This window comes from Podarcis melisellensis (assembly GCF_964234715.1).
Source record: "Podarcis melisellensis genome assembly, chromosome: 1".
NCBI classification, from domain to species: domain Eukaryota; kingdom Metazoa; phylum Chordata; class Lepidosauria; order Squamata; family Lacertidae; genus Podarcis; species Podarcis melisellensis.
The window spans coordinates 61,769,725-61,910,986 of NC_138528.1; the positions used below are offsets into that span (position 1 = coordinate 61,769,725).

Here is a 141,262-nt window from a genome sequence, read left to right on the forward strand (position 1 = left end):
CATCTTAGCACAGACAGCACTCTGGGTTAGGGTGAATATTTATCACACTGGTTGATTTTGGCATCTGTGGGCTAGTTTTGTTTGTTTCCTAACCAATAGCAACATTACAAAGTTAGCACTACTCATGCACACCATAAATTAAATATTTTCAGCAGGAATTTTCATTTTAAACCTGTAAGTTGAATTTAAGAGGTATAAAGTATAAAACACAAAACTCTAGGATACTTCTCTCTTGCTTTTTGATTTTCTTTGATTTTACTATGAATGATTTAGGCTTACAAAAATTACAGTATACGAGATTGATAGCATCCCATATTTTGTACAAGCTAAATAATTTCGATATACAAAGCTTCTGGTTTTATTACAACAACAATGTACAACCAATGTTTATTTACAATGCAAAAAAGTATATAAACCACAATTTAAACATTCTGCTACTGGCAGCTGTTATATTTCAGGAGGTAGCCTTAATTAACAAAATGCACTGAAGCCATGTTTCCCATCATGTGTTCTATCAAATAATTTACAATACAAAGAAAAGACTTTTTATGCACATTATGTACAGTTTAATTTTCCTAACTGCAATCTAGTTTTAATCATTTAGTAAAAATTATGCCAGAATTACTGGTATGGCAATGGAATTGCAATCAACTTAACATTTTCTTCCAAAATATGTAAGATTTAGTTTGATTATGCATTCATATTATGCTGCTCAGACTTCAGTTTAAGGGCATATATCAAGGATCGCTCCTTATAATTATGAAACGATCAGGGCCTCACATCTAAAGATGCAATTATTCAACTTGCCATGCCCCTCCCCCACTTTAATGCAAGACAATCCATTTCCACATTACTGTAAAATAGCATCAAAGCAGAAATTCCTAGCGTTGTGGGACTCCTTACATGCCTTGTTTCGAAGTTTGTGAACATCCCAATCTTTTACTCCAAATAACCTTATTATTAATTATTATTATTATTATTATTATTATTATTATTGCAAAGTACTATGCACTATGATTTCACCCCAAACAACATTTCCCTTCCTGAAGAGCATGTTCATTTCTACCTCTCAGTGGCTGTTCATGTCACACATTTTTTGCTCTCTCGAGACACATGGCACAATCCCAAAACTGAGGTTCTCTCAGGTGATAGTGGTTATCCTGTTGTCTTCTATGTCAAAAATGCTCTGGGTGTGCATTAGGCAACCCCCAATTATGTATGTAGACTATTCCGCAACTTTTGATAAGTGCTATATTCACCCTAGAGGTTGTAGGGTCAGAGCAATGGCAAAAGCAACCTCTGGACAGAGTTTTGCTCAGGGGATTCTCCTGACAGCATTTGGGGCAAGGGGTGTATGGAGGGGGTGACTTTTGCCAGTTCCCCCCATCCCCCTGCAATACATTCCACAGTATTGCCAAGGGTTAGGGGATCCTTCAGAATAGTGCGGAAGCTGGCACTGGGGGCTGCAGGTGGAGGGGAGAAATCTGCAAAATCTGCCGTTACCAGTGGGACACTTGGATAAAAAACTGCCTGTGTATGCAAGCAGCCTTTCTATCTGTGGACAGTGAAGTCTGGATCTAGCCCTTTGAGACCACACAGCACAAATTTGGCAAAACACATGTTGACGTTTGTCCAGCATGCAAAAGCCCAAAGTTCTCATTTGCTATCAAGCAGTATCTGAGCTGAAAGGCTATTCAACCAAACTGTTCAGATTCTATTAAGAGGGGTTTAAATAGTCTACTGAAATAAACGTTTTCATTCCAGACAAAGTTAGCTACAGGTTAAATTATGAAAACATAGCATGTTTTTCCCGTATTTGTCTCACAGTTGCATTTGGGAAGAGTACTCTCTTCTTTTGGCCCTGCAGTAAAATGTCCTGAGATTCAGTCAGAAATGCTATACAAAAGTTAGCAACATTTTTTCCCTTGTTATAATAAAATCACATTTAAAAATATTTGTGTGTGTGTGTTAACTGCTTTCTGTTGTATTGTGCTTAACTAGAAAAGTTGGCAGAATTCACATCACAACAGGAGCAGTAAGTTACAATTGGATAACAACATGGAAAAATAGCCTAAGAATGTAATACATAATTGCTTGGAAAAAAGAGTAAAAAACAATGGGATTATAAATTTTGGTTTTCCAATTATTTACATTAAGAGCAACAGCTCTTATATAAAATACATTGCTAAAGACATTCACTGCCTACATCCCTTGTTTTTAACTAACATCAGGTGATGGTTATAAAAGTGCTTCCAGGTAAAAGGTCAGAACAGCCATGGTCTTTGAAGCATCACACTTCCTCCTCTTTAATCACATGCTTTGCAGTAAAGTCTTTCAGTCTTTAATCCTTGGGATGTTGTAGGCGTAACGAACCAATGGGAAACCTCTGCTTTGATAAAAACAGGCACGTCCACAGGCCTGTACTTGATCTGAACTGTCAGACACAAAAGAGTCCTCTTCATCAGCGTAATCAGAATGAGCAGACTGGGTACCACAATCTGACCAATAGCCATCTGGTCTTTGGCAAGGCACTACTGTCAGAGCTGGACAACTGTGGGATTTTATTAAGTGTTTACATGGCACAGGCTTTGATATAAGTAGTGATTCACAACATTCACACATGGTAAGGTTGCCCTGCAGATGTGTGTACATGCCACAGTCATAGTAAAAATCCTGCGCCCCACAGCCACCTTGAGTATTGACAGCAACTGTTCCAGTCCCACTTTTCTTGGTGATGTGCCATCTCAATAATTTCCAATCTTCTTTAAATTTGGGATTGAAGAAGATGTACAAAACTGGATTCAAACAAGCAGGTAATGGGAAAAATATTAAAGTGACAGACTTCATGATTTCAGGGCTAATAGAAATTGCAGTGATGAGTGGAGCAAAGGAGAAAAACGCAACCGGGCAAAAAAAGATGCAGTTGGTGAAGATTAGCCAAGCAACATGTTTAATCATGCTAGCCTGCGAGTTCTCAGAGAGGTCTTCCTTTTCCAAGTTGCAGTAAAGTTTGATATAAATAATAGCCATGAGCAAAAAGGCTAATGAGTTTAGGAGCACTAATGTAACTGTGAACCCTAGGGAAGGAGTTTCTCCAGTGGGAAAGGGCAGGCAGAGAGGTGATGCAGAATACTCTCCCTTATGGAAAAGTGGTAAGCATCCTGCTACAAGTGCGCACAGGAAAGCAAAAATAGCTGCAATTCGAAATTGTTTCTGATTATTGCTTTTACCCTTTTTAATTATTTCCTTTGCAGATAAGCTCCGCTCAATGGCTGCTAGCATCAGGAAAAAAATGGCACTTTCTGAAGAGAAGATGGCCAGAAACCCAGCAACTTTACAGCCACTGCCAGTTTCCCACCAGATACCAAATTCAGCAAACCTTCCCCAAGAAACTGCATCCAAGAAAGTTAATATGCCAGTGTAGACCCCCATGAATAAGTTAGAGACAGAAATCAAGCCTATGAATAGTTTGGAGGAAGGCAGTGAAGTACAAGGAGCAAATATAGTTAACATGACAAGCATGTTGAAGAACAAGGCAACCAAAAAAATAAACCAGACTGTAAGACGGATCATCCAGCTTCCTAGTAAGTATTCACAGGGCTTGAAAGCACCTTTAAAAAAAAGCAAAGAAAAAATATGGTGAGAAATACTAGATTGTCAGCGCTAACATATTTGAACACTATTGTAAGATAGGCATTAGTTAGAATCATACAATCATAGAATTGTTGAATTTGAAGGGACGCCAAGGATCATGTGGTCCAACCCCCCACAATGCAGAAATCTCAACTAAAGGCCATCCATGACAGATGGCCACCCAACTTCTTAAAAACCTCCAAGGAACAGTCCACTACATCTCATGGGAGTCTGTTCCACTGTCAAACAGCTCATACTGCCAAAAAGTCTTATCATTATATTTAGTCGGAATCTCTTTTCTTGTAACTTGAATCCATTGGTTTGAGTCCTACTCTCCAGAGCAGGAGAAAACAAGCTTGGCTCCACCCTCCATGTGACAGCCCTTTAGATATTTGAAGATGGTGATCATACCTCCTCTCAGTCTCCTCTTATCCTGCTTAAACATACCCAATTCCCTCAACTTTTCCTCATAAGGCCTGGTTTCTAGACCCCTGATCATCTTGGTTGCTCTCCACTGCACACGTTCCAGCTTATCAATATCCTCCTTAAATTATGGTGCCCACAACTGGACACAGTACTCTAGTTGTGGTCTGACCAAGGCAGAATATTTCTACAAAAGTGCCTCAATTTAAACAAGCATAATTGGCGCTAAAATCATAAGATAAAACCACAAAACAATAAATAATAACACAGCAGTGCACAACAGTAGTGCACAACACAAGAGGAGGAAGATCTTTTCGGAATTATTTCACCACAATTAGTAGACTGTTTACCAGACTGGTGAATTCTGTCTACCTTTAATGCAAACATTCAGATGATAAGTTTAAGGTAGGGAACAGTCCAGTTACCTGTTGTGGGGGTACAGTGAATTATTGTCTGACCAAGTTCCTCATTCTTATCGCTGCTTAAGTAATCTCCTTCCGGTGCACCTTGATTAAAGAGGCAGATGATTAGGCCTAGAGAAATACTAAAATAGGAAACCACTGGGTGGTTCTTAGACTCTTAAAAATACATTCCTGTAATTTACACTTTTGCTTCATATTAAATTAAAATATCTTAAGTCTACTTGAGGGTGGTGAGAAAGCCTGCAAAATCCTCTTAGATGGCACTCCAAATTCTCATTAAGTTATGCAATGGATGCTTCCCCATAGTTTGAAGCACAGAAGATCATGGCATAACTGAGCAGTTTTGTGTTTGTGCTTTGGTGCTGGGAGTGGAGTAAAGAAGTATCACACTCATACACACCCAAATTGTGGCAGGCAAGATGTGATGATTGGATAAACCATGCTGATCCGCATCAGCCTTGAAGACTGGAGCAGGTTGAAAGCTCCCTGTGGGAATTGTGCAAACTGAAATACTACATATTCCTCTTAGCAACATTAAATCCCACTAAAATTTGAACCATTTTCACACACTATTACTATATCGGAGGACTCACCTCGCTCATGTGCAACTGAATCTTGGTGACTGGAATCTTCTGTGTTAGCATTTAAGTAAGAGTCACAGCCCCAGAAAGCACAGCATTGGTAAGCATATGGAACAGAAAGAGATCTGAAAATACAAGCAGGAATTCTTAATTGACATTTGTTTTTCTTTATAAAACAACAACATCTCTCAGAGCTGGAGACTGCTTTCCTTTTCAAAATACCTTCTAAGGAAGATGAGCTTCAGATTAAAGCTAATTATAAGATTTCCTGAAGAATATGTTTTATATTAGAGAGAGAGAGAGATTATGAAAGTTCCAGCTATAGTACTGTAGAATTCATTTTCTATATGAGCTCTGATCTAAGAAGTTTCTCTGGTTGCAGTCCAACATTATGTTAAAATGTTGTCATCTTAAGGCAAGCAAGATGTTACAAGCGATCGTGCTATTACCTGTGCATGCTGAAATGAACATTCATCAAGCTGCCTGGAGAGCAACACTGTTGCGCAAGTGAATTCCCAGGCAAACACAGCACTAAGCACACGCCTGTCATCCTCACTGTTAATTTTGTTTATATGAAATCCTTCTGGCTTGCCTGTCTGGATTTCCTGCATTGCCCCTGTCTCTCATCCACCTTAAGGATGTGCCAGAAAGATTCATGTATCTAGATGAAGGGTCCTGACATATTTTAAAAAGTTGCTTGCAACTATAAAGTTAATGCCAAATAAAAATAGAAACTAATTAAAATATTAAAAATATTGCCACTAAAGCTATACCACCATAAAAACTATAAAACTGCTATTGATGGGGTGCTGGGAGATACTAGATCAGCTTAAGAGCATGTGCCTTGCTCTCAGAATGCCTGCTAGCATTCAGTAATTTTCAGAAGATGTGGAAAAACCAAGCCTGGTAGACTTCTCTGATAAGGGACTTCTAAAATGAGGGTATAACTACCAAGAATTCTCATCTCTACCAACCTAACTTCAGTCAAGGAAGAACTAAGAGCAATATCTATTCTGATTATAGAAGCGTGCATGCACACGAAAGCTTATACCCTGAACAAACTTAGTTGGTCTCTAAAGTGCTACTGGACAATTTTTAAATTTATTTATTCTGATTATCTTCATGTATAGTAGGCTGGTACACAGGCAGCTTGCCATAGTACACCAAGCAGAAACAACGGGCTTTGAAACTACTTCCTTTATTTGACAAATATAATGTAACCTCATCACATCCAATAATTGTGCTTACATCCACAAATCTATGGTGTGCAAATGTCAATGTTCAATATTTACAGCCAGCCATTCTTCTAAAATACTAGAACAAAAAGTTTTTTTAAAAAAAACAGAGACATGAAAAAGGGTGTAAAGGAATAAAGAGCAGCTGAAGAGATTTTTTAGAAAACAGTATTTTTTTTTCTGTAAAGCAATGATGGGCAATTCGTTTTGATGAAAGTCTGAAGAGGTGGGTAGGCCCAGTGTAGATTTGTTCTATTGTAGCTTGCAGTAGAGCTTCCTATAATGGCAAATTGGACAAAGATCTTTGCTCCAGGTGAGCACTGGATTTAGTCATCATATATAAGCCATAGTTTTCTATGTGGAAATTAAATGTATTTGGTTTACCTCACAGCCCTATTAATGAGAAATGCAAGAGCAACTGCCAGCTGGATTGACTTTATTTTGGGACAGTAAGATAAATCCAAGGTGTATTGACCCAGTTACTGACTTACCTGAGTTTTACAAAGTCCTTTGCCACCAAAGCTTCTTTCAGTTCTGTATTGCCTACAAGTTTAAGCTGGTTTAACCCAGCCAAGCCTCCAGTTGGAAATGAAGTCAATGCATTGAAACTTAAATCTCTAAAAGGATGACAGAAAAACGAAGTGTGAGGGGAAAATAGACCACATTAATTTTAAATACTTGAATATGCAAATCTAAAATTAAAAAGATATCTAGCCATTTTGCTCACTGGATGAGTGGAACACTCTGCTTCTGGATCTCTAAGCAGTATTGTACAATCAATATTCCCTTCCTCCAAAAATAACCTTAGGGTATCATAAGTGATGATAGCCCATAACAATCCTGAGAAGCAAGTTCAACTGAGAGATGATGAGAGGAGCAGAGGCAATGTGATATAGAGCTTAGAGTGTTGGACTATGACCTGGGAGACTAGGGTTCAAAATCCTACAGTCTCCTAAGCCTACCCTACTCTTTGTGGGTGTTGTGAAAATAGACTGAGGAGGAGAAAAGTACAGCACCTTGAGGTCCTTGGAGGAAAGGTTGGATATAAATGTTCTAGTAATAAAAAAAAAGGACATCTGCCCAAGGTCACCCAGTAAGCTTCATGTCTGAGCAGGAAATTGAACCTGGGTCTCCTCCTTTGAGATACAATGCTCTTCCCTTTGTTGCACCTTTTTCTAGATTTTCCAAATGTCAACAGAAATTAACCCAGCCATCACCATCTTCAGACAAATCTAAAAGCTGGCTTTTAAATATCTATTATCTTCCTATGCAGCTATTTCAAAAGGGAATGGCTGTTATAGGCCAAGCCAAGTTGCCAGCCTAGCAAAGCACAGCTGCCCGATGGAGGTATTCGTCTAGATGCAGTAGTCACTAAGCAGAAGACAGAAAAACCAGGAGTAGCAGCATAAGGGGAGGGGCACGACAGAAGTAAATTAAGCATGATGTGGAGGCAGACATTTTTCTCCCTTCTCATAATACTGAAACTTGGGTCACCCAATGAAGAATATCATCCTGAAACTCCCACCAGACAAAATGAAGTATTTCTCATAGCAAATAATTTATGGAATTTGCTGCCAGAAGATATTGTGATGGCCACCAGCTTCAACTGCTTGAAATGGAGATTAGACAAATTCATGGAAAGGTCCATCAGTGGCTATTATTCAAGATGGTATGTACAACTTCTTGTTTCAACAACTTTGTGGCCCTGAAAACCAGCTGGGAGAAAGCAGCAACAGGGGAGGGATATTGCCTTCATGCTCAGCTTGTCAGCTTCCCAGAGGCATCCGGTAAGCAACATTAGGAAAGAGGGTGCAGGACGAGTTGGACCTTTTAGTCTGACGCAGCAGGGCTCTCCTTCCGGTCTTATGCACACAAGAGTCACATAAATGCTCTTCATTTCTCCAGGTTGCTAAAAATGTGAATGCATACTAATATTTGTATAAAACTCCACTATAAATCATATTCTGCTTGGTTGTTCCATATGCAAAGTCAAGATATTGAATGACTTTGGAAGTTCCCTGGAAATGACTCACTTATTGTTTTTTGTTTTGTGTGTGTGTTTTTTTGCAAATACGGGAGCTGCATACAAAGGGGATCAAGAAAAGAGAGAAGACCAAAATTACTCTAAGTTTCACAGGCTGAGTGGCATTCTTTTTACACCAACACACATCAAGCTGTGATGTGAGTAGCTGGTTTTCTTGTATGCTGCAGGAACATGGTACTTTTTGCTCTTTCAGGATGCCAGCTGAATGAGGGTTTAAGGCATTATGGGAAACAGAAGTGGATATTTTTGAGAAGGAGAAATGGTACTTGCACTGTTCTAAAAATGTTCTACTTACAGGTTGGTAATAGCACCCAGCATAGTAAATGCTTCCTTGTCAATTCGGTGGATCAAATTTCTGCTGAGATCACTGCAATTTAAAGAGGTGCTATTGTGTTAGTGATTTATACTGACATGCCTAAATGGCTATTGTTTGCACTTCAGTGATTACTTTGTGTTTCAGGTCATACTAAATTTCTAACAAACATAAATAACTTGCAACTTAACTGTATTTTACAATGTCATAATGACCAATTTTCTTGACACAGTTCTCTTAAGGGCATTTTATTCACTGGAAAACTGAGAAACAAGGCTTGGTGGACCATGGCCTTCCAGTATGGCACTATAAAGGTCTACTTGCTCTCTTTTCTCCAGGTGCCAGCACCAGCTACCTAAATTTGATTTCAGATGACTCCATGTCATTACCTCTCTTACCTGGGACAAATCCTTGACCCTGATAAGGAATAACCTAACATTCCGTACTGAAATTCATTTTCTTATGGCCCAGTTTTCCAATCAGTTAAGGTCATATTGAATCCTGATTCTGTCTTCTGAGATATTAGCTCCCCCTCCCAGTTTGGCATGACCTATTGGATTAAGATCTGTCACAGAGGCTCCCCCCCCCCCCCACTTTCAGGATCTATACTTTATGTGAAGATGTGGGAGAGGGCCCTTTGCAATTCATTTTGCTGCCTAATACTGTGATTACCTTATTGTTTTAAGATTAGTATTGTTTGTTTATTGTTTTAGGTTTGTTATTCTGTGTAATGAATGGGGCATATTCACTTTGCAATACAGCACCTGTTCTTCCTAAACAGTGATCCACTTCTGTGTTCTCTCATCAAAAACTTGCAGTATCTTATCTAAGCAAGCTCTCACCCCAGTGATCTTTGCAAGTCCTACAGCACCCACCTCCTGGCCACTGTCCTGCCACCAATACTGCAGTCTCCTTCTCCCCCAATTTTCTAGGGTGAATTTAAACCAATACACCCACGTAACAATTAACATAAATTTTATAAAGTTTGTTTTGGTATGTAACTGCCACATATGCAACATGCATTCAAAGTGGCTTACAATATAACAGATGAAATACTAATCTCATTCTAATTTATTTTTAAGGGGAAATAAACCATGGCACGTATGTGAGCTCAGAACTAGAAGTGGATAAAACCCATCTGAAGGCTGCCTCCTGTCTGTGGTGACATTTCAGCAAACCATCTGGCTTTACTGATTTGTGTATGTGGTTTTAAATTGGAGGAGAAAGGAGTGCATATGTGTGGGAGATGCCTAAATTAAGCATTGGGACAGGAGGGACAAAATAAATGAAACATTTTGAGGAGTGCTGGATTGGCTGGGCTGAGAGCTATTTTACAAATGATTGCCTTGCTGTGGTTAACTGTACGTTGGCTACCAACATTGAGTACCACTGTTAGTTTCCAACACTTCACTTAAAATAAAAGCATTTGTAAAGAGAATAGACTCACAGGGTACGTAGAGAAGTCAGCCCCTGGAATATATCGTCTTTGATTTCTTCAATTTGATTATGCTGCAAAGATCTGAAATATGGAAATTAGTTACACAGAGGAGGATTTTCACCAAAAGGCAGCACAGTCATGACACTGCATTCTATCCTGACAGGAACAACCCCCACTTTTAACTTATTAACCTCAAATTATTAATGAATGATTAAATGAAAGACACTGTGGAAGACCGAAAGAAAGGCAGGAGGGGAAAAAAGAAAAAGAAGGAGTTAAAGGAAGAGAGCATAAAGCAAGATACGAGGTGAAAGCCTAATTTAGCAACACAGTAATAGCATGAAGTGGACTTGGAGCTTATTGCAAAACCACACTAGTTAGACCTCAACTGGAATCCTGTCTCCTGCTCAGAGCAGCAGACTTGAAGAAGTAGGTAGACATTGAATGGGTTCAGAGGAAATCAATGAAGACAGGTAACAATACAAGTTCTGTGAGGTTGGTTGTTTTTTTTAAGCACCTCCATAAAGGGTAAAGATTTATTCTCTGCTTCTGCAGAGGGCAGAACTACATCCAACAGCTTAAGTTTCAAGAGGACAGATTTGGTGGTAAGAGTAGTTTGACAATGGAAACAATTTTACATAGAGGGTTGGTGGGCTCTCTGTTACTGGAGATCTTCAAACAGAGGTTGGACATTTGTCGGGGATCATTGAGCTCTGGATTTTGTGCATCAGGTAGGGCATTTATATTATATGTCCTACAAGGCACAAGACGAAGGGGCCTTAACAGTTGCTTAAAACTCTCTCTCTCTCTCACACACACACACACACACACCACCCAGACACAAGTTGAAAACTGAATAAAGGCCAAGGTCTAGAAGCCACTGGGGCAAATAGAGAGCGAGGAGGAAGCAAGAATGACAAAGAGAAGTAGAAATGCACCAAAAGGCAATGAAGTAATGAGAGGACTTAACATCTATCACCACTTTGTACACTTCCCACTCTGGTCACAAAACATTAACTTAGGACGAAAACAAGGAATGCCTGTTTTGAAATACTGTCCTCTTGCTATCAGTTGTAGACAAACTATAGAGTTTCATTTTTGGTGGCACAGATTCAGGCGTGGGGGGTGGGGTGGGGAGGGAAAATCAGATTAGACTGGGAGTGCTCTATACTCACATTTCTTCCAGGGAACTGCAACCTTTAAAACTTGGAAGTTGTTTTATGTTGTTATAAGATAAATCCCTTGTAAAGGAAACAAAAGGAAAAGGTTACCGTTATCATTTTATATGAAGGTATACTGCTTCTAATTCAGGGTCACAAATATATGGTCAATCTTCCTCTCCCAACATTCTTATAACAATCTATTTCCCCACTAGCTGTTTTCCAAAGAAAGTGTACTGCCTTCTCTAAAGTTTTTCGAACAACTTCAGCTTAAAAGATAGTATAGATGTGGGATGTGATTAGGAAGTTTACAAAAGCAATTGAAACAAAAGTCTCAAATTCATAAGGGCTGCAGTCACCATTAGTCAACTCTCCAGGAGCTGCGTATCAGTAGTGGGTTTAGCCACTCCACACTCTTGCATTCACACACACCATATACACATGCACAGGCCACCTATCCTGAGCTGATGTCTGCAGATCAGCAGTGAAGGATTATTGCTCCCTCCTTTTTTAACAGAGGCTCAAACTGATGAAGGGGGGGGGGCATTTGCATCCCTAAGAGGCTGCAGCAACACACAGACCAGGGAGTTAGCAAGTCTCTACAAGAGCCTGCCCATTCATGCGGTCCCAGTAAGCTCCAGTTTGGCTTAGAGTGATGTGAAAACAAGGCAACCGAAACAAATGACTCATAGCAGGGATGTCTGATCTGCGTGGTTTTAAACTGACATGCTCAATTCTGACTTTTTTGGGTTATTATGCTCCATTTCCCCCATATAAAATCTATAGCACATACTGCTCCTTATAAGGGATATGCTAACAAACATTGATATAAATTGTATATTCTACTTTTGTGGTTTTATAGTAGGACCAAGAAGTTTCTACTTACAAAGTCCGAAGCAGTTTTTGTTCTTGGCATAGATCAATGGGAATGCTGCTTATTTTGGTGCCTGTAAAAGTCCTGTTTAATAAAACAGAAGCATGTGAATGAACTTTGATTCATAATAATTGCCAGAATTATTAAAATGAAGACATCCTAGAAAGTTAGGACTCAATCACTTATTTCTGAACACAGTAAAGGACATTTTTAAAATACATGTGCCTTTGACTAATGCCCTAGGAGTGTTGATTCAACAAAACTGAAACAGATTAAAAATAGGTCAATATTTATAGAAACAGTGATAGCATTTTTTCATTTGCTCTTTCAGAAAAGTATTTTAAAAACAACGATGTTAGGCTTAACCATGTGCATCTCCTACATCATTAGGAAGCATTACAAATGCTTTGCTTTCTCTCTAACTAACTGGATACCCTAAGTTTAGATAAAGCTTAGCCTATTTCAGGTTTCCAAGCTTCATCCAATGAGGAGCAGGGTGAGAATGAATTCACTGGCCCCATACACCTCCATCATGTTCTTGGCTTCATATGATTTTCATGTTCTGGGAAAGGAACTTCTGCAGCAGGGAACCTTTTCTGTACAGGAAAGCTCCCCACATGAGGGGAGGAAGCAAATGGATTAATTCCTACTCTCCCTTGCACATAATGGTAACTGCGTGGGAGGAAGTATGCCTGAAATGGGCTCATGTGACATAAACATATGGATAAGGAAGTCCCATCTCCAAAACTCAGCAATAAAATTAATTTTAAATGTTCTCCTTAAAAGAGAACCTAACCATTAGAATTAGTTATTGTTCATTAATAGAGTTTGATAGAAGATACTTACAGGCTTTCCAGATTGGTGGTTCCTGTTAAGTTAGGAAACCACTGTACCATGCTAGCACCACGAATGACCCTAAAGGAGGAGAAGAAATACAATGACACACACTGTTGCTTTAGTGGATAGAAGGAACACAAGAAGAGCCCTGCTGGGTCAGGCCAAAAGCCCATCAAGTTCAGTATCCTGTTCTCAAAGTGGCCTTCCAGATGCCTCTGGGAAGCCTGAAATTAGGTCTTGAGTACAATAGTACTCTCCTCATTTGTGAATCCCACCAACTGGTATTCAGAGGCCTACTGAAGCACAGCATTGGAGGTCATACATAGTCAATGATATGTGCTATGTGAATAGAGGTTTTCATTAAAGGTTCATACCAATCTAATCTCATTTCCACTTACATTTATCCGTGCTAGATTTAATGACATTTGCATCACATCTCAATGTACAAATCTCTAAGCACAGCTTAAAAATGTTTGAAATATTAAATGGATTACAAATGCTTTTGGGGGGGGGAACCCACACAAAATATTGAAAAATGTGTTTGTCATCTACTCAGAACTATGTTCAAAATCTGAACTCTTGCCAATGGACTGCTCTGTCGTTGATACTATGGTCTGGTTGCCAAGACAGCTTCCTTGCTCACAGTCAAGACCCTGACGTACATGTTAAATTCACATGTGTGGATTTGTGAGAGAGCAGAAAGAGAAAGTGGTAAGTAAGGCAGAGTGTGGGGGGGGGGTGAGAAAGAAAATGAATGCTATGAGTAAGCATTCTATGTCTGCAGCCACCAGCAGTGTGCAGACCCCAAGGATTCCTCCCATCCCTACCAAGGGAAAGTGGGCCTCTGTGACAAAAGGTTCCCCACCTCTACTCTGTCTTTTCCTCTGGTGTAGGCCCTACTACATCCTCTCTGAGAATTTAATACCGGAATGAGGAAGAGGAGCTTTTCTTTTATTCTTAAATATTTAGCATACACAAGAAACCTACGAACAGAGCACAGCACTTCTAAAGAATGACCACATTTGTGCCATGGTCACTGCCAAGTAATACAACCATTAGGTCTCAGATTAAGTGAAGCTGTGAGACTCATCTAAGCCAAATCCCATTTTTACGCTAAGTTGGGAGTCATCCTGAGGTGGCGGTACAAAAAGCACACCGTGATTGAAATGCATTTCTCAGTTTAGCAAAGACTTGCAAGGGTTTGTTTGATCAAATCTCCAAGGCTTATGTTTTCAAAGGGTGTGTGCACCAAGATGAGCTTATGGAAACATACCAAAATATATGACCGATTTACAACCGTGGGGTTTTGCAAGGGAAAGAACAATAAGGAAAAGGGAAGAGGGGAAAACAGAGTGCTCACAAGGAAGCATAGGAAAACAACAATGAAGGCATCACCCTAAATTAATCATCATGATAACCAATGCCCAATAAAATCCAGTTCACAGAAGAGACAGAATAGTGTAGCAGCAATGGAGTTGTGGATGTAAGAGTCAAGTACAGTTAAACCAAGTCACGCAGAAGAATGGCATCATGTAACATTTAGGAACAGCAGTTGCACAATACCCCCCCCCCCAGTTGCTATAGATTGATTGCATGGCTTAAGGAAGGGGATCCAATACTTCAATTCCACTTGCAAAAAATGATTTTGATCCAGCAAGTGCCTCTGCTAATGTAACAAGGGAAGAGAGGACTTTCTCAGATTCCCTTTCCTTCCTGCTTCCATGCTGTTCTGGGGATCCCCCAGGAACAGTTTTTCAGGAAAGTGGGACACAGAGGCTGTAACAAGGAGGGAGAAATCACCTTCTCTTCTCTTACATTAGCAGAGATGGCTGCCGGATCAAAAGCCACTACGTAAATGGAATGGCAGCATCGGCTTCCACCATTAGTCATGAACATAAACAGTGTATGAAAGGGTTCTGGTGTACAGAATACATAATGAGTTGACATTGCTCTATAACAGAGGTAGGCAACCTAAGGCCCGTGGGCCGGATGCAGCCTAATCTCCTCCTCAATCTGGCCCGCGGGCGGTCCGGGAATCAACGTGTTTTTACATGAGTAGAATGTGTCCTTTTATTTAAAATGCATCTTTGGGTTATTTGTGGGGCCTGCCTGGTATTTTTACATAAGTAGAATGCGTGCTTTTATTTAAAATGCATTTCTGGGTTGTTTGTGAGGCATAGGAATCCGTTCATATATTTTTTTTCAAAATATAGTCCGGCCCACCACCTGGTCTGAGGGACGGTGGACCGGCCCACGGCTGAAAAAGGTTGCTGACCCCTGCTCTATAAGGTCTTAGCACTAGGTCTGCAGCTTCTTCTGATCTCCTAGCTGGAGATTGTTAAATACTGCCTGCCTACAGTATTTGGTATCAACCATTTAAAGCAATAATTTAGCAGGGAAAACAATGGCTTTTGTATAATATATAAACATTAGGATGCTGTCAAACAATTTATGTGATTAAGTATTTGCCAAAATAGCAGTTAAACTACAGAACTTATAGATCTTTTAGAATCATACATGTTTCTCCACGCTGCAAACATGCTCTCCCTGTATGACGGTGATTTCCCCAGTGGTCTCTACTGCACAACTTTAGTCTTGCAACTCCATTGCTAATTCATCATCATCGTTCTTGTGTAACAGATATTATCAGCACTGTTGATGTTAATTATAAATTTGGGAGTGCTCTTGTTGTTGTTTTCTGGTTTTGCACTGTAAGCAAAACCTTTACCAGCTTTCCCGTAATAGCCTCCATAAGAATACTAAACAAACCAACAAAACTGGAACTTACTATAATGATTTAAAGTGTGCTTATTTTAGTCTTGCTCCAGGCTTTTTCTCTTCCAAGAGATAACATACTTACAGGAACATGCCAAGAGCAGAAAAAGAGTTGATGGGGATGCCCACTATGAGCCCTCTCCCCCAGTCAGTTGAGGGGAAAGGCACCTATATTTTTTTGTGGGGGGGGGGGTGTTTCTGTTTGTTCTTTGTTGTTATGTTATATAATTTGTGTTTTTATGTTGTAAACCGCCTTGTGGTCTTTGGATGAAGGGCAGTATATAAGTCTAATAATAATAATAATAATAATAATAATAATAATACAAATAATACAATAATAATAAAATACAATTTTATAGTTACTTTTTAATGGAGCTGACAAAGGTTACAATCATACTATAGTGCAAGAGTACTTACAGGGAATGCAAATCTGACAAGTTTTGAAAAGCTGAGTTCCCAACAAAGGATAATGGGTTATCAAACAGATGTCTAGAGTGAAAACATTTAAGAAGACAAATTTTCAGTTCATATAATCGCTTCTTGATCCGTTAAACAAAAGAATGTAATCACTGGTTTTTTAAAAAACCAAACTTACATAGTACGAAGAAGTGGGTTTCCTACAAACGCATTGTCAGGGATCACGGAAATGTAATTACTGTGAAATCCCCTAAAAACAAAAATTAGGGAAAGAACGATAACACTTTAATGGTCAGAATCTTACAAAGAGTAACTGCAATCACAGGAATTGAGGTGGCTGTTGGAGGCTATCCATGTGAAGATGCTAGTTCGCATGAAGGACAACTTCCACGCAAGCTTGGTGGCATCCTGTGGACTCCCACCACATGGAAACTCTCATTAGACCAAACCCTGGCCAAGACGCTGCAAGCCAGGATTAGGCTTACATCTAACTGCAAAGAAAACTGCATGCACATTGTTTCATTCTATCTTCATGAGTAAGAAGACAAGAGGCTTTCATTAAAACATGTGGCTTTCATTAAAACATGTGGCTTTCAGGGAAAGTACCTGGAAGATCCCCAAAGAAGCTGTTCCCCGTTTTATAGATTGCCAGGAAGTGAGAGAGACAACATCTTTAAAACCTGGAGTTTTGTTTTGTGTTTTTATGTTAGAGAAAACAAAATACGTAAGGAAGCCACAATAATACTCACAGCTCTTTTAGGCTTGGAAGTGCTTTTACTGCTTCAGGGAACTCTGCCATGTTGTTATAATTCAAGTCTCTGAAAAGAACAGCATCTTTAATATTATGAAGTGCTTGGTATTAATCTATTTCCTCAAAGTAAAACAAAAAACAAAAACAAACCAGTTTTTTGGTACATTTTTTTCCCAAAGCAAAACTAGAGAAATCACAGAACTTCTTCATAATCAGACATTTATAAAAACATATAATTGTCAATTTGAAAGCAATCTAAAACAGACACATTGTATTTTATAAATTACTTAATGTAACAACACAAATAGAAATCATCAAAATTGCAGCTGCTCTATAAAGGATTGTAATTTTAACTGGAATGTAACTGAAATTAATAAGATTTTGGAACACAGGGAAAAAAAATTAGGAAGCCATCAAATCTAGCACATGGGGGCCACTTTAACAAAAATGTATAATATGGTATTTGATCAATTTGTATTAAGAATTGTATTAATTGGATATGAATTGGCATTGTTATAATGGGGCTATTATTGGAATAATATTGGAAAACTATTTTTTTTAAAAGATAATTTCCCCCAGCTCTGCTGCCAAAAGTTCTGCCCACACTGGAAACCTTGGGAAAGAAAAGCAAGTTGTGATGTGACCAGCTCAGGGTTGTGCAACAAAGTATTAAGCATATTTGTATATGTAAGTAAATACAACTAATTACCATAACATCATAATTATAAAGCAAAACCTTAACAAATTTTAATCTCAAGATTCAATGCCATCAAGTCTTTTGTAATGTGCTTTATTCAATCACAGAGCCCCAAAGGCAGGATACTTACAAGGTTTCTAGGTTGTTTAATCCATCAAAACAATGATGTCCCAGTGTTTTTATTTTATTGTTATGGAGATGCCTGGGGAAAAAAAGCAGAAGGGGTAATCTATTAACCACAGGAATCACTATGTAGGAGCTAAGGTTCCAAAAATAGCTTTACTTGATAGCAAAAAATGTGTTGCACTCACAAGGAACATCCAGGCTGATAGGTTGCTAATACACAAACCCCCTTTTGTTGTTGAGCAAGGTAGCAGAACTCGCAAGCTAATGATTTTGAACCCCACCCTGCATTCCCCATCTTAAGAATGCAGTTCCTAGGTGATAGAGGTTACCTTCAAATTCTGAAATTGACAACAGAAGAGTTCTGTTTTTTTGTGCATACCTTACTCTTACCAGGGAACAGTATAGAAAGTGACCAGATTTTGTCTTTTCTCCTTGAATAGCAGGGGTGCTATCTCCCACACCCATCCCACTTAAATCATCTCAGTCTTGTAGTGGGACCCATGGAAGCCAAGCAGATTGTAATGCATGAACAAGAACCTACAGAACCCATGAAAACATCACAGTTCTACAAAAATTCATTCACATCTGCTTCCTTGCTACCCATCATTGAAACAGATTGATCATGTGAACCATAAAAAGCCAATGAGATTCCCTTTCCTTGTCTTTTGCATTGGCGCTTGAACCAAAGGGCTTCTGAGATTTCTCTCTTTCAAAAACGCTAAGTAAATAAAGCTTGGCAGAGAGCCCAATAGCAAACTCATTTGAAATTTTGGTTGCCCTTTTGGATGCACAACCCAGTGCAAGCATGCTTCACAAAGGTGCACACCCAAGAGCTGGGAAATGTGCGCAATGCATTTATGTACCATATATGTGCCAAATTGTCAGTGTTGATCACTAAGGCAGGGATGGGGAGACCAACATTTAAAAACAGTCCCCTCACACTGAATAAAAGAATAGGGAGTTGTACTATCAAAGTCAGTTCTGAAAACCACTTGGTTCAAGCAACAAGATCTTATGTACCGCACATGTGTATACTACCACTGCTATAGATGAGCACAATCATACATGCAGCAGCCATTTTTCTACTATATGAATGGCAATAAAGTACTTAATATAGCACAACAAAATCTGTAGGCATTCAGCAAAATAACAAGCTGCAAATTCTTACAGGACAACGAGGCTTGAGAGATTTGTAAAAGCAAAATCAGGGATGCTGGTTATTTTGTTGAGAGCCAAGGTTAAGGCCTGCAGGGATGGAAGATTGCTGAGAGGAACAACAGGGACTTCAGTCAAACTGTTATCATCCAGCCACAGGTGTCGCAGTTGAACGAGGCCCTCAAAACTGTCTTCTGGGACAGCAGTAATGTGGTTAGCATCTAAGCGCCTGAAGATAAAAGAATATGAATATTTAACACCTTGCAAAATATATAGAGTATACACAACAACGTATTTTAAAAGTTTTAAGGGTGGGGGGAGCATGAAAGTTGTGGGAGCATCCGCTAAAACTGAATATAGATCATCATGAGCCAAATGAACATGCAAATCAGCACAACCCAGAAAAAAGGGAATAAGTTATGCACATTGTGCATGTTATCTATCAGCTAACGCCTTTGCTCAGTAGAAACAGCTGAACAGCATACACCTAGAATTTACAAATGGGTAGTTGCACAACTATTTACTGATTGACTGGGCTCTACGTTTAAGTCTATGCAGCAGCAAGGCCACCTTCCGTAATAATTTCACTTCTTCTTCACTGTAAACGGAAGCTGACCTGAGCTCTGTGTCTCCAGTCTCTCAACATAATTTGAAAATGAATAGAAGAACAAGGTAGCTCTAGGTTCAAGAACATGAGGTAGTCGTTATAGTGTCTTTACATAATTTTTAAAGCGATTTTCTATATTAGAACTTTGTCATATAATATTCTGCTAAAAACAACTTGAACTGGTAGCAGAAAATAATTTCAGTGAGAAAGCTCTATCTTTGCATTGTATAGGCTTCATTATGCTAATTTATATTAACTGTTACAGCAGTACCATAAAATTATATTTACTATACATATTCTATGCAGTTTTAGTCCTTGTGGCAGGTACAAGTCAACTTGGTGAGAAAGACCATCTCATAATTCCAGAAATTATGGAAGCACACAATAAAGTAAAAAGAGAGCTAAGAAATTCACAACACTGAGAAAAGGCTATAGCTCAATGATAATGCATGTCCTTTGCAAGCAAAAGGTGCCAGGTTCATCCACTAGCATTTCCAGGTAGGGATGGATAAGACTCCTATGTGAAACCCTGTTGAGTTTGTCAGCAAAATTGCTGCTCATCTATGGCTAAATTGTAGGCAGTCAATCCTTTAGCAAAGTACCATTTCCAGGATTGTTTATGGAAGCCATGATAGTAAGCTGTTGTGAAACCAGTATTAGTCTAGTAGCATGGATGAGGTCTGTAGTGACTGCTTCTCAAGGATCAAGGACTTTATTCTCAAAACAGGTCAATTTTAGCAACGACACATGAATTCTTCATTTTGAAAGCAGTAGCCATTGTGAGAAATAATTTAAAAAATCAGATAAAATATGAGTATGTTATTATGGAATGGTTCCTTAAAGCCCAATGCATTGTGCTACACAAAAAGAGCTGCTCCCCTTATGTACTTCACAAGAGCTATGGTAATATGGATGAGCTTATATTACAGCTGACTGAAAAGCATCTTAGCATTTATCCTATTTTAAAGGAAGGAGTGGATGGTGCTTCACTTCTTCTCTCTCATCCCTTCTTCCCAGTGTCAGCAGGCAAAAGTCCACACTGACTTTAGGAGAATTCCATTTTTAAATTTTCTCAGCACACAAGAGATGCGTAATGCCAAAGAACAACAACAAAAATTCTTACAAAACTAATGTATTTAGCATGCTTCTTTGCTGAAGTAGTTTAGCACAGAGCTAGTAATGCAGGTTCTATATTTTGATTAAATCTGCTCTGATAAACTAAAGAAAAATAAAGATGTGAAGGAGAAAGAAAAACCAAAAACCACCGCCAGCTCACATTAAGGATGCATCCACCTTAAATAAAACACGGAAGTTCTTAAGAGTCACCCAGATATCCAAATAAGTATTAATATAGTATAATAGAATCAGAGAATTATAGCTGGAACGAATCCCGAAGGTCACAACCCCCTGCAATGCAGGAATCTCAACTAAAGTATCTATGACAGATGGCCATCCACCTAAAAAAAAAAACAACAATGGAGAGCGCAACACCTCCCAAGAGAGTCTGTTCCACTGTTGAAGAGCTCTTACTGTCAGAAAGTTCTTCCTGATGTTTTGAGTCCTACCCTCCAGAGAAGGAGGGGGGGGAGTTTGCTCCATCTTCCAGTGACAGCCCTTTAGATATCTGAATATGGTTATAATATCTCCTCTCAATCTCCTCTTTTCCAGGTTAAACATGCCCATTTCCCTCAACCCTTCCTCATAAGGCTTGGTTTCCAGACCCTTTATGTAGCAATGACAGTGAGTTCCTCATGTCATTGCATAATAGATGGTGGGGGTGTTTATCCTTCCAAGCTCAAAGTATCTTAGCAACCATAATGGCTTGCTAAATCCACTTCCGCTGTCCTGTTGTAAATCTCCATACTATAGGGATATAGTTTAAAAGTACATGCACATCTGCAGATATGAAGGATTTTGCAAGTACAAAACTGATACAGACAATAGCCCCCAAACAGTGCAACACTGGGCACACCTACATCATATGCTTCAATGCTTCAGGAAGGGACTTGCAGAGACCTTCTAAAACGGAGGGTGGGGGACACAATTCATTTTAGCAACGACATTGTCTTTGGGACTACAAAACATCTTGTAGCTGACATCATTGTGCTGTTAACTGATGGGTGGGGCCACCCACCTGACAAATTTGGACAGCAAGGGAGATCCTGATAAGGACTGAGCCCATCAAACCAAAAAGGGTTCCTCATCCTTGCTGTATAGTGTTACCAATCAAGTAATATTTCCTCATTGCTTTTGCAGCAGTTTTACAAATGTCTGCTTTAGTTATCCATTAAGGAGGAAGCAGATTCCTCTTCTTTTCATAAGAAGTGCTCCAGCTTTCCCATTTGGACATTTGCTTATAAGAAATCTATTTTAAATTCTGGTCTATAAATTCATGCTTGCTGGGCACATACTCATATTAATTACTATTATTTTAACTTATTAGGTCTCATTTCACGCTTTAGTTCAAACACATAAAATGGTCAGTGGAGCAAGAACAAAGTAAGCACCATATATTTCTTATGGAAGACAGAACATTAAAATTATTCCTGAATGTACTGAGAACATAAGAAGAATCCTGCTGGATCAGACCAAAGGCTACTTAGTCCAGCATTCTGTTCCCATGTTGGCCAAACACATGCCTATGGGAATCTTGTAGGCAAGACCTGAGGGTATCTGTGCTCTCCTCCACTTGTGATTCCCAACAGCTGTTATTCAGAGGCAAAGTGACTCAGACAATGGAGGTAGAACATAGTTATCATTGCTAGTAACCACCGATACTGAGATTTAGGAGCTTGCGGTAGTAGTCAGCTCCTCCCGCCCCAGAGCACGAGAGCAAGGAAGGAGAAAGCAGGGAATGACACATCAGGAAAGTTCACTGAAGGTTACAACAGCAGCAACTGGCAAGATGTTTTTCTGAAGCAGTAAAGGAAGCAATAGGAATATACTAATTTATGAGTGGCTTGTGGACTTGAGTATCCAAACTGGCATATAGGCATATAACAACTACAAATAATAATACACTTAAATATTATTGCTCAAAACCGAGTAGCAACAAATATAAACCAGCAGATAAAAATCAAGAGCTACTAAAACAACACAACAACTGAACAAGATTATGACGCACGCATAACACTTCACAATTTCCATTTCTGCAGCACTACAGCCTGCCAGTTCTGTCTCAAAAGCATTAGGAGGATGTTGTAAATGATGTTAAAGAGTACAATGGAGGGGAATGAGTACATTTAGATCACGTATGTGTTCTCTATTCTCAGTAGATTGTTCTGTTCACTCTTGCGGCCTGCGATTTAATCTCTCATTACTCTCTTCATTTGCTTTGGTGCTGTGGTACAGTATTTGCATGGCTCAGGAAATCTAATAGCATTATTCCAGCAGTGAAACAGGAGATATTGACACAAGCCGTCATCTCAGAGTGTACATTTGAGATAAAACCGCTTCAGGACAACAGACGTCTGGAGTGAACTTTGTTCTTTTTAAGTGCTACTTCAAAAACCACAAGGAAATCACTCCAATGACTGCAAAGTAGTTATTAGATTTAAGAGGGGAGCACTGATAAGGCTGGATGCAACAGAAATTGCATCATGGCAAGGACAACAAATCCACTCTTGAGTTAACAAGCACTTTCCCAGCTGTATTACTTGTAGGTATGGCATGCCAGCTGTATTACTTGTAGGTATAGCAGACCTTGCCATAGCTCAATACAGCCTATTTAATAAATGCTAGCACTCCCACAGCTGGCAGTCGAGCAGTGACTTTATGAAGCAAACACATCAATTCTGTGGCCTTCTTCGAGTTACCAACTGTGTCACAAGAGACCAAGTGCATGTGCGCAAACACAGATTACACACGTGTTTAGTTTTACACTTTTAAAAGTGGCCACAAAACCTTTCTTGGCATTTGGGTTATACCGTATTTTTCGCCCCATAAGACGCACTTTTTCCCCTCCAAAAATGAAGGGGAAATCTGGGTGCGTCCTATGGGGCGAATGCAGGCTTTCGCTGAAGCTTGGAGAGCGAGAGGGGTGGATGCGCACTGACCCCTCTCGCTCTCCAGGCTTCAGGAAGACATCCGCAGCCCGGGCAGCCGTGCAGGAGGTCCGGCAGGGATGTCTAGGCTGCGGATAGCAGCCTGCTTCCCGGAGCATCGGGCGCCCTGAAAGTAGAGCGCCCAGCGCTTCGGGAGCGCATCCGCAGCCTGGGCAGCCCTGTGGGAGTTCTCCGCAGGGCTCTCCACGCTGCGGATAGCAGCCTGCCGCCGGGCGGGCAGAGCACCCTGAAACAGAGCGCCCCGTGCACCGGGCAGACATCCGCAGCGTGGGGAGCCCTGCAGGAGTTCTCCACAGGGCTCCCCATGCTGCGGATAGCAGCCTGCCACCCGGCGGGCGGGGCGCCCTGAAGCAGAGCGCCCTGTGCGCCGGGCAGACATCCGCAGCGTGGGGAGCCCTGCAGGGGTTCCCCGCAGGGCTCCCCACGCTGCGGATAGCAGCCTGCCGCCGGGCGGGCGGAGCACCCTGAAGCAGAGCGCCCCGCGCGCCGGACAGACATCCGCAGCGTGGGGAGCCCTGCAGGAGTTCCCCACAGGGCTCCCCACGCTGCGGATAGCAGCCTGCCGCCTGAGGCAGACATCGGCCAGCCCCACAAGCTCAGGGAGGTGCAGCGCCCTTCCTCGACCTGGTTGGTTTCCCCGACCTGCTTTTGGGGGGGAAATAAAGGGAAAAATTTTTTCCTTTATTTCCCCCCAAAAAAACTAGGTGCGTCCTATGGGACGGAGCGTCCTATGGGACGAAAAATACGGTATATTAATCTTTTATTCACTTGTCACTGAAATTGGCAAGGTCAATATCCTAAAATATTGTCTCACCTTTTAGATACTCAATAGATCACTGCGCTCTGCATGAGAGGGCTTCCTGCAGATACCATTTTATCAGGGGGTCTATTCTGTATGATATAGGAAGCAGGCCATTATTATGTCCCCTACCCTTCAGAACTCTCTCCCATTATAGATCTGAAAGAAGGAGATAGAAACAAGAAAAGAGGCAGTTCCGGTTTAAATGGAAGAAGGTTGTTAATGGTTTTATATCCACTGGGATATAACCAGTGTTTTATATGCTGAACATACCTTGCCATGACAGACCAGTAACAGCTATTGTGTTTTTCATTTTTTACTGGCCATCAATTGGGCCAATATTGAGAGCTGATAAACTCTTTAACAAAAGCTTAGATAGGATGGAAATGGTAACTTTTTCAGATAACCTGAACCTCAGTACATCAAGGGCTACCAAAATACAGTACATACACAAACCATACTCATGAAATTCTGAGGTGGTGAAATACATTTTGTCACGAAGAAAAAATCCCCCTAAAGCTTCCTTCCTATAAAGTTGGGAATACTGCCAGACAACCAGCTAAGTAATGTTTAAACTTGAAGATTTTGGACTGAGATGACAGCTACGTAAATCTTTTTCAAAGGAAAGGAGGGAGGGAGAACAGAGTGAGACCAGCAATTTTCTAGTGCTTTACATGTAAGAGAGTTATCTGCTTTAACATTGCACACCTCAAATACCTTCAAAACATTTCTATCTGGAACAAATCCTTACCCAAAAGGTCAGTTTCTAATAATGCTATTGTACTACTATATGCATCAAACCATTTAAAGTTCTTTTTAGGCAAGTCTACAGGGACGTGGGTGGCACTGTGGGTTAAACCACAGAGCCTAGGACTCGCCGATCAGAAGGTGGGCAGTTCGAATCCCCGCGACGGGGTGAGCTCCCATTGCTTGGTCCCTGCTCCTGCCAACCTAGCAGTTCGAAAGCACATCAAAGTGCAAGTAGATAAATAGGTACTGCTCCGGCGGGAAGGTAAACGGTGTTTCCGTTCGCCAGAAGCGGCTTAGTCATGCTGGCCACACGACCTGGAAGCTGTAGGCCGGCTCCCTCGGCCAATAAAGCGAGATGAGCGCCGCAACCCCAGAGTTGGCCACGACTGGACCTAATGGTCAGGGGTCCCTTTACCTTTACAGGTTCCACAACTGACAATATTTGAACACCCTCCAAGCACACAGTATACAGTAATCAAGTTGATGAGACATCTGTTGCCAAAATGAATCTCCTCTAGCCATCATTCATGCCTTTGTAAACTTGAGGCTAGACTTCTAGAATACATTCTGTGAGAAGCTGCCCTTGATGGCTGTTCAGTAGCTGCAGATAACAAGCCACCCTAAATGCAGACAGAGCAGAGCTACCAGGAGCACACTGACACGACTGCTCTATTGTTTGAACAGGCTGGTCCATCATGGCAAAGTATGTTCAGCATACTTCCAATGGATATAAAATCATTAACAGCCTTCTTCCACCTTGACAGAAACTGCCTCTTTCCTTGTTCCTATCTTTTTCCTTCAGATCTACTGTATAGCAAGAGGCTTTGGTGTTTACCAGCTGTGCAATTGCTGATACAATTGCAATAGTATACAATAAGGTATTCTCAGTTTTTGCTTGAAAATGTTGAACACCCTTGTCTTGAAGGCAACTTCTTCCAATAACATAATCTGCTGTGTGGATTTTAACTAGTTGATTTTAGGACAATTTCAATGCATTCTATAGTCAGAAATCAAAGACAATAGTATGTTAGCCACAACAAATTGCATAAAATACTAAAGAACATATACATAGAAACTTGCCTTTGCAGCTGTAGCATAATTCTGTCAATAAAGGAAGCCCTAAACTATGGTAGCCATTCTGTTGGTGGCGGGTAACTGGAGACTATTACGTCGTTGAATACAAATGAATTTCTTTTGCAGAACAGCTTGCAGACCTGAAAGCATTTCTGAACTTCCTTAGACCATTCTGAATCAACAAATGTGCTGGAGGACTTGAATTATAGGTCAAAAGGATTAACATGAATTATTTTTCTCTCTCAAGCCAAATCCTTACATTTTCAATGACATTTTTTGTGTTTTTGTCCTGTGCTTCAATAATGACCCAGTAGGATCACAAAGGAATTGCACTTGAGAAAATTCCCCTTCCAAAGACTCAGAACTGGGCTGAGACTGAAGTGCTATGGAAAAAATGTTTAATATCTTCACACTAGATCAAGGGTGGGGCCTATTTCAGCCAGATGCAGGGAAGTTTGTTTTATTGGTTTTTAAATCTGAATTTTAAAGTGTTGTAAACTACCCTGGGATCTGATGGTCCAGGGCAGTAGTAGTAGTAGTAGTAGTAGTAGTAGTAGTAGTAGTAGCAGTACTGATGATAATTTGAACTTGGTCAATCTCCTGACAGTCTGCATTCCAACGATGGGTGAAGCAAAAACTACACACATCACTGTCACAAACACATGCACCAGACATGCAGGCACACAACACTCTCTCCCTCACACAAACACAGTCACACACTCATATATCCATACACTCTCACACACCAGGTGTACACAAACACCATATTTTCAGCCCTTCTCCCCTCCAGGGCTGTAGTAGTTGTAAAGATATATTTGCCTGCTCATTAGGGGGAAAAAACCCAATTGATTATGATCATGTATCCCCACATGAGCAAAAAGAACCTGTAACAATTCCATTTAAAAACCCCTTTCACTCACTGTGAAGTTTTTCTGATTGTTTTAGAAAGTTTTGCATTTGCAAATAGCATGAGCAATACCCTTCCAAATGCATTTAGAATAATTAAGAGTTATTAAAGTACAGAGTTGTATGAGCTGCTTCCAGCTTCCAGAATGCAAGGTATGTTCAGAGAGAGATGAAAATAGGAAAGAAAACAGATGCAGGAGCAGGGAATTCTCAAGGAAACTTACAAGGACTGTAGTCCGCTGAGTCCCCTGATGGCCTCATTGGGAACGGTTTTCAACTGATTGTTCTGCAGAGTGCTGTAAAAAGAAAGGGGGGGGGGATAAGAACATGAACAGGATAAACAGATTGGACAAGTCTCTCAACTGACATTCACAAATTCAGTACAGTTTGTTCCCAATGTACTTCTTGTCTATGTTCCCTCCCCTCATGCTGGAATTCTGAACTAAATGACAGTTCAATATAGCCTGAGCCCTGTGCCTAGTGATGAAAAAAATCCATATTCAATTGAGATCATACAAGGGAGACAGACGAGATAGATGAGGTCCAGTAAGCCACCAAAAAATGACTTCAGAAACACATCCTTTAGCCTACTGATTAGTGTTTCTTCACCTCAAAACATCTACGCCTGGAGTATAATCAGAAGCTCTGAGACATGCAAACAGGATTCCCTGTCACACATTAAATTCCGAGCCTTCATTCATGGTGAACAACTGAGGCAAAACCTATGGAGGCTGACCTATGCAAAAAGGACTTGGTGTATGAAGTCCCTACATAATTGTGGTGATGTTCAGCTTGCCATTACAGTCGTGGTGGTGGGACTTGAAATTTTGGTTAAAAGGAAAAGATAGCAACTTCATTGCAAGCTGCTTCACCCAAACAACTTCATACAGGGCAGCTCCCACGTAGTTCTAATTCAAGCTAACACCATAGTGCTCTATGCATGTGTGCATGGCCCTCAGAACCACACATTGACCCCCAATTAAATGAAGCAATAAACATTTAAACAAAGTTGCAACCAGCCACCCACAGTTTAATCCTCCACTGGAATTGTTTAAAAAGTGACAAGGCAATAGAACTTTTCCTGTTACTGCCTTTGCACTGTCCAAAAAAAATCCTAGAACAAAATACACAATTCCGCTCATTCCGTCAGTGAATATGCTGACTGGACAAGAAAGAAGTAAAGAATTACCCCATGAAGCTCTGAAATTTGATTACTTACAGAACTTTGAGCTCCTTCAACCCAGACAAGGCCTTCGGATGAATAAAAGCGAGGTCATTGCCAGCCAGCCGTCTGGAAAAGATTGCAGTAATAATAATAGGCTACAAAAATACAGCATATTTCTAAGTGTCTAATGCATTAAATCATCAGGACATCAAAACATTCATCAAGCAACCAGCGTGCTCTACATTCGATTGTACCACATTTCCATTCACTAGCACTCACTCAACTCATGAGTTTTTAAGTAACCATCGTGCGTGGAGTTCTCAGAGTCTGTGTTTACAAGTAACATTTAAACTACAAGTGTCAAGCCACAACTACCACATTATGAATTGTAGCCAACTACCACATTTCTATTCCACTCTAGATAACGCAGCCTTCAACTATTGGGGCCAAGGATCCACTTTTAGAAGGGTTTTGAGCAGCAGGATAAAGGTGTCCAGCCAAGTTACTCATGTCAATTCTGCGTGGAGATGGGAATTTTTGTGCCAAACAGGTGCTGCCTATTAAAAATGCTAATAATAATGGAAGGCAACTCTGCAAAAGTTACAGTAGATGTGTCAGTCTAATTCTAACAGAAAATTTCAAATCCCTTACTGCAATCTGTTTGTCCTTTTTCTGCATGCTTAGAAGCAACTGCTCTCTCTGTTTATTTGAAGATTATGGGTTTTTAAAATCTCCATTCTATAGACCAGCAAATTCCAAACTTCGTAAATATCTACTATAGATCCAGATACTGTTTTAACCATTAAACAAACCAAAGTTCCTCAAGTCTGGACCTCACAATGAACTATTGTTAGTTGAAAACCCAAAGTGGATCTCCTCCTGACAGACACAAAAAGGAGGACCCAAAGATTCAGCGCAACTAGTATGTGAAGCAGAAAACCTTGGCTTTCCATTCTCTCTGAAAAGAGCTATTGTACATGTATGTATGTGTATTTATGCACAAGAAGAAAAAAGGACTCTCCACCACACCCAAGTAACCATCACAGAAACAGCTTTGAGATGGAGTTATCCCATTTATCTTTCATGTGTTCTCTTCAAACATTTATTCAGTAGTAAGTCTGTTGTTATATGGTCCAATTCCTGTCAACTGCTGATGCTTGTAACACTAGATGTTTTATTTAGGAAAGCGATAAGAAAATGCCAAACACCTGGTTATTCCTGGCTGCCAACACGAACAACAGATCATTTTCGGCCAAATTGGTTGCTTCCTTGTTTGCTTTAATGCCTCGGCTAAGATCTGAAGATGCTAGTGCAGATTAAATAATGCCACTGAGAAAAAATACAATAGGGATGTTTGTACAAAATAAGTCTTATTGCACTTAGAAATTGAAAACGGTTTTTATATATTCTGTTCCCTACCCGTTCCTTTTTTGTACCATATCTATTACATTTTTAGGCAGCTTTAACCTATAAACAGTGTGTAGAAAATTGTAGGTGCTTTTAAAGTGGTAAACCATCACAATCAATGGAAGTTAACTTAGTGATGACTAACTTGTCCCATTGATTTCAATTTGATTAATGCAGAGAGGGCTGGATGAGTGTATACAGAAACTAGCCTACTGCACCAAGCTAACATTTATTTTCATCACTTTATCCACCTTTTCCTCTGGTCCCCCTGACTACTGCTATGCGGCCCCTGGAAATTGGCACAGAAAAATGCAACCCTCAGGCTGAGATAGATTCCTCACCCCTGCCATTTAATTAATAAATCTGGTTAAACCATAAAGGTTGTTTTTCAAGTCATTTGCTTTAACTTTTCTTTTTAGTTGTTCTTATTATACTGCATACATCGCCTTGATACATATGGGTGCAACCAACAGGACAGAGCATACACTGAGCTAGTGATAGCGGCAGTCATTGCTAAATCTCTAGATCAGAGCTTTCCAAACTGTGTATCACGACATGTTAGTGTGTCAGTTGCAGTGTGTAGGTGTGTTGTGTGAATGCTTCCCTGCATTCCTCCCAGGACTGGAAAGAGGTTAGTTTAACCTCTGGTTTGCCAGTAAAACTGAATTACAGTACTGTATCGTGAAATGATGCGTGTCTAAAAAGTGTGTCACCAACAGGAAAAGTTTGGAAAGCTCTGTTCTAGATGTTTAGTCTTCTGGATATCTGAGAAGTGGATGCTGGAGTCTATGAATTTGAAGTGTATATTTTTCCAGTCAGAGGGGTACTTGCTTTATTTATTAATTTGGAATACAAAGTTTGTGATACTTTAGAATACTGACTTTTATCCAAGATATGTGTTTTCTTGTAGAAAAGTTGTAACAAGCATGAAAACACAGATGGTGCACATGTCAATCAGGATAGAACAGGCTCACACACCATAAACCCTGTGAGTGGTTCCAATTCACTGGATTTCTGGGGAGAAAAGGCCTGTCAACTGTGTGGATGTGGGTGTTTCTCCTTCTTTCCTTTGATCGGGGATAACCAATGTGGTGTCCTCCTGGTGTTGTTGGACTACAACTCCCAGCATCCCTGGCGACTGCCCATGCTTGCTGAAACGGCTGTGAGTTACAGTTCTAAAGATCTCAGAAGGCTGCTCCACAGTACCGGTAATTTGGAACAGAGCTTTTTATGTGGCTGTCCCTGTTCTGTGGGAAAGCATTCCTGTCAAGATATGACAGGTGCCCACATCCTGCATTTTCTGGAAACAATTTAAGGCATTTTTGTCCCAACAAGCTTTGTGAGCTGGATAAATAGGTATCTGCTATACGTGTCTACTTTGTATTGTTTTAAAGTTTATCTGTGTTGTCTTTAACTATTTTAAAAGCTGCTTTTCTTTTATTTTGTACATCGCCTTGAGATGGGTGTGGAAAGCAATTAAAAACAATTCCAAGTAATTCCTTTACAGTGGAACCTTGGGTTACAAACACCTTGGGTTACAGACTCCGCTAACCTGGAAGTAGTACCTCGGGTTAAGAACTTTGCTTCAGGATGATAACAGAAATCACGTAGTGGTGGCACAGCAGCAGCGGGAGGCCCCATTAGCTAAAGTGGTACCTCAGGTTAAAAACAGTTTCAGGTTAAGAATGGACCTGCGGAACGAATTAAGTTTGTAACCAGAGGAACCACTATATTAGTCTTTTACCATGCACCATAGCTGAATCCACACTTGAGATGAACAGACTACATAAAGCATATGCAAAAATCAAGCAAGTATATTATAATATAGTAAACTTGTTTGTAATACAATACTATTACGAGGAAAGATGTGAAATGATGCTTGGGCAGTTATTTACTTTATGATATAACAGTTACTTTGAAGATAAGGCTGCTTACTTGCACTAATTCTTTTTCCTAATCTGAACCAACAGGCATTTCCTCTTTTTCTTCTCCTTAACTCACATTTCTTCTCCTTAACTCACAGGCTGCATAGACAACTTCACCTTAAGTCTTCATTTTGTCAGGATTCTCTTTACCCCAATTAATTTACATGCTTCATCTAGGTTCTATTTGAAGTTTTGTTTCTGATCAGGGACTCATTACTTTTGTGAAGACAACCACTGCCAACTGACAATCCAGATTCAGCTGTCTTGGAAAACTGCAGGTAAAGCCTCTCTTCCTAGCTTTAGCCTTCAGTGATTTTCACTTGGCTGTCTTTGCACCTTCCTGTTGAACAGCTGCCTGGTGCCAGAATACTCTCTCAGATCTCAGAAGGACACTTACTACCTTTTCATCCCCCAGCTGTAGACTCTTCTGAGCAGGGCAGCCCATCTAGTTTCACCACCGTTGAAGTGGCGGTGGGGAGGTGCGCCCATGGAGGTGCTCCTTGGATTCTGCTGCCTACGGTGGCTGCCTCAGTCTGCCTCATGAATGGGCTGGCCCTGCTCATGAGCCTTGACAACACTGACCACACTGTTCAGAGTGCGGTGACTGCCGTATTATTCTATTCCCTCAGAATTATCTAATCTTAAGGAATTTCAGCATCTCACTGGAGTCTATCGGAAGACAAGTGAATTAAACTAGGAAGTACCACTAAGGGACCTATGACAGATTGCTCTTTTTGGATTCTATTGATCCATACAAAAACTGAATTCTACTGCAGAATGTCATAATGGTGGAAGTTGTACAGTTACCTCTTTAATAAATGTCTATCTTCCAGGAAGCCTAGCTGCTTCCTGGAAGATAGCCAACTGAAGAACCCCCTATATACTGTAAATCACAGGCTTAGGTTAGAAGTAAACTGCCTGCCACACACACCAAACACTTTAAATAAAACATTTTCACATTTGAAATTCTCTCAGTGTTACAGTTTCCCTACAGAGGCACACTGCCTCTGATACTAAAGCCATCATGGCTAGAAATCATCATCAGAAAGTTTATGGTTATTTTGCACATTCTGTGGCAGAAATTCTACATTTCAGGGAATTTTAAAGACTTTCTGCCCTCTGGTCCCACTTGAAAGGACAGAAAGTTACTGAGGCCCAGTATTCACAAAAGGGTGGTGTAAGGATGGAGCCAGACACAAAATGGAAAGCAATTAATGTCATCATTTTAACCCCTCCTTAAAAAATGGCTGAATTCTACACCACAATTATTTCCTTGTGGTAAGGAGTGCCATCATTCCTCAAGTTAAGTACAGACTTTGGCTCTCTGAGTGAGACTCAGCCTCCCCATTTTAGGCAGAATTTGCCACGTCCAGAGAGTCTAAGCAGAAGTAGAGAAGACTTTTTATTTCATATTCCCCTCTCCATGCTTCTTAGTTCTCACCTGTCATCTCTTATCTCCTACTGTATTTATTTGCACAGTGCCTAGATAAACACAAGAGGCAGTAATAGTCACCAACTTGGATGGCTTTAAAAGAGGACTAGACAAATTCATGGAGATAGAGGCCCTGCTCCAACACCACCTTTGTAGCTTAGCTTAGTGGCACCAAGGTCCTGTCCTATTCCTCGTTCTCTCTGCTGCCGCCATCCACTCATGTGTAACTGAGGGCAATGGGCACAGGACTCCCACTGCCTTACAGTGGTCTCCTTGGAAGTAGGGAAACAGCCAGCTAAATTCAAAGTCTCCTGCTTAGCAACTTCAACCCATCTCCTCTCCTTCCTCTCCCAGGCATCTCAACAGCTAAGATGCTCTAGCAGTCTAAGCCGCATGGGAGGACAACTAGCCCATGAGTGTGTTCAGAAACCAGTACAGCCCAGAGATCCAATTCAGCAGTGTATTCAAAAGAAATATATGTAATAAGGAAGAGGGGGAGAAATAGCAAGCTTCATTTGTTTCAGTATTATGACATGAGAGGGGAGGAAAGCAAACATCTTTTTATCCACTTCCTCCACACCATGCCTGATTTTATAAACCTTTATCAAGCTCCCTTACACCTTATGTTACAAAAAGGTTACTACATTTTATTCATTATGCTGACTGAATGAAAGAGTTGTCATACAAAGAAGCAGTTTTAGCCTGCCTTCAAATAGCTGGCAAAATATGTAAACTGAATCCCTTACCTGCTCAGGTCTTTATTAACTGCTATAATGCTAGAACAGCAGACATCCTCTAAGCAAAGAAGTGCAGCCTGATCCTATACTTGTGTACTTGGGAATTAAATATCCCTGTGCTTAGCAGGGGTTACTTCCAGGTGAGTGTATATAGCATTATACCCTTATATTCTCTGCTGATTGGTCAGAATTCATATGAATAAAACCCTCTCACTTTTCCCCATATGAATTTTGTTTTTGTTTTTTTGTAATTTGGTGTGCATTATATTTTATTGGACATTACTTCTGCATGTCTTAGGCATTCAACACTCAAACTAAGAACATCTGCCTTGTCTGGCTGATGATATCTATTAAGATATTAGTGAGTTGAATTACACTAATCATCACTGTAAAATTACATTACCACTATTTCCAGCATTTTAGAAAGAACTCAATGATCAAGGCCCCCCCATCTTAAAAATGTTCGTAATCCAACACACAAATAAACCTATTAGCCATCATTTGCTGGAAAATTAATTGTCACAAGTTGTTTTAATATTTGAATATGGAAATCACAACACATGAATCAAAACTGTCGCACACCACCATAACGAAGTAGATTTTGGCTAAAGTGTTGATATAGAACACTAACTGCATAAAATCAGAGTTTAAATGTATTTCTATTTAACAAAAAGTTATTTTTATTATATTAATATATTATTAAAATGTATTCCTAAGGGGCTACAGACATTATTGCCAGAATAAAAAAGAACAAAGAATGCCAAATTCTGCACTCCAAATAGCATTGGGGGAGGAGGTAAATACCAGTATGGTTTTCTTAATTTGCATAATTATACAGAAGTAGGAGCAACTATATAGTTGAAGCAGCACTCTTTTCAGTCTTTAATTTGGGTTTTTCAAAACAGTAGTCTTCCATGTGACATAGCAAGCCAATTCTGAAACTGGGAGAACCTTCCAAAAGCCGCTTGTGATATAGCATGGTAGGCTGCTGTCTAAGTGAGAAAAAAGTAAAACATTCTACTATGCATTCCCTTGGACACACCTCAAATAATTCATTGGATACTATCTATAAATACCAAGGAATAACTATGTAATATGAATCACCAGAATAAGAAAGTAGTTCTGCTATCCATCTGAACAATATCATCAACTAAACCAAGGTAAGACTACCTAAACACACACGAGAGAGAGAGAGAGAGAGAACATGAATGACAGTAGCGTTTATAAAAAATGTGATTTCTTTCTCCTCTTACTTGCCTAAAAAGTTTCAATGTGAACATGAAGACCAGAGACAACTACTGGTAGCAGCACAAAACTGTTTTCCCCTGTTAAGGGTAAGACAACATTTTTCCTGAAGCAGATCAACCAACATATTCACACCAAACAGAAGACACATTTCATATTACACAATGTTACAAAGCATAACTTTGGTTGCACCGTATATATTCTCATCATTGTTGACTACCTAAACTCTTGCTAGGGTTGAGGACAGCAAGCAGTGTTTCATTTTATTCCTTATTTGTACTCCTTCACTCCTTCATGTATTTATTCTTACTCTGTTGATGTCCTCCTGGGCCTCTGCCAAAGATATTGACAGGTGTGCTCCAGACCTATGTGCCTCTCTGTAGTGAGTCAGTCAACTGCCTTAACCTAAACTTGCAAGAACCTGTGAGACATCAGAAGGTCCAATACAATCTCAAGATGAGTTATGGCTAGACATTTCTGATAAGACAGGGCTTGGAAATCTGGAGCATACAGTTGATTCTACTACTACTACTACTACTACTACTAATAATAATAATAATAATAATAATAATAATTCTTCATTATTTATACCCCACCCATCTGGCTGGGTTTCCCCAGCCACTCTGGGCAGCTTCCAAAAAAATATTAAAATACTGTAATACATCAAACAAATACCTAAGGAAACAGAATATGAACTGAGGCCCACAGCACTCCAACACACCACACAACCCTTGCCTGATGAAAGCTACCAAGTAAAGCCAAAGTTCAGAAGGAAGGGTAACCTTCACATCCACAAGCCTGTTTTTTATAAGTAGGGTTGTTTCAACTGTGGGAAGCATTTATACCTTCTACCTCCATTTTCAATCAAAACAGAAAAGAGCAGTTAGAATGACATCCACAAGACAAGACAAACTTCCAAGCTCAGAAATACAACATAACTTCTTTTTTTTTTGTATGCTATTCTAATTGCTTGTTTCTTCTGATCAGTCAGACACACACACAAGTGTCCTATTTACTCAACTGATTTGCAGTGCAGAACAATTCAAAACTGCTTCGTTCACAGCAGAAAATGAAAATGCCACACACAGGTGATATGTCTTAAAAGTCACACAAAGGGCTCCGTGCTTCATTTCCTTCTATTTCAACAGATTACCAACCTCCTGGGAGTCCCTTTCTCTGCACCGGATAACATGGTGACCTCTTACTAGAACATATGGATGAAATGGCCCTCCTCCATAGCTATTATAAGCACCCATGAGCTCTGCAGCTGTACAAATATCATGCCTGAAGTTCAAGGAAAGTTTGAAAACCACATTTACTACAGCTGACATTTAAGTGGATTGACTGTACATTTTTCCCATAGAGAAACAATTAATATTTTCTACCCTAAAGTAGAATGACTGACCAATCTCCTCAAAGATCAAACGAAAGATTAAAGGGATAGTCTTGGCACTTTATTGACTTAGGCTATTTATAGGCCTATAACAAAAGGTGCTCTGGATGGCTTGCTTGACAACCATATTAGTGATGCTCCAGCAGCAGAAGCAGAACCACTTCGTGACTTTTCTGACAGTCAGCGAAGCTCAAGTTCAGGGCAAATCTGCTCAACTATGTGAAACAAGCAGAAGATGCATGCGAAATGAAAAAAAAAGCATAATTGTGAATGGCTCAACACAAACCCAGTATTATGACAACATGCTAAGAAGTGTTGAAATTGAGGAAAAACCTAGATTGTTGAGCTAAAACCTACATAACTTGAACTATTCATAAGCCCATATGCTCTGAAAGGTCCACTGGAATAATGAATTTATGTTCATTGCAACACATAAAAAGTGGTTATGAAATCAATCTTAAGCAAGTTAACTGAAAACCTTAATGTTGATAGCGGAGACAAAGAGTGGAATTCAACATCCCATGTTGAACATCACATTAACACAAGCACTGTAGCTTCCAGATGGAACACTCCCTCTCTTCTCCCCTGCACAGTTCTGGAGGTTCTCCTGTGTTCCCCAAGACAATGTCAGGGGGTGCAAGGTAGGGGTACAGCCAAGGGGTGCAGCTGCCCCCTAAATCAATTTTAAAAATACAAATCTGAGGTTCTGTCCCTCTCCAAACAAAAATTCTGCGCAAGTTCCATTGTGCAAGCACAAGTCCTCAGGCAGGGCCCTGATTACGGCTGCCATATGTCCAGACACAGCCAGGATTCAGCAGTTGGAAACAGTGTCTAGGCAGAAATCACTAAAATGCCCAGGAAAATCCAGATGTATAGCAACCCATGTCAGAATTGTAGATTTTGGTGAATTTTCTTAAAAATAGCTCAAAAACTTCCTCTTTTTTTTGAGATTTTGCAAAAAAGAAAGCGCACAACAACTTTGGGCCAAACTGAAAAAAGCTCAGTAACTTCCAAAACACAGTAGCATAAAAATAAAGCAAGAAACAAGGCAAACACAATACTGTTCAACATCAACACATAATATTTTTTTAAAAAAAAAAACTAATGAGAAGTGGGTGCTAAAAACCAGCCTAGTGTCAGTTGGCATAACCCCTCTGGGAAGGCACATTCCACCCATGACACATCAACACAATTCTAGGGAGTAGCTTCTTGTACAGTTTCAACCACAAAGGGGTTGGAGAGTCATTTTTTAAAAAAGAGATAGGCATAAAGAGGTCTGGTTCAGACATAACTCTAAACCAAAGCTCAGTATTATGGAAACAACAATCACAGGTAGCAAGTAGGTACACACACCCCTACCGGTTTTTGTGAGCTGCTCTGTGCTTTTAACTAAATGAATTTAGGACTGAGGGACACCGGTTTGCTGTTAATTTATTCCACAAATCTGTATTATTATTTTTTAATAAAACATCCAATAAAAAAATTTAAGGGGGAAGATAGGACTTAGGGGTTACATTAAGACTTAAATCACATTGGAACCTAATATAGCCAATATTTTAGTGTTTTTAATGGAACGCGATGCTTTAGATGTGATGCTGTCATTTACTGTGCTAGCCTGTGAGTTACACAGAACTCAAAATCTTGGCAGCATAAATTATTTTATATGAAAAAGAAGGAATCTTGGAGCAAGACTGCATCACAGATGCTGACGTCAGTTACACCACCACCCTACCTTTTGTATTTATTTATTTTAAAAATTTTCTCACTTCTTACACAGTTTGTGTAGCATCTTACCTAAACAAGTAGTTATGGAGAACTCAAAAGCTTGCAACACTTATGTGGCATTATAAAGGTATTGTCCAACTGGATTTCAGGGTGTTTTCCAATGGGCCAACAAAGCTACATTTGTTTTTAAAATACCTATTTTTATTGAAACACAGCGACCTGTGCAGAAATATAAATTCCTTCGTAAGGAAGGCTGGTAAATTGGAGGCAAACACTCACGAGAATTTTATTTTTTGTATCACATGCAGGGCTGTTGCATATTCATATTGAGGTACGTAGGTGCCACTGTGGTCTAAACCACTGAGCCTCTTGGGCTTGCTGATTGGAAGGTTGTCAGTTCAAATCTGTGCGGTGGTGCTGAGCTCCTGCTGCTCTGTCCCAGCTTCTGCCAACCTAGCAGTTCGAAAGCATACCAGTGCAGGTACAGCTGCAACAGGAAGGTAAGTGGCATTTCTGTACGCTCTGGCACTTGTCACGGTCCTCCGTGCACCAGTAGTGGTTTAGTCATGCTGGCCACATAACCCAGAAAGCTGTCTGTGGACAAACGCTGGCTCCCTCAGCCTGAAAAGTGAGATGAGCGCTGCATACCACAGTCATCTTTGACTGGACTATACCCTTCAGGGGTCCTTTACTTTTACCTTATATTCATATTATGTTTGTTTAAAGAGCACACCTCATTAAATGACCTGGCAAAGCCCTTGGTGATCAGCTGTTCTTTATAGACTGATCAATTCCATTTCAGTCATTTGTAAATTACTTTCACACAAGTATCTGTTATAGAGAAAAACAAGAGAATTTCGACTATATTCCTAAGTACTGTAAGATTCCTATGGAGATGGCGTAGAAAATTAAAAGTTGTTAAGTGCAAAACAGAGCAGTGAATAATACAAATCCATGCCCTGCTTTTCATCTGTGTATAAACCGAGACACTCATATTTATGGCTGCCCTTGTGATAATTAGAAGTCACCATCATGTAAACAACAAACTTTGCGAAAGGCCACGGGGGAGGAGGGGAGATTAAACAAGCTAATTATAGTAACCTGGCATGGAGAAGCCAAAATGAACCATAGAAAACAAAGACATATATATTAGAATGTGAAGCATGCCTGCTTTAGTTTGTGGCATACTAAAAGGCTCCTGTGTGACCCAACAGAAGCAAAATGATGCTTACCAAGTCAGATAGCATGAAACACCTGGACACAGTTTAATATAGATCCCTTCTGTCTCATCTATCTTAATTAAGCTTTGGACATTGATTTTCTTTTTGAATGTTGGGTTTTTTAAATGAATGTGCATAACTTAAAATTGATTCCTGCCCTTTCTAATGAAGGTGCCAGTCCCCTGCCCTTTTGTTTCTCCCCCCCTTTTTAAAAAACCTTCTCCTCCTGCCTATTTAAGAAAACCCTTTCTTGAACCAGACTCCAATCTCCTTCAGTTTAAAGTGAAGCAGGTAGGAATTTCATCTTAATTACCAATACACACCTGAGAGGTTTTTTTAAAAGTTTTTATGTATGATTTTCAATTTTATACACTTCAGTAATTTTACAATCATTTTAACATTTCTAAACTCAACTTCCTTCCCCCTTTCTGCAGTTCCTTGATTTTATTTTTTACATTTTCTGCATATTCCAAATTAACTTAATCATTTATTTATCTACCACTTGAAAGGTCTTAGCAGCCTTCTCCTGCAAACTCACACACTTCATTTTCTTCCTTCTGATTAGGATACTGTGTCCTCTGTCCCATCAACTCCATTCTCCTATAACTCATTTGTTTTGTGAATGAGACCTAAATTTATCCAGCAGTGTAAGCAAGCGCACTAAATTGACCATACAGCCATTCCAACGTATCATAGGACTAAATGTTGCAACTCAACAAATTGTAACTCTTTGTCGTAATAAATGCATCCTATTTTCATTACAGTTAGCAGAGAGTGTTTCAGGTTTGCCTGCTAATCCAAGTCAGAAAACTAGAGCACACGGCATCAAAAAAAGGTCAACAAAATACGTAGTTGAAGTATGTCTGCTATTTTGTGCTGCTTTCCTTGAGGCTCTTGTTCGTGGGTGGAACCTTTTTGTATCAGAGAGTTTGGACGAAGTAGGCTGGTGAGTTTTTTAGTTTCTGTGCTTCTGGGGATTTCAGATTCTTCCCTCCCAATTCCCACGCTGGAAAAATACTACTCACTGGGAAGAAAATAGCTGTTGTCGCAGAAGACTTAAGAGGACCAGTGAAGAAGCCTGCTAAGAACCTCCTTGCTTTTTTCCTAAGAAGTAGAAAATATTAGCAGGAAATTCCTGACTCCACCCAGATCCAATTAAGTGCACTGCCACCCACTGACTATTTACACATCTCCCCCACCACTCCTAAAAAAACAACAAATAAACATGCAGCAACAACACTTAAAGAAATCAGCACTGTTGAAACATCTGGTAGTTGAAGCAGTGGCATTGTGGAGCAAAAACAGGAATGGGGAGCACAGAACTTTTTTTTCTGAGGAGAAATTATGACATGTGTCAAAGCACTAGGGTAGCTAACTAACAGACACTCCTTGATCTGGCAAGTGACTGAGGTGATAGGAAACTATGCTTAAGACTGCAGTCATAGCAAGACAAACCATGAGCTGTAAACTCAAGGAACAAACCTTGGATACACTCATTGCCTGTTTGTAGGAAGACAAATCACAAGCCTGGATTTGGACAGCACACTAAGCCAGGGACACTCTTATATGACTTTGACTGTCATGGCTTTCCCCAAAGAACCCTGGGAACCCATTAGGGTGCTGAGAGTTGTTAAGAACCCTCATAGAACTATAATTCCTAGCCCCCTTAACAAACTACAATTTACAATATTTTTGGTGGGAGCCATGAGTGCTACAGTAGTACAAGAGCGATTTAAATGTATAATGTGGCTATGACCCATGTATTAGCTCACAGCAGTACAACAACCATAATCTCCTCTCCAGGAACCCACACGTTTGCACTAAGCCGTAGTTTAGCTTCGCTTTACGTGTGAACCAGGTCACGGTGACACTATTCACACATTTGTATACTTGGATACAAAGTATGAGTATGTTTCTTTTCTCTTGTATAGCTTTCCGAGCTTGATAATGTGCATGATGAAAAAGACACACCTTAAATTCTTTTCATTTTTGTAGCAAGGGAACAGAAATATGTTAGAATGTTGCACCAGAAAGGCAAGTAATAAATTAAATCAGGATTTCTCAGTCCCATAATAAAATGGAAAACTTTTCTATGCTTTTTCTTCTTCTTCTTCCTAAGCACTATCATTACAGTTTGCAATAAAGATACTTTGGGTATTGTGCAATGGAGTTCCAAGTATATAGTGGCTAAAGGTTCTGCCTTTCGGCTCCTCATCTCAAGACACACCCCAAGTTTACAGAAGTTACATAAAGACTGAAACACCCACATAGTTTGGTTTTATTGCTTTGTACTTATAGGCAGAGGTGGGGGTGGGGAGAGATGAATGTAAGTCATTCAAAGAGTTGCTTATTTATTTTAAACATATAGAAACACCTGAGGAGATGGACACCAACATATTATACAGCAAATATTTATATAGAAATATTTATATATAAAATAAAACATGCAACACAGTTTTCAATCTATTATATAAAGTACCTGGTATAACCTGTCTCCTTTAATATTAATAAATGTCTATTATTTATTAACTTAGCAATTATATAGTGCTGTTAGGATGTTTGAAGTGTTCCACTTATTATTAGTTTTTTTCATGGTATGTTGCAACACTCTGCAAGGAGTATCATCTTCTCTATATTCTGGGACAGGGACTAGGACTGAAGACAATGGCTTGTCTATGGCCACCTACCTTGCAAAACATTGCCAAAGAAATGTTTGCATCAAGGATCTCCCTGCTCACATTCTCATGTAGCCAATTACCATCCTTGTGCATTTTATTTTGAGGCTATTTACAATTAAACAGTAGCAGCTACAACCAATATTTAAGATTATTGCATTAAATGGCATTATTCTGAATCAAGTTGTAGTACTATTAATATTCTATAAACTTGCATGCAACTGTTCTACTGGGTCATATTTGAGCAATCATTTAAAACCGGGTAGGTAACCTTTGGACCTCCAGATGGAGAACTCGAGAAGTTGTTGGACTCCATCTCCCATCAGCCCCTGCCAGCAAGCCCAACAATGACTGAAGGGGCACAAGCTAACCACATCTGCCTGAAAAAGAATATAGGCACTACCCTAATCTCTGAGAGATTCCCAGGGTTTTCAACTTAAATTTGTCTTTAAAAAGAAAAAGAAAAGCACTCTCAGTATGCTTTGAGTGTGCCACACTACTGTTGAGGAATTATTAAATTATTATTAAATCCATTTTAATGGAGTGAAAGAAGATACAATATGTCACAGGGTTTTCTACTTTAAGCATTTTTTTCCTTGCTACTTCATTGCCTGTTATGTCCACGTTCACGTCCACATTCTCAAACCCCTTCTCATTTATGTTCAGTTGGGGCCATGAGTGAGGAATACCCTTTCACATGAAACATTTAAGGAAATGGGATGCATTTAATGAGCACATCTGGTTGTTTCTCACAAAGTCTCACTTTCTCAACACTTCCCAACCTTTACACACCACACACACACACACACACACACACACACACACACATACACAGTACTTGTCCCAACCTAGGCTGGTGGGAACCACAGTAACTATAGCACATTTTATAAAAGCTATGCAATCAGTCTAGCATAGCTCCATTTAAAACAGTGGTAATTGCATAGTCCCTGTGTTATCTTTGGATAGCACTGTAATTAAGCCTATGTCATCACTGCAATCACAATTAAAATAATTACTATAAAAAAGGTTCCATGTAAATAGCATCCTGGCTTTGAAGCACATATAGGATTTTTTAAAACTATTAAGTACAATGCCTTCTTTGTTCCCAGTTGATTCGCATATCACTATTTACTTTTACATGCATTTCTCAGACAACCTTTACTCACACCCCATGCCACAAAAGCAGGTTAGATTCAATACTCACAACTCTTCAAGGTAAGGAAAATTCTTGAATGCATCTTCTGGTAACCTTGTTATATTGTTCATACTGATATCCCTAGAAAAAACAGGAGAAGAAAAAGCATTGCTGTGTGAACAAAATGTGCCAATTACCGTAAGTAGCATTTCTAGAACACAAATCGAATTAAGTCTACTGTGAGAATAAAAAGGTCACATGGGGGAAAGAAATGAAAGCTAAATGTTTCAAAACTCGATAGTGTGAAAATTGTTTCCAGAGAGAATCTAGTATATTACACAAAATCAATATTTTTCCTATTAAATATTTAAACCTGTATTAAAGGTCATGCCTGTATTAAAAGTCATGCTCCAGATGTATATACCAATAGCCAAACTCATTCTCCATGTACAGTAGTACCTCTGGTTATGAACTTAATTCCTTCCGGAGGTCCGTTCTTAACCTGAAACCATTCTTAACCTGAGGTACCACTTTAGCTAATGGGGCCTCCCGCTGCCACCGCGCCGCCAGAACACGATTTCTGTTGTCATCCTCAAGTAAAGTTCTTAACCCAAGGTACTACTTCCGGGTTAGTGGAGTCTGTAACCCAAAGTGTTTGTAACCCGAGGTACCACTGTACCAGTGTTTATAAAGATAAGACAGCAGCAGGAATGTATCAGAAGGCTTGGGGGAACCTGAAAACACCAAACAGAACCACCTAATAAGAACTGAGCATGCTCAGTGGGCATGGAATATTGGGGAGGTGGGGGGAAAGTGAGGGGTAACTGAATGGAGTATCCTGAAAAAGGGCATGGCATAGCTGACACCATGAAAAGGTGCTTTCAAACCTCAGCACTCACCACACCCATAACAGAAAACAAGCTGGTTCCCACTATCATATGGGAACAGGTTAGAGTCAGTGTGGTGTGGAAAGACAGTGTGGTGTAGTGGTTCAAATGCTGGAGTAGGACCTGTGAGACCAGGGTTCAAATCCTCACTTAGCCAATAAGCTCCCTGGATGACCTTGGGACAGTCACCATCTCTTACAGATCACAGGTGGATTTGAGAGGGGGAAATACGAAGAGAACCATGTACCCGAGCTCCTCCGAGGAAAGGTAGATATAAACGTAGTATATAAATACATGGAGAAGATACTTGGAGCCCAATATTTCACTCATCCTTGGGTAACCTGTTTGTCTGTATCTTCCTGCCAAGTGGCAAACATCATCAGATGCAGAAGTGGGGTAAAATGTGTGGTTAAATGCATCCTTTATTTCTTAAATGGGTGCCCAAGATGGTTGCCTATATGGACTCTGTCCCTTCACAGAACTACAACACCCTTTGTATTCTTTGGGCAGTAGTCACAACAGTGTGCACATAAACTCTATGCATTCTATTAAAGCTACTCTTGTACTACTAGCAGCAGTAAAAAAATTAAAAAAATAAAAAATTCAAATGTGACCACCCAGCATTCAAGCATACTGTCTGCTTGAGAGAGAGAAAAGCACAACTATCAATGAATGCATTCAGACCTGATAAAATAAAACCCCTCCGGCAAATGAGGCTTCTGGGACAGCTGACAAGAATAGCAGGAACATGCCTCAGCTCTACCACAGTCATACGTTCCTGCAAAACCTATAAAAAAAGTCCTCAAGGTAATAGTTTTAAGCAGATTTCAATTTCAGCCCATGAACAAATGCAGGCAAGTGCTTACATGATAGGTATGCAGGGCAATTTGTTTGTTTCCTCTTACAGCTTGCTGAAAGCACAACTCTGAAGAGTATTTTTCTTTATACAGAACCATTACCTGCTCTATCAGAGGTCTGTTTAGAGCAGCTGAAGTGGAGAAGACAAAGAAAAAAGGATGATGACCCAGAGCATTTCAAAAATATTTACTTTTGGGTGTGAAATGTTTCTCAAAAACCATGCACTGCTTTGCTTCAATCTTAAAAAAAAAGAACATGAGAAGTTTGGCTAGAATCAAATCCACTTAAGTTATTTCTATTTTGTTTTTTAAAATTCTTATCTACTCTCATCTGCTCACTTCTTAACCTATACCTCTATTGCACTTTCTCCTTTCGCATTACTACGGTGGATGTGTATACTGTACAAGAGTTATTCCCAGGTTTTTATAGGGTTGTACAAAACAAAATTATTGTTGTGAAGAATGGAGTTTGTATTGACCATGGCAGTGTCATCTTTACTACCAGAATTCAGTTTTATTACCTTAGGACGGTTTGTTTTAACTAGTTGTCACAGAAGCAGTGGTATTTATTATAAAATCCAAGGGAATAAACAATTTCCCCCCAAAAAATCTCTAGTTACATACATAGAATCAAATTATCTAGCTGCCTGGTTCAAACAAACACATACCATCTGCCATATTACTGCCAGTTTCATACTTTAGATATAAAGGTATTAAAGTTGCCTGATAGAATTTGACATATCAGCAAACAGGATAAGTTGTCTGGTGCTCATCAGCCAGAAGAGACATTTATTTTGGCTTTTGTAACACTATGTTTAGAGTGCATCTAGAGTTGCAAAGGAGTTTATTCAGTAAAGAATGGAAGATACTTTGCCAAATATTGCAAATAACTTCTGAACAGCAAACAAGAAAATATCTGAAGTGGCAGGTTTGGCCCTGATTTTCAACAAATAAATGAGCATCTGGAGAGCTCACTGGGTTTACAAATTGGATTGTTTGGGCTAACTTTGATTGGGACTGGCTGGACACCAAGATTCTAGCGTGGGTGCGGAACGAGAAAGGCAACCAAAAGAAACGATAGAGAAAGGAGAGAGGAGGAAGACACATTACCTTACTTGCCTTACCAATCCTTATAACTTTTGGGAATTTTATGTCACAGCCATAAAGCCAGAGTCATATTTTACTTTTGAAAATTTGGTACAAAAAGCACCAGAGCCTCAAAGGCAAAACACATCAGTTGTGAGGGATGCACAATTTTTATTGTAGGGATGCCTAACTTCATATAAAGCAGTGCCAAAATCCGCCCTGATCTCCGCCTTGCACACATGACTTTTATACTTCTATTATAGGAGCCGCAATCCTCTGTAATGTTATATAAACTGATCCTTCCTCATGTCAGAATGACCAATTAATAAGCTTATAGCAACTTCATCGTTTATTTAACGGTCTCAGGCAACAACCAGTTTCAATCAATTTTTTTTAAAGGTGGCCAGTTCCTTGGCAAGCTGTACTCTTAGCATATTTACGAGACACTTAACCCATTAAGTAAAGGTCCATGAGGGATAGCTCAGTTGGTAGAGAATGACTCTAAATCTCAGGGTTGTGGTTTTGAGCCCCACTGTGGGCAAAAGATTCCTGCATTGCAGGGGGTTGCACTGGACGATCCTTGTTGTCTCATTCACCTCTACAATTCTATGGTTCTAAGTGCATCTAAAGTCACAACTCAGCTCTTCCTCCAAAGTGCCATGAACATGCAATTTCACTCATCAGGCTGCACTGCTTCCTCAACTAGATGGTTCCATAAACCCTTTGTAGTCTATGTCTAACTCACACAGGAGAATGGAATGCAGTCCCAATTTGAGTGGAATAGAAACAGCTTTTTCACAGAAACAGTACAAAACTGCTTAGCAGAATAATTGTAAAAAGGCACTCTATAATTCCATAGAGCAGCAGAAAAAAGTCAAAATTTTAGTGCAATTGAGGGGAACCAACATTTGAAAGTGACATGGTGGAGTTAGTCCATTGGTAAATGGTTGGTGGGCCATACTCGCCATTGAGCAAGTAGTTTGAAATACCATTTTATGACATGGTTCAAGAAAAGCTACTTTGAAAGGATTGGTTTGTGAGATTTAAGGTTCAAATTAATAGGCGACAGTTCACACAACATTGAGTCATGGTAGCAGTTTTAATAGGAATACCTCAGAGGCAAGAGAGAAGCTAATACTATTCACTGATTTGATTCTAGATACCTTGCCTAATGAAATATTCTTCACTCACTCATCTTATAAATCTATTCCCTTAAACACAGACCATAAAAAAATCCTAACAATTTTAAATAAATTTCTTGATTGAACAAAATACATTGTTGGCAATAAAAAAGGTAATCAGGAGAGTCTTATCTTTTAAATTACTTGTTTCTTTTATTAAACCAAGTACAATTAGCTATATAATCAACCACCTAGAGCAAATGTTAGAACACAGCCTCAAAATTAATTCAGGCTTCCATTAAAGGGTTCCCCAGGGCAACAGTAGAGAGAACAAGAAGCTCTTTTATCAGCATCTGAAAATGGCAGCTCCCTTACTGTGGGAATAAACTAGAATTGATGTGCATAGTAAAATATACAAAGGTTCAAGCCGAGCAACATCATGTGCCTAACATGCTGTTATTCATGTGATGGTCCAACATCAATGAGCGTGAATTGAAACAAAGGCACATCTGGGTTTTTTGGGGGGGCTTTCCTGTTGTTATTCTGTCTCTCACAGCTACAATAGACCTACCATTAAAATTATGGACTGGTCATTTCTTCGTCAGAGGGCAAACGGGCAAATTTAGCAAGGAGTCAAATACCTCTCCCCCCTCACTGTAGCTTACATCAGCCCTGAGGACCCTCTAGTATGGTTCTGGGGATATTCTGCCTTCTCTGTGCTATTTCAAGAAAGAAAGTGAAGCAGGCAGCAGCACCTCCATTTTGTAAGTGGGAGGTGGAGATACGTGTGAATCCTATCTTTGGTCTTGACAGCTAAAGCTGGAACTAACAGTATAGCTGACACTGGTTGGCCTGCCTTACTGCTGAAAAGTGCCAGCTGTTACCTTCTGGCTTATACTGAACATGGGAGGGAAAAACCTATCCACAAGTGGGTTGGTGAATCTAATGACAACTGACACTTTGCAAGCAGGTCAGAGACACGTTTTCTTTCTAGGGTTCACAGACCAAATACTGGTAGCAACTGCCCTCAAATGCAACAAGCACACCAGCAACTGGATCAGGTACAACTTGTTCACACCCTTTTGAGAAGTGCTGTTGCCTGACTTTCTCTAGCTTCCCATCCTACATATTCTCCAACTATAAAGCAGTAGCTGGAGCAAGATTAGGTTGGATTCAAGTGGGAAATAATTCAAATGATCTTGGGATGGTATGAGGTGCAGCAGTGCTGATGCACCCACATCTCATACAACCAAACTCGACACAACAGAAGAACAACCGCAGGAAGAGCTATCTTGATCCGACAAATTAAGAGTGCACTTTGGTGGACACTCCCTGAAACTATATGGTTTGGCAAATTATTTGCCTTGATCCTGATTCTAGGAATGCTGGAAGACTACTTTCTTTTAAGTAATAAGAACTCAGGATATTTCTCACATCCTTCATGCAATAATTTTTGTGGGGGGTTTATCACTGTGTTGTTTAAGAATTCACAAAGGAAGGGGTGGGTGAACTTCAAGTTTAAGGGATCTACTTGTCTTTTCCCTAGAAAACCAAGTGTCCACCAGCTGTATCCAAGTGGCATAGGAAGGGGCTGGGTGGGTGTATACTAAGAATTAAGGAACAGGACACCTCTTGTGTGTATCTCAGCCCGGGATTTTGTTCTCAGTTCCAGATGTGAGCTCACAGTCCTTTCACACAAAAAAACCATTCTTCACTTCCTCTCAAGCTTGCTTAGTTTCAGCAGCCTTATGGGGACGGGGGTGGTGGTGGTGGTTTGCTATCATTAAAGTAGGAGTCAGAAATCCTCAGTGATCTACTGCAAATCAGCCAGAGATCTACCACTATATCCTGACCTCTCTTTTGACTGCACTGAACATCCCACCAAGGAGACCGAAATTAAAGCCAGTCAACCACCCTGGGCAATCACAGATAAGCCTGGTATCAAAGGGTCTTCATTTTTACTTAAAAAACCAACGTATTTGAGATTAGCAGCTGTATTTAATCTGGTATTTTATGCCTTACTGGTATTATGTCTCCACATTATTTTAACACCACCTGTCTCTAAACGTTAACTTTAAAACAAAACCGGAAACCTAAAACAGCTACTTATTTTGCAACGGGATAGGAACAGTTGAAAAAGCACAAACATTTATCTGTCTCCTTTATTATGACTGTTCAAAGGGGTTCTATGTTTTCAGCTGTCGTCTTGCAAATGGGAAGGTTTAAGTTTCATAATGGAATTTTTTCCTAAAATGCAGAAGAGAGCATACAAGATGACACCAGTTCACATTGTAAACCCGGAAAATCTCCATGAAGGACAACATTTCATAAAGATGGTGCAATTAATTATATAACACTGAAAGGAGAAGCTCTGCACAAGCTGAAGTGTTTGCTCTTTCTCTCCAGATTGTGTTAAATACTATCTGGCTCTTACTTGCACCCTCTTTTTTTTCTTTCAGTATTTCATAATAAAATCTAAACACCACATAAGATCAGTAGTAAAGCTTGAACAAAGGTCAGTAAGTCCAGGACAACATCACCATAATTTGTAGTTTTAAAGATGCTTAAAATCACATGAAGTTCAACATACGTTAAAACATAGTTTCCTATATGTGAAATATGTAAAAAATTAAGTTTATGTGTAAAGTATGTAGGAAACAAATTCTTAGCAAGACAGCAAAGCCAGCGTTATTTTCCCCAGAATTAATTGAGGGGCAGATCATCTCAATACTTTAGTTCATATATAACATTCTCTGCTTTCAAGATAGGATGTTAGTTTATCAAGGTAGCTGGTATAGCCTATTAATGGATCCCAGGTAAGTAAGGGGCCTGGTTTAAAAAGCAACCCCCCAATCAATAGCATTAGCCCTTTTTAATGAGAAGTTTAAAAACATAGCAAATCATTTCATGGGCGGAAAAAACCAAGGAATGAATGAGGAGTTGAGGCATACTTTCTCTAAACAATAAGTGATAATTTACTTAGATCAGATCAAAAAGCAATACTAAAAAATAAGATCATTACAACTGAAAAATAAATGGTCCTGTCCTACATTCACAAGTAATATGGGATTTGTTATATTGCTCATAAGTGAAGTATTGAAGTATAACTTTCCTAAAATACCCGAGGCGTTCCTTTTAGGTATGATTGGAGAGGAGGTAAAAAATGAAGACAAAACCTTTTTTCAATATGCCACGGCAGTTCATTTTTTAAAAATATCTAGATCTAGCTTAGAATGTTCAGCAATTACATTTAATTACATGGTGCCAGTATACAACACATGAGCTATGCATGAACACCTGTGGGCTTTTAATCTTTCATAAGAATCATTCTACATGGTACAACACAAGCACCTGTCATTACTTAAGAGTGCTTAAGCAACTGAGCAGTAATAATTACCTACAGTAGGTAGGGAACAGAAACTGAATGTCCACAGAAGGACATTAGCTGTTCTTCAGGATAATTTCAAAGGTAGGAGTGGGGGGGGGGGTATGTTGCATGTGCTGGGAGAGAATGGATGATGGCATATTTTCCTTCTATCTCTTCTTTAAGTGCTGGTGCTTAGTTTTAAAGAATAACTGGAACATTACTGCCAACTTGTCCACCTGGTTTGGTAGCTTGGTGATGGGTGTCCTCCAATGCTGGAAACAGATATGGCATCTCAGTTCAGCATTTGGCATTGGATTGGCCCATGAACGTACCTAGCTAAGGTAAGGTTACAGTAGGCAAGAATGGCAAATGTTGGCCCTCTAATTTTTTTGATGAATTCCAAATCCCATCAGCCCAGCTAATGGTGAAGGATGACAGGAGTTGTAGTTCAATGAGATCTGGAAGGCCACAGGTTCTCCACCCCTGAGGTGAGGAAAAGAAGACACAGCCATAGACATACAACAAAAATATGATCAGAAAAGTACATGAAAATATTTATTGCAGCCGGCCTAAGCTTAAATTCCTCGTCACAACTCTGTGACGCTCTCCAACAGAACATGTGCATGTTGAGATACTCTTCAAACAGAACTCTGCTTCCCCCCTCACAATTACAGCCATCAGGAGGCTATGCAAATGCCACAGAGGAAAAAGGGAGCATAGGCAGGAGATGGACAATATTTGTGATTAGGACAAATAATGGCTGGCCAATCAAAATTTGTTGAATCCTGACTGGCATTTAAAATTTTGTCTAACCTGCTCTATTTGAGAAAATCAGCATTTAAAGCCCAACAAAATGTTCCAGTCCTGCCAAAAATGCTAATCAAAAAGAATTTTCTCTATCAATTTGCTTGTTCTTTCACCCACACATACACTTTCTAAAACTCAGTATGAGAATTAGAAACACCTGGCTGATCTCGCTTGTAGACTGGCTAGGGATTCCACAGCCCTGAAATGATCCTAGTAAAACAGTTGAAGCAGTGGCCAAGACTGACTTCATTTTATAGACTGAGCACATGCCAAGGATGCTTAATGGAGTTTACCATCCAGAACACGAAGCTGCAGTGGGAAAACTGCTGGAAATGCAAGACTACACAGGGAAATATGAATTACTCCCACTGTATATGGAGGGAGGGACAAAGATTCCACACTCTGGCTGGAGAACAAGCTGATTCCTGGAATGGGAAATACTGGTGGGGCCACAGTTTGGAACCTTTTCCCACATTGTGGAAGGGAAGGATGCATTCCCTTCTTGGAAATCTTCCAGGGGCCACATACTAGTGAAGGGAAGGGCCAGAGGTAGAAGTGGATGGAAAAAGAAACGACAATGTTACCTTTATACAGTAGGCTGTAGCTAGTACTTAATCTCACCACACCCCTTCTCGATCGCCCATCCATGCAAGTAAGAGGCATTAACAAAGTTCAAGAACACCTTACAGTCAGGCAATAACACTGAAGGTTACAAAACAAGGCTGGTAAGGAGTGTGGCCTGGAGAGACTTCCAAGGACCAGGGCCATATTCAGTCCCTGGGGCTGAGGTTCCCCATTGTGTGTGTGCGTGCGCGCGCGTTTTGTGTGTGCAACCAATCCAATATTCATAATTTAAATGGTTCAAATAAAAAGGCTGCATGATTACGGTAAGTGTGCCCCAGTTTCTGCTCAAGTGCCCAGATGCATTGATAACAACATCTCCAGTAAAATAATGGAACTTTGATAGCCTTCAGTGGAGCTAGCATTATATAGCCATTTTTTTTTTTACATACTACCGTGAACCAATGCCTTCCTGCTAAAACGTGCCATAAGCAGGAGATTGGAACTGTAAAAAGCACAGTGTCTGTAAAAAGTGTCTGTGCAAGTGTGGAAAAAGAAGCCCAAAGCAGCTTCTGCCAGTTTTCAGAAAGAATTAAAAAACCCACATAACTTTAAACCTTTTCCCCCCAACTCTTCAAATTTTAGAAAGTGTCCAAATATTGTGTTCCCCACTTAATCATCTAAATTTATTTCCTGTAAGTGTGATCGTTTAAAGAGAAAAAAGGTTTTGCTGATGATCATCATGTTTCAACAAAGCACCTTTAAACCTCTGCAGAGAATTTTCTAAGCAAGCTTAACCTGTTTGCTGCCTGATCACAGAAATTAATACTGCAAGTTTCATTTAGCCATTTTCAAGATCTGGGCCCTCTGCCACAGGTTTATTTAATTATAACATTTACAAAATGAATTAGGCAGTTGTCTGTATTTGAATAAAATCCTCTACTAGGGGGGAAAAATATTGGACTAACACAATACCTTGCATATGAAAGTCAGGTCTGGACACAAGCTCCTATCTCTGTTATGATGATATGATGTAACAAAACTTTACAAAACTTAATGGAGCAAATCTATCTAAGGTGCTTTCCATTTGGGATGAAATTAGGTCAAATATGACTGTCACACATTAATACAGTTAACAGTTCTGGGCAGAATCTATCCCATGTAAAATTAACGATTTGCACATGACATCAAATCATTCTAATAACAGGAAACAGCAAACTATGGCAATTTCTTAAAGAAATGGGAGTGCCTGATCATCTCATCTGTCTCCTGAGAAATCTCTATGTGGGACAAGAAGCTACAGTTAGAACTGGATATGGAATAACGGATTGGTTCAAATTTGGGAAAGGAGTACTACAAGGTTGTATATTGTGTCCCTGCTTATCTAACTTATATGCAGAATTCATCATGCAAAAGGCTGGGCTGGATGAATCCCTAGCCGGAATTAATATTGCCGGAAGAAATATCAACAGCCTCAGGTATGCAGATGACACAACCTTGATGGCAGAAAGTGAGGAGGAATTAAAGAACCTTTTAATGAGGGTGAAAGAGGAGGGCACAAAATATTGTCTGAAGCTCAACATGAAAAAAACTAAGATCATGGCCACTGGCCCCATCACCTCCTGGTGAATAGAAGGGGAAGAAATGGAGGCAGTGAAGAGATTTTACTTTCTTGGGCTCCATGATCACTGCAGATGGTGACAGCAGTCACGAAACTAAAAGATGCCTGCTTCTTGGGGAAAAAGTAATGACAAACCTATACATCTTAAAAAGTAGAGACATTACCTTGCCGACAAAGGTCTGTATAGTTAAAGCTATGGTTTTCCCAGTAGTGATGTATGGGAAAACTGGACCATAAAGAAGGCTGATCGCCGAACAATTGATGCTTTTGAATTATCGTGCTGGAGGAGACTCTTGAGAGTCCCATAGACTGCAAGAAAATAAAACCTATCCATTCTGAAGGAAATCAGCCCTGAGTGCTCATTGGAAGGACAGATCGTGAAGCTGAGGCTCCAATACTTTGGCTACATCATGAGAAAAGAAGACACCCTGGAAAAGACCCTGGTGTTGGGAAAGATGGAGGGCACAAGGAGAAGGAGACGACAGAGGACGAGATGGTTGGACAGTGTTCTTGAAGCTATGAACATGAGTTTGACCAAACTGCGGGAGGCAGTGGAAGACAGGAGTGCCTGGCGTGCTCTGGTCCATGGGGTCACAATGAGTTGGACACAACTAAATGACAACAATAACAGGAAGAGACACATATCGCCAACTGTTGAGGTCCTATTTGTACAGCCATAAGGTCACTTACAGCGCAAACTTGATCTTTATAGTTGGTTAAGTTAACTTAACTTAAGTTGATCAGTACCAACTGTGGACTAAATCAACAATTGCAGACACCATGCAAAGAAATCAGGTGTTAATTAAGCATTGCCTGTACAGAAAAATTATTTGAGAAAGTTGTTCTCATCCGACACCAAAAAAGACCTCTGTGGTGGTGCCTGGTCAGTGGAACTCCCTACCCTAAAAGGTATATGACTAGCACCAATGATATTAACCTCTTAACGCTGACAAAAATATACCTCTCCACCTATTAATGCAGGGGTGTGGAACATCTGAGCTGCAGGCCATTTCCCGCAAACCACAGCCACCTGCTTCACAGCTGATTCGTATGTGATCAGTTACGCAACCTGGTTCCTTGTGCACCTGATCTGTACAGAAACACAGGGCTGAAGTGTAAACTTGATGGATCAACTGTGATGCCAAGTTCCCCATGGGAGGACAGAAGAAGGCCGCTTTGCCAAGCCTATGCTTGGTAGTTGGAAAGCACAGGGCTGGCAAAGCCCCTTGTAATTTGGTTCCCAAGTGTGTGACATCCAGCTGGTTTGCCTGACACTTTAAAAGTGCTGGGCAAGAAACTTTCACAAGCAACTGGGACAGTCCACACGTCAATCACCTGACAGATACAGATCTTGCCCATCAGGCCAAAAAGATTTCCTACCCAATGAACACCAGCAATACTGAAGATAGTTCATCGACTATATCACATCGTATTTAATATATAGTTTAAAATTTTAGTATGTATTTTTATTGCTTTAATCATGGGAGGGGGTGAACTGTCCAGGGATTCGAATGATGGGCAAATTGGAACAGAATAAATTAACAAATATAAAATACACACAAACATTTTGATGCCATCTCAAAGACAATCTTTTCCCATACATCTTCCATCTGGATAAGGCAACTGAAATAAAGGTAACACAGGGAGTATTTGGTGCCCATTTCAACCAAGGCCTCCAAACTTCTCACTTGTAATAATATTTTCTTGCAAGACATACTGACAAAGTTTTCAGCCAAGCAACTTAAAAACAAAACAAAAAACCCCCAGCTGCAGACAAGTATTACATTCTGGATAGTAAGAGGTCAGCAATTATCTTTTAAGAGACACATTACTTCACTTCCAAAGCTACTGTTTTATGCCATAATTGCCTTGGCTGTGAAGCAAGTTATATAGCAAAAATGAGAGGGTGTGTTCCAGCACAAGGACGCCAACCCTGGGGTGGAATTATAAACAAGAACGAGGGACAAATCCAAAGCAGAAGAAAACCCATGAGATTTATTTTTAAATACTGCAATATCACTTTAAAGGTGGTTTTTTGTGTTTTTTTACATAAACAGCATTGAATAGCATTTGTTTTGCTCTCTGCAGCCTGCTTTTTATCGATTATGTTCTGGGTTTCTTGTTTTATGCAGCTCAGGCTTTGTAATTCAAATTTTAATGTTTCATTGTTTTAATAATCATATTGTTAACGACCTTTGATTATTCTTTAGGAAAATTGGGTTATAAATATTTTAAATAAATCTGCTTTCCAATTCACCTACCACTCACTCCAGGAAAAAAACCAAAAAACCTTTTACGTATCACTGTGTTGGGTCCAATGGTGTCTCTCCATTGAGGAAAGGCCCTTTTATTCTTAGGATCCCACCTGACCAAGACCCTGGGAAGAACTATTCTAAGAGGCTTGGGCTCCCACAATGCAACTGAGGACTCAGAGGAACTCAGAGCACCAAGGCACCCTGACATGTCCCCTTTCATGAATCTCTCACCTTCCACCCTGTCCAGTAACCCATTACACCACATTCTGAGTCAATGTAGTGCCCTCCAGTCCTTGTGAATACTACCAATGGTCAGGGATAATGGGAGCTGTAGTCCACCAACATTTTGAGGGCACCGCTCTCCGAAACCAATGCATTGCCAATGATAATAAATGCCTTTGTATATTCAAATATTGCACCACCAGTCCTGCAAAGTCTTCCTTTTCATAGTCTACTGAATCACATCTTTAAGACAGCATTGGTAATGTTTGCAGGGTGTGTGCTTCTTTAGAAAAACAGTTCAGGTCTGTTCATGCAAAAGGAAGTAAGTTTCTTGGTACATGTCAGCTTCCCCTCACTCACATGCCATGCCGTTCTTCTTTATTATCTACCATAATGTCTTAGCTTGCATTTGGACACAGTAACCAGCTCTAATGTACCCTATTCATGTGTCAGTCAAGCCGTCAACAAGATCACAGAGCAACACTGTTGTGAAAGGACTTATTAGTATTTGTGTTACTGCATGCCAGCCATTAAGCAATCGCCTATGTGCTCAACGTTCCACAGATGCAGATTATAGCATGGCATAAGAAACAGTAGGCTGTGGAGGGGGAAGAGAAGACATCAGTTGCATGACCTTAGGAATCACTGCACAAAAGATATACTGCAAGTTTATAAGGGTTTTCAGAGCAATAACTACGGAAGTAATTTACAACAGGGCTTTGAAAACATAAAAGCCTGGAATTCAATAAACAAACTTTCCACAGATCCACAACACAAAATTAGATAAAGGTTAAGAATCCTACCTTTTTCTCTCATCTGAACAATGGGATTGTGTTTTTCATCCTCTACATCTCCAGTAATGAAGTGGAACTCTAACCACACAGTATACTGACCACCAAATGATGCCTTCTCTGTATAAGCATCTTGAGGAAGAGGATGCTCTTACTGTCAGAAAGTTTTTTTCTGAATGTTTAGTTAGAATCTCCTTTCTTGCAACTTGAAGCCATTGGTTTGAATCCTACCCTCCAGAGCAGGAGAAAACAAACATGCTGCCTCCTCCATGTGACAGTCCTTAAAATATTTGAAGATGGCTATCATATCTCCTCTCAGTCTCCTCTTTTCCAAGCTAAACAAACCCAGCTCCTTCAGGTGCTCCTCATAAGGCTTAGTTTCCAGACCCTTGATCACCTTGGTTGCCCTGCGCTGCACACATTCCAGCTTGTCAACATCCTTCTTAAATCGTGGTGCCCAGAATTGGACACAGGATTCCAAGTGTGGTCGGACTAAAGCAGAATAGAGTGGTGCTATTACTTCTCTTGATCTGGACACTATACTTCTGTTGATGCAGCCTAGAATAACATTAGCTTTTTTTATGCTGCATCACACTGTTGACTCATGTTAAGCTTGTGGTCCACCAAGACCCCGAGATCCTTTTCACATGTACTCCTAGTAGGACAGGTGTCCCCCATCCTATATTTGTTCATCTGGTTATTTCTGCCTAAGTGCAAACCTTACAGGTGTCCCTACTGAAATTCATTTTGTTAGCTTGTGCCCAGTTCTCCAATCTGTTAAGGCCATTTTGAATTCTGATTCTGTTTTCTGCAGCATTAGCTACCCCCCAGAGTTTGGTGTCATTTGCAAATTTGATGAGCATCCCCTCAATTCCTTCACCCAAGTCATTTATAAAGACATTGAACAACATTGGGCCCAGGACAGAACCCTGCGGCATCCCACTTGTCACTTTTTTTCCAGGGTGACAATGAACCATTAATGAGTACACTCCATGTCTCCACGTAACAAGTACATTATCAGCATACTCATCCATGGTCAGAAGCCTTGGATCTGATGGGGTTAGATCAAGAATGGAAAAAGACTCCTCCTAATCCATCTCCTCCTGTCTCTTTCTCCTGGGGGGGGGAGGGGTGTGTGTGGCAATAATCATTCCGTGCACTGTACCTTTTACAGCCACCGTCATCTCTTCTGAGGTTGGCAACAGCTCTCTTAGCCTCTCTGGCCCAGAATCAGTGTCCAAGGTGAGACCATGGAAGCGATTTTGCAACTCTAATGACAAAGTGTGGTTTGTGACTGTCTTACTTCTATGTGTCACATTCCTCCAGGGGTTAGACTCTTGCAATGCACAATATTTCTCCACCCTGGAGGCACCCCATCTATCTTGGTGCTCAATCTCAGTCAACTCAGTTCTATCAACTAACTCTGTCCTGTTGGCTTGAGGTGTGGCTAGGTGGGCCTCAAGTTGCTGCACCTTCTCTTCCAACAAGACAACCAGCTTGCACTTGCTACAAGTGTACTGTTGCTTGTTCTCTGGCAGAATGATAAACATGGCACAGGTGTTACAGGTCACTGCAGCAGCTCCCTCACCCTCCATGTCTCTGGTCCTATGCACACCAAAAGACAGAACTCTGGGACTCCCCCCTAAACTCCCTCGCAAATGTCCCTGCTTGCGAGGTCTGGTCCCGAGCTCCTAGGATCTGCACTGAGCTAAGTTTGACTGCTGCTGGTTGCTAACTCCTCCCTCAGCCTGGTTTCCTCTCAGCTGTAACTCCTCCCCCTCAGATCCTGTGTTCCCACAGAGCAATCAGCCACACACTCCCTCAGGTCTGCAATGAAAGAAAAGTAATCAGGAAAAGTAATCAAGCCTCTAACAGAGCACTCAGCCAGTCCCTGAGGCCTGCTATCAATCTATCAAACTTTTAAGAAGCTCAGAAAAGCAAGCAAGCAGCCTTACTCCAAAAGACACAAGCTCACTATCTTCCGTCTCCTCCAGCAATCCTTGTCCCTGTTTGCGAGGTCTGTTCACAAGTTCCCAGGAGCTGCACTGAGCTGTGGTCTTGTTGTTTTAAAAGAATACTTCAAACTCTCCAATATTTCAAAAAGATCTTGTTAAAAAACAAAAACAAAAAAAAACGATAGCACACAAATTGCCAAGATCAGGTTAATGTAATTTTTGTGTGTATTTGGACAGCCTAAACATGAAGAATCATTCATTAGAATTCCAATAAAGCAAGAAAGAAATCATTGTTACAATCCTGTACCAATTTTAGCTCAATGGGACTTACTGGTATTTCTAAGCCAGCCTTTCTCAACCTTGGGTCCCCTGATGTTGTTGAACTACAACTCCCATCATCCCTAGCTAGCAAGGCCAGAGCTCAGGGATGATGGGAGTTGTAGTCCAACAACATCTGGGGACCCAAGGTTGAGAAACACTGTTGGACATGTATAGAGGAATGTGTGGTGAAACATCAGAAGGGGAAGGTAGCAAAGGGGTTTTCTGAACCTTTTTCTCACAACTCCTGAAACAACTTCTCTTTTCTCCCAGTAGGAGATGCAAAAGCCTAACAAGATGTGGTGCCATTAATGGAATTAGTATTTTCATGATTATTTTTGTTAAGTAGTTATCAGGCCCATGGGCCTCAAACCAAGTTTGCAAGCAGGGGGCATAGTGTTAAAAGCTTGACCAATTTGGGCCCTGCTTTTCTGTGCCTTGTTGGCATCCATCTGTCTCATGTAATATCACATCTCATTAGACCCTAAGGTTACCACATAGCATGTAGCTGTAATTGCAAAGAGGGGGGTGAAACCAAAGGAAGAAATTTGCATATGTCACAAAATTTGATTCCTAATTAAATCATCTTATTTAATCTGGATATTTACCATGCCCCACCTCAACAACTCCCACTGGATTACAATGTATTTCAGTCATAACATTCAAAATCTGCATCCCACAAACCCACGGAGACATTTTGGTTTGTGCAAAATGCCATAATCTGTATTCTGCAATCATCCCAACTGCTGCAACAGGAGAGGACTGCAGGAAAACTGAAAGAGGCACTCCCGTCTGCGCCATAATTCATCTAACACCATCTAAGAAACAGCCTCTGTGGCTTCAAAGTTTGTTCTATGCACAGGGAGAAGTAATCTGGACACTATGACTGAACGCACATCAAAATCCCCAGGAACCTCTAGTATGTATGAAGATTTGGGATGCTTCAAAGGAACTTATTGCACTTTTGAGGATTTGTGATTTCTTACTACTAGGCATTGAGCATGATAACATAAGGGTTGAAATGTGTTTGGTATTTCACAGGGATTTCTCCCCCCCCCCCTTTATGCTGAATAAGTTAACAATGTGAATATTATATTAATACAGTGGTACCTCGGGTTACATACACTTCAGGTTGCATACGCTTCAGGTTACAGACTCCGCTAACCCAGAAATAGTACCTCAGGTTAAGAACTTTACTTCAGGTTGAGAACAGAAATCATGCTCTGGTGGCGCAGCAGCAGCAGGAGGCCCCATTAGCTAAAGTGGTGCTTCAGGTTAAGAACAGTTTCAGGTTAAGAACAGACTTCCAGAACGAATTAAGTACTTAACCCAAGGTACCACTGTAGTTTGGTTGAACACAGGCTTTTATATATATATAAATGGTGCTGGGCTGTTTGTGCTGTAAGGATTTTTATGGTTCTAATATATTTTATAAATATATACAGTTTTACTTTTAACAAAGTTTAATTGTTCTTAATGACTGCTTTTTCTATGTTTTTAGCAGTTCTTATTTTTATAAGCCACCTTGAATCCCATCAGGGCAAAAGGCGGGTATAAATAAATACGGTATATAACAATAATAGTAATAATAATGATAGTAATCTATTTACACAGTAGTTTTCTGGTTGTCTGCCTACATTTTACACCATCAGCAGCCCATGAACCATCAGCCTAGCTCATATAACTGACTAGCATTTCCCCCTTTTTTGAAACAGACATATTAAACACCGGTATGTTTAAAGAAATCTCTGGAATAACAACTGTCTTGCAACTCACTCTTGTTGGGAAAGTATATTGTTAGAATTCTTGCCAATTTCACCGTTAGATTTAAATGCGCACTGAGAACCATGAGTTCTACAGATGGGAACAAGCAGCACACTTAAATGGAAGGGGGGTTTTTATGTCCCAATTGCAACTGTATTAATAATTAAACAGTGTGTATTCATGCACATGTTTCTTTTACACTAATGCCTACTTGCCAACAGGACTAAAATATTGGCTGGGATATCAGCTCCTTAGGACAAGTGCTGAAAAACAGAACACTCTGCAAGCCAAGTTTGGAGTGTCAAGCAAACAGGTGTACTAGGTTATCTGTAACATTTGTATGAAGACTTGAGATCATTTGGAGAGAGAGAGAGAGAGAGAGAGAGAGAGAGAGAGAGAGAGAGAGAGAGAGAGAGAGAGAGAGAGAGGTGCCAAAACAAAGTGGAAAATCTCTCTTTCCATTGATTATGCATGGAAAAACCTTGAAATTAAGCCAGATCATTAGGGAAGGGAAACAACATGGGCATTATACATTCGAGGTTTGGGGCTGATGCCAATGTTCCTGAGAAAATTCAGTGGCATATGCAGCTTTTCTTCCCATGCTAAGTTTGAAACTTGGGACCCAGTTCTTGAATATACACACACAGTCCTACAGAAGACTTGGGCCATGACCTTCAAGTGAAACAAGGGGGGGGGGAGAGGAAAAAACAGGCCATGGGCCAATGACTATTCAGTGCTCACAGTTATGTAAGCCCGAATGAAAACCAGCCATGCACAAGAAAGTTTGCAGAAGTACAAAAAAAAATATTTAGGAAAGAATCCTAAACAGGATAAAATACCCACCTACCCACTAGCTCAATAAGTTCTGAGTATCCTCAATGGACAGAGAACATGCATGGGAATGGCAGAAAACCATGTCATAGGTGGAATGGAAAGAAGGGAACAAAAAGTGGGGTGGAAGAAGACACATACAGCTATAAAGAGGGTAGAGAGAAACATCAAATTGCCAGGACAGGTCACTTCTTGGTTCATATTGAAGAACTATTTTCAACCATCCCAAGGGACAGAAATGAAAGATGTTCAAGGAATTAATTAATGGAAATACAGTATCAAAAATTTAAAAAAATAAAATAATATGCATAAAACACTGAACAGGAGCAGCCCACAGTGCCCCTTTTAGTTGCAGGTTCCACTTGCTTAGTACTAGTAGAAAAATATATACTACTAGGCAGTTTTACATTTTAAAACTAGCATTCCTTCAAAACACCAAAGTTTGAACCTCAGAAATGCGCAATACAGTAACTGGGGGACTGTCGTATTATATTTCTGCACAAAGCAGTGCTTCCTAGAACATCTGAGCCTAGAAACCTGGTTTACTGATCCCTCAAAGGCCTTGTTTCATAAACCAATAACAAAACTATGGCTTACAGCTGGCTAATGAGACCTGCTTCTTATGAAGCAAAAAGCCAGGATCCTGAATTCAGATGTCACAAGCAGCCAAGCTTAACTGTGGTGTCATGGTTTGTTTATCCCAGAGGAAAATGAAGCAAGAACAATTGGACAGCACACATTAGCATAAACTATGGTAAGCCAGCAACACACAAGAAGTGTGAGCATGTTCAGTGTATTGCATTGTATCACCCTATGACAGGAAGTCATCTATTGTCTGAATAAGTCTTAAATAAACAGTAACTATGGTATCTATTGATGAATATGTGTGTGCTTTAGATGGGCTGTTAACAGGCATGGGCATACTATCTCCACACCCTGGAATGCTTTTTTGGAGCTCCACTAGAGCCCCTATACAACCCTAAGATTTACATCATGAAAGGACAAGAGTACTGGGTTGCCAAAACATACAGAGAAATGCAAATGTATAGTTGGAACAAAGACTGAGTCCTTTACAGAGCTGTCAAGTACAAAAAGTGAAGAAAGGCAAAAGCAACTCATCTTTTGTACCCTAGAACTGGTATTGTATCAATAGAATCCTATAGGGACTTGTAACCTAGGAGAACAGCCCATACTGGAGGTGGGACAATGAAATAGCACTCAGTTATGAAGATGAACACAATTCTCTGAGTTATGTGTTGCTAACCTAGGAGCCTCTAGCTGTTGCTGAACTACAATTCTCATTATCCCCAGCCATAAGTCAGGATGGCTCAGGGCTGACTAGAGTTGGAGAGCTATAGGTTCTCCACCCCGTCATAAGTAAACAACCTTCTTCACAGATAGAAACTCTGAAGCCACTGAGAATGTGTTCTTTCCCTAAAGAAAAACTATATATTTACAGGCCTAACAGTATATTCCTTATGAATGTCTACTCAGAAGCAAGCTGACTAAATTTGATTGCGTTTACTCATCAGTAAGTATGACTAGGAATGCAACCTAAACTCACAGCATTTTCGAACACACACACAAAATAAAGTCACCATCTTCACTCTGTTAAGTAACTCCTCCACAGGGGGTTTTCAACAGCTGCACTCCAGTTTCAAATGCCTAGTTTAGAAACACTAAGTATTTCAGATTTCCTTCAGTTTTCATCCAGTTTATTTTGGATCTCTTGTTGGCCACACCCAATATTTAGAAAGCAATATGAGCCTTAAAAGTTGAAGTAAGCCTAACATTTCGAAAGCTAATATTTAAAAAGTGCAATAAAACCAAAGCAAAATTGGACTATAAATATAGCCTTAGCTGTAACTAAGCCAACAAGAATAGCATGTTCAAAACTGTCTAATTCTACATAAAAATAGTTTCAAGTATTACTGCACATTTTATACCAAAATATTTTTTTTAACTTACTAAACAGTTTCTAACAAGGACAAAATGTTGTTCTTGCAGCAACAATTGAAAAATAATTACATAGTTGGGTGCAAGCTTGAAAACATGCAACCACATGCCAAGAAGTAAATAGATCCCATTGAAGCACTTGATAGGCCTCAAAAGACTAGAATATAATCTCAATGCACCTCAAATTAACAATTTTACACTGATTATTTTGAGGTACATTACTAACAAACAACAACAACACATTAATCACCTTCTGCCTAATTGTCTCAAGGCCAAGTGCAATAAAATCAGCCAAAGACAGTTAAAAATACAAAAAACAACCAATACATTACAAACCAAACCAAAACACAGAGAGATAAAGTACAGCAAGCTAAAATGAAGTGTATGGCCAACATTGAATGCTGCTCTTAAACACAAACTAATAATCTACAGTCATGTTTGAAGCAGCTGCAGCAATATCTCATCTTGAAAAGTTGCACTCAGAAATGCCCATTCAGTAGATGCCTAATAAACTAAGGAGATACCTGGATCCATGAGAGAAGCAGGAGTATGGATGATGTTATTGGATCTGCTGGATCAGGTCCAATTGCTATGCCAGTGGCAGGCTGGTGTAGCATGGAGCAGAGTTTTGCCCACCTGGTTTGAGCAGCAAGGCTTTGGAGGCTGTGCCATTCAACCATACCCCACTGCTGCCCATTTGAGTTTAGGACTGTTCTGATAGGCTTTGGTCCCTTCCACCTATTGCCCCCCCCCCCAGATAAACACACTGGCGCTCCAATGCAAGATGGGGTGAGGGGACCGAGTGACTGGTGAAACCATGCTGTATGCATCTCATCAAAGTCTGAAGACAGAATGTGGAAGGAGGCAGAGCATTCAAATGAGGCTCTGTCATGTGCTATGCAAGTTTCAGGTTAGGAAGCAGGAACATGCCATGGTTGCAACCATCTATGGGAATATAAAGACCAGCTGATGCCCAGGATCTGTCTTCAGTCTTCAGTCTTAGGCAAAAAGCACAAGTCTCTTAGTAGGTGGAAAACAAGAATAAATCCAAAAACTGCCTAGTATTTCTTAAAGCTGGAGATTAATTATGGTTGATTTAAGTTGCTCCTAAACTGGAGGAATAGGATCTTATATCAATGAAGATGGGACTTTATTCTTTGAGGGATTCAAACTGTTAAGTAATGCTAACCAATTTGGCTTCAGTTGACCTTCCTTTCTTCCTAGGACACTACCTAGAATGGTGTGATGACATTCTGTGCCCTTTGAAGCTTCTGGACCATTTTCAAGACAGTACATATACAATGCATTCCAGTAATTCAATCTGGAGCTTATCATGGCATAAATGACAATACCATGGATAACTTCCACTAGTTGGTACTGCTGGTGAAGCAACAGAGCAGACAGAAGACACTCCAGGCTGCAGTTGCCACCAAAGATATAGCATCAATGCTGTGGGGCCAAGAGGACCCCGAGGCTCCAAATCTACTATAGTGGGTAGGGAAATATATGAGATCCCAGCCAACATGGCATTTCAGCAACTAGCTGATCCACAAAGTCCCCCATTAGCATTAAACTCAACTGGGTCTAAAGGTAGCATCTTCAACAGAGACCACATGATCACTTCCCCAAACCATGACCCCCAAAATGGCACTGACATTCCTGTTGATAAAAGTCAGTTAGTCTCTTGTGACTAGCTGTTACGAGCCAGGAGGGGCAAAGATTGAGTGGAATGTATCGTGTGGCTCCTATGGTAAAACCAACTGCGTTTATCTAAGCACCTGCAGCAAGTGGAAAACAAGCAGTTTCTATTTGAACGAAAAGTGGTACCTGAAATACTGAAATGGTTTTACCCAGCTATAGCTGCATGTAAGTTAAGGGAAAGCTCCCATTTCATCCAGTGCCAAAGAAAGACAAGCAGCCTGGTTTGTGGAAAAGTGCATACTTGCCTTTGGTTAAATCAGTCTGCAGCTTCCCTGTGGAAAAGACTGCCAATAATTGGCTTCTTTCACCTCTGTTAACCATGAACAAAAGTGCCATTCGGTTTCAAAATGGACAAAATGCACCAATGGGTAGTCAGCTAGCCGAGCCAATGGGGTGGAATAACAATAACCTGCAGCATTTTCTTTTTCCTTTTGTTGGAACTTACAAAGCCCTTAATTAAGACCTACACAAAGCACCCCCCACTGGCATCTTTCAATGAGGCATTATATGCCTGTTTTCTTGTATTTAAAAGGGGGAAAGAAGCCTACATTTCTGAAACTGGCACACACTATTTTTGTGTACGTATTTGCAACTGGAATACTGTTACATTTTAGCTCTTGAAAATCATCATCAGAGTGAGTGTAGAGCTATTCCAAGTACACTGCATCCTATATTAAGTGCAGTGCTGAGAAGAAGAATAGCACACAGTCACAGGAAACGGAAAATAATCAGAATGCCTGCTCACCTCAAAGCTGAAAGCAAGAGGAACATGCACTGCAAGTTTATATATATATATATATATACACACACACACACACACACACGTATATATACACACACACAAACACGAGAGAGAGAGAGAGAGAGAGAGAGAGAGAGAGAGAGAGAGAGAGAAGAATCTTGTTATGGTCTCCTGAGGAGAAACCTTATTTGGCACACAAACATACACATTAGTGGTGCAGACACTAAGGAATTTTTATAACATAAAATATGACAAACTCTAGCTGAAAAGTGCAAAATGCCAGGTCTTAAAAGATTGCAAACAGTAATATGTCTGGAGTTTAGATTTTAGTGCGTGAATAGATAGCCTTTTACTAAGAGGAGGGTCAGGCTTCAAAATTTGTTTTAAACCTATTGCAGGGATTCCAAGTGCTGCTTTAAAGGGGAACTTCTGCCATCTCAACATTATTGTTTTCTTTGAATTCCAATGACATATCACAAACTGGCTCTTGAAACTCCACTGTTTCAATATTGGTTTGCCATGACAATGGGGGAGTGAGTAGTTGAACACAAACCAAGTTAATGCACTTTCAGGCTCGTGGAATTAGGTTCCCTGTCCTTCCAATTCCTAACCTATGCTTATACATTTTGTTTTTTCAATGGCAGGTAAACTGCATGTTCAGTGGCTACAAGGGCAACACTGAATACAGTATCACAAATAAATGCATGTAGAACATTAAAACAAGAAGAGGACCATTATCATGACTCACAAGAGAAAAATAACCCAAACATGCAGATAACAGAAACACTGAAATGATGTATCCCTAACAAATGTTCAAATAACCACAAAGACCATTTTATGTTTTTACAGTGAGAGTGCATGAATATTTGCCTATTTCCTTACCGCCACCACATCTGAACGAACTCCATCTGATTTCCTGATTTTTTTCTAAGTACTTCAATTCCTTCTCATAAGCACTCTTCTCCAATAAAGGACATGGAATCTGATCAGAAGAGAATTCTCACACTCACATTAACATATATTTATTCATCTGATTAAGAATTTAAGGGTCCAGCAGCTTATTTCCAACAATGCCCGAACAAATAAGCCTCTCCACAAGCTGGACATGACTGCCACCAACCATCTTCCACTATTTTCTACTCCCCACTGCTGCTAACTGAAAATCTGAAGTTCACTGCCTCTTAATAGGGAGGCTCTCTCTATTTACTCTCCCAGCTATTAGAACTATCCTCCATGAATTTGTCCTAACATTCTTTAAAGTCACCTAATGTGAGCAGCAATCTCATATTGCAGCATCTAATTTAATACCTGAGTTAGGTCTTGTGTGAAGTGCTTTGATGGCCCTCAGTCTACTGCCAATCAGTTTCACTGAGTGACCTCAAGTTACAACTCACTGGGAGAGGCAGCTCACTCCACACTAATTTTATAAACCTCTGGACTCGTCTTTTTCTCCCCTAAACAAAAAGGACCTAGATCCTTTAGCTTTTTGTTTTGTTTATAAGGAAGGAGCAACAGCACCTTCACTATTTTAATCTGCCTTTCACAGCTCTAACACATCCTTTTTGAGGCAGGTTGACATTTTATCCAGAGCAGCTCCTCCATAGGTCTGTCCAAAGGCACTGTGAGGCTGGCTGTTTAATTTTCGGTTCACTCCCTTGCCTTCTCCACCACTGCCAAACACAGAGATGACAATTCCTACTCCGTCACTGCTAGTTTAGATCCTCCTCCACCACCAGATTAATTTCAGGGGCAGTAATTGATATTTTATAGATGAACTTGTAAAATATTAGGTCTATAAGAAGGTCTTCTGCTAGTAATATTATAGTTAATAATTTAACCCCTTCACCCATTTTATTCTTTCAGCTATTAGTATTCATTGTCTTTAGTTGATGGAACTTAATTTGTCATTAAAGTCAAAGGAAAGATTTCAAACAAAAAGTGGACAGATGCAAAGCTAGAATTTTAAAAGGTATTTTGAGCAATGTTTGTGCATTAGTTCTGTGTCCAGATACCATTCAAAAAGAATCTTGAGATGGCCCAAGTTTATCTTCTGGTTTCTGCTCAAAAAACAGGTCTATGCACTGTAAAAAGTAAAGCAATTTATCTACTTGCACTTTGACGTGCTTTCGAACTGCGAGGTTGGCAGGAGCAGGGTAATACTGAACATTGCTGAATTACAACTTATTACTAAACTGAAAAGTATGGAGAGACCTGGTTTTAATAGAGATACTGGATACTTGTCTCACTACACATGCTAAACCTGTGTTTGGTCATCTGCATACTATCCCTTGCTTTTTCCTGTAGGACTAATTGCAGTCGTTAACAGTCACAGGTTTACCATACCCATTGAGTCAATCACCCATCTCCTACTACCCTTCTGAGAAAAACTCCACCGCACCCTCCCACTATATATAAGGGTCTGGTGACTTCTGTTTCAGTGTATCTGAAGAAGTGTGCATGCTCACGAAAGCTTATACCCAGAACAAACTTAGTTGGTCTCTAAGGTGCTACTGGACATTTATTATTATTATTTCGACTGCGTCAGACCAACACGGCTACCTACCTGAATCTAGAACCAATGTTCAACACTGTTACATCAGCAGATTAGTACAAACATAACTCTCTCATAATGCTAGTTCTGTAAAATATTAACAGTTTAGTCAACATTAGCACAAGCTTAATAAAAAAATAAATCAAACTTGTTAACACCAACAGGAGTGAGACTAAATAAAGGGAGATAGGAAACACATCCAAGTTGCCAGCTGCTGCATTCTTCAGGTAGAATAGTGTCCTCACTTCACGTCATAATACCCAAGCATGAGATTATGATCTCAACAGGCAAGATTCTCCATAGAGGTCATAGGAATTTGAAATTAATTCAAAGAACACAAGTCTCAACTGCCCAGAACTGTACTGTGCCATTCCAACTCTCACTTAGTACGTTCTGGTTATAATGGAGAACATATTAACTATATGATCATGCAATCTTTTCACAGCATTTTCTAAAAGGAACCAAATGCGAATACATTGCAGGTTTCTATCGCCTGCTGTATTTGCTGTATTTATTTTTATTCAATATCATTTTATTTGTGTGTGTGTGCGCGCGCACATGCTCATGCTTATATTTCAAAATGCAAAAGGCAAAGTTAAGAGCTGTTTATTACATTGTCATATACTCTTCTACCAAGGAGCTTAGTAAGTTGTCTTAGTCCCTCACACGCATGGATAAACTGGAAGACTTTCCATCCACCATACAATGAGTTTCACAGCTGAATGAAGGGAGATTTGAATCTGGTATCTCACAAAGAAACCTAACATGAGTCAATGCACCACACTGGCTCATTATACATCTTTCTTTCCCATAGGTTCACCTTATTCATTAAATCATGTGAAGGGAACCCATGTACATGGTCCACCTCCATGATTGCATGACTCTCGGTCACCTTTTTACATGCATCCATTGAGTGTGGATGCCTAAGCCAGGGAAGCATATACGCAGAAGCTTCCACAGAAGTTGGGATCCCAATTGTGCATGGTTCCAGCTCCCATACAGGGCTGTTGCAGGCTTCTCCAGCCTCAAAGCATCCACACCTTAACATGTAGACATCCTGGGGGGCACAGGGAGGTGGTGTCTTTCAACATGTGGACCCGTTTTCTGCAATTAATGCAGACTGTGAACTACAGAAATCTCACTCTGGTACCAAACATCTGGCCTGCAGACTTCCAGGTTTATATGCACTTAAATCTACATTGGGACGCAGGTGGCGGTGTGGGTAAAACCTCAGTGCCTAGAACTTGCCGATCACATGGTCGGCGGTTCGAATCCCCGCGGCGGGGTACGCTCCCGTTGCTCGGTCCCAGCGCCTGCCAACCTAGCAGTTTGAAAGCACCCTCGGGTGCAAGTAGATAGATAGGGACCGCTTTATAGCGGGAAGGTAAACGGCGTTTCCGTGCGCTGCACTAGTGGCTCGCCAGCTGCAGCTTCGTCACGCTGGCCACGTGACCCGGAAGTGTCTTCGGACGGCATCGGCTCACGGCCTATAGAGTGAGATGAGCGCACAACCCTAGAGTCTGTCAAGACTGGCCCGTACGGGCAGGGGTACCTTTACCTTTACCTTTAAATCTATATCAGCAAGGTACATGAATACGTTTCATATCCTATACCATATGTTTACATTGCCAAACTTTAATAAGTATACATATATCCTAAACATAATTAAATACCATTTATACCTGTTAAAATTCTGGTTCTATGATGCTCGTGTTTCAGCCTGCTTCATGAGTTTGTTAAACAACAAAACAAAACCTATACAAGAAACAACAAGGATCTTGACAGCTCAAATATTTTGTTAAGGGTTTATGGTAGCAATGCCATTTTGTTGCATTAGCAAGAAGGAAGCACGTTAGTAAGGAGGAGGCATTGCACTTTGCACTTTCTTTTGTGCAATACCTACTTAGCCCCTTTGTGTGTGTTAATGGAAAGGCAATATAAATTAATTCCCCAATAACAATATTGGTTGGCTTCCTTTCTATAGCCCCAATGGAGACACGAGTCCACAAGTTTTCACACTATGAAATATTTCTCTAGACACAGAATGCAACAAAAAACCCAACCCCTAAGTCAACTGTAGTCCTTTAAAACAAACCATTTCAGAAGTAAATGAAAAACTTCAGCTCATCCATTGTCTTTAAATCCAAACTGCAGATCAGCATTACTGATAAAATGTACAGAGCATTAAATACTGAGCTCCTCAAAACAGTTGTAGAAATTGCATCATTCAAATAATCATATGCTACAGCAAGAGTAGAGGCCTATGGCCATCATTGTGGCTAGTTATCTCACCCCAATGCCAACTCTTATCCTCTTACGGAGCTCCTAAATAATGTATATATCACCACTCTATCCATCCACTTCTCCAGTCCTTCGCCCATTCTCAAGACTCCTTTTTAATTCATTCCCCTCATTCCTGGGTGCGTATCCATCCTGGGAGTCTTTGTCCAAGTATGATCATTCCTTCCAAAAACCATTCATTCCCAATACTGAATCATAATTTAAAAGATGCCATGTTGATGTATTAGACTGAAGAAAGATATGGAAGATCTTTTATACAAGTCACAATGGAGCAGCTCAGCCAATGGCCTTTCTGCTTGCCCTGTCCCTCTGTGAAATCAGAGAAGTTCAGCCAAATACTTATTTTAGCACATTTCAAAATAGTTAATTTCCAGATTTATAATTATACATACAAGGAGATTTGGGTTACCATGCAACCAGTGTGCATAATTTCACTGAGTTCAGTGAAATCAATTTGCCGTTAATGTCAAGACCGCAACCTCAAAAATCAATTTTTAAAGTGGCATATATAATTCCTTGCACAAATCTACACAGACTCAACATAAAAAATACTCTGATGTGCTTAACAAGCTTAAAGCGTTTTCGCTTCCAAATGCAACCATGTCTATAAATCAAAAAATGCCCACAACATTTTAAGTGTCATGTTTAACAGTTCAGCTAGAATTTCAGCTGCTGAAATGTATTAAACAATATTGCTCCGCGGTAGCCCATTAATGTTCATGAATAACTTGAGTTTGCTTAAGTGCCAGAATGCAGAATAACCAAAGACATGCCAACTGTGACACAACTAAAAACAAACTGGTATTGATCTATAATCCACAGCAGACAAACACAGACACCAAATGGAGATTTCCAAAAAGGGATCAACTTTTTTAAAAATTAAAATAAAAACACAAGTTCATCTTTCATAGATGCCTTGCTCAGATCAATGGGAGAAATATGCTGACACTATCACCTGTTCAAAAACAGATCCTTTCTTTTTGTTTCCTTAAACATATGTCAAAGCAAAGTTATGTGCCTCACAGATATGCATCTGTAGTCTGTACTATATATTGCAATGTTACCATGACACCATAACAATTTAAAGCTATGTTCTTTTTAAAATATGGGGGTTTGTTGTTGTTCTAAATAAGAAGTGGTTTTGAATTCTGGAATACCATGCATCTTTCCTATTATTTTCCTCAGGTTTTTTAAATATCATTATTTCAAAGGCAACTAAAAGTAAAGGGAAAGCTTATCGTCAAAAGGATCTGTCCAAGTGTGCATGCATCAACACAGCGAGAACTGAATGTGAGCCAATTGTCAGATGAGATCGCATAACTGTCTAAATACTATAACCAAATTGTACATACCATCACAGAAGGCCTGATGTTCAAAAGTGTTGAGTTATATGTAACTTCCACATAAATTAATATTTGTTGTAGGATCCAAGCACATATGAAACCTCACATCAGCTGATTTACCATGTACACCACAGGCCATCTCAGCATGTTTTAATTATTCCAGTCAGATGCTAATATACTTAATGAACCGTAACTTAAGCCACATAAGGATGATTCAGAAGTGTGGTCAATGACCCAACAAGAGCTGCATCAGGCTCTCCTAACAGGCAGTTTCACACATTTTCATAACGAGAACAACATTAGTAAACAAGCCATGTCATGGGTCATTAACCTCTGGCCTTTATTCATTACTAAATTCACATAGCTGCTTAATGAAACATCCCTAGTGATTGCATAGTTCACAAGATAGCACCTACTTTTAATCAGCCTGGACTTCACGGACTTTTGCCAACTACTTTCACATTAACTTTTGTCAAGTCACACTGTACATGCCACTGAATTAATGCAAACTAGTGTGCAATTCAAGAATTACTACCTCCAACAACATGACAAACCAAACTATGTTCAAATGCAAAATGCCAAGGCAACCCATCAGAAATACTTCCTTGAAAGGAACTGAAATGTTTTAGCTGAACTATATAATACTGTATAACAGAACTAGGCACATTCGTGAATCCTGTGGACTGGGATTCGGTCATTGGAAATAGCTGAAATAGCAAAAAAAAAGCTCAACAAATTTTTGAAATATGACAACCCTAATAAAGCTAGGTCCTCAAGTTACATAAACTGGAGTACAGTTACTCTGTATGGATTGTAATTTTTGCAATGTTATTTATTAATTTGTATGCTGCTTATATGCTAAAATGGCTTATCACAGAATAAACTACCTCTTCTTTATGTACATGTAAGCATTTAAACATGTAAGAATCTCCATTCCACCTAAGCATATACTGACTAGAAACCACTTGGACCTCACCTCACCCCTCCACTTCTTACACCAATACCCAACATTTCAGGAACTTTTTCCATTTAAAAGATATACTGGGGATATGTTTTTCCATTCTTTGCCACCTTTTCTTGAGGTCGCAACCACACATTTACCACTACACACAAGGCTATTTTTCGTGCAGTGAAACAAAGACACCCTCATATCCAGACTAGACATATTTTTCTTACTTTTGAATAGGAATTCACAGGCAACCCAGCAAAAGTAAGGTGACTGAAGTGCAGTTTATATTGCCTGGATGAACAGAATAAGGATTAATTAATCCTCACCTGTTTGGCTCAGCCTTGGGCATAGTGGGAGGCAAGGAAACAGAATATATCTATCATTCTGCCACTTCAGATATTAAAGTCTTTCCAAAACAAAAACAAAAAGGTAGTAAAGCCACCCTAAAAAGACCAAGACAGTTCCTCACTATAACAGAAGTGGGGTGACTAAACTGACTCTCCAGATGTTAAAACAAAAAAAAATTCCTTCCAGTAGCACCTTAAAGACCAACTAAGTTAGTTCTTGGTATGAGCTTTCGTGTGCATGCACACTTCTTCAGATACACAAGAAGTGTATCTGAAGAAGTGGGCATGCACACGAAAGCTCATACCAAGAACTAACTTAGTTGGTCTTTAAGGTGCTACTGGAAGGAATTTTTTTTGTTTTGACTATGGCAGACCAACACGGCTACCTATCTGTAACTGAATCTCCAGATGTTGTTGATGTTGGACTAAATCCCACCAGCCCCAGCCAGCATGGTAAATGGTCAAGGATGATGTAAGTTGTAGTCCAACAAAATCTGGAGGCCCACATGCTACCCCTCCCTACACTATAGCAAGACTTACTTATACCACAAATCAATTCACCCCAACCAAGTATCCTCCAAATGTTTTGGACTTTGACGTTAGCCATGCAGAATACAGTTAAATGAGTCCCACAACATCTGAAGGGCAACAAGTTGAGGAAGGCTGCCATGAATATATCTGATCAGAAATGGCACAACTCTCTTAGGAAAACATTTATCTAATACCCTGTAACAATGTAGAAGTTGCATGGTTTTACAGAGTTCTATTTAGCTACAGAGAAACTAACAAGAATATTGTTGAATATCTTCAGCAAGAGTTTTCTTGCAGCAAATGCCACAGCGGTGACCAAGCTGGCCGAGGAGCACAAAACACTTGCAGACTGTCATTTGACTAGTGAACTTGTCAAACATCTTTCATGGGCTTTCCCCCTAAAAACTAAAGCCACCAACCACCCTCTCTGAAGTACAGACCAATGCCCTCTCCTAACTTTGTCAGCACACTTTTATTCTTCTGAAAGGATCCCTATTCTATTATACAAAACAGTCATGAAGCCCCAAGTTAGATATGCTAAACCTGATTATTTTACAACAGGTACTTCCTAGAAGACTGATGAATGCTAAATGTAATGCACGACCACTCCACACTGCAAACCAGTCTCAGTACACCCTCCGCATAGCAAACAGAAAGAAAACTTTCCTGCAAAAATGAGCTCCGAAAGAAAGCAAAACTAAGTGTCCATTCTAAATTAAGGGTTCTGTTTGTTCATTTAATTTGCTCACTGATCTGCAATCGTCAAACCACATCCACAGGTTTTCTTCAACTGCAAATCACTTGAAAATTCTTACCGTTTTGTTAAAAAAGATCCGAGACCCACATGAACTAAAGCAGTTGGTTAAAGCATGCTGCTGATAACACCATGATCACAGGTTTGATCCCCATATGGGACAGCTGCATATTCCTGCATCGCAGGGGGTTGGACTAGATGATCCTCAGGACCCCTCTAACTTTATGGTTCTATGTTGGAAATACACTGAATATTTATTAAAGATAGAGTGCCTTGCATGTTACTGAAAAACACATTTCAAACATAAACGAACCTCAGAATCAATATAAACATTAATGGTCATATTAAAAAGAGCAGCTAATGAGTCTTTTCTAAAGCTTACCTACTGAAAATAAAGGCTGTAATGCCACCCTTTTCACAAACCAAGACTAGAGTGAGGCAGTTTTAGTCTCCAGTCTTCCCTTATTGAAAAAATATTGCACTGTACCTAGAAGGCTTTTTAATTCTGTTCTTGTGCAACATCATGAAACAGATGTCACTCTCTTTTGCACACTCCTTTTCATTTAAGTGGGCATCTACAAAAATGCTTGATGAAAGACATTCTACAAAGAAGATACTCCACTAAGATTCCCTCCAGAACAAATACACACAAAACTTGTACAAACAGGTCTCATTGGAGGAAGAATTTTTCCACTCTAATTCAGATAATGTTTAAATGGAAGCCTAATTAATTTCAGGTGAACCTTTGCCCAAAGTTAGTGTCTCTTCTATTATTAGAAACCAAGCATGAAGACTTCACTTATTTATATTAAGCAGTAGCCAACATTTCTAATTGGCATTTAACCTATTTTAACTGAGCATAGCACTCTGGATTTCCATGTTCTGAAAGATAAACCTCTTGTACAATTTTCGGAAAGAAAATTATGGAGGCTAGAGTGAGGGAAGCTAAATGAAGACAACTGGTATGAAAGAAGCAAACCAAATGGAACACAGCAATTGTGGTTTTACTATACATAGGATGAGGAGAGAGAAAATATAAACCAATGTAAATAAACATGGCCAGGCCCTGTACAGCTGCACTAGAAGTACCACACAGGACATATTGTTTGACAGGAATCCTAAAAACTAAAGAAAGCAAGAACAATGTTAAATAACTGCAGCCTACTATAATGCTTATCAAGGAAAAATGTCTACTAGAACTGGATTATTTTATTCCTTGCTTCCAGATGAGGCTACTCACGCCTGTTGTTGTTTTTTTATTATTCAAAGGGTAACTAATGTATCTAGATGCTAGGTCAGTCAATCATCCTGAATTGGATCAATTCCACTAAGGCTCTAAAACTCTTGTTGGGTGATGCTCTCTCGCTATGGTGTCTCCCATGTATTTGACTCTCTTTAGGTGGACTTCAAGCAATGGCATGGTGAATACACACCAATAAACACTAAGTGCCTGTAGTGAAGCACATCAGATTGTTGGCAACCTCCTTTTTATATCAACTGAACATCAAAGAACTGTGATATTTTAAGCCATTACTCTGTCCTTTCACCTGAATAAAAAGGAAAACATGGTCAAGGCAAAGCATGGAGAAAATAAACAAAGACAGTAAGAGAAGCTTTCCTTGCCGTAGGTAATAGTTATGATCATAGTGATCAATTCAACTGAGTTATGATAATAGCATCATAGAATCTAAGAGTTGGAAGGGACCCAAGGCTCATCTAGTTCAACCCCTTGCAATGCAGAAATCTCAGCTACAGCATCCATGACCAGGCTATCCAACCCCTGCTTTAAAACCTCCAAAGAAGGAGAGTCCACCACATCTCGTGGGAGTCTGTTCGACTGCCAAACAGCTCTGAATGTCAGAAAGTTTTTTTTGAATGTTTAGCTGGAATCTCCTTTCTTGTAACTTGAAGCCTTTGCCTTGAGTCCTACCCTCAAGAGCAAGAGAAAGCAAGCATGCTCATTAGTATAAGCTAGCGAAATTGTGGCAGAAGACACAATTGACTGTGTTAGCACAGTCAATGTGCTGGACATCACCTATCTTGCAACAATGCAATGTCATAATCTCAACAAACTCTGGGTAATGAAACCAGGTTTCCTGCAACCAAGCAATCCAAGAGATTCTTCGGTACATACAGTATTTTTAGTAACTGCTATAACTGCTAGTCATGCATCTTCATGTCCCATTAAACTGTTCTCTTTCCTACCACACCAGTGCCAGCTAGCCTGTAAGACTTGTATCTATCTTAACTATTATGCTTCCCTTCTTTATACTGATTTTCAAATATTAATTTATATTATCACAAAATAACTTCATTTACAATAAGATATTAAGATAATTCAGTTTATAAACAGCCATTTGCCTGGTTATTTGTGGCCAGTAAGGAACACCTCAAGGCAGGGAGCCATTTGTAAATTGGGAGATAAGCAATTGCAATATCAGAGTTGTTATTCTAGGTCACTGATATGCTACAAATGATTAACGTATGTGTGTGGGCAGATGGGCTGGTAAAATTGTTGCTGGTAGCAATTTTGTGACCTTATTTCCAAGGCTAATTTAAATATGTAATGGTTTTCAATCCCTCAACTTGCTCAGAATAACCTTAACATGCAATTCACTTTCCCTCATTTCCCTTTGCAGCCATTTAAGTTATTCCTATGACTAGAGAGAAAAAGAAAACAATGTGTGTCCATGTTTGTTCGAAGTTCAGCATACATTCTGGACACAACATAAATGTTTGGCCCAGTTCAGATGTCATAAACACAATGCAACCTTCCCCTCAAACCCATATTTTAAAAGCTCTGGCATGTTCTGCGGGATCTTACACTCTCTCCTAAGGATCGCCTTCTCCACTTCTTGGTTTTCCATAGCTATAGTTTGTACTACCTATAGTTAGTTTGGCAAACATTATGCTGGTGGGGGAAAGGGGATTAAATAGGAGGATGTCAAGGAGGAACTGGAGTTCACAAAAGAAAGTAGGCGAGTAAACAACACAAAGTTGTGACACACTCATGAATCTCCAAATAATGGTTTGGATATAGTCTGTTGCATCACACCTGGCCTAGTGAAACTTCTAAAAGTGAATGTCAAAGTTCTAACACTGCAAAAGGGTTATACAGTGGTACCTTGGGTTAAGTACTTAATTCGTTCCGGGGGTCTGTTCTTAACTTGAAACTGTTCTTAACCTGAAGCACCACTTTAGCTAATGGGGCCTCGCGCTGTCGCCGTGTCACCGGAGCACAATTTTTGTTCTCATCCTGAAGCAAAGTTCTTAACCCAAGGTACTATTTCTGGGTTAGCGGAGTCTGTAACTTGAAGCCTCTGTAACCTGAAGCGTCTGTAACCCAAGGTACCACTGTAATAGTAATAATCTGTGGCAGTGGGCTAGAAAAGAAATTAATCCAGAAACTGATAAGGATATACTGCTAAGAAAATTAGTATTTTAAAATTCCCATGGGGCAGTGACGTTTATGCTGCCTGCTTGGTGCGGACAACATCTAAATGTATACCACAATATTCTTTGGGGGGAAAGAAGTGAAATTTCAGTAATACGAGACCTGACTGCAGCTCAAAGCAAGCGTTCATTATAGCTTTTCACTGTTAACCCCTCATGGAAAGGTGAGGCACACCCAACATGCCCTATTATGAGATTTGTGGGAAGGCTTGCTTAGCATTGCAACTTTCTAAGCCAGACATTTCAAGATACTATCACTCTGAAACCATCAGATTGTGAGACCCTTGCATGCTGCCAGTACTTCAGTGTCAAACTGTACAAGCAGCACCTACAACAAAATGCAACAGTGTGGAGTGCTCCTCTGCAGCATGCCACCCACCCAGACATGTCCATTCTCGGGACTTTGTCCTCCTGTCCAAGTTTTCTGTTTTTATTCAATAGACAAAAAAATATTCCATAGTAACTGAGAATGCTCAGTCCCCACTGAGCTGCTCTGCCATCCCAACACCCTTTTAGGGTTTTTCCCTCCCCCAACTTTTTGTGTACATTTTTGCAAACCTGGGGGTTCCCCTATGGGTAGCACTGTTGAGTCTGCATAACCCAAATCACCTGGCACTCACAGAATGAGTTTTGTCTTAGTATATAGGATTGCAGATCCAAGCTCTCTCACAACATCTCAAATGCACAAGCCAAACTAAGCAAGCATATACTTATCCTTTAATATTTCACCAATATCCAGTTGAAAAAGTGTTTATGCTTGAAGCATCCCTGCCTAGATTTCCTATCCTAATCTGTTCTATTTTGTGGAAATAGCAGTCAGTGACTAAGTGAAAAACCGTAATAATTATAATGAAAAAGGAGAGTATCTGCACAAGTACCTGTACCCTCTCTCCATGTTTAAAGTACACAGTACTCCTGATTTTTTAAAAATGACACAGCCCTGCGCTAGCTACCTCATCTTACTCCAAACCTGTTCTCATATTTATAATCCTTATTTTATGCACTCCTATCTACCTTAATCCTCTTTGGTTTCATATACACAGCTATTTTTAATGTTAATCCCCACCACCTTCTCTTGGCCTTTAAACAATGCAACTCTGCTACATAATCCATTTCAAAATTAATTATTGATTCTTCTTGTCTGCCTCAAATCTTCTCAGCTGACAAATTCAGCATATAGCCTCCAACTATCTTTGAAACCAAACAGGACTTTGCTTCAGTGCTCCCTGAATATCTTATAATTTCCTTTAAAGCACTGGATACTTGAATGCTCAAGCAAGCTTTAGGACCAAAAGCGTAAAAAAATTAGGAAATTCCTCAGAGCTTTTAAGACAAGTCTGCATACACAGCACCAGGTGTGATTAACCACACACACACACACACCTTAGAACACCACACCCTTGAAATCCTAGATGCAGTACACACCTAGCATTGTTTTCTGAGGTATTTAGTTTTTCTTATAATGGCATTGTTAGATAGAAAGGCTGGGATTATTTGTACTGGAATCTCAGTTTTACTGCATCTGTTTTCAAATCCAAGCCCCAGTAACATGTCAGGATCAACTGATTTATACAGAAAGGCAGGTATCATTAGTCAACATGCCTGAATATTGCAACACCAAAATATTTGTATGTTGGCTCTGCCTTAACCAAACCAGGTCTGCTTGGGAGCATACCTGTAAATTTAGCAGACTGCTTTTGTTCAGGCGACACAGACACTATCAGGTGCTTAAGCTCTACTTTTACCTCTCCATAAATCTCTTGGTATTTCCTTTCTCCAAGAGATATGAGGGTGAGAAAGTTAGCAGCTAGGAGCTATTGAATTATGGTTTTTGAATTATGGTGCTGGAGGAGACTCTTGAGAGTCCCATGGACTGCAAAAAGATCAAACCTCTCCATACTGAAGGAAATCAACCCTGAGTGCTCACTGGAAGGACAGATTGTGAAGCTGAGGCTCCAGTACTTTGGCCACCTCATGAGAAGAGAAGACTCCCTGGAAAAGACCCTGATGTTGGGAAAGATGGAGGGCACAAGAAGAAGGGGGCGACAGAGGACGAGATGGTTGGATAGTGTTTTTGAGGTTACCAGCATGAGTTTAACCAAACTGCGGGAGGCAGTGGAGGACAGAGGTGCCTGGCGTTCTCTGGTCCATGGGGTCACGAAGAGTTGGACACGACTAAACGACTAAACAACAACAGGAGCCATTGTCCCCCCCCCTTTTTTTATTCAGGACATAGATCTTAACCAGAAGATCAACAAGGACTGCTGCAAGGGCCATCCCTCTTTTCCACAAGAGCCACAGCACAGTGGTAGAGCATCTGCTTTGCATGAAGGCCCCAGGTCAAATCCCTGGTGTCTCCAGGTAAGGCTGAGAGAACTGTCTGAAAGCCCAGAGAGCTGCTGCCTGTCAGTGTAGAGAATACTAAACTCAATGGACCAATGGTCAGAGTCTGTACAAGGCTACTTCCTATGTTCTGCTAGAAAAACTAAAAGGATGAGAATTGGAGAATCAGGCTAAGGCTGTGGTTACACTCCCGCTCATTCTGCATCCACAGTGTGCTCCCACCCGACACGTTCTCCATGATCCATATCTATCCAGTATCAGTCTTATGGTTCCCTATGAAATACTGTGTTTTGATGCATTCCCCCCCCCCAAGTGACAGATTCCATTTGAATTGAGAGAGAAAAATGACCCACCTGCGCTTTAAGTCAGTATTGTGTACACAGCCTCAAAATAAAATAAAATAAAGGGGGCAATGTGGCAAATCAGTAGCTAGGCTCAATTCAATTAAAACTTCCCTGCTGGTTTGTAAAACAGGGCTTGGAATTTACAGCCAGTCATATCTCTGTTTACTTGGAACTTCAATAAGATAGGATGCCTAGGATTGACACCACACATACACACACATTTGAGTTACGCTAGGTGTTTGTTACCACATCCTTGTAGCCTATGTTCATGAATGCAAAATTAGTGAACTACCAACCGTTTCCCTTTAGCACTCAGAAACGTTACCACCTGAATACCCACGGATGTGGTAGAAAAAGTTCGACTTTTTTTAAATAGCCTTTTAGCCATCCTGAAAACGACACCCCGATTTTAAGTCTCGAGGTGTTCAGGGCGGCTGCCTGACACCAAGTAAAGTGGACACCGGAATCCGGATTACAATTTAAGCACTGGCATCCTAAGTACACTTACTTGCGAGGATGCCCCACTTAATTTACTTTGAAGGAGCACCCACAGGAAAAGGGCTGTGTAAAAAAAGAAGAAAGGAAGAAACCCGTATCTAATCTGCACGACACCACGCGCGCTTCCGCGAAAGCAAGTCCCGTTGAATTCAATGGGACTCGCTTCCCAGGTAGGCGATGGGTACGCGCAGCAGCTCTCGGTTCGCAGCAGCGGGGCCGATCTCCACGCAGGTAAAGCTTCGCAGTCAGGCCTGGGGCAAAGAAGAAAGGAAAGAAAGAGGCTCCTTCCCGCCTCCGCCCCCCCCCCTCAGGCCAGGCTGCGAAAGCGCACACAACCTGTTTGGCAAGGTGAAGGCAAGCGCAACCACCAACTCCCCCCCCCCCCGTCGCCTTCCCCGCCCGACTTACAAGGTGTGGGTGAAGGCGCTGAGTCTCTCGGGCACGGCGGCGAGCCCTTTCCCGGAGCAGTCCACCCCGCCGTCCCCATCGCAGCTGCAGGAAAGCGGGCAGGGAGGAGGGGAAGCTCCTCGGCTGGGCCCAGGCAAGCTCGCGAAGCCCCAGGCGAAGAAGCCGAGCAGCGGCAGGCAGCGCATCGCGAGAGCCGCCCTCGGCGCCAAGACCTGCCCGCGGGCAACCCGGGGAGCCGCCGAGATGGGGTCTCCCCGTCGAGGGCGAAAGGGCCAAGTCCAGTCAGTCGCTCGCTCGCTCGGCCCTTCTTCGCCTGAGCCGAGTCCTTGCTATCGCGGCCGGCTGGCTGCCTGGCTGCCCACCTCAGCGCTCCGCGTCAGCAGCAGCCGAGTCCTCTTTCCTTTCCCCTTCCTCCTCCCCTCAGCAAAATCCCCCCGACGTTTCAGCGGCTCCCCTTCCTTCCCGCTCCATGGAGAGGCGGCAGCTCGTCGTCAATCATTTCTCAAGCGAGCAGGTAAGGACGCGCCCCGCTGGGCTCTGCCATGGCAGCCTCGCCGAGCTCCCCTCCTGACGCCGCCGCCGCCGCGTGTAGCGCAGCCTCCCCGCTAGGAAGTGGACCTTGCAGCCATTCCAGCGCTCGCCTGGCCAGCAGCCTGCCTGCCTTCTTTCGCCTTCTAGGGTTGCACACAATGCGGACGGCTACTGCGTGCGCTCCTCGCCAACCCCGGCGCCGGCGCCTGCCGCTGCTTGCTGCTGCGCTATGCAGAACGGCGAGGTGTGTATGCTAATGAGGAGGACGCTGCCGCCCGCCCGCATTGGTGCAGAGAGAACCTCGGCCTGATAAATATGCAAATATTTCCAAGCACGTTTCCAAAAAAAAAAATCTCGGCAACGTCCTCCGGGAGGGGGAAAAGCGGGCCTTCATTGGCAAGCGGAGCAGTGGGTGGGCGGGGAAAGAGGCGCTGAGTGACAAGGAGGGCGGGGCGGAGGGCGGCTTCGGGAAGAGAGCGGGGCTGCCCCGGCTAGCGGGTGGGGGGAGGCTAGGTTTCTTCGATCCACGGTAGAGCCGTGCGTTGCGTGCGCATTGCGTGACGCACGGCTGCTCGCGGAAGCTTCCGGCTCGTCCGGGATTCCGCCAGGAGAGGCGCGAGGAGGAGAGGGTTGCTCTTGCGCCCGGGCCTGGGCTGCAGGCTCCGGGTGAGCAGAGCGGCGGCTCCACGTCCAGCAAGGAGGCTGGGGGAGTTAAAAAGGCGCGCCAGTGGCCGAGTCCAAGCTGGAGGGCCCGGAAGCTGCAGGCGTCGGAATGGCCCCAATCCCGAGAAAGACAGGCATTGCCCATTGCCATGGCAGGCACCTCCTGAGTAGTGGGGTGCCCAAGTTAGCTGCAGCTGCTGTCCGGTTCATTGGAAAGGGGCTTGTGCTGCATGGGCTGCTTTCTCCGGACTATTGTGTATCTGATTAAAAGTACAACGCATAAAACAATGTTTGCAGACACTTCTGGATGGAAGCTTATTGTGAAATAGGTGTTTCCCCGCCGATGTTTTATTTTCTTTCTGCAGCACCAACACTACCTTTTAATTTTTTTATGTTGAATCTAGCTTTTCCATATTGTGAAATACTCAGGGAAGTAAAAGCAGCACACTGAACACTTGCAGTGGCTGCTAGTGCAGAAGGTCATTAGTGCTGGGGGTGGGGGAGGTTGTGGGTGTGGATATGTTTCCGTGGGCTTGCCTTGACTTTCATATGCTCGGTCTGCCTCTTTTGTTTCCAGCAGCTCCCATTATTAAAGGAAAGAACCCTACTTCCACTTATTACCACATGGCCAGCAAAAAAGGGGGGGAAAACCTGTTCTTTCAAAATCTCCACATGATATATGTGGGAAATTTCTAGGGAGATCAAAATCACAGTACCTACACCAGGCTTTTAAAACAAGATGGTGGTGGTGCTAATGATGAAGGTCTTTCACGAAACCTCTTACAAAACAAAGAGAAGATGAATATTGCCCACCCGCTCCCTCTCAAAAAACACAAGCCTTCATTTTGCAACAGGTTAACTGGCTGGATAAAGCTGGTAACCTTTGCTCTTGCATACTTCCTGGAAGTGTGTGTGCACAGGTACAAAATGTGTGCAGAACTGGCAAATTTAATGGAGAACCTGGGAGGAGTGATTGAGGTGAGGACAGAAAAGAACAGTCCTGATGCTTTCTGTCCAGCTCCACCCACTGATGTGGATAGCAAAGGAACAAATGGCAATGAATATTATGACTGAAAAAGAGAGCATGTTCAGCAGTTAACTTGCCACACACAGGAATAAATGGATCTTCAAGACCTGTTCGAGATATAAGGTCCTCCATCTGAAATAACCCTGAAACCCTACTTAAACAAAAAGGTTGTGAGGAAACTTCTAGAAACTGTGGGCCTCTGGGAGGACTCTCTAGTGTGAGAATCCCACACTAGGTACATCATAACACTAACATAGTGGCTATTGGTACTTCAGGCAGTCCTCAGTTGAACCTGCCATGACTTCTCTCTTGGCCTCATTTCCCCATCTGCAACAGAGAGGATAATAATACAGACTTAACTTACAGCAGGGGTGGGGAACCTCTGACCCATGGGCCTCATTTGGTCTGCCACAGATCCCAATTTATCCTGCAAGTTCATTTCCCACAAACCAAGAGTCAAGCAAGGCCCTTTGCAAGACTCTTGCTCCTTGCAAAAAGCCCTGCTCAGTGCTTTGAAGTGCAAATGACCAAGTGATCAGCAATGTCTCCAAGCAGCATGCAGGGCGGCAGAGCCCACCTGTCAAATTTGGCCTGGTGTAAGGGATAAAAGGAGCTTGCCTGCAAGCCAGATCCAGTTCCCCTCTCCTGCCTTACACAGTTGTTGTAAGGATTACCTCTAGTAATGCATGTGACATGCTTTGAACACTTGAAAGGGCTATACAAATGTTAAATATTTGTTTTATCAAGGCTGTGTGCTGCTCCAGCTAATCGTTTGCATTGGAACGTGGATGTGGCTTCAACCTGGATAGTTATTAAAGAGTTAACTCAGTCCTTACTATTGTAAAAATTATATGGAAGTTGCTAACCTGGATTCCTGGTAGCAGAATGATTCAGGAAAGTATTTTACTTAGAGAGACTAGATCCATATTTTTGCCTTGGCTATTGGATGTTCACAAAATGCATCAACCCCAAGAATATTATTTTTCTACCTTGGTGACCTTCAGACCTTTGAGCTTTATTTCAAGAAAGACAGTGGCTCTCCAAATAGAAGTAGCTGAACCCTACAACTTTGGGTAGTAACATCACTTTGTGAAGGTATTGCTGGAACATTCTGGGCAGATTCAAGACATGCCAAACCAGCCAGCTACCAAATAGCAACAAAGGTGAGTTCTGAAACCTGTCTGGGAGCATTGTGGTGGGACACCCAAACATTTTCAAATTCCTCAGAATCATGTTCTGTGCTGTGGATCTTTTCCATGTGCGGTACAGAGGTTTTTTATAAGCTTCACCACCAAGTGGTTTGTTGCAATCATCCCAAAGGTTCTTTTGTTTGGCTTCTAGAGCACACTTTCATGCAAAGCATAGATGATCTCTAGCCATTTAACAAACAAAAAACAGTGAGTATAATGTCATCACAGGATTGACTCCTCACCTCCCAAAGTCAGCAGTCTGCCAAAATATAAGTGGCTATTCCTTTTGCCCTTTTGAACATTTAATTGATACACAGCTAATTTTGTATATCCCTTAGTGTTAGATAATGTAGATAGGCTTTGGGCCTATAGATTAACTCTCAGGGAAAGGAATTCCATACCTGGAAACTACAACAGAGCAAAACATTTTAAATTTAATTGTTCTTTTAGAATCACGTATTGTGAGGTATGGAAAACTTTCACTGCTGAATAAGCGTTCACTTACTATCCTGAGTTAAGCAGAATGTTTTAAATAATATAGGCTAATGGCACTTGCAAATTTATAATTGTGCTCACATACTATTTCCTGCTTTGTCTTATATTGTGCATATTGCAAAAAAGATAATTTAAAAAGATAATTAAAAAGAAAATGATGATAATGAGGAATGCAGTTGACATGGCTGTGCAGATAGTAATGGGTGTGGTTGTGAGTTGGTTGCATTGTAACGAAACGAAAAGGTTTTTGTGAGTGATAAAAACGTTGTAACATGCTTATTCTGCTGAAATCAAATTGGACTTTAAAGTGCCTATGTTTAGCTGGATTTTGCACTTCAGCTGTGTACACATTCTCACCACTGGTTCGGGAAGTGGTGTAACCACAATTCATATCTATTCTCCATCCATCCTGTTGTTCCTTATGAAATACTGCATTTTGATGCATCTCCACAAAGCTAGCTTCCATCTTATTTGAGAAATGGAATGGCCTAGCTGTGTTTCAAGTTAGTAATGTGTTGTGGTCGTAGGTTGTGACTGCCTCTAAATAGTTTTGTTTTCATAGCTTTCAATTCTGGAAACCCTCATTTTATTACATCTAAGGAAATACAAATGAGGATCAGATTGCACTTTATTAAATTTAAGATCACATACAGTGGTGCCCCGCAAGACGAAATTAATTCGTTCCGCAATTTTTGTCGTCTAGCGAATTTTTCGTCTTGCGAAGCACGAAATCCCATAGGAATGCATTGAAAATCAATTAATGCGTTCCTATGGTCAAAAAAAGTCTAAACAAAGCCAAATTTGGTACAACAACAGTTTATTAACTGCTCTTTAAAGTCACACATACTGTAAAGAGCAGTTCAAAAACTGAAGGGAAAATAAATTACAGTGGTGCCCCGCAAGACGAAATTAATTCGTTCCGCAATTTTTGTCGTCTAGCGAATTTTTCGTCTTGCGAAGCACGAAATCCCATAGGAATGCATTGAAAATCAATTAATGCGTTCCTATGGTCAAAAAAAGTCTAAACAAAGCCAAATTTGGTACAACAACAGTTTATTAACTGCTCTTTAAAGTCACACATACTGTAAAGAGCAGTTCAAAAACTGAAGGGAAAATAAATTAACTTTATAAACAAAACATGTCTTTGTTTTTAGACGTCGCGAGACGTTTTCGTCTTGCGAAGCAAGCCCATAGGGGAAATTCGTCTTGCGAGGCAAATCGAAAACGGAAAAACCTTTCGTCTAGCGAGTTTTTTGTCTTGCGAGGCATTCGTCTTGCGAGGTACCACTGTAACTTTATAAACAAAACATGTCTTTGTTTTTAGACGTCGCGAGACGTTTTCGTCTTGCGAAGCAAGCCCATAGGGGAAATTCGTCTTGCGAGGCAAATCGAAAACAGAAAAACCTTTCGTCTAGCGAGTTTTTTGTCTTGCGAGGCATTCGTCTTGCGAGGTACCACTGTATTGCAAAACTTATGTTAAGGTAGTTTCCTAAAGGAGTGGGAGTGTTTCTCTTAAGTGAGTGGTTTAGAATAAGCAGTAGCTGCTTTTCATAAATTATAAGAAGAAAAATCCATGTATTTTATTTTTCAGCACATATGAGCCATTCACTATTAAATTATCACCATATTTCCTGCACATGTTTACTCAGAAGTAGAGATGGAAGGAACTGCCAGTTTTGGTTCTCCCAGTGTCTTGTTTTTCCAGTTTTAAGATCCTCGTGGAGAGTCATCATTTTAATATTCATCATTTTTATATGCAGCTCTGGCTAATGCAAACATTTTTTGCAAGCAGTTTCCCCTAACATAATGCATCTTTGTATGCTACTTTCACTAATTCTGTCATTCTTAAATACACTCTCCCCTAATATATGTATTTTTGTAAGCATTGTTTGAATGGAGAACTGCATCACAAATTTCAGACAATTGCAAATTTTGAAAGGTAGTTGTGTTTTGGATTGCATATTGTTTCAGAAGTGGGAATTTGACAGATTTGGCTTTAAATGCACCCTGAATTGAACGTCTCCTCCAACACCATTCAGAAATGACGCCTACTGTGTTCAGTGTGTCTTCTTCCTTAACAAGTGTGGTTAAGATTGCAGCCTAAAACATGGAACTAAAGCAACTTCATAAAATACATAATTTCTTGTAGTTCCTTTTGTCAGACAGAAACCTGCAATAGCTTTGCCTCCCCAAAGGTCTACTAACTTGGGATGCAAACTGAGAGTGAGGAAGCCACCTAACAGTTTCTCTTTCACCAAATCTGATGCCAGAAGAAGGAAATCATAACACTTGTAAGACCTCAATTGCAAGTCCTTGAAGAAGCCTAAAATCCAACATCAATTCTATGAAATGATTAGATGAGCAAATTTAAATGTTTGAATAAAAGCTTTAAATTGATATGGTACATCTGTTAATTGCAGCCTCACAAACACACACACACACACACACACAGAGAGAGAGAGAGAGAGAGAGAGAGAAAGAGTAAGAGAGAGAGAGAGAGAGAGAGCGCATAGGATGTGATCTAGCCATTCACATCAAGGAAAGGGTTAAACACATGCTTAACTTTCTCCCATTGAAATAAAGCTGCTTAAGTTTGACTGGACTGTGCCTACAAAGTAATAATGGGATTGCAGGCTCAGGTGTTGTTACTTTCTCTGTCGCTTCCTCCTAGAAGAACCTTGACTAACTCTGTTAAAATTGCACACATACATAAATTCTGTATGTGCACACATACATAAATCCCATAGGGACGCGGGTGGTGCTGTGGGTTAAACCACAAAGCCTAGGACTTGCCGATCAGAAGGTCGGTGGTTCGAATCCCCGTGACAGGGTGAGCTCCCATTGGTCGGTCCCTGCTCCTGCCAACCTAGCAGTTCGAAAGCACGTCAAAGTGCAAGTAGATAAATAGGTACTGCTCCGGCGGGAAGGTAAACGGCGTTTCCATGCGCTGCTCTGGTTCGCCAGAAGCGGCTTAGTCATGCTGGCCACATGACCCGGAATCTGTACGCCGGCTCCCTTGGCCAATAAAGCGAGATGAGCGCCGGAACCCCAGAGTCGTCCGCGACTGGACCTAATGGTCAGGGGTCCCTTTACCTATAAATTCCGTAACAAGTGTCCACAGTGCAGTTCTGGCTACCTATACTCAGAAGCAAGTTCCATTATTACCAAACTTAAACCATGGAGAGACCTGGTCTGAACAAAGACATTGGATTCTTATCTCATTATACATGACAAAGCCATTTTTCACCTTCTCACCCCTTGCTTTTTCCTGTAAGACCTATTGCAGTCTTTAAGAGTCGTCAACAGGCTCATCACAGCTATCTGCCAATCACCCATTCCCACCACCCTTCTGAGTAATACCCCTCCCCACCTTCTCACTATATAGAAGGATCTGGTGACTTCTGTTTCAGTGTATCTGAAGAAGTGTGCATGCACACGAAAGCTCATACCAAGAACTAACTTAGTTGGTCTTTAAGGTGCTACTGGAAGGAATTTTTTTTGTTTTGACTATGGCAGACCAACACGGCTACCTATCTGTAACAAGTTCCATTGTGTTGAATGAAACTCATCCCAGGTAAGTGTGTATAGGATTGCAGTCTTCATTACCTTAATGGTTGGGCTGAGCTAGATAATTGGCACTGAAAGAAACATTATTGCATACAGTGCACCCTAAAAGATTGTTGCATCAAACAAGGAAACAAAAGTGATAAGCTAGGAGGAGAAAAAAAGCCTGCTATGGTATTTTTATTTGTAAGCGGGAAAGTGTCTGGGCAAGTTTCAACATTACTTTTCTGACATCCCCTAATAACATTCTCAAAGACTGGAAAATAACTTATGCAGAGAGCGACAGTGCTATATCTTATATTTGGAAAACAGCATGTAAAATATTTCAAAGGGACTTTTTGTATGTGTGGAATAGAAGGCCAAAAAGCACCGCTGAGTTTGGAAGCCATGGGAAGGGAAAATACCAAGGAAAAAATTACAAAAATCTGCAAATGAGGAGTCGTCTTCCCCTACCCACAAGCTCTGGAGCAACAAACCACTTCCTAGACCAAATCAAAGCTTAACTTGAAATGTTCGTTCATTTGGAGCTGGTGGCAGTGTAAATGTCACCCTGTAAACAATTTATAGGCCTGCAAGGTAAGGAGCAAAAATGAAAATGCAATCAAATTTCTGAGAGTTTGTTCATAGAAGCAGAAGAGATTAATTCTTATGATGGATTTCCTGAATGGAAAAAAAATCTGTACAATTCAAAGAATTAACTTCAAAACTATTTTTTTTAAAAAAAGATTATTTAGTATGCTTTGCTAGCCAGATGCTTTGCACTACAACTCCCATCAGCCCCAGCCAGCACAGTACTTAGAGGGTGCCAATTTTGTGACTTATGCTTTAGGGGTATTAAATTATCCCACTAATAGTAACAAATGTTAACAGATGATCATATGAAAACTGAAGCTTTTTCAGAGGCCCACAAGGTTGTAAGAGGCCTTTATCATCTCTAATCCTTGGATTGCACTGATGTGATCAACACATTTGCAAGTATGTTTTGCGTTATGGCCATTGAAGTTTTGAAAAGGGTCAGGAAATGTAGAATTCCGAAATCTCTCAGGACATTCAGCAAGCCAAGGGTAACCTAGACAGGGGAAACTGGATAGTGTACAAGGCTCGGCTCCAGAGACATGGACAATAGGTGGCACATGGAAGGAAGCACAGAGTTGATATGCATATTACAGCTGAGCCTGCTTGAAATTTTATGGAAATACTTCTGAATGGTGGGCTGTTTTTGTAATCAAGTAGGAAGCTCAATTCTCTGAGAGTTGTGCCTCATGTAGCCAAAATGGTGCCATCCACATACAAGAGTGAGTTCTTAGCAGGCTTGGAGGAACCCCAAAGTTTGCAGTAGTACGACACACCCACTCACATTTGGGGGGGGGATCCTAAGAGGATAGGGTGAATCAAAATGATTTAGTAAGGACTGAGCATACTCAGTGGCTGGTTAACTGTAATGTGTGAGGATGGAAAATCAAAACTGAGTAGCTTGGGAGGCTATGACTGGCTGGCTGGAATCTTTGCACAGGAGTAGTGATGTTAAATTCTTGAGAATAATCTTTTGGAGAATATTATTGAGAATATTTTCACAGAGAGCTAGTGTGGTGTAGTGGTTAAGAATGATAGACTCGTAATCTGGTGAACCGGGTTCGCGTCTCTGCTCCTCCACATGCAGCTGCTGGGTGACCTTGGGCTAGTCACACTTCTTTGAAGTCTCTCAGCCTCACTCACCTCACAGAGTGTTTGTTGTGGGGGAGGAAGGGAAAGGAGAATGTTAGCCGCTTTGAGACTCCTTTGGGTAGTGATAAAGCGGGATATCAAATCCAAACTCTTCTTCTTCTAATGAGGTGTGTACATTTAAAGCAGCTGTGTAGATGACACAGAATTTACAGTTTGTGGAGAATATTATCCGGATAATTTTCTAACAGAGAATATTCTCACCTCACATCACTACACAGGAGCATTTCAAATTGCAGCCTCTTGCTGCAGACCCCACTTGTCACATTTGGAAATTATTTCCCCTGGTGGAGCCATTCGTCTCTTGTTAAATATCTCCCACAGTAGTAGCTGGCACAGAAGCTCTCAAAAGGGGTTCTCCATGTGGTAAAGCATTTTTTGCACCTTCTGGCCACTACCAGTGCCACAAAAAGCATTTCTATTGGTTTCCATATACCTGCTTTAATGTGAAAATCTTCCTGAGGCAGTCTTCCTTGCAAAGTATAAATGTGTCATCTGAGATCAGCTATTCAGCATTTTGTTTAACTATCAACTTTTGACAACCCAGAAGAGGGAGATGGTGACACTACCCTCCATCTCACCTTTGAAAACCCCAAAACCTGCCCCAATTCCTTGGCTCAAAAGTACTATCAAAAAGCCCTAGGAGTCATGTTCAGCATAGGTCTTTCAGCAAGCTTAGTTTTAATACTGGCCAGGGCAAGTGCCCAACATCTATTAAAAGAGCACTTCATTCTGAGAGCACAGAAAGACGCATTTGCAGTTTTAGATATCAGAAAGAAACCTATTAACTTTAGACACTAGCAATGCTAATACTGAATCCAGACAATACGTAGAGGGAGAAATATTTTTTCTTTGCAGAAAATGATGAAAAAGCAACTTTATTGGAAGCATAAACATCACCAAAGAGGTAAGTGCAAAGAGACTTCTGCTAAAAGCATATTATGTTACAGAGGTTTAAAAATAAGGAAGGGCTTCAACTGGGTTTGCAGCCAAAGTTGGGGTGAAGCCAATGAAGTAAACAGGAGATCAGGCTCAGCACAGGAGCAAAGGGCAGGCTTGTAGTCAGTGTCCAAGAGCCACAGCACGCTGAAAGTTAGGAAAGCATCGTGAATTGTAAGCGGAGCGGAGCCAGTAATTAGGTCAGGAAGTCATGTCAACAGCCAGAAGGCCTGAGCCAGACAGAAAGGTAATGTCTGCAGCATGAACAAGGCAGGAAGAGAGGAGGTAAGCTAGAACACCCTTCACCACGGACTGGAAACACATTCTTCCTAGGGCACTATTAAACTAACCAGATACGTCCTGCTTCCTGCCAGAACTTCATCTAGATGGCAGGAGGGGATGCTGAGAACCAGGAAACAAATGAACCAGAAAGTCCACTGGTTAGAAAGCTGGCAGTCCCGTGGGCTACGATAGTTTGTGACCGTTACACCATTGAGCTCCTCAACAGCAGCATAGAATAATTCTGTCCAGGCTGTGGAAATACTGAACTCACCCATATGTTTTATGGCATGTTTTTACAAGTGGGTCCATACATTGCTGTTTCTGTGAGTGAAATGAAAGATCAGTTTGACTAAAGAAGGGGTGGGGAGACATCACCTGGAGGTCTAAAGAACAGAGGAAATGAGGCAGTGCAGACACAGAGGCTCCACTCTGGGAAGTGGAAGGGAAACAGAAACCAGCATCATGGTAGCCGACAAAAAGAGAAGCGGGATTTTACTTCAGTGCCAACATTTTATTACATTTCTGGAAATTAAAAATTGCTCTTCTAATAAGCTAAACAATGCTGAAAATGCACGGGGTTGGTGCTGCTTGATTTATTTAAAATTTGGTATCACTTCAGGCACCTCTCCACATAAGCCTAGAGAGGTCTCTTTGGGAAAGGACCGTTTAGAAGAGCCAGTGGGACAATTGCTTTTGCCCTCTCTCTCCCTACTCCTGTCGTCTTTCCATTTCTCCCTACACCCCACCCCACAAAATCTATCTCTTCTGTTAATCTTTAAGGTGCCACAGAAGATTTCTGGGTTTTCTAACAGATTAATATGGCTTCCCCCAGTGCTATTTTTCTAGAAAAAGAGGTGCCAGAACTTACCATGAACGCCTTCCTCATTCTCTTAGAATGGCGATGGCGCTCACCTGAGAGGTGTCAGAACTGAGTTCCACCATGTTCTGGCTGAAAAAAAAGCCTTGGTTATCCCTCTGTTCTTTACTCTTGAGAATATTCCCTCCCTAGCAGCCTCCTTCTATCTGAACAAGCCCCCTGTGGGCTCTCCCTCACCTGACATTACCCCACAGGAATTCTCTTGCCCAGCTAAAAACCTTTCCCAGGCATTCCATCCATCAAGGAAGCTCTGCCTCCCCAGCATTCCAGGACAACTCCCTCCATCCCATCATTAAGCCTGGCAGACGGGGCGGGGGAGAGAGAGAGTTGGTTTCAATGGAGACAAACAAACCCTAATTATTGGAATGATGGGAAATTTCAGCCATGCAAATTATTGTGTACAGAGGCACTCTGGGCTCCAAGCTCTATGCCAAACAGCAGATGACGATGATGATGATTAAACCACACGTCACCCTAAGGTCACCACTTCTTGTTTTAGTTTGTACCTTATGTGTTCTATCTGGTCAATAACTTCAAGCCATGAGGTGGCTCATAAATCTGTAAAATAAACACACCCACAAGTTCTCAAAACTATAGGTCATCATGTGCAATTATTGTATTTGTGTGGTTTCTCATGCATCTGGGTTTTAATTGTTTTATATCCAGCTGTTGCTAGGAGCTAGCTTGGGTGATTTGCTTGGGGAAAGTGGAGCATACATTCTTAAACCACTGCTTGTTTATTCATTATGTCACATCACGGAAATTTCACATAGAATTTACCCCCCATCGTGGAAGTGCTTTTTCACATCTGAACTATCTGGCATGGAAAGGACCTTTAGCTGCACATGTTTTCAAAACAAAAGACTCTTACTTCAGAACACCTGGAAGGGCTGTAGCTCAGGTGGAAAGAGCTAGGTCTACAAAATGTCCCAGGTTCAGTCACCCCCATTTCAGGTTGGGCTGGAAAGAATCCTATATGAAATCCTGCCAGTCAGTAGATACAGTACAGAACTAGACAGACCAGTCATCTGATGATATGTTCCTAGAAGCAGTCGTCAGAGGTGAAGGAAGGAAACCCAATACAGCCAGGCTAGGCAAAGGGGATTTGGTGCTGCTTAGTGCATTTCAGTGGAGGCAACTGGGAATTCATTCCACATGGGAATGAATGGGGTAGCCTTTGTGTACGTTAGAGCTGTTGCTCCTTTAAGAAACTATTCTGTATGAAACAGAAGCACTTTAACACCACCTAGTGGCATATGATACTGATGTGTACCAGCAGCTTGATCTGTTTTGGAGCTGCTCTGCGTTTCACTATAATGGAAGAGCCTTAAAATGTTTATAAATTCCCCTCCTCTTTCCATAGAGGTAGGTGAAATTTGCAGGCATAACAGCTCCTCCTGCCAAATTGTAGGCAGATACATCCAGGGATTTTCCTGCAATTCACCTTTAAAGTTTGGTGGTTGGTTTGAATACTATTTTCTGCAAAACATTGATGTAATTTCCAGACATGGTGATTCCTTCTGAATAGACAAAAGCTGTCAAATTTCTGAATGATAGTTGGCAGTGGTTCACAGAGTTTTACTGTTTTGTGGTGGGTGCAATAGGAATCATAAGTTGGGGTGGGGGTGGAAAGAAGACATGGATCCCCAGGAAAGGCCGATGTGGGTAATATATCACCATCCCAGCAAGGACTCTGTTGTGCTAACTTTAGCTGCTAGGGGGTGGGCTTTTGTAGAATAATGTCCTGTTCCTCCTAAGAACAACTTCAAGCAGACACAGGAGTCCTAGGATTAGCATAGGTACAAGTATACCAATTCCATCACTTATTGAAGGATCCTGACATTAAAATGTATGCATGTGTGCCTTTCACACGGTATGAAGAAATGGTATGATCAACTGGCCCCAGTTGCAAAATAATGATTTAACAAAGTAATGGAGAACTAGTGGGAAATTTGTCAGGACTGAAGCAAACCTGGAAGAATGAACTGCGCCACAATGTACTTGAGCAAGATTGGGAAACTGTCTGGTGAACCAAACTTGCCAGATCTATCTCTCCATATATTAGGGAAAATACAATCAAAATCATAGGACACCATTCCAACTTTCCCATGTGGCATCTGATACCTCCAGAACTGTTTACCTGGAAAGATTACAATCCTAGTGGGACATGCCATCATTTATAGTGGGGTTGCTCAGTAGCACAGACCTTCTGGGGAGATAAACACTTGCAATAGTAAAAATAATTATACATGCACCAATAGATTTCACACCTCAGTTGTCTTTTCTATCAGTCACTAAAGGGATAAACAGATGAAGACACCCCCCCCAATTTTCCTATTAGTTGCAACAAGGTTCTCCAATGTCCAAATGTGGAGGGAATTGCATAGTTTAAAACTTAGATTTATGTTTCAAAAATGGCTTGCGACTAGCTGTAGCGGGGGGGGGGGGGGAGAGAGACACATGATGTTAAGGTATTGAAAGGCAATGAAGAAAGTCACATTTTATGCAGTATGGTGGCAAATAAAGTACTAACAAAATTGGGCTGAAGAACAAGCTGCCCATGGCATCACTAAAAATCTGGATATTATGGTTCTCAGACATAGTAGGTCTCGTTCTCTGTGAGGCAGAAGCCATTATCTGGATTATAATGCAATTATCAGCCAGTTTATCAGGTTTAAAATCCTCTTAGGAAAAGGATTTAAATATTTGTATAGAGGAGGACATGGACTGAAAAGCACTTTGGACTTCTAAGCTGTGCAAATCATTATCTGCACATGTGAGAATGTTCCTTAAAAATTCAACACTGATGGCATTGTACTGCATACCCATTCAGCTATCTCATATTACTTCCAATACAGTCCAGAACTGTTGGAGAGGTTGTAGGAATAAAGGGGCTTTCCCCCATCGATAGTGTGAATGTTCACCAGTTGCTTTATTCTGGAATGAAATTTATCAGCAGATATCAAAGATTATTCAAATGTCTCCCCAGTTATCCCTACTAAATGTGTGGGCAGATACTAATAAGACGTTTTGCCAAAAGGAACATACGACATGATCTCTATAGTACAACAGTGGAAATCTTTTTTTCTTTTTCTTTTTTATCTGACTATATCCTTATGGCATAAAAATATCTGGAATTTAGTTACCTTTTTTCAGCAAACACACACACGTTATGAGTCACTAAGGGACAGAGGAAGATCCTGATCATTTCTATTCAGTATGGTGGGATTTTATTTCATATACCGTAGTTTAGTTTCAGATTTACAGGCATCTCTCCCCACACCATCAGGAGAAATATGGTTGCCATGGTTTTAGAACAGATGTTATTTAATATGTTTAGGTTTTGTATGCCCTGCTTTTAGCTGGATATGTGGTTGAATTTTTGCTATTGTTTATTTATCTCTGTGGTTCCACAATGATTTGGAAATAAAGGTAAATCTTTAAGAAAAATATCAGCCAGATGATGTGTTCGGTGTATACTCTTTTCCTGTGAGGAACAAGGAATACAGTTATGGATACTATATCCTACCACTGGCAGGGTCATAGGGACTTTTGTATCATTGTTACTCTCCATATTTCTCTTTTATAGCCAATTAAAAACTTTTTTAAAAAGTAGCCACTTGCAGTTCTTAATGTTTTCCTTCCTAGAAGTACTTTCCTGTACCTGCCCTGCTTAGCCAGCAGCAATCAGTCAGAAGTTTAGCTTCAGAAGAGAAGGGGCTTAACTCAGTGGCAGAATGAGTTGCCTGCAGAAGATCAACAGTTCAACTCCAGGCAGAGTCAAGACTCTATAACCTTGGAAAGCTGCCTCCTGTCAAGACAGGTACCAGTCAACTAGATGGACCAATGCTCTGATTCTATAAAAGGCAGCATCCTAGAAAACAGGGGAGACCAGTTGTTGTTCCATCATTTCTTACCACTGGTCATGCCAGGTGGGAATGATGGGAATTGGAAGTCAAATTTGGAGGGTCACAGGTTAGCCACACTTGCTATGGAAAACCATACTGGAGACTTATAAAATCTCTGTAAAAGATGTGGGTTGGCTTAATCCCATCCCCCTTCCTGGTCAGCTTGCTCACATTCAATGAGTTGTATGTCTTTAAAAATTTCTTTCTTTCGCACTTTACTCGCTTCCACTGTGCAAAGAAAGGCCACACTATGCACATCTACACAAACGATTATTGATGCCATTTTAATTGTTGGGCTGTTATTTGTTTTTATGAGGAGGAGACCTTGAGTACTGTGTGGCATGTATTCCCAGGTACACTTCAATCAAAACAGAAAAGCTTGCTTAGGACAAACATACCCCATTTCTCACATAACGGGATCTGGTTCTTTCACTCTTCAGCATAATAAACCTGAAAAAAATAATGGCTGCCAATCATGTCATTACCACAGGAGCATTAGATGATCTCAGTAGAAAACCACTGTAATTTGAAGTCCTAATACTTTCTTAGTAAGGCAAAGGGTAAAGGGACGTGGATGACTCTGGGGTTGTGGCGCTCATTTCCTTATGGCTGAGGGAGCTGGCGTACAGCTTCTGGGTCATGTGGCCAGCATGACTAAGCCACTTCTGGCAAACCAGGGCAGCGCACGGAAACACCATTTACCTTCCCGCCGGAGTGGTACCTATATATCTACTTGCTTTGACGTACTTTCAAACTGTTAGATTGGCAGGAGCAGGGACAGAGCAACGGGAGCTCACCCCTTTGTGGGGATTCGAACCGCCGACCTTCTGATCGGCAAGCCCTAGGCTCTTTGGTTTAACCCACAGCGCCACCCGTGTCCTCTAGGTATTAGTAGTACCATACTAATACTGAACTTGCAAGGATAAACCCTGAAGTGTATTTTGTGGGGGAAGCCAGGAGTGTTGAAAAGAGTCTCCCAAATAAATATACTCTAACATGGTGGCTGTCTTATAAGGATAGTACGAACTTTGCTTCATTTGTATCAGTAAAACAATAAGGAAATAGAAAGAGTACTCACACAGCAAGAAATATGAAATTTCAATTCTTTATTTTCATGTTCCTAAAAAATGTACAGGGCCCTCAAGCAGCAATTAAGTACATAAAGACTACACACACAGTATTGTCTATGTTTTAATTTTTGCTGGCTATTAAATTATTGCATATATGCACACACCAATACAATGTAGTCATTGCACCTGTTCAGTAGTATCTTATATGTTCATTTCTTGATTCTCCAACGAATCTAACTTTACTTTAAAAACTGGCTTTCCACCTGGGCTCAGGATCCCATTTGTATTGCAGCGACTAAGAAAAAGACCAGTTTTAAGTAGACACACACATCTATCTGGCTTTGTGCCTCTTTCACAGTTTCTACTGATCCAAATTTTGGATATGAGATGGGTTTAGCAGCACATCTTTTACATACTGCTTTTGATTTCAATAAAGACAAGAGGCAAATATATATTTTGCCACTGTCTGGCCCCCATTTGCTACACACCAGACTTTAATCCAAAAGGCCTGGAGCCTGCTGAATCCATTTGCCAGGCTTGATAATGAAACCCCCTAGCAGTGCGACCATATACATGTCTACTTAGAAGTAAGTCCCATCAAATTCAATGGCGATCAATCCCAGGCAAGTGGGCAAAAGGATTATAGCCATAAGCACTTTTCAACAGCAGTCAGGCTACCCCAAGCTAACCCTTTCTAGAGAAACAAAACACATGTCTATATTCAGTAAAAGTAGATTAAACTATTTTTATTATAGTATTTGTTTGACCCTATTCTTTTTACTATAGAAACCTCCAACACAAATCTAGTATTATATATAATTAAAATAAAATACTTCCTGATTGGCCCAACTACTTCTTTTGGTCTCATTATTTTAAATATTAATTGCTCCATAAAAAATATACAGTCCACCAACATGGTACAGCTGGTTGCCTTCTGCAGCTGGCTACATATTTAAACCGTGCAATTCAGTGCTCACTTATCTAAAGGCTCAACCACACTTACTTTTTGCCCTGCAGTTTCCAGGCACAGATCCGTGCTTATAAAAGCTCTGTGTCCAAATGTTTGTTTGTTTTACCCCAGAGTTTTCCCCGAAAAAACCAGCTCTTTAGTGCTCAATTGGATCAAACGTCAGTTCGTGTTTCTTGCAGATTGCTGTTTGCGCCAATTGAGCTTTAAAGAGCAGGTTTTCACAGGGAAAGCTCGGGGGGGGGGGGAAGGAAAAATGGTGCTCATACATGGAGCTTTAAAGTGCGGACCGTGCCTGCAAAGAGCAGAGGAAAGGTAAGTGTGGATAAGCCCAAAGTGACAAAAAAGACAAAAGAATAATAATAATAATACATGTTTCATGGCTTCAGTCACTAAATCTTCAATTTACTGTAGGCTTATGCTGTCTAAACACTCAAAGGATTTAAGGTTACTTGAATCAATTTTGCTAGATTACACCCCCCCCCCCGCCCGGTCATCCAAACAAATGTAAGATTTACGCTGTCGTTAGAATGAAAAATCTACTCTCCTGACCTTTTATATTGGCACTCTAGTTATATTTGACTGCATGTAGTTCATGCAGAGGAGACATGTTGCAGAACACTTACTCCTATCCACTTGGATGCATTTACAGCTGAACACTGACATCCAGTGGATAACCAGGCTAATGCTAGATATACCAAGCCAGGAACGTTCAAGTTTCATCAAGGTAACCCCCTTTTTAGTTCGTTATTAAGGGAGGAGATTGAACCACTGGCTATTTTCATCTCAGGCAGAGTAGGGAATAGTGGCAGCAGATTAGTGAGAAAAGGGTGGAAGCAGGGCTCCATGCATCTTTTGTACAACTGAAGCTTTCAAGACAGGGGTTCTAAGAAAAGCAGAATAACTCTCTGTTACATACACCCCTCACAAAAATGATTTTCCTGCAACGTTGCTAGGCTGAAGATGTCAACATAATGGCTTGAAGCTCAATCAAAGTGATTGAGGGAAGGTAACACACTGAAATTCAGCAAGAAAAGGTTTGCCATCCTGGGCACGCTTACTCAGAAATAAATCCCAATAAAATCCATATTCCTGAAGCAACACGGTTCAGTGTAGTTTCCATTGTCCATCGATCAAACTACTTTCTCTCTCTGGATAAGCATTAGCAAGATACGTTTCTTGGCTCAAAAAATTTAACTTGAGAATTAGAGACTGGTCCTTTGTGTCATCTTTCTGAACAGCTGAAAGTGGTGCAAATGCTTCCAGGATTAAACTATACAGTCTATAAGCAAGTTCAAGTAGCGCTCTGTTTAAATAAAGTTGGAAGGTTTAACCCGGTACAGTAACATGAGCAGCAATGAAAGCATCTATGATGCAAGTCAGTAATGTCTGCAGGAACTCATTCTCCACTACCACTACAGTTATCACACAGGTCTAGCAAGCTTAGTGACCACATCACTACCGAGAAGAAATTTTTTTTTTTTTTTTGCAAAAGCAAAGAGTCTCTTTGCTAACTGATCTTCTCAACCCCAGAAAGATGAACTTGTACAGTTGTGGGGCTCAGCTGAAAATAACGTGTCTCCAGCTGCTGCAAGTTCTTTGTTTTGGCTTGGCAGCTTATGCTAAAAGAGTGAGGCAACTTTAAACTTAAACAGAGCTTCAAGGATTTGCAGTTTTGAGGTAGAGCATCTGGATGAAGGAACTATGTTGGTCAGGCATTTTCATCCACAGTAGTAAGGGATAAACAGGAATCTTTAGTTGCAAAGCACAGCCCACCACAGTATAACTTTGGCAGACCACCAGCCAAATGAATCTCTTTATAGAGATTCCAAGACTCTAGAAAAGGATTTCTTTGCACTCCAGGTGGATATTTTCTAAGCACCCCAGACATACTAGCTCTCTCTTAGCACAAGCCATCTGCTGAAACTTCAGTTGTGGATTTGTACTTACTTACTTCATAGACAACGTTGGGTGGGGGGGGAGAACTATATGTGATGTACCAACCACTTTGGGTTAGAAGCATGCCCAATGGATTTACACAAGCAAGGAATGCCTTTTCTGACAGAGAGTAGTGTCTGCTGCCTGAGTGTTTTTACAAAAGAATTTGCGGTATCTGTTAGCTTTTCTGTGTCACTATGACAACTGCAAACAGCACCCTGAAAGAACTCTGATGCTCTAGGAAAGAAGAGCGCACCACCCACTTAGGTACCTGATGTGGGTTACATCCATCACTGTTAAGAGAACAAGTAGACACAGTTGCAGAAGTAACTTACAATAGAAGAAAGTCTTGAGTACATATACAATCTTTTCTGCACTGCATGCAATTTTACCTTACTGAATATAAATACACAACTACAGTCAGGTATGCTTTCCACTTTCTCCAAGTATTCAGAAATTAGTATAAAAGTATCTAAATTATAGGAATGATTGCTGCTAGTGATGTCAATCACTGAAACATTAAATATAAGAGACTGCCTGTTACAAATTATTCACAAAAGAGGTAAGAAAGTGTCCAAGATGTCATTAACCATATAAAGTTATGATTGAGAACATGCATAGAAACTTGTTCATCAAAAGCACTAATTGTACTTGACCACATAATTATGACTAAATTTAGTGCCAAAAAGAGTAAGACTTGTTTTATATCTGTATCCAAAATAAAGATTTCCAGTTTTAAGTAATGCCAAATGGGAAAAAGTACTAGAAAACAGATGTTACAAATGCTGAAAAAAGCTTATTAAAATGTATTTTAAAAACACTTTACAAATTTGTTCTGATGGTTACAGGTTTGAATTTTAAAGAAAGGATCTGTAAAACCACATAGCTACAAACGCCCATGTAAACTTTTCTTCTCAGAAGCATTAAGATGTTGAAGAGTTATTTGTAAAAGACAAAGAATTAAACAAAATTAACATCCTTTTCTAACGTTGCTTGTCTGACGTTTCCAGACAAGCAAAGTTCATGCTTTTCCTTAAGTTACATGTAATACATTAATTCTGTTGCCTGCGTTTTGCCGATCTCATTTTCTCAAACCGTGACTCCATCTCTTCCAGGACTTTGGGTGTGTATCGTACAACCAGCTTAACTTTTCCTTGAGCAGCTTTTAGCAGTTCCACAGCTTTCTCATGGTGCTCCCCTTCAACACTCTGAAACAAATGTTTCAAAAATTAACCATTCTGTTAGTAAATATATATAAAAAAGCACTCTAACATTCCAACATTGTTATTTATAAGGCTAGCTGAATGACCTCACACAGAAGAGCTAGATTTTATGTTGGCTGTATCATAACGTTATCTGTTCTAGGTAATTTGTGGCTTTCAAAATTAAGCACATATTTAAGGGTGGAGAAAAGAAAAGCTGCTCTAGGTTTCACTTACAACAGTGCTTCTCAAAATGTCAGTCATGATGTGTAAATGGGTCCTGATGTGTTCCTAGGTAGACTGCTAGACTCCCAAGATTTTCTCACCTTATCAGGGCACAGCCAGATTGCCTGGCAAAGTTAGTTCCCCCAACTGAAGTTACCAGGACAAATGAATGAGTGTATAGAAAGGTAAGGATTTTCTCAGTGCCACCCACCAGGTGGAAGGCTGTGTGGGGACTGGTCAGCTGAGTGTCAATGACTCCTTTAGTCAGCCGCCAAAACAGTTCATTGTGGGAGGACTTGAGTTGCTGTGAGCTATTCCAGTGGCTACCTATTAGGAAAATGGAACAAGGAGCTGCTGGCCGTTGCTACATTTTAACCGCATTTAGGAAAAAAGTAAATGTGCATGCAAAGTAGCGTTGTATGGGGAGAACTGCTTTACCTCAGGTGTTCTGAGGTAACTTGACAGAGAGAACTCAAGGAGTCACAACTAGAAAAGGATGGATCTCTAGTTCCAGTCTGTGTTGTTTTTACATGGGTTCACTCAATCCATGCTTATCATGCTGTTCCCTCCAAAAACAGATTATTTCAAAATGCATTTTGATACATTTTTTGGCACATTTGGGAAGTGTGAAAACTGGGAGGTGAAGTCTACTCAGCACAGTGGATTAGGTCCTTTCCTATCCAAATTCATACACACACACACACACACACAAAATCAAATTACTGAAGCACAACCTCATCCTTTCAGGATTTTGACCCTATACCTTCAGCCTACATTAATTATTTTGTATCTTGCCTAGACTACAAGGACCTCAAAGTAGTATGCATGAGGCTATCTCATTTTATCCTCACAAATCCTGTGAGGTAGGTTAAGCCAAAATATAGCTGACAGGTCTCAAGAGTAGAAAATATTTTTTCATTTAAAGTTGCATAGTATGTAAAATAGTCATTGATGAGATAGTATGTAAAATAGTCATTGATGAGAAACTGCATATGGGCAGTTTCTCATCAATGTCTATTTTACTAACAGACTATTAGTAATAAACTATTTTACTAACATCTTGCTAATGTTATTTCAACAAACTTGGGACCCAATTCTAAAATGTGTATCCCCCTGCTTTATTAATTAAAAATGTTTCCTCGCATAACAGCAGGTTTCTATCAGTGCTAGTGAACTTAGAATTGCAAATCTCAAACATACTCCATAATATTTTACTCTCCATTACGATTTGCAAAAGGAAAATATAAAGCTGTTTTTTTCATACTGCATAATACACACAAGACCAAGCAATCAACATCCCCTCAATGCCCTCAAGCGGTCACAGGTAGCTACTACAAGTGGAAGTTAAATTCCATCCCTACCACTCCGTTTACAGAAAGAAGCTGGTCTCCACGCTTCAATCCCCCGTGTCTATCAGCAATACCACCTGGGATAATTCGGGATATATAGATTGGAGAATTTTGCTCTTTGCCGCCCATGATGTTGAATCCGAGCCCTTCTTCTGTTTTTGGTAGTTCAACGACTCTGGGGTGGGAATGACCCTCACTGGCAGCAAAGGCAGCAACAGTGGCCTGCAAAACATGGAAATCTCATTTTCCTCCCCATAGTTCACAAGGTCTGGAATCTTATTCACTGTCTTATCTCAAAGGCAAATATTTCAAAGCATCTAGCTAAATACTGCAAATACAAGTGCATCCCCTGCAAATGTACTTCAGAGTATTTTCAATCTCTGGGCTGCTGTTCTGAAGACGGTTTTTACTCCAAACCATGGGAAAACAAGAGGCAAATAAACCAAACATATCCAATGTTTCACTTATAACTGCATTTTCTTTGATGATATATGGACAAAGGTGAATAATAATAATAATAATAATAATAATAATAATAATAATAATTTTTATATGCTGCCCTCCCCAGCCGATGCCAGGCTCAGAGCAGCTAACAACAGTAAAAATAACACAGTTTACATAAAATCACAATCAATTAATTGAAATACATTCTAAAATCAATTCATTCTAAAATCAATTCAGAGTCAAATTAATGGCAACCATTGGGATAGAGTTCTATGAGGATTACAGAAGGAGGGGGTCAGACTGTGCCTTGGCCAAAGGCCTGGTGGGACAGCTCCGTCTTGCAGGCCCTGCGGAAAGATGTCAAATCCCGCAGGGCCCTAGTTTGTTGTGACAGAGCGTTCCACCAGATCGGGGCCACGGCTGAAAAAGCCCTGGCTCTGGTTGAGGCCAGCCTAACCTCCCTGTGGCCCAGGATCTCCAAGATGTTTTTATTTGAAGACTGTAAGGTCCTCCGTGGGACATACCAGGAGAGGCGGTCCCATAGGTACGAGGGTCCTAGGCCATATAGGGCTTTAAAGGTTAAAACCAGCACCTTAAACCTGATCCTGTACTCCACCGGGAGCCAGTGCAGCTGGTATAGCACCGGGTGAATGTGATCCCACGACAAGGACCCTGTAAGGAGACTCGCCGTGGCATTCTGCACCCACTGGAGTTTCTGGGTCAGTCTCAAGGGCAGCCCCACCTAGAGTGAGTTACAATAACCAAGTCTGGAGGTGACCGTCATGTGGATCACAGTGGCTAGGTCAGGGTGAGAGAGGTAAGGAGCCAACTGCTTAGCTTGGTGGAGATGAAAAAATGCCACCTTTGTTATAGCTGTAATCTGCGCCTCCATGGAAAGGGAGGTGTCAAAGATTACACCCAAACTCTTAACGGATGGTGCTGGCACTAATTGTGCCCCCGCAAGAGATGGGAGTTGCCCCCCCCCAATCCCATATCGTCTCGACCCAGCCAAAGGACCTCCATTCCCCCTTGTGAGTATTTTGAAAACACACATAAGTTCCTCATAACAGATGCACTACTATGCATTTTTAACTTGGGCACTGGAATCAAGTAAACAAATGTACAAATGAGAGTCATATTACACAACAGAATGCTCTCTAAGCAGAGGCAGTATTCATCACCCTGCCCCTTCAACATCCTCATAGTAACAGGTGCTGACAATCCCAACCCTCCACATTTTTGTACTGTGGGAACACCAGGCGTTTATCCAATGCACTGACTGTTCAGCAAGAATGCTATTTTAGCATCCCATGCATTGGGGTAGGAAGGCAGTCAATAAACATGTAAAAAGCATCCGCATGAGAGTGCATTAGTGAACATTAACTGCTTCAGTGCATTAACAGAAAAACAACAACTTTAAAATAGGGAAAATAGGAAAACTTTGTCTTTGGGAAGAATGAAAGAGCAATCTTAAGCCTACAATTGTTTAAAGTGTTTGTTTCACGGATGTACCCACTGAGCTCAAAAGCACAGCTCACTGCAATATTTTCATAGCCTAATACTTCAGCTTTTATACATTGGAGCTGCCAGTTGAGCTTTAATATATTAATCCTTCCTAAATAGGAGTCTTACCTTGGCTGTGGCATTAGCTCTCACTTCTGGGCTACTGCTGATGTCCACAGTCTCATACACATGCTCATATACCTTTAGAAAGAAAAAAAATCAGGTATGTGGTTTATTGGATAGGGGATGACTAAATCAAACCACATTAATAATATTTCCAAATGAACTGTGCGGATTAACTATAATTTTGCATGCATGCATTGAGTTGTGAATCAGGAAACTTGGTTTGTCACTCACTACAGTCATACCTCATGTTATGTTTGCTTCATGTTATGTTTTTTCAGGTTGCGTCCCGCGGCGACCCGGAAGTACCGGAAAGGGTTACTTCCAGGTTTTACCACTCGCGCATGCGCAGTAGCTCTAAATCATGCTTCGCGCATATGCACAAGTGCCAAATTGCACTGCACACCTGTGCAGATACAGTGCTTCAGGTTGCGGGCTTTTCATGTTGCGAACGGTCCTCCAGAACAGATCCCGTTCGCAACCAGAGATACCACTGTATTATCTTTTTTCTTGTAATTGCACTTCAACAGAAGGCAATTCCCAGTGTAGCTCCCAAATATTAATGAGAAGACACTGGTCTATACCTTCTCCACACACTCCTCAAAAACATACCTCCCGCACAGCATTACAGAATTCACTTTGAAGGACCCTCTGCAAAGCCTGTAGTTTTTGTGGGGGCACTTCTCCGCTCCTTTGCAACTTTTCCAACAATTCAATAGCCCGACAGATGTCTGTAAAATGAAAGGCAAGGAAAGAACATGAACTACTAAAATCTACTCAGAGGGTAATGATACTGGTTCTGAACATTGAATTGGGCTAGTGAATCAGACCATGTGATCAGCCTATATACCTCAACTGTGTGGGAGCCACTCATAGAAATGTGGCTCCCATGCAGCTAGAGTAACATTCGAAAGCACTCCTTCCCATTCATCTGGAGCAGGAAAAACCCAGTACAGATCTTGTACCAATTTGCTCTTCAATGTTTGTTCTGTGACTAATGAGCATCAGACCAATACACTTGTCAACAAAATCCCAAGGACAGAATCCCGATGATCATCAGCTCTCCTGTTTCAGGCAAACCTTGTTCCTTGCAATGCATACCTATTAGGGATTCTTTATTACAAATATTTCAGTGGCAGACAAACGTTCCTGAAAAACAATCTGGACTCCCTCTACCATTCTTCCTTTGTAATATGCAGATGGAGAATTAAATACCATCCCAAAGCAGCAGAATAAATATTGTTCTAGGCTCTGTTCAATGTTCACATGCTTAGATGACAAGGTCTAATACATGAACCGTCTATGCTCCAGATTAGAACATACTCCTGAAGTCACTAACAGACAATGCATATGGTTCCCAAAGCAGACAGCTCTGTGCAAAATGTTCCCTTGGGGAAGGAAATGTGAATATGGTTGCTGTAACAAGCTTGGGGCCCCTCTCCTGCAAGCAAAACACACTTGAAACTGCTTGAGTAGAGGGGAAGACCACAGAGAACATTTTACCCAAATGATTAAGTTAAAAGGTGGCTCAAGGAGCAGAGGACACTGATAATACCCTTGCATTTGAATAGAAACCAGAGCCTCTGAAAGAGTACATTTCCATAGGATGATCATTGGAACACTGAGAGTCAGGCACTGACCATTATGCAATGAACTGTTGACAGGAAGCTAAGTACAAATGTTATTGCTGCCGGATACATCTGCCATCTCAATTTCATGGAAACACATGGCATTTTAACTTTTTCTCCACTATCAATTCTAACATCTTCCTTAAATATTTGCTTCCACAACCAAGCGCTCACTCACTACGGAGCATGGAAAAAATTAAGTCATCTGTTGTTGCCTCTGTTACCCATCAAAACAACAACTTAGCAAAAAAATTGTACTTCCCAAAGCTTAGTCTTTGAAGATTAGAAATAAAAACACAGCCTTTGCATGACAAAGAGCAGAGCCAGCAGCTGAGTCCAAGCATCCAATTTTTATTTTTATTTGCAAATATTACTTAATTTTCCTTGAATGACTGAGGAGCAAAGGATAAAATGTTGTTCAAAACAAATATGAGGTTACAATAAGCCACTACTGTATAATGAATGTTAGAAGTTTCAAAAACAAACAAACCCAGCCATATTTGGAAAACTAAAACATGACAACTGATTGTCAGTTATATGGGTTACACAACAACCATTCATGGGAGAATATCATCATGACTTTAACTGGCTCAGTTACACCCTCCCTTCTAATTCTGAGAATTCCTGGGATGTTAGACCCAAAAGGTCAATTGTTACTTAAGAGTTCCTATTGAATTTTGCCTAGCATGGACGTTTTGAAAATAGTACTCTCCAAGATAGTAAAAGAATTTCAGTTAGGCAAGAAGAATTTCCCAGAGGTGCTTGCACATTCCCTATCCTTTTTTCAGTGTGAGCTGGTGACCCAGTTCTGCTTGGAATCATGCATGTACAAATGGGGGGGGGGGATGTTTCTGGGAGTGGCAAGAGATTTAAAGGCTGAACATCATATGCCGAACACTACTTTTGGGGTGGGCTTGAGCAGCAAAGTCATGCAGGGTGCAGTGCTTAAAGTTGCACATACAGCAAGCTGCATGGGTGATGCTGTTTGACTTCATTCCATAACTAATGAAGAGGTCAGTCATCAGTGATACTAAATCTTGTCCTCTGTCATAGCTTTACACAGACACTACATTTTAACCTGCTATTTCCTTTTTCTTTATCTGAACTGTTCCCTCATAAAACACAGGATTCCCCCCACCCCCGGGAGCTTGAGACATCAATACTTTGACAATTGACTCAAAAATAGCCTACTTGGTTATTATTTGCTAAGTTTAGTTTCTACTGAAATACTGTTAAGATACAATGTACATTTGTTCAACAGCAAAGTAACAATCATTCTGTTTTCTTAAAAATGTAATCATTTGTATCAGCAATTCTGTGAAAACTTTGTATCAGCAATTCTACGAACCTGCCCAAACCCTGTGATCAACAACTGAGACCCTTCTTCATGAGCAGTGCTAGAAATTCGCCAAGCGTCAGGCATGTTTTGCAACTCCAAATGTGACCATGTGGAGATATCTGAATGCCAGGTTGGCGAATGACATCTCCATCTGGCTGCCCACTCCAGCTTTCTTTAGCAGGTAGGCAGAAAAACTTAATTGCATTTATATCCCACCTTTCTCTCTAAGGAGTACATGGTTCACCCCCTCAGTTAATCCCCACAACAATCCTGGGAGGTATGTTAAGAGCCTGTGACCGGCCCAGGGACACCCAGTGAGCTTCATGACTGAGAAGGGATTTGAACCCTGATCTCCCAATCTGACTATCTAACCACTACACTACACTGGCTTCCTAAAGTACTTCTGCTATGAGGCAGCTATACAAATTAAATGGGTAAATAAATATAGGAAAGCAAAATGTCATTTGGAGAAGGATTTGAAATATTTTCCTTGAAGCTTGAATTTGCTTTATTCTGGGTTGTTTTATTTGATGTTTTAATGTATTGTAATGTGCTTTTGAGATTTTTTCTTTAAAATATAAAGTGATATAGAAAAGACTAATGCTGCTGCTGATAATAATAATAATAAAAATCATTGTAAACAAACAAACAAAAAAGACACCTACGTATTCTGTTTTGGTGGCCGTAACTAGGTTTAAGGTGTCATTTAGTGATTAGCTTATATATCTGAGTTTCTAAGGCAACAAGGCCAACAGTGATTTAATGCCTAATGAGATATTTGAACCTTCATCTACCAGGTGCAAGTTAAAGAACCGCACAAGCTCTAAGGAATACACACACACAAAATACCATATATTTATAAGTAACATATGTGCATTACAGTTCAGGATAACTCAGAGCTAAAAGCCTAAATCCTGTTTAATCACACCAGTTCACCTAAAAGTTTGGAGACATGCAGCAGTTCTTAAGATTCAGTACCTAGCCTTTCCTGTAAAACTCAGCTCAATGAGGACTGAGCATATTCAGTTACCACAGAATGTTGACCAAATGGGGGCAGGGGGTGGGTGTGTGTGTGTGTAGGAGCACCCTGGAAAAAGAGTATAGCTGGCTGGTTCCTAGAACCCCTTGCTATGAGCACTCAATGTGACAACATTTTGCTGCAGCGCTGTAAAAAATTTAACCCGCTAAATTTGGTTCTGTGCCTAGGAATCTGTTATTTCAGTCTGCATTAGCATTATGCAGCCACAGAGAACCCTCTCCCCCTCACAGAGCAACAGTTCCCCGAGTTCCCAGGGAAGACATACTGACTGTTAAACCACTCTGAGAACCGCACATCCCTCAGAAGAAGAGGAGGTATCCGAAAAGCACTCAGCACTCTTAGCCCACGACACTTCCCAGTCCCAGGATTCTTTGGGGGAAACCATGATCGTTTAAAGCAGTATGATGCTCTTTAAATGTATAGTGCAGATGGAGGCCTAGAATGCTTCTAGGTTCATAAATTAGACCCTCCCAACTAACTATACATAGTAGCAGCTCACAGTGCATTTTCCACCGAGGCCTAAGAACTCCGATTTAAAACTTCCATAACTTTACACCCAGAGAACCGGCTGGCTCCTTCCGAGAGCAGCAGCCCAACCTGAACTTCCACAGGGGCCTTGTGTTGTCCATTAACCTCCTCGCGCACCCCGACCCACAGGGGAGCGCGCAAGCCACGGTCCTAGCTCAGCACCAGCTGACTCGGACCAGGCAAAGAAGCCGAGGCTGCTTTGACAGACGGGGGGGGGGGGGGGGAGGAGGGAGCCAAGAACAGAAGAAGATCCCCGCCGGGCCGGACGCCACGCCCCCATCTGGTTCCCTCTCGGCAGCCGCGCGCTCCCCACTTGCGACGGCCATCCCAGCTAGCAAGCCTGGCACTTCTCTAATCCTCTTCTTAAGCCACCTAAGCTGGAGCACTGCTGCGGAGGATCCCTGGGTGTGGGAGCGGGGGCGGGGAGAGGCAAGGGCACCCCCTCTCCCCACTCTTGGTGGCGGCTTGCGGGGCTGCTGTTGCTGCGGGCAAGTAGTTGCGCCTACCCTGACCAGCCTCAGGACCTAATAACGCTCTGGGGCTTAGCCTGCCCGCTCCCCAAGGCGAAGACACACGTCGCCCCCGCAGGGCATCGCTCAGTAGATCCGGCTCTCCAGTGGCTGCAGCCGAGGCCAGCCGTTCCCCGCCCGCCCGCCTTTGCTCTCACCTCTCTCCAGCCGCACCGGCTCCCCCAGCGCCGCCATCTTCTCCTTCTCCAGCTGCTCTCGGGGAAGTGACGCCAGGCAAGAGGCGGCGCTGCTTCCAGGACGCGCCGAGGCGAAGGAGGGGCGAAGGCCGCGGCTTTTCCCGGCTCTCGCCGGAACTAGCGAGGCGCGCGAGGGGATGGCGCGTCGGGCGCTCTCGCTCTGCCTTAGAAAGGCGGGCGGGATCCCGGAGCTCGTTCGCCCAGGTGGGCGGAATGGTAGCTGCTCGAGAGAGAGAGAGAAGTAAATGGGGCGCGTGTGTTAATGGTTACCAAGTGGGGTCCAAAGGCCGAGAAAGTGCGAGCAAGAGGTTTGCCCAGCACGGATAGAAACGGAGGTGCCCTCCGAAGGGCAGAGAGGTCCTCCCAGGGCGGGTGCGGCGCGCTTGCCGGGTGAGATAGGCAGGCAACGCAAAGAGAATTCGGCTCCCGCAGTTTCGAGCCAGATGCCTTTAGGGCATGAGTGCAAGACTGGTATGCTGAGGGCGACGCTTTGTATGGCGAGTCCCAAGACCAGAGGAGCCAACTGCTAAGGGTTTAGGTCCCTTTGGCACCCCGGTAAAATATTTGAGGGCCCCCAGAGTTGATGGACATTGCCATTAAAATAGTGTGATCGATTATGCAGGGCGGACCTTACCAGGACCCATGGGCTTAGCCAGTATTTATGTTAGGGGGAGCAGAACAGAACTATCAGCAGTGCAGTTGGTTAAGTAAGTTTATTTATTTACTTGATTTAGGGGGGCAGTTGCCCCCTTGGCTGCCCCCCCCATATTTTATTCGTGTTGGTACCCCTGCCCAAAATGATGGTGTGGAACTTGTCCGTGAAGTCCAACCCAGCAACTCCATTCCACAGCCTCGCTTTGAAATCTTTGGTAACTTTGAACTATTTGTTTCCTGGGAAACTGAAATACTGGTTTCAAAAGGTCTTTGGACTGACTAGGTGTGTGCCCCTTCAGCATGTCTGTCTCAGTGTGGAGGTAAAGCAAAGTAAAAGGTAAAGGACCAGTCAAAGGTGACTGTGGGGTGCGGCGCTCATCTTGCTTCAGGCTGAGGTAGCTGGTGTTTGTCCACAGACAGCTTTCTGGGTCATGTGGCCAGCATGACTAAAATGCTTCTGGTGCAACAAAATACAGTAGCATGGCAGAAGCCAGAGCGCACGGAAACGCCGTTTCTCTTCCCACCACAGCAGTTCCGATTTGTCTACTTGTGCTTTTAAACTGCTAGGTTGGCAGAAGCTGGAACAGAGCAATGGGAGATCACCTTGCCGCACGGATTCAAACTGCTGACCTTCTGATCAGCAAGCTCAAGAGACTCAGTGGTTTAGACTATAGTGCCATCCTCTCCCCGTGAAAACAAAGTAGTGGAATCATCATCCTAGAGATAATAGTCCTGTTCAGAGGGTCACATCCATGTGTACAGTAAATTTGTGGAATGGAGATGGGAACTTCATTTGCTGGCCCCACCCTTAAGTGGCCATGTGTTCCACTTGCCCCCAACATCTGTGTGATGTGTGAAAAGGGAGCTTTATTTCTTATCCAAAAAATCTACATAAAATCAACATAAATGACATCTATAAAACTACAGGTGCACTAGCTTTTGGAACATGCGAATGTCATGCCCCTAATATAATGGTGGCACAGGTAAACTTCAATACGGATTATAGTCCCAAGCCCTAACACAACGCAAGGATGTTGTGAGGGCAGCCCAGATAACATTTGCAAAGTGCAGCCTATCCAAAAATGCCATCATTGTGGTCTTGTGGGTGGAGAATTAGTTAAACTTTGAGTAATCTGAGTTTATATTCCACAATAAGCCCCTTGCTTTTCAACTATTTTTCTTCAGGAGTAAAATCACCATACTATCGAAAAATGCTGAATGTTTAAAGTGGCAATCCTATGTATACTTCCTGAAGCTGGGTAGCCAATGTGGTGCCTGGCTCCACTGCCCAATGTTGTTGGACTCAAGCTCACATCAGCCTCTGCCAGCCTGGCCAATGGTTGGGCATGATGGGAAGTAGAGTCCAACAACATCTGGAGGTCACCATATTAGCCTTCCAAGTCCTTGGAAATGAGTTCTATTGGACTAGGTTCTGAGTAAGTGTGCATAAGATTGGCTACACATCTGCTGCCTGTACAAGGGATGCTTTTTGCTAATACTGAATCAATCCCTCCTTGATGCACATGGCTATGTCCTCAGTACTATGCCTGCTGGCTGTATGTGTGATGCACTTTTTCCTGAGTGCTTCATCTGTCGTCAATTTAATCTTAGTGTGTGGGGCGAGTTTCTTCTGTGTTGTTAAAGTGATCAAAGCATCGGGTGCAAGAAGGACAAACCAATTGCATGCCAAAGCTTTTTTTTTTTTTTTTACAGAAATGGGTGTGGACTAGGGTCTGCCTGAAGGGCATGTGCTTATGTGTTGTTAATTTCATCCCAAAGTATTTGAACTCTTGTTTGAAAGCACATGCTTTGGCTTAATAAATGACACGACCAAGATGCCCACTACTAGCCCTTATACACCCAGAGGGATTCCCAGCTTCTGGGATTCATTTTAAGGTTGTCACTCCTTCAGTTGTGTGATGGAGCATTCTGCTATGTGCCTTTCAATGAGACATTCAAATGTGAAGGAATTTATGTCAATGAACAAAGTCAAATCACAAACACGTTTTCGGCCAGGGACATGCTGGGGCTGAAAACACTATAAAATGTTTCTGTAATATAATCCAGATGTTTGCACTTTATGGTGTTCCATGAGCTAACTGCCAGTTTGCTTTGGCAATGGTGTCCTTTTTAGGAACCTGCAGCTGATGTGTGGACATACAAAATTAGCTGGTAGTATAAAATCCAGATATGTACATCCTCTACACCATACATTTCATAAAATCATAGAACTGTAGAGTTGGAAGGGACCAGGAGGGTCATTTAGTCTATCCACCTGCAATGCAGGAATCTTTTCCCAATCTGGGGCTCAAACCCATGCCCCTAAGATTAAGAGACTCATGCTCTACCAACTGAGCCATCTCATTTAAAGCACTTCCAATGTATATTTAAAGCACATGGTCCCCCCCCCCCCCAAATCCTAAGCACTGTAGTTTGGCACTAGGAATTGTAGATCTGTGAGGGGCAAACTACAGTCCCCCGGATTCTGTGCAGGAATCATGTGATTTTAATGTCCATTTGATGTGCTTTAAATGTATGGTGTGGATTGTGATCCACAAACCACCAAAGCCAGAGTAGTTTCCTGCAGATCACAGTACAAGCTACAACAGGACCAATTTATGACCAAGGAATTCATTCTCATGAACGCTTTAGTATTCTCCCTATCTCTGCATCACATAGTAGCAAGGCAGGTGTGCTCCTCTGCCATCCTGGGCAGAATTCAGCACAGGTTCTCTTTTAACAAGCTACTGCAAGCGCTTCAGCAGCTATATTTGTGTTGTCATGTCAAAAGGTGGGGAAGGGCTTGGTAGAGTTTGCATACAAAAGGTCCCATGTTCAATCTTGACATCTTCAGGTAGGACTTCAGCCTGAAACTCTGGAAAGCTGCTATGAGTTAGTGTTAACAACGCCCAGCTAGATGGACCAATGGTCTGACTCAGTAGAAGGCAGCTTCCTGTGTTCTAAGGTGATCTACATCAGGCATAGGCAAACTCGGCCCTCCAGATGTTTTGGGACGACAACTCCCATCATCCCTGACCACTGGTCCTGTTAGCTAGGGATGATGGAAGTTGTAGTCCCAAAACATCTGGAGGGCCGAGTTTGCCTATGCCTGATCTACATGATCTCTCTGTGCTGACATAGCTGAGATTAATCAGGTGCTTGATTCTCTACCTCTTTCCTGTGGCCCCCTTGACCTTTACTGGTGACTGTATGATAAAAATATATGTTGAGTTGACTCATGTAGAACTAACTGTATAATACAGCCACGGGGATGGCACTGTGGTCTAAACCAATCAGAAGGTCAGCGGTTTGAATTCCCGCGATGGGGTGAGCTCCCGTTGCTCAGTCCCAGCTTCTGCCAACCTAGCAGTTCGAAAGCACAACAAAATGCAAGTAGATAAATAGGTACCACTCCAGCGGGAAGGTACCATAAATGGCGTTTCCGTGCACTGCTTTGGTTTTGCCAGAAGTGGCTTAGTCATGCTGGCCATGTGACCCGGAAAAACTGTCTGTGGACAAATGCCGGCTCCCTCAGCCGGTAAAGCGAGATGAGCGCCGCAACCCCAGAGTCATTCGCGACTAGACTCAACTGTCAGGGGTCCTTTACCTTTACCTTACTGTTATTATGTCTTCATTCAGTCATCTTGCAACTGAACCCATACTGAACATTGCAATAAATACTGAATGTTTATTCAGTATGTTTACTCAAAAGTAAATCCCACTGAGTTCAAAGGGACTCATTAGTAAGTGTGTTTAGGATTGTAGCCTTAATGTGCTGCCTCTTGAGCAACTTGGGGCAGCTCTGAGACAACAGAAGCAATGCAGGTTTGAGCTGAAAACAAAACATATTGTTCGTTAAGAGGCACATGGGCACATGCTTGGCTGCAGCTAAATCTGTTAAGAACTCTTCCGAAGTTACAACTTGCTTGCGTCATGCCAAGAAGAAATTTTGAGCCTCTTCTCACTAGATTGAAACACATTTAATTGATCTTGAAAGGTCATCCTGTGCCTCCAGAAATGTTAATCAAGAGTTTTGTGGGATTGCCCCCAGTACAGAGGGAGTCTTCCATATGCCCCAGCAGAATACACTGATCTGAGTAAAAGAATGTAGAAGAAATGTTGGCATTGTACTCAGGTTTGGCAGAATGCTCATTCAAGCAGGTGAAAATGGTTGGGAACTGGATGGGATATCTCGGGGTAGGGTTTTTGTTTTTAAATAACCGTCTTGGGTATGCGAATATGAATGCTATTTTTAAAAAATAAAAAACCTGCCTACATCGCTTAGCCCACTTTCTTATTATTTTTAGCTGTCTTACAATTACTACAACATAGTCAAACTCAGGCTTCTGAGAATTTGGCCCCAGTTTTTGTTTACAACCTAACTTATTGGCAGAACCCAGAATAAGTTTCAGCACTCGCTTTGCTTGCACAGTCTCATAGATGAATTGATGACACCCCATAGTAGAGGCTACCGTTTTGTGCATGCTTTGGGAAGTGTTTAAGGATTTGTCACGCATATGTTCATGTGGACACCTGGCCTCACGTCACATAGCAGATTTCTGCACTCGTACACATCAGAGAAAATGCCTTATGATTAATCTGAAGTGCCGACTGATTTGCATGTAAGAAGAACCCAGCATTTTGTTATATGCCACAGAATGCTTCTCTTGATTAATTTTGCACAGAGATTGACTGGCACAAGCTCATTTAGAGAGTTTTCACATTCACTTCTGGCAAGTGTGGGAGTGCACAGCGGACATATGGAAGGACCTTTTTGTGCATCAGCTGTTGGAATTTATGTCATTATGATGCTTTTCTCCCTTCTGTGCACATGAAAACTCTGATTGATATGATAAATGTGACTGGTATGATAATAGTGACACAGAAGAACTTGCTGATTCCTTGGAGAAGGTTCTAAAAGACTTTGGATGGGAATGTTAATTAACTTTCACTTTCAGCCATGTAGTTTGTTAACTCTTTATTTATAGGATCATAGAGTTGTAAGGCTGCCAGTGGATAATCAAAGCCAATGTCCCTCCAGATTCACTCTAAAGCAGGGTATCTTAAACCTGAATTGTCATTTATAGGCCCTACCTTTCCTTGAAATGTCCCTGAAAGGAAAAATCTGGTAACAAAATTTCACCACCAGGAGCTTCAATAAAAGATAAACATGAACATAGCAATGGCATAAAACTAAGCATTTCTGAATGCCTGTACAAAGAAAGACCTTTCCCCCCCAGCTTCCATCAGGAAGTGCAAGGTGTGCCTCTAGGGCTAGATTATTCCAGAGATGGGTTGCCACCATGGATAATTTTCTCTCCCTTGTACCTCAACTGGGGCTGTGACCAGTAAGAGAACCCCTCCTGAGCAGCATGATATGGGGTGAGGCATTCCTTCAGCCCCAAGTCATTTAGGGCTTTATAAGTCAACACCGTGACTTGGCCTCCAAAGCATATAGTCTGCCAATGCAGTTCCCTCAATACCTGTGTTATGTAGGCTCATCTAGAAGTACCAGTTAATATCCAAGCAGCTGCATTTTGCACTAGTTGCAGCTTCTGAACTGTCTTCAAGGGCAGCCCTACAGGAAGCATATTACAATAATCTAATCTGAAGGATAGGTAACTGTGGCCAGACTATGACCAGCCAAGGCCCTTGCTGATGTTCACCTTGATTGGCCTTTTCCCCTCTCCTACCTTTCCTGATGTCATGCAAGTGGCTTACCCTGTACATCAGGACTTAATTGGGATGGGCACAGGAGATTGGGGATGAAATTCAAGTAGAAGTAAATAGGTAATCCTATAATATAGCTCCCCAGATACTGTATCTACTTTGGCAGTCCCTAGGCTTCAACCCAAAATTCAGTGTGTCCATGTGCTCATTCTCTCTCTCTCTCTCTCTCTCTCTCTCTCTCTCTCTCTCTCTCACATACCTGTTACTGTAATCAGCTGGAGGGTGTTACATTGTGTAAATACTTTATATACATTTATGATATTTGTAATCTAATCTTAAATTTGTACTCCATTTTAAATTGCCTATTCTTACTGGTGGGTCTGTTAATGCAAGAAAGCCTGTTGAGCAGACATACTCTCACTGACAGTCACTCTTGCAGCAGTCAGTAGCTCCAGTGAAAGTATATGAAACTTGGCCACTGGGGGAGTCTGTAATACCTCTTAAAAAACAAGCAGTATATTTGATCAATTGCAATAACAATCAGTTTGCAAAATACGTTTCTGTTGGTATTTGTGTATTTTCTCTCAGTGTTTGTGCCAGAGTCTTCTTTTTTGCTAGTTTGTATAAATTTTATTTTTCATTGAATGTTGTTTTACTGTTGGGACCTTTACTAGTAAAATATTTTGTGTCTTTTTAGGAAGAGTGTTTTGTATTGCACAGATTATTGAAACTGCTTTTTTGTGATTTCTTTGATCATTTTTGTTTATTATTTATATTTTGCAGTGGATTGCTATTGATAATAGTGTTGTTGCTAACGTATCTATTATTAGTTGTAAACTACTTTGGATTACACTCATGCAGAAATGGGTATATAAATAAATGTGTCTTTACTTTCTTGTACCTTGATGATTGAAGTTTCCAGGCCTTTAAAGTGAACAAACAAATACCAAAATTCTACTGTTTGACTGTAGACTATCAGGGCTGGGTAACTGTTTGTTGAAGACCCCAGAATAGCAGGACTGAGATCTAGTGAATAACACTCCATCTTCCAGTTAAATTCTGGACACCATGTGGGTGCTGATCATAGATTCTGAAATTTTATCCTAATTATCTGGCTGTGGAATTTTGCACCAACATGTAAGCAGATAAAAGAGAGGGTTATCGTTGCTTGCAATATGAAGTGATGTAAGCAAAGCCACATCCACAGATTTTCCAGGCTATCTCTGGCACCCAGCTCAGTCCTGCAAACTATCATTTGATCTAATGCAGGGGTAGTCAACGTTTTTATACCTACTGCCCACTAATGCATCTTTCTTGATGGTAAATTTTTCTTACCGCCCACCAGTGCTTGGTGGAAGGAGGATTCAGCTTGTGCTGTAGAACCCCCTACCACCCACCTAGAATCCTGAAACGCCCACTAGTGGGCGGTAGGGACCAGGTTGACAACCCCTGATCTAATGGGATGGGAATATTTTTAAATATTGAGCAACTCGCAGGTCAATAGTTCCATGATTCCTTAACTTAAACCAAACCTGTCTGTTGTAACTATCATTTTACCATTCTGGGATAAAGTGGTCCAGTAATTATTTCAGTCATTTATAATCAGATCACTAGATTGGATTGTCAGATTTTCCCAGCCGTCTAAAGCTGTAGTCCTAAACTTACTTACCCAAAGAAATCAAGGAGACTTTCTTCTGAGTGAATATGGTTTGGTTCAGGCTGTAAGTAGGGCTATAGATGCTTTCAAACATGTTTAGGTTGGCCATCTTATGGACTGATGGATTAATTTAAAGTTATAGTAACAGGCAGCTTTTAACTGACATGCTTAATTCTGAATGGCAAAATGACAGACAGCTTACATCAGGTAGGCAAGAGAAGATGCTCTAAGACGTCATCAGGCCTGTGGGCCTAATTAGGTCCAGCAGGTGTGGGGCAGGTAAAGACATTGCAACACTCTGGAATTTCTGGGCTACACTGAAAAGGAAAAATGAGTCACCTGATGTCATGATGATGTCAGGTGACTGATAGGTGGGTAGCCCCACCCACTTGTCAAAGTGGGTTGTCAGGAGTTTAGGATTTGGCCTGCTGGGCTGAAAAGGGTGCTCCCAGATTTAAGTGGCAATTTAACCTATGGGCATGTGCTACAGACAGGTCTTCAAGTTCCTAACGTGGAACTTGGTTGGTTCACTATGACTAGTCAACTTGAAATCATACAACTCAGAACAAATGAATCACAGTTATTTTTACGTAATGGAGTCCATATATCTAATCAGAGGGAAACGCACACATGGCTCAAGGTTCAGGATTTGCTCACATGTCACATCCCCCCCCCCAGCACCACAGGAAGTAAACACTTGCTGAGTCTTGGGCTGCAGATTATAGCAGTGAACTTAAAACTGAAATGTATTTAAGACTGCTTGAATACAGTCTATTGTTCTACCTATGGAAAGCTGCTCAAACATATCACACTGGAGAGACCACTGAAAATATTTCCCTCATCACACTTACTAGGAGCTGTGCCTCCAAATGCAAAAGTGATCTTTTTTCCTTGGAGGTTTTTAAACAGAGGTTGGATGGCCATCTGTCATGGTTGCTTTAGCTGAGATTCCTGCAATGCAGGGGGTTGGACTAGATGACCCTTGGGGTCCATTCCAACTCTTAAGATTCTACAGTATGATTCTATGATCTTGCATCGTGTTCTGCCTTGCCTAACAACTCCATGGGGTGTGATGCTGCATCATAGAGCCCACTCACATGTGTTCTGGCTTATGCATTGTGAAACCTGCTCCGATTTGTATTCACTCCAAGATGCAGTGAAAATCCATGGTCCCAGTTTTGAGCAGAATATTAGAATTATTAACACAAGGGAGGTTTGACCTGACATTTTGGTGGCTGTTAATTTTTATTTTCCTTTCTTTTCTTTTCTCTTTTTAAAGAGAAAAGGTTATATTTCTGTAGCTCCATCTGCTCGTATCTGCTTGATTTGTGAGTGATCTGCAGCATGTAGAATTTGTGTGTGTTTTTTTGAATAGCAAAAATGCAGCAATACAGAATAGTTAGTAGGAGCCACAATATTGCAAAGCACTTGGGTAAATGCTTCCAAATAAATTATAAATAAAATCACACATAGGAATAAATAAAGTAATGCTTGAGTCTCACAAGGAGCAAATAATGAGGAAATCAAAGAGAGTAAGCTTTATTTTAGTACACGCCAACGGTGCTTCCTGTTCTTTTCCCATAGCTCAAACGATTTACTGGTATTTATGCAAGACACAGATTTCATTTTCACCCATCAGAGATCATCTTAAAGGAGATCATTGATGCAGCATAATAAAAGCTTCTTAATGGACTTGTGTGTAGAAGCAACAAGCTGCTTCAAATAATGAACTTTCTGTGCTCAAAAATAATTTACAATAATGAATTAATGGATGTGCACAGTAAAAACTCCATGGGTGGGGGAAGAAACTCTGTATTTTCCCCAACCCCCATCTATATATTATGGATTGGCTAGTGGCATATCCTGCTGAATTTGCGTGCATCCACAGGCTGCAACTTCACGCACTCTTACTTGGGAGTAAGCCACACTGCAAAAACGCCTCTAACAAAAGTGAATCTCTGTAGGTGGCTCTTCCACATATTGTATATGTCCGTATTTATTCATTAATAATACAGCGGCACGTCTTCCCGACATGAACCTGAAACTCTTTTCAGAAGAGTGACCCAAGAAGAAGAGTACAGTGGTACCTCAGGTTACATACGCTTCAGGTTACATACGCTTCAGGTTACAGACTCCGCTAACCCAGAAATATTACCTTGGGTTAGGAACTTTGCTTCAGGATGAGAACAGAAATCGTGGCAGCGGGAGGCCCCATTAGCTAAAGTGGTGCCTCAGGTTAAGAACAGTTTCAGGTTAAGAACAGACCTCCAGAATGAATTAAGTTCTTAACCTGAGGTACCACTGTACTGGGTTAAAAGCAGGGCTTTTTTCCAGGGAGAACTCGAAGGAACTCAGTTCTGGCACTTCTCACGTGGATTCCAGCACCTCTATGATGGGCATGTTTGTGAGGTACAGATTGTATTCTCCTTATATAAGACACAGGGACTGCCCCTCCTCCCCAGATACATTCTCTGGGGACAAGGCCTTATCCCAATAGTGCAGGGATGGGGAACATGTGGCTATCCGGATGTCAATGGGCTTCAACTCCCATCCTGCAGCCCAAGCCAGCATGACAAAGGGTCAGTTTGAAAGTGTCATAAGGCAAACTGAGGGGGACACACAGAGAATTCAGTTTCAGCTGTGTATTTTGGGCTTGTTGGCTTCTTGTTCTTGGAGATTTGATTGGGAAACAGCAGAAAGGTTTTTAACCTGCGCCACTACCTGTGCTCAACTTGCATCTCTCTAAATAAACTCCGCTATTAGAAAATGCCCTAAACCTTTTGTGACTTCCTTCCAAAGGATATTGTTATTGTTGTTCTTGTTATTAAGAATATATTTATATGCAACTTATTTGTCCAAAACCAGGTAAATGCTGCCCCCCACCCCGCCACCCGGGACTCCTCACTGTGTAGAGTAACAATACTCAATAAAAGGTAAAGGGACTCCTGACCATTAAGTCCAGTTGCGGATGACTCTGGGGTTGCGGCGCTCATCTCACTTTACTGATCGAGGGAGCCAGCGTTTGTCCACAGACAGTTTTTCCGGGTCATGTGGCTAGCATGACTAAGCCGCTTCTGGTGAAACCAGAGCAGTGCACGTAAACGCCGTTTACCTTCCCGCCGGAGCGGTACTTATTTATCTACTTGCACTGTGTGCTTTCGAACTGCTAGGTTGGCAGGAGCAGGGACCGAACAACAGGAGCTCACCCTGTCCCGGGGATTCAAACCACCGACCTTCTGATCAGCAAGCCCTAGGCTCAGTGGTTTAGACCACACCACCACCCTCTTCCCTTAACAATACTCAATAAAAATATTGCAATCTCTAAATATGTATACTACGAACTTTCTGAAAGTAAGAGCTGTTCAACAGTGGAACGGTCTCCCTTGGGAGGTTGTGGACGCAAATGGTATTGAATGCCGTCCCAATGGCATCATGAGTGCAAAGCATGCTGAAAGCACCATAAAAAGGACATGTGGAGCACCCCCAGGTGGTGAGAGAAAAATATTCCAAACATTGCTAAAAGACCACTCTTCTTTTTCTATTTCTCATGGTTGAAAACTAAGCACTGAGTGGTTTTATGGCTAAGTCCCTTGTCCATAATTATGTCCCCTTTCTTTTCATTTTTAATGGCTGTTAGCCCTTTAAACCAAGAATGGGGAACCTGTAACCTATTTGTTCCCCCTTATTTTTCCCCTCTGTTTTCTTTTGGCATGTACGGTATTTTTCAGCCTTTCTGAGCTGTTTGATAGTGCAATCAACTCGCTCAGAAGGTGGTGCTCTCTCCTTCCTTGGAGGATTTTAAGCAGAGTTTGGATGGCCATCTGTCATAGATGCTCTAACTGAGATTCCTGCACTGCAGGAGGTTGTTCTAGATTACCCTTGGGGTCCCTTCCAACTCTACAATTCTATGATTCTGTGACTCTAAGAGTAATGCAAAAATACATCAGTACTGTATACTGAATTGGACTTGTGTGGTTAAAAACAATGCAAAAAATGTCAATGTATAATTGTCTTTCAAGTGCAGTCCAGTTCTGCTTTCAAAGTCCACCCATGGTGCAAATTTTTGGAGCTGTGTTTCCAAAGAGCAGTCCTGCATGTCTCATGGCAAAGTGCTTTTGAAGGTGACATGCTTTAAAAAATGGCTTGTGATCCAATAGCAGGCTGCGTGCTTGCAAGCGTGCATGTGTGAGGTGTGCAAATGCACTGCTGTTCAAACGAAAACATTCCTCTAGGCATGCACATAGCCTTTGGCTTATGTAAAACAGCCCCATGGAACCTGGCCATACATGTGTTCTTTGCATATGAATGTCCACTCCTTTCTCGCCAGAGGGCACTTTTTTGGGTTCCTTTTGCATGTTTATGTGATTCATATGCTATACAATTGGAAATTGATTTTAAGCGGAATGGTGAAATTCCTATAGCCTTCAGGAAACAAACATTAGGGTGTGTGCGGGTGTACCTAACTAACTACAGGAGCCAGATGGGGTTTTTCCTGCTGCAGGGCTGCCTTCACTCTTCTACCGACACATAGATCTGGCACTGAATCCAGTGTCAGTTTTCACCCTTTTCTTCATGCTTCAGGCAGGCTTGTAGCTTTTTTCTTACTTTCTTCAGGTGTCTGACATGCTCATTTGATTAAATATTTATTTTGCAATCTCTTTCGTAAAGAGCTGAAGCAATGCTCTAGGTCAGTGGTTCTCATATATTTTTCTCTGGGTCACACTTTCAGAATAAAAATTGCCACACTGAATTTTTTATTGATAAGAAATACATTGGACAAAACAAAACTAAGCAACTCCTAGCAAGATTTGATTTATAACATAAAACACAACTACAGTACTTTATAATATGATCACGAGACATGCAGAAAGTACAAAACAATGCAGCTACATAAGAACTCAAATCATTCCCAAAATATAATAATAAATGAGTCTTCTCCTGTACTCTGTTTGAACAGCGATTCTGGATGAAAACTAGGGTTGTCCTCAGTGTCACTTGATGCTCTTGCTCTCTTGAAAAGATACCTATCCATATTCTGAAAATAACAAAAATAAAATAAAATGATACTATGCTACCCTTTTTGTCTGTAGCAAGCCTTTTTCAGGGTAGTAAACAACAAAGTAATAAATAAATTCAAAGAACTCAGAACCTTGCTCACAATATTGTGACATTTTGGTTGGTCCTAATACAGGTACTGCCCAGCTCTAGATTTTGGAAGTCTTCTTACAGACGAATACAGCTTCCTTGGCTTTTTATCAAACACAAGTGCCGTTGCTATCCAAAGGCTGCCTATTCAGAGAGGAAAAGGCTATCAACTAGCCATGATGGCTCTGCACTGCCTCTACTGTCAGAGGAAGTACGTCTCTGGATACTTGCAGTACGTCCCACTTGCAGGTTTCCCATGGGCACCTGATGGGCCACTGTGAGAACAGGCTGCTGGACCAGACGGGCCTTAGGCCCGATCCGTCAGAGTCCTTTTTGTTCTTATTTTTCTGCAATCTTGATTAGGACTCCTGTCAAACAGACAATTCCACGCTCTGTTAAAAGTTCATCTTTGAGAGTCTTCCAGACTGCAGTGGGGATATCCATTACTGGAAGCACTTCATTTTGTACACTGTGTTCTGCTCGGCATACAAGCAGCCACAGAACACCTGCTGGCCATTAGAAGATGCACAAAACAGGCTTCTTATGTTTGAGGCAAGCCTGGCCATGTTGAGAAGAAAAGGATGGGGTCTTTGCCAAAGTTTGTGTATGTTTTCTGCCACAGTCACGCTCTGTACACCCTAACCTTAAAAGCATGAATCATATCAGAACCCGGGGCTAGGTCTACCAAATAAATATGTCCCAATCACTGTTTTAGATCAGAAACACGGAGGACTTAATACCCTGCAGAAGCTTCCCCAAAGCTCTATAAAGGGAGGCTCACTATTTTGTATTCTTTGCCACTCACCCCACCTAACACTACTCCTTTCTCAAGGGCGTGATCCAAATCACAAGATATGTAGACAGGATTACCACCACCCCTGCCTCCTCTGTAAGTCAAAAGCTTTGGCTCCTGATCAAAGACTATGCCTACACTAAGAGAAGGACCCTAATAAAAATGGCTTTCTATACAGAGGGACAAAAAGACTTTCTTACACCTGCAGATCTGCAAAGTCATCAGAAAGCAAAACGGGAGTTTTCATCTTGCACACCCACAGCAGATTTGATCACTGACTTCTGATTCCAGAGCCCCCATATTGTCTTCAGATTGGGGCTACAGGTATATTTCTGAAACAAGGAGACTTAAGTATATCATTCAGCAAACTCTGTATTTTTAATGCCTACAAGCAAGGAGATGGGTGTAACTTTGGATGTGTATCTGTGGGTGTTTTGTTTTTTTACCAGTATAACCTTGAATTCAAACATTCAAATGTGTGCTATAAGGCTATATTTATCCATTATATTTATCCATTATATTTACACTTACTTCAACTGTGCTTAAAGGACTCAACCTTTAACAGTGGCATGAAAGGGAAATAAAGAGATTCATTGCCCTCATAGTTCACCACATCACCATGTATTCATGCTAGGGCAGAGGCAGCTTCTCCCCTCATCTCTGTTCTGGAAAATGCCAGATACTGAGCTGGGGGGGGGGAGTTTTAAACCCCCACCTGGGGCTTGCTGCCTAGGTTGCCCTATCCTTGTCACGTGGAGATAGTATGTAATTCAGGTACGGTGGGGCAGATGTCTGGCCTTTGCTGCTTTGCTTCTCACCTTCTGCTGTCTATGTGTCTCCTCTGTCGAAAGCCCCGAGACTCTGCCGCGTTGACCCTTATTAGAGCTAAATAGACGTTAAATAATGGGAGCAATTCTGTTACTAATATAATGGATGCTGTCAAGTGCTGCTGAATGAGGGCGCGTTTCACAGCAATTGTTCTGTTTGTGCGCTTGATAGCCTTTTAATCCAAACATTTTGAGCGAGGCTGTAACCTTGTTGTGATGTGCTGGCTCCATCCCTCCCTCCCCGCTAATCAACATTTGTTTATGGCTTTCTTTCTCTAAACTGTCTTCCTCCACCACCTGTTTCCCAAGCCAATTTGTTTCTCGTTTGAACTTTAGTCGCCGGCAAGATAGTGTCAAAAGCAATCAGGGCAGAAACAAGCTTTGCTTTATGCTTTGCATAAAATATCTCCGTTGAGCGTTCTGCATGGGAATCCTGGATGCAGCCCTGAGAGGCTGAGATACAAAAGCATTCCAGTGCGGAGTCCCCGAGCCACCATTTGTCTCATCTGCAACCTGATAGCTGCAACATGTGCACATAAGCTAACAGGGGAGCTCCAGTCAAATGTCACGTTTGCCCACTAGAGGATTGCACTCAATTTGGCCTGCCAGCACTTGTGGCTGGGCATGAGGCAGAGGCTACTGCACCAAGCCTGCACCAGTTGGGACCCATCAAGCAAAACACAGTCCAATGACTGTGGAGCATCTCCACCCCTGTTGTTCTGCCCAGACACTGAGGTCCAGCTCCGAGGGCCTTCTGGTGGTTCCCTCACTGCAAGAAGTGAGGTTACAGTGAACCAGGGCCTTCTCGGTGGTAGCGCCCACCCTGTGGAACACCCTCCCATCAGATGCCAAGGAAATAAAAAATTATCTTACTTTTAGAAGACATCTGAAGGCAGCCCTGTTTAGGGAAGTTTTTAATGTTTGATATTTTATCGTGTTTTAATATTCTGTTGGGAGCTGCCCTGAGTGGCTGGGGAAACCCAGCCAAATGGGTGGGGTATAAATTATTATTAACCAGGCATGGCAGCTCACCAGGGTGGGTCTCAGTAAGCTGCTCTGAGCATATTGGTCCTCAGTGTTGCCAGACTACAGCTCCCATCATCCCTGACCATTGGCCCTGTTGGCTGAGCTTGATGGGAGTTGGAGTCCAGAGGGCCACAGGCTCCCCACCCCTGCATTGCAGCATTACCTGAGCATGAAAAGACACATTCAGAAAGGTCAGAAGCCAGGCTAAACACAAGTGGCCTTGATTCTGTGGGTCTCTTCACAAAAGAACAATAAACCAAGCTGCCTTTCTGTCAAGGCAAGATGCACCTGTATCTTGGTGCTTTCTGTATCTTAGCTGATTTCCATGTCATGTTTGGTATATTGCTGCTCCTTAAGACTGAAGGTTAGGTATGCTTGGAGCAGGGATGATTTGTTGCTTGAGATGAAGGAAAGTTGGTGCTGCCTCCCCTCCCCAGACTGGGAGTTGGAACCTACTTCAGCACTAGCAATGGGATAGCATTCTCCACTGAGGCAACAGGCAAATTTAGGTGGCCCAGGAAAGGCCTCATGGCAGACATGCCTTTCCTACAATGAAGGAGAATGGCTAGGAACAGCCTGCACCGTCTGCCTAATAGTAGGGCTGGCTTTGCCTTGGAGTATTTTTTTCTCTCCTTTTTAGGATAGAATCATGGTCAGCTTGAAGATGCAGACAGAATTTTCAGCATGCCGCCCTTGTCTTTCAGAACTGCCACCTCTGCACACAAATTCCAAGTGTGCCTCTGAATTTTCTGTGACATTGCTTAGGGTTCTGCATTGCTCTCTCAGTTCATGCTCACACCTTTCCCTGCCTGTATAGCAAAACAATTTTAGCTGGCCCTAGATTGAATTAGGAAGATCTAGACTCATGATGCAAATTTCTAATGGCCCAACAGTGACCTAACCAAGTCTCCTGGGAAATTAAAAACTAACATTAAATAGGGTGATATCATTGTTGGTCATACTCAGAGTATGACTCACTGAGAGCAATAAAGTAAAGTAACAAGTCCATTAGAATCAATGGCTCTACTCTGACCATGTCACATAGGATTTGATAAAAAAAAACTTCATAATACTGGTGTAGATCAAGTTTAAATAATATTTGTCAGAGCAGCCATCAGGAACCCTGAGAAGAACAGTGTTTGAGAATGCTGAGAAAATTATGCCAGCAAAAAATATGATTCCCAGGCAGTCCTGGTGCCCTCAGCTGAAAGCTAATATGGCACCCTCAGGTAAATGCTGGGTCCCTGGGGCCCTCTGCTGTTGACAACAAATCTGTTACCCTCTTCTTCTTCTTTGCCCAGCACTGACGGGAGGAATGGGCTTGTACAGCTGCACTCCGCCACACACAATTTGAATTTCCCCACAGTATAACCCATTGGGAAGGTATTCAAGTGGCGGTCTGGTGCTCCTTTCCGCAGCACAGTTGGGCGACTCAATGCTGGCAGCTCTTAGAGCCCGGAAAGCCACCTGCCTGACAGCAGTATATATTGCACTGAACTGCGCAGGGTTCAAAATGGCAAAGGGGCAAGTTCATCCAGTTGAAGTATCAAGCGAGACCTCCGGTCAACACCCTGTTTGTTGTTACTGTCACAAATGGACCCTCTACCTACCATCTGGTAAAAAGTGGGTATTTTTTTTCTGTTGTATTCCCCCCCCCCCACTCCATTTTCTGGGCCTTTGACACAGCTTTGACACTAGCCTTTTGCTGCTGGTCATTCCGTCATGTCATTCAGCCTTTGAATCTCAGGCTTTGGGATGCTGGAGAGAAGTGGTATGTCTACTCTTACCTCTTCTTGCAAGGCTCCTCAATGTTTTCCCTGGCACAGCTGTACTCCCAAGGGACAACAGAGCCCTCAGAGGAGAACTGGTGTCAAGTGTGCCCAGAGGAGAAGGGGCATGACATTGGGGAAATCCTGAGAACAGAGAAGCCTGGATAGCTACATTCAGCACCCAGGCCTGAAGGTCCTTACCCCTGGCTTAAGGGATGTATCCATTTGGTCCTGACCTGTGTTCAATGCCAGTACAGTGGTACCTCAGGTTACATACACTTCAGGTTACATACGCTTCAGGTTACAGACTCCGCTAACCCAGAAATAGTGCTTCAGGTTAAGAACTTTGCTTCAGGATGAGAACAGAAATCGTGCTCCAGTTGTGCAGCAGCAGCAGGTGGCCCCATTAGCTAAAGTGGTGCTTCAGGTTAAGAACAGTTTCAGGTTAAGTACGGACCTCCAGAACAAATTAAGTACTTAACCTGAGGTACCACTGTATGAAGAAGTGTGAACAGCACTGGGAAACCAAATTCTCAGTGAAAGGGCTAACTTGTGATTACTGAGGTAGGGGAAGGTGAAGGAGAGGCTGGGTCTCATTTGTTGAATCCAGCCTGCTGCTTTTCGGATAATAATTGTGTAGAATTTTTCTTTCTTTTGGGGGGGAAAGGAGGGGAGCAGCAGGTGTTCCTGGCTGCCCGGGCCGTAAACTGAGACAGGCCAAAATCCTCGAACCAGCAGTCTAGTAGTAATACACCCACAGGCTGGCCACTCCCTTCTCTTCTCGCCCTCTGAAGCTTGACTGTGAAAGGGAAGCTGATCATTCCACCGTGAGTGGGTGGCATGCCTGTTATTTTTCCCTGTGCTGTAGACATAAGCAAGGGATGACCTACCAAGCACCTCTACAACAAGGTGGGGGGAGGGAGAGTGGAGGGATGACGGCAGGGAGCTCAGACAGTAGAGTGGACAGCTAAAAATGCCTCCCGATGATGGAAGACTAAGGGCTTTTGGCATTCATACCTTATGAGACTTAACACTTCTGCTTCTCATGGGATTTGGGGATGAAAAGGAGTGTGTGCGTGTGTGTGCCTGTCTCGCTCAGTGCGTTTTAGTGTCATGTGTTTAACTTTACTGAGGACAGTCCTCTAGTTGACAAAGTCCTCTTTTTTTAGCTCCAAGCTCTGTTTAAAAATAAAGAATTAACAAGGGAGTACAGAGGCCTTGAAGTTACCCACTGATAACACCTGGGCAGCAGACTGAGGAGATACGAAGGTCAGTCGGTCACAGTCTCCCCCCACTATAGCGAGGTGCATTGTATTTTAAAATTTTAAACTGTAGTCATAATTTCTAAATTTGCATCTATACTTATAAATCAACATACACAAATGTTACCAGGAGCAGCCATGGGGCAGAGCCTTGGAAATTGCTTCCCAGAAGCAGTGGCACCACCACTTAACAGGGTGGGGAGGGGCAAGGTAGTGGCCATTTGGGGGCTCCATGCTGCACTAGTCCTGCCAATGCACCACATAGGCCTGATACTGCTGTTGCCTTACCCTTCTTCCTGCTGGTACGCAGAAGCAACTATATTGGTAGGAAGTTATCACTGTGGTTTTGCCATACCTGTGAGCTACACCCTAACCTGTATCAGCGGAGTAGATAGCCACTCGGGCGCCGGATGCGGCCCATGCATCCTGCAGCCAGGGGCAGGGTGAGCTGTCCATGGGGGCGGGGCACACTGTGTGGAGCCTCTCTGCAGCCTCCCCCTCAGCTGTAGGGCGGCTGAGGGAGAGGCAGTGGTCAGACACAAGCCCCATGCTGCCATTTCAGGCAGCGCGGAACCTGCAGGCGCCCAAGCCACAGCATCACTCCCAGGAGAGATGCGTGGCTCAGGCATGCTGCAGGCCCCGCGGTCAGTGCCAGCCGCATTTCATTGTGTTTGTTGACTGAACTAAAAAGTTTTGTGAGCCCATTTTTAAAAAACTCATATTTTGGTCATTTTGTCACAACACCGCCCCCTCTCCAGTGATGACACCCGGGGCGGTCCGCACTCCCCGCATCCCCTTCTTCCGCCACTGACCTGTATACATCGCCATTTCTCTTTTACATGAATTCCTCTGCAAGGGGATAAATCCATGCAGTGCTTTTTTTCTAAAAAAAAATATAAATGTTTAGGAGTACTCTCCTTTTTCTTTCCCCCCCAATTTTTTTTATTCATTTTATAACACATATAAAAAACACAAACAGAAAAGACAAACAATACAAACAAATTCTTGTCATATCCTTATTTTTCTAAGCATTGTTAATCTAAACACTGTTAAACTCGCATTTTTCTACTCATATTGAAATACTGCCCCGCATGGGAAGTCGGGAGGTGGGGGTGGGTGGGTTTTGTGTGGGAGGGTGGGGGGAGGGAGGAAAAATGGGGGGGGGAAATAAGGATGATATGTTTCTGGATATGTTTTGTTTTAATTTTGAATAAAAAAATAATTAAAAAAAAATACTGCACCGCAATGAGGCCAAACTTAGATTCACAAAATGTTTAGGGGTATGTGTCCCTCGCCAGAAAAAAAGCACTGAAGCCATGTACATATGTAATGTGCCTGACAAACAGCTATCTTAAGTGACTTTGCATTGATTAAAGAAAAATCCTCAATTATTTTAATTAATAAAGTTAATTTTAAAAATGGAACTTTGAACCAATTAAAGTGAACGTTTATAAAAAAAGACTTCCTTTTTAAAAAAGTTATGCTTCATTTGAATCCTATACTTCAAATGCATATTTTGTCTTGTTACTGAACTGTCATAAGCATTTACTGACTCAGTCCTGAAATCCTTCATCTATACCAAAAATGTATTCAAAGTCTGAAGTGTAGAACTTAAATACTGGCAATATGAAGATTTGGCTAACTCTTATCAGTCTCTCATTACACTCAATTCTCAGTTTCAGGAGAGAATGGAAAATAATATTGGATACTCCTCATGAATTAAAGTGACACATCACTTTATTTCTATGCCAAGAAAAGTTTCATTGGCTTAAATTTCTGTATGTCTGGTTGCTATTAAAAGCGCAGGAAAAAGTCATGAAAAAGGTGGCAACTCTAAAAAGAAAATAGTGGCCCCCAATCCACAGAATCCTATTCTGAAATCCCATTGAATTCAGTAAGGCATAATGTAGTTGTGAGGGAGCTGTCCTGTGGATTTTGGTGACCAGCCCTTTTCATACATTATATTAACAGCAAATCCTATATACGTCTACTAAGAAGTAAGTGCTGCTGATTTCAATGGGACACTCCCAAATAAGTGTGTAAAGGATTGAACCTTCAGTGTGTGTCGGGGGGGGAAAGTATTGTATGTGTCATTCTTATCACAAACTCATATTTGCAATTGATATACTAATCGAAAGGAAGGACAGAAAGCTGTCTTCTGCTTAGATCAGTTTACCATCCCATATGAAATCATGTTGTTGTTGTTGTTGTTTAGTCGTTTAGTCGTGTCCGACTCTTCATGACCCCATGGACCACAGCACGCCAGGCACTTCTGTCTTCCACTGCCTCCCGCAGTTTGGTCAAACTCATGCTGGTAGCTTCGAGAACACTATCCAGCCTTCTTTATGGTCAAGCTTTCACTTCCATACATCACTACTGGGAAAACCATTGCTTTTACTATACGGATCTTTGTTGGCAAGGTGCTGTCTCTACTTTTTAAGATGCTGTCTAGGTTTGTCATTGCTTTTCTTCCAAGAAGCAGGCTTCTTAATTTCGTGGCTGCTGTCACCATCTGCAGTGATCATGGAGCCCAAGAAAGTGAAATCTCTCACTGCCTCCATTTCTTCCCCTTCTATTTGCCAGGAGGTGATCGGGCCAGTGGCCATGATCTTCGTGATTTTTTTATGTTGAGCTTCAGACCATATTTTGCGCTCTCCTCTTTCACCCTCAATAAAAGGTTCTTTAATTCCTCCTCACTTTCTGTCTTCAAGGTTGTGTCATCTGCATATCTGAGGTTGTTGATATTTCTTCCGGCGATCTTAATTCCGGCTAGGGATTCATCCAGCCCAGCCTTTCGCATGATGAATTCTGCATATAAGTTAAATAAGCAGGGAGACAATATACAGCCTTGCTGTACTCCTTTCCCAATTTTGAACCAATCAGTTGTTCCATATCCAGTTCTAACTGTAGCTTCTTGTCCCACATAGAGATTTCTCAGGAGACAGATGAGGTGATCAGGCGCTCCCATTTCTTTAAGAACTTGCCATAGTTTGCCATAGTTTTGCATACTCGGGTTCAAAGTCCAAGTTATGGTGATGATTCTATCCAAGTTAAGTTGAATGATGAAGGTCTTATAAATCATAGAATCATAAAACTGTAGAGTTGGAAGGGACCACAGTGGTCATCTAGTCCCAACCTCTGCCATGCAGGAATCTTTTGCCCAATGTGGGGCTTGAAACCACAACCCTGAGATTAAGACTCTCGTGCTCTACCGACTGAGCTATCGAGTCAGGAATATATAACTTGGCTATGGGAAGTTGCCAAGAAAGCCAGTGTCCCCCCCCCAAAAAAAATTGTGTTTGGGGCCAATAAATAGGCGAGTCAAAATATTGGTCAGGTAGGCACTCTGAGGAGTAATTCTCCAGGTTATCTATTTGTAACGCAGGAACAGGGAGCCTGTGGGCTTCCAGATATTGCTGGACTACAACTCCCATCATTCCTTATCATTGGCTTTGCAGGCCGAGGCTGATGACAGGCAAGAGTCCAACAACATCTGGAGTGGGGGCACTAGCCTTTATGGACCAGTCGGCAGCTTTAAAATTTTGAGAAGGTGCTGTGGCCACCAGTCACAAAATGGCTGCCGTGGAGGCATGGTATAACGCAAAATGGCAAAGGACACCCAAATGGCAAAAGAGGTGGTGGCAGTTTAAAACACTGGACTTAAGCCCTCCATGACTCCCTCAACTTCCTTCCCTTCTCCTTTTTCCTCTACACCAACCCATAAGTTAGAATTCTAACTGACTGTCATCCAAGGCTTGCTGGATCTGCTTAGTTTTCTTTCCTTTTATTTTTACTACAACTCTTAAGATCTACCAACCGGAGCCAAGTACACATGGCATATAATTAGAATTAAATAACAGAGTGCCTCTGCAACACATTCTGAGCCTATCAATTTATTTCCAGGATCAGAAGTAAACTGGAATCACAGTCCTTTCACACAAAACTCCATTCCTGCTTAGCTTTCTGGTTTAGCTGAGGAAAGTTGGTTTGTGCTTGCTACAATTCAGCCACTGGTAGTAAAAAAAACAAACCCTTGACAATCACCAAGAGATCTACCAGTAGGTTCCAATCTACTTTCTGCCCCCCCCCCCCGCAGTGAATCACACCACACCACAAAGCATTCATAATATTTAACAAGGAAACACATCTCTCAAGATGCTCAGCATGGGGCTATATCATTTGATCCTCCTTTTATCCAGAGAACAATGGGCATATGGGGCAACTTGGGAGGATTGGAAACTTGGTGAATGTCAACTTAGCATAAAGGGTGTACTTTGCAGAAAAACAAATAGCCAAAAGTCAGCCATAACTTTGTTATTTTTTAAAAAAACATTGTTTACCCTGCCCTTCAGACTTATAAGTCCCAAGACAGCTAACAATCCAGAGATGAAAAAGGATTAAAAAATAAAGCATTGGTAAAAGGAACAGAGAGAAAGAGAAACCGGGAGGTCCATGTCAACTAACAGTGTGCTGCTGTGAGTCTGTTCAGAAGTTAGCCTCTTTAAGTTCAGTGGGCCTTACTTACAGGCAGAGGGATAAAATGTTGCAGCCTAAAACAGAGTTAGCCAATTAATTTTTTTAAAAGGGTACTCAACTGCTGCCAAATTCAGCACCGGGTAAGGTTCCTTCCATAGCTTGTTGCATAACTGGGGCACACAACAGAGAAGTCCCTTTCCTTTGTCCCATCCAAGTATCAAAAGGCAGAGGCAGCCTGAGAGGGGCCTCAGAAAGGCAATGTTCAGGTCAAGTTCATATGGGACAGTCAATGGCTTTAAAGGTTAAAGATGGTACTTTGAATAGTTCCTCAAAACAGATGTTGCTGCCAGCAAACCTGCTTAAGAAGTGAGAAGATACATTTTGTGTGGCCAGTTCTGGTCAGTGATCCAACAGCTGCCATTCTAAGTCATTTGAAGTTTCTGAGTATTCTTCAAAGGAAGCTCACATGCTCTGCTTGTAAATGCGTTCTCAACTGTCAGTAGCCCACCAGGTCTGAGACTGTGCTACCTGAGTACTAGCTGGGCAAGGAGAAGACCGCCCGTGAATCTCTTAGGTCATACAGTACATACTGCCCACTGAGTGGATTCTACCAAGTCTGTAGTCCATGTGACTGCTCAGTCCAAGTGTAGCTGCTGCTATGGGCTATCATACTGCTTAAGTCAATATGGCTTTCCCTGTTACTTTCCAATAGCACCTTGCTCAAAGCAAATCCAAAATAGACACATGCTTGGGACCTGCAATGTGTTTTTCTTAGAAAAAGGAGCTGTGGAGCTTGAGCTGAGTTGGGACTTTGATGCAAGGAGAAGAGGATTTAACCTTTTCCCCCAGCCCCCCCAATTGTCTCCCCCTCTGAAGCTGCTATTTTCATTTTGAACTTGTTCTAGTATTCCCCCCCCCCCAATCTGCAGGTGCAAAGGCATTGCATTAGAAGCAGCTCTGCTTTTGCTGGATCTGCTGTACTAAGCCTGACCCAATAAAATCAATGTTATAGTTTCCTTACAAACTGACTTATTAGCAGACCTATGTCATTGTTGATTCCCTTTAGTGAAACACAGTAAGCATCCACAATAAGACAAGATGCTAACTATGCAAAACTTTCCCTGTGTAATTAGGCTGTGGGGACTGAAATACTCTCACTGCCAACCTCCTGTCTCTCTTACACCTGATTTGTGATCAAGGCACCAAGGCATGTCTGCTTTGTATGACTCCTTGGCGCAAGGCTAATGGATGAGATCAGATGCCTGTCCATCTGCAGCTCAAACAGCTGAGCAGTGGGATTAGCACATTAGTGTGTTCCGAAATGGGAGGCCTACCAAATGAGATTAAAGCTTTGGCTAGCGGTAGCCAGTAGCATCCTGTAACATGATGTCCTGTTGCATTGTTAGAGAGAGGGAGGCCTGTATGCAACTTTTGGATAGCAAGAAGGATTAAAAAGAGTTGCTGCAGGAAGCCTATAATGGAGAGGGGGGCAAGTCAGATTCATTGGTAGTTTCACTTTATAAGGATATCTATCTATCTATCTATCATCTATCATCTATCTATCTATCTATCTATCTATCTATCTATCTATCTATCTCTATCTATCTATCTATCTATCTATCTATCTATCTATCTATCTATCTATCTATCTATCATCATCTATCTATCATCTATCTATCTATCTATCTATCTATCTATCTATCTATCTATCTATCTCTCTCTCTCTCTCTCTCTCTCTCTCTCTCTCTATCTATCTATCTATCTATCTATCATCTATCTATCTATCTATCTATCATCTATCTATCATCTATCTATCTATCTATCTATCTATCTATCTATCTATCTATCTATCTATCTATCTATCTATCTATCTATCATCTATCTATCTCTATCTATCTATCTATCTATCTATCTATCTATCTATCTATCTATCTATCTATCTATCTATCTATCTATCTATCTATCTATCTATCTATTTATCTATCTATATCTATCTATCATCTATCTATCTATCTATCTATCTATCTATCTATCTATCTATCTATCTATCTATCTATCTATCTATCTCTATCTACCTATGTTGTTTAGTCGCTTAGTCGTGTCCGACTCTTCGTGACCCCATGGACCAGAGCACGCCAGGCACTCCTGTCTTCCACTGCCTCCCGCAGCATGGTCAAACTCATGTTCGTAGCTTTGAGAACACTGTTCAACCATCTCGTCCTCTGTCATCCCCTTCTCCTTGTGCCCTCCATCTTTCCCAACATCAGGGTCTTTTCCAAGGAGACTTCTCTTCTCATGATGTGGCCAAAGTATTGGAGCCTCAGCTTCAGGATCCGTCCTTCCAGTGAGCACTCAGGGCTGATTTCCTTAAGAATGGATAAGTTTGATCTTCTTGCAGTCCATGGGACACTCAAGAGTCTCCTCCAGCACCATAATTCAAAAGCATCAATTCTTCGGCGATCAGCCTTCTTTATGGTCCATCTCTCTCTATATATATGGGAGCAAATACATAAAGTCTGGGTTTTGAACTGAAACACAGGGGTTTAATAAAATTTCCATCAGATTGCAGAAGCACCCATAGACTGATGTCTATGTCCTGCCTTTACTCTTAGAGGCAGAAGCTGCAGGAGGATGCTGGACTTGATAGAAGTCAGCAGGATCATCTTATGTTCTTGGGCTTCAGCTACAAAGATGCTTGGCCCTGGGAGATCTGAAGCCTGAATAAACATGGTGCTTCTGCTTGTCATCTCTGTGGTGTTGGTTAGCAGGTGGATAGGGTACTTCCTATTGCCTCAGGGCTGCCCAGGCTTGTGAGATTCTGGAACTGGCTGGTGTTGTGTATGCAGTTCTACAGTGAGCACAAGTACCCAGGAACTTCTCAAACCAAACTGTTGGATGTTTGAGTGCAACTCAGCTTATAGAAGAAGGGTGCTGCATGGTTTGAAATAGACAGAGTTAGGTTAGTCTGGGAATCTGAAGGTCGCAGTCAGCTTACTTCTATATCTCCTTGTTGTTTAGACTGATACTCTCAGGTTGCATCCTGTTTTACAATTTCTCCCTCCTTGTCACACTTCTTTCTTGGACCTCAAGATGAGAGGTCACCTTTAACAATCCTCTGCGAGAACAAAAGGAGCAGGTATAAGTGCCTTGTTCTTCTCTAGTTAGACTAGAACTGGAAACTCCTATTCAAGTTATGTATTTCCTATAATAAGCAACTTTATTATTTTGTTACCTACAGGTATCTGTGTATGTAACATGTAAAGTAAACTCTTTGAGCACGATTGACAAGCTTAAATGCTATTCATTCTGGATACAAAATTGGTTTCAATAGGTTATCACATTATGCTTCATATTCAGAGAGAATAGCAGAATTTTGGGTATTCCGTTAAAGGAATCCGGCGGTCATGTATTCTGTCCGATGCCTGCGTGGCAGGAGGCCATGGCACGACCCTCAGTGACATCAGGGGGGAGCTTATAGTTGGATTAGCATCAACAGGCTCCACCTACTGGTGAATAAACCCCCCTGTTTTAGACTCACCCCTCTCTGAGGGGGTGGAGTCATCTGACGTAATCTAATGCCTAAGCCAATACCTTTTCACTTGCTGTGATCAATAAAGTTGTGGCCTTTTCTTGCCCATTAACCTTATATCACGTGTCCTTGTGTTTTCATTCCACTACGCAGGGATCGGGTCCTCGAACCACAATTCACAATTCTCAGTTCAATTATTCCAAAGCAGCTTTGAAGTAATTCAGTTGGATAGAGGAGAATGGGTGGTTACTTCTGTCATAGTTTTAAGATGTTTTAAAGATGCTTTTAATTGTATTGTTTTACTGTTGATGTGTTTGTCACCCTACAGTCCTTTGGGAGAAAGGATGGATTATTATTATTAATTATCATCATCATCATTACCACATCTGCATGCCCCATGCAGAAGTGTTTGTGGGCTAATTGCATTAAATGTTTGTTTCATAACTTTTATGTGTTCCCAGCCCAGAAACACCCATCCAATCCATTGGTTTCTTTACAAAGGCCATAGGTACTACCTTTCTACCATGTACCATTCAAGGTGCTGAAGGGTACTGCACAAAAGTAAAATGAATATTCATTGCTCCACCCACTTTTTCTTCTGGCCCGCCCACCATGTGGCCCCTGGAAGGTTGCCTGGAAGGTAATGTGGCCCTTGGATTGAAAAAGTCCCCCCTGAGGGCCCCTGGTGAAAAGAATGGGGCCCTCACAACGTCACCAGTTCAGCCTCAGCTTTTGCCATGAGATAGAACTTAAAGCCAGAGATGAATGTTCTTCCACCATCTAAAGATGGGGCTTGATATTTGGTGATTTCATACCCTCTGACCACTAAGTAACACTATCCACTTTTACCTAGCACACCTCCACTTTTGTTAATACAACCACTACCTCCTTCTCTCTTTAAGTCTGCAGCACAAGGGACTTGTACTTGGAGCTGGACAAAAGAAATGTGTGTGTGCACTACACAATAATGCCTTTGTTTCACCACTTTCTGTTCTCATGACAACTGTCCTCTGATTCCAGCCCCAGTTCATCAGGAAGATAGTCCCCAGATATGTGGACCACAAGTTGTAAATGCTATGCTTCATCCTGATGAGGCCTCACCGTCAACCCTCTCTGTTTTGTGACAGTGTTTTCTGTAGCAGGGAAGAGTTTCTGTGGAGTAATAATTGGTTTTCTTTTCGTTTTGTGGCGCTTCTTAATTTTTTTGCTGCTGACAAAGCCCTGAGGGCATCTTAAGCCGGTCTGCAAAAGAGCAACATGACAATAACAGTAGTAACCAGAGGTGCTTTTATGAGAGATTTATAAAGCAATTCAATGTGTGTACTTTTTACTTTATTTTTTTGGAGCTCATTGCAAAACACCTTAACAAGGGAATAATGAAATCTATTTTGTAGTCTTGTGTAAGAGCTCTGCCATTCTAGCACATACATTTCCTCCTCCACTTACATTGTGTTGTGGCTCTGAAGAACAGCATCTCCCTTGGATAGCTGAAGTGACAAAACTAATCCAGTTTTTCATAAACGTTCAGAATGGTGCACAATTCTCAGTGTGATAAAGTTGTTCTTGTTGTTTTCAAAAACCAGAAAGTTATGATTGTGATTACAGAAGACAAAATACAAAACATATTTATCAGATGTGTCTGTGTGTTTAACATACATTAATACTGTTGTTTTATGTTTGTTGTACTTTTAATGAATGGCAGGGCTGTAACAGCAACAACAGCAACAATTTTATTATTTCCCAAGGATGTCCCTGATTTAGAGAAGCCGTCCCGGTTTCTGATTTGATCCCAGAATGTCCCACTTTTCCTTAGGATGTCCCTATTTTCATCAGAGAAATGTTGAAGGGTATGGAGTTATCTGACCCCTGAGCCATCTGAAGGCAGCCCTGTATAGGGAAGTGCTTTAATGTTTAATGTTTTGTTATGTTTTATATATGTTGGAAGCCACCGAGAGTGGCAACCCAGTCAGATGGGTGGGGTATAAATAGTAAAGTTGTTGTTGTTGTTGTTGTTGTTGTTAAATAGGATGTCCCTATTTTCACCAGAGAATTGTTGGAGGGTATGCTTTGGGGGGCTTCCAACATATATAAAACATAATAAATCATTAATTTTTTTTAAAAAAGAAACCTCCCCTCTTCAGAGCTGCCTTCAGATGTCTTCTAAAGGTTGTGTAGTTACTCATCTGCTTGACTTATGATGGGAAGGTGTTCTACAGGGCGGGTGCCACTGCCCAGAAGGTCCTCTGTCTAGTTCCCTGTAACCTCACAATGAGGGAACTGCCAGAAGGTGCTCAGAGCTGGATCTCAGTGTCTGGGCTGAATGATGGGGGTGGAGATACTTCTTCAGGTATACAGGGCTGAGGTCCCATATGATTTCCATATCTGTACTGTTTTTCCATATCTGTACTGTTGTTGGGACACAGGTGGCGCTGTGGGTTAAAGCCTCAGCGCCTAGGACTTGCTGATCGAAAGGTCGGCGGTTCGAATCCCTGCTGCGGGGTGCGCTCCCGCTGCTCGGTCCCAGCGCCTGCCAACCTAGCAGTTCGAAAGCACCTCTGGGTGTAAGTAGATAAATAGGGACCGCTTAGCAGCGGGAAGGTAAACGGCGTTTCCGTGTGCAGCTCTGGCTCGCCAGAGCAGCGATGTCACACTGGCCATGTGACCCAGAAGTGTCTTCGGACAGCGCTGGCCCCTGGCCTCTTAAGTGAGATGGGCGCACAACCCCAGAGTCTGTCAAGACTGGCCCGTACAGGCAGGGGTACCTTTACCTTTACCTTTTTACTGTTTTTCATTCCATAACCTTTCACTCAGATTTGTGATAAAATGTAATAAAATACTGAACATAACTGCTCTATCCAGTCAGGACATATGTGCTTGCTACTAGCCAGGATGGCTGTGTTCTGCCTCTACTGTTGGAGGCAGTATTCCTCTGAATGACAGCTGCTGGTAATCACGGGTTGGAAGAGTACTGCTGAAATCTTATGGACTCCCCATGGGCATCTGGTTGGCCAATGTGACCAGAGGATGCTGGACTAGATTGGCCTTCAGCCACTATGGCTTTTCATGTGTCATATGTATGAGGCAGACAGGCTTTACCATGGCTATTCCTACTCATTTCCTAACCCTTAAAAACACTCTCTAGAAAAGGACTCCATGTCCAAGTCAGATCATTGGTGGTAGTGCTATTAATTGATTTGTGAGGAGGCAGAATGTGAAAGACTAGATTCAGCACCACCTCTCTACTCTCAGCATCTGAACAGATAACCAGTGCCACTCCTGATGATCTGATTGAGACTACAGCCCCTGAGTGCTCTGGAGGCAATGTTTTTTTGTAATTATGTGGAGGTGGAATTAGAATGGAGGTTCCACAGCATGTAGTATAGTATATTAC

General features: G+C 41.5%; 2 protein-coding genes across 3 annotated transcripts; both read right to left on the bottom strand.

Moving 5' to 3' along the window:
* Nucleotides 1-334: 334 nt before the first annotated feature.
* On the bottom strand, nucleotides 335-82,616 carry LGR4 (leucine rich repeat containing G protein-coupled receptor 4). Of its 2 annotated transcripts, XM_081882799.1 has the most exons (18): nucleotides 81,805-82,613; nucleotides 43,210-43,281; nucleotides 28,301-28,372; nucleotides 27,306-27,377; nucleotides 18,895-19,110; nucleotides 17,731-17,802; nucleotides 16,902-16,970; nucleotides 16,331-16,402; nucleotides 16,153-16,224; nucleotides 12,970-13,038; nucleotides 12,136-12,207; nucleotides 11,265-11,330; nucleotides 10,099-10,170; nucleotides 8,634-8,705; nucleotides 6,786-6,911; nucleotides 5,072-5,184; nucleotides 4,482-4,562; nucleotides 335-3,611 (listed from the first exon to the last, which is right to left on the bottom strand). In XM_081882799.1, the coding sequence occupies exons 1-18, from the start codon at nucleotides 81,987-81,989 to the stop codon at nucleotides 2,335-2,337; spliced, it is 2,850 nt and encodes a 949-aa protein (XP_081738925.1). In that variant the 5' UTR covers nucleotides 81,990-82,613; the 3' UTR covers nucleotides 335-2,334. The 2 variants fall into 2 exon arrangements, with proteins under 2 accessions (XP_081738925.1, XP_081738926.1); XM_081882800.1 differs by lacking the exon at nucleotides 8,634-8,705 and having other exon boundaries at nucleotides 81,805-82,616.
* Nucleotides 82,617-98,093: 15,477 nt separating this feature from the next.
* Nucleotides 98,094-111,184, bottom strand: LIN7C (lin-7 homolog C, crumbs cell polarity complex component). Its single transcript, XM_081883318.1, has 5 exons — nucleotides 111,025-111,184; nucleotides 106,436-106,554; nucleotides 105,830-105,901; nucleotides 103,766-103,975; nucleotides 98,094-102,185 (listed from the first exon to the last, which is right to left on the bottom strand). The coding sequence occupies exons 1-5, from the start codon at nucleotides 111,059-111,061 to the stop codon at nucleotides 102,030-102,032; spliced, it is 594 nt and encodes a 197-aa protein (XP_081739444.1). The 5' UTR covers nucleotides 111,062-111,184; the 3' UTR covers nucleotides 98,094-102,029.
* Nucleotides 111,185-141,262: the final 30,078 nt, after the last annotated feature.

What these genes read in the sequence shown, in the direction of transcription:
- LGR4 (XM_081882799.1), bottom strand. Translation starts at nt 81,989, where the DNA reads ATGCGCTGCCTGCCGCTGCTCGGCTTCTTCGCCTGGGGCTTCGCGAGC. An exon ending in CAAAAACTGCTTCGGACTTT is followed by an intron (nt 11,331 to 12,135) that starts GTAAGTAGAAAC and finishes TTCCTTTACAAG; the next exon opens with GGATTTATCTTATAACAACA. An exon ending in TGCAGTTCCCTGGAAGAAAT is followed by an intron (nt 10,171 to 11,264) that starts GTGAGTATAGAG and finishes TCCATATTTCAG; the next exon opens with ATCTTTGCAGCATAATCAAA.
- LIN7C (XM_081883318.1), bottom strand. Translation starts at nt 111,061, where the DNA reads ATGGCGGCGCTGGGGGAGCCGGTGCGGCTGGAGAGAG. An exon ending in GCCGGTGCGGCTGGAGAGAG is followed by an intron (nt 106,555 to 111,024) that starts GTGAGAGCAAAG and finishes TTCATTTTACAG; the next exon opens with ACATCTGTCGGGCTATTGAA. An exon ending in TTCTTTCTGTAAACGGAGTG is followed by an intron (nt 102,186 to 103,765) that starts GTAGGGATGGAA and finishes CATTTGTTTCAG; the next exon opens with AGTGTTGAAGGGGAGCACCA.